This window comes from Orcinus orca, chromosome 16, assembly GCF_937001465.1.
Source record: "Orcinus orca chromosome 16, mOrcOrc1.1, whole genome shotgun sequence".
NCBI lineage: Eukaryota > Metazoa > Chordata > Mammalia > Artiodactyla > Delphinidae > Orcinus > Orcinus orca.
In genome coordinates this window covers 37,532,621-37,676,799 of record NC_064574.1, presented here as the reverse complement: position 1 = coordinate 37,676,799, position 144,179 = coordinate 37,532,621, and the positions used below count along the sequence as shown (strand labels likewise).

Sequence of the window (144,179 nt, the reverse complement as noted above, 5' to 3'; positions counted from 1 at the left end):
GCTGATTATGAATCTCTCGGTCTGATCTTTATGTTTATTCAGTAGGAAAAATGATAATTATTCTTATTATATAAATGAGGTAAGTCAAAATATCATATTTTATCAATTCTAAAATACTCATTTTCCCCCACATTTTAATATTTCTGAAACAAAGATGTGTCTTATAATCAGTGGTGTTTTCACATTGCATCGTAGTTCAATTGGCAGCAATGTTTCTTTCCTGATGTCATTTTTTATTGGTGTATTTTACAAGCATTTGTATCGTAGAGCTACGAAATAAGATAAATGATTAGCTCAGAATCTCACACCCCATCCATGGTGGGACTGGGATTGGAACTAAGGTTTCCTCAGATTTAAAGTAATGTTTTAATGGCTAGTAACATTTCCACTAGAAAATGGAGCCTTTCCCAGATTACTTTTATGCCATACCACATAAATTTAAGGAAACTATCATTCACCTCTAGATGGCTCTCATTTGATGTTAAAAGGGAAGAAGTAATGAGTTTCAGAGACACTCTCTTAGGACAAGTTTCTTGCAGCTGGGATCTTACCTAATGATGTGAGACATAGCAAAAAACAATACAAGAATGTCTCAAACATTGCATTGGACATCTTCCACTAAAAAATTTATCAGAAATTCAAATTTAACTGGGCATCCTGAATATAATCTTGCAACCCTAACCTCACCTAATCTTTGAAAGAAGGGAGATCAATGGACTGGCTTTGACTTTCCACAAGATTCTCAGCAAGGGGAGCTGCGTGGGGAGATGTGAGATGATCCAGTTCATCAGGAATAGAAGCCCTCTGGACAGTGTCTGATCCAGGATCTTGGGAGCTCCCTTGATTCAGCTCCTAAGATTCATGTTGGAAGTGTACCAAACCCTCAATTTGGCTGAATGCCAAATGGCCTAGTGTTAAAATAAATAATAGGCTGAAGCCAAATATTGTCAACTTACGATGAAGTTCTATGGCAGGTTGTTTTCTTTAAAAACTCGAAGCCTAAATGGAATTAAATAGCAAAATAAAAATAAATATAGGTTTTGAAGGGTATTTTGTTTAATGCCATGAATGATAATAACCTAATAATTATGCAAAGACTACAAATATGATTTATATATAGTCTCTATTATTCTGCTTTCCATTCTTATTTAAAATTGTACAAATATTTGTTGGCTCAAGAAGGATAATGTGTTCTTCCTAAAGTTATCTAGCAGAGGCATTCTTGCTTAATATTCCTATTAAGCTGATTTTTTTCTTTAATGATTTAACTATTGGAAAGTTTTTAATCATTACTATTTTACATAAAATTAACACCACAATGGTTAATTATAATAGCATTTTATTCTTTCAGTAATAAATACAAATTTCAACTGAGTGATAGAAATTTAGCACATAAAGCTCACAGGGAGATTTTTATTCAACAGTATATCTAGATGCTTACTTCAATTTGAAAATATTCAGACGTTAACAACAAATTCAAAAGAATAACATGTCTGTTTTATTTAATTGATTTTTTAAACGTAAAGTGTGGCCCTGCATCAGCAGCATCACCTGGGAGGAATGTGCAGGATTTCAGGTCCACACTAGACTTACAAAATCAGGATCTGAGGGTGGGGCTGCGTTTAACAAGCCCTCCACGTGATTCCAATGCACAATGAAGTTTGAAATACTCTGGCCTTGAAAACCAATCTCCTGGCCACTGCCGGTATCTCAGACTCATCTCAGACCTAGGGAATTAGAATCTGCATCTCAACAAGATGTTGAAGTGATTTGTGCGCACATTAAAGCCTGAGCCACACTCTTTTAGAGTTTTAGTTTTAAAATATACCAAAACAGGACTTCCCTGGTGGCGCAGTAGTTAAGAATCCACCTGCCAATGCAGGGGACATGGGTTTGAGCCCTGGTCCGGGAAGATCCCACATGCCGTGGAGCAACCAAGCCTGTGCACCACAACTACTGAGCCTGCACTCTAGAGCCCGTGAGCCACAACTAATGAAACCCCCGCACCTAGGCCCGTGCTCTGCAACAAGAGAAGCCCCCGCTCGCTGCAGCTAGAGAAAGCCTGCGTGCAGCAACAAAGACCCAATGCAGCCAAAAATAAATAAAAATTTAAAAATAAAATAAAATATACCAAAACTGAATGTTGTGTTTCATCACGTCTCTAACCAGCTAATGCTGATGAAAAACCAGTGACTTTGCGTGGTCCATGTGCCCAGACTGACAACTGGACTGGATTCAAGACTTTCCTTATCAATGAAATGTGGGGATTATTTCAACCAATGGTGAGCATATGTCAATCTTGTTCTATTATTTGTTCTATCCACAGTGTTCCTTTTCAATCCTTAATTAGCATATCCACCTCAAAAACCCTCTTACCTCCTGTCTAGTCCTTAGCCCTGGTTTTGTTACACAGTGATAACTAACCTATACAGTGTCCCTTAAAATAGCTTTATCAAAGTCACACAGAGGAGCCTTTTAAGTGGGCGGCAAGTAGGCTCTACCAGGACCATCACTCTAAAAAGCCCTCTCAATTGGGAAATCCACTAAATGCATTTGCAGAACTGAGTTTTTAACCCCTGCTTCAGACACATTAAAACGGGCACATCAAAAGTTTGCTGTAATAATCATATTTTATTCTCTCTTCTTCCTAATCGTGTGACTCCCTCCAAGTGTGTTGAGTTGCATCCTGTATCCACTTCCTTATCTTATCAGTAGAAAAAAGATCTGAAATGTAAGGGTCAGAGTCTTGTAGTCAGTCCAGAATTAACATTTAAGTTTGAATTCCAAGTTAAATATTGGTTCTGATCTCTCAACTTAATATAGTCTTTTGGGAGAAAATATCCATTTTTAACAACTCTTCTAGCCATAAGACTATTGTTTAAATTTAACCTAAATTCCTCTAGTAACTGAACAAGTTCATTTCTACTCTTGGAGAGGAATGCTTGTTTACAGCTCCGCAATCCCAGATATGCTTTGGAATTGAACATTTTTGGAGTGTAGAAAGGTAATGCAGTGCATATATGGCATACTGTATTACACCTCCAGGGAGGTCTAAAGCAGCATCCTGTAACAAACACATTTAAATCTCTGCAATGAAACATAAAAATTCACAGTAAGAGGTAAATAGACATTATAAACAGTTTTATGTGAGTTCTGGTTTTGTCATTAAATTTAAAAGAAACTTTTAGTTTTCAGAGCTTTCTCTATTTGGGCACTATGAATAAAAGATTGTAGATTGCAAGTTGCTATAAAAAAACTTAAAAAGAGCGAACTTAATTGGGAAAGCTGAAGGGAAACAAATGAACAACAACAGTGATGTACACTGGAAAAGCTCATCTAACGGATTTCTTCCCACAAACAAGCTTGATTTGGAATGAAAATTGTCTGGTTCCTCAGGGGCCAGGTTCAGATCCCCAGCCCGGAGACCTTGCAATAAAAAAGAGACTTATTTGGATTGGGAGATGGGTTTTAGGGAGAGATGGAATGAGGGGAATATTAAAAAGCCTTGTGAGCACCTAGAAATGGCATCTTGTATGTGGGTTAATTATTTTCAATGATGATTCATCCCCCTAGGCAGTTTACAGCTTTTATTTCTTCCTTTTAAAATTCATCTACATCAGTGTGGTTAACGGTGGGTCGTTCAGGACAGATCCATTGTTCTTGTAGCTTTTGAGAAATCTCAGGTTCTATTTCAGGTCTTTTGATTTTGCATCCCAAATCATCTGGTCCTCTTTGCTCCTTGACTGTTTTTCTTGGCCCTTGGGTCTTTGGTTATTTAACTGGCTTTTGCTCAAGGAACATAACAGGTTAGTGAAAAGAAGATAGAAATTGGGAAGCTCTAGCTCTCCTTTAAGAAACATATGCTGCTTTTTTTTCTAAACACATTTCTGAAGATTTTTCTTTTGGCATCATCTTTTAAAGAATGGATCTAAGCTAAGATGTGTCAGATCAAAGATAGATTAAAAATTCAAAAGCAAATAATTTCTTTTTCTCAAATACATTACTGAATAGAATAATCAAGCACTTCAGAAGTGTAAGTCACTTTTCGGACAGTCTCAGGGTTTTCTGTAATGTAAATTTTATCAATATATAGTGTACATACAGAAAATTGCACAAATCATAAGTGAGCAGATAGATGACTTATCACAAAGCTTACATGCTTTGTAGCCAGTGCTCAGACCAAGAAATAGAACATGACCAGCAAGCACTACAGAAGCCCATCCTATGGTCCCCACCTCAAGAGATGCCAGCATCCAAACTTCAAACAAGACCATAGATTAATTTTGTTTGATTTTAATTTCACTTTTTTAAATTTTACTTTTTTATTGAAGTATAGTTGATTTACAATGTTTGTACACTTTTATATTGTAAAATGATTACCATCAAGGTGTTACTAACACCTGCATCACATCACTTACAGTTTCATTTTTGTGGTGAACATTTAAGATCTACTCTCATTCTCTCAGAGACTTTCAAGTATATATATATAGATAGATAGATCCTCTGCCTATTCTTTTATCAGATTTTTTTGTTTTGTTTTGTTTTGCTATTGAGTTGCATGAGTTCTTTATATATTTTGGATGTCAACTCCTTATTAGAAGATGATTTACAAATACTTTCTTCCATTCTGTAAGTTGCCTTTTCATTTTGTTGATGGTTTCCTTTGGTTGTGCAGAAGCTTTTTAGTTTGATGTAGTCCCATTTTATTTCTGCTTTGTTGTTATCTTTGCTTTTGGCGTCAAATCCAAAAAAATCATTACCGAGACCACTGTCAAGGATCTTACCTCCTTTATTTTCTTCTAGGAGTTTTATGGTTTGGGGATTGAAATAAAATGAATTTCCTTACTTGTTCGGTTTTTGTCTTGGACAGAGCTCATGCTTTCATATCTTTAATGACTAAGGGTTGGTGGTTAAACTGGCAAAGATGAATCTTTCTTTATTACATCTGAGTATGGTAACATCAGAGGGAAGAAATGACTGTTCTTTTAAAGCCTGCAAGAATATCTTTTCCCCAAATTACTGCCTTCCTGCCCCTGGTTTGGTAGATCTAATAAACTACTATCTTCTCAAAGATTCTCTGAGGCCCAGGACATCATGTGGGCATCAGCATCAGTCTATATTAAGTCCATCCTTAGCATGCTCAGCAACCTCTGAGTTTCTGCTAAGATGCTGAAAATTTTTGAAAAGTGTGAGAATGTTTAAAGTGGAAATTCTCTAAACGCCTAAGTGTGTATGAAGGAGGTTGCAGAATTGATCTGACAAGCATTGGACGGCTTTGAACTAAGACATATAATACAGATGCTCTTTCAAGATTTGAATTTTATTTAGCAGTATCATTTTGTCCCTCTAGAAGCCCGCTTAACTTTTGAGCACAAAAGGTATTATGGAAAAAAGTATGTACTTATTCAATTTCATTTGTCACAAGGAAGAAAAAGCAACCACTTTCCCATACTTTACTAAAACACATGCTTTCTACAAAATAGAATTCTAGAAATAGCAGGGGACAGAAACTTTTATTTACTCTATTTTCCACTTTTGCCATTATAGAAGCAATCCTGAGATTAATAATAAAAAAAATCTGAGCATCCTTCTTTGCATTGCATCTGTGTTGTGGGTTCAGTATTAAGTGATTAGAGAATAAAGAATAAATAAACAAAAAGACCTTATTATTTTTTTTAAAAATATTTATTTATTTATTTGTTTTTGGCTGTGTTGGGTCTTCATTTCTGTGCGAGGGCTTTCTCTAGTTGCGGCAAGCGGGGGCCACTCTTCATCGCGGTGCGCGGGCCTCTCACTATCACGGCCTCTCTTGTTGCAGAGCACAGGCTCCAGACGCGCAGGCTCAGTAGTTGTGGCTCACAGGCCTAGTTGCTCCGCGGCATGTGGGATCTTCCCAGACCAGGGCTCAAACCCATGTCCCCTGAATTGGCAGGCAGATTCTCAACCACTGCGCCACCAGGGAAGCCCCAAAAAGCCCTTATTAACCCTTATTTAAAAAATGGCTTTTGGCTTGAGGTTTTTTTGGTTTTTTGGTTTGGGGTTTTTTTTAAGCTTGACGGTTTTTTTTAAATGTTTTTAGTTTATTTATCTATTTACTTATTTATTTATTTTTGGCTGCGTTGGGTCTTCGTTGCTGTGCGCAGGCTTTCTCTAGTTGTGTCAAGCGAGGGATACTCTTCATTGTGGTGTGTGGACTTCTCATTGCAGTGGCTTCTCTTGTTGCAGAGCACAGACTCTAGGCACGCAAGCTTCAGTAGTTGTGGCACATGGACTCAGTAGCTGTGGCTTGCGGGCTCTAGAGCACAGGCTCAGTAGTTGTGGCACACGGACTTAGTTGCTCTGCGGCATGTGGGATCTTCCCAGACCAGGGCTTGAACCAGTGTCCCCTGCATTGGCAGGCAGATTTGTAACCACTGTGCTACCAAGGAAGCCCTAACTTGAATTTTTAAATCATGGCGATTGAATGTACTATTTGATGGACTTTTCATAGAAAATGTAGAATGTATTTAATGAATTCAAATTAGAAATTTTGGTGCGGGGGCTCTCTTAAAATCTGGACTAAGGCATCAGCAGAAACTGAAGTATAAAAATCTATTAATTGTTCTTTGTGTAAAACTCTACGAACCTATTATTAGAACTGTTATAATCAAAGGTGTCAATACAGAAAAGTTTATGGCTGTAGAAATTTTTATTCTGCATATAGGCTATGCAGAAATGCCACCTACTTACTTCTCAGGAATTTTCACTGCCCACCACAAACCTGTTTTCACTGAGATACCAAGCTTTATATTCATGTCTGCATTTTTTGGTTTGCCTCTAGAGAATAATTAGGCAGAACCAACAACACTGAAGATAATTAAAAGGTTGCAATAGATTTCAGAGGTAGCAAGAAATAACACCGAGCAAAGTATAGAGCTTTATGCACTATAGCAAAAAAGTGGCTGGATTTTGAACCTATAAACCAACCAGATTATTTTTGTAGTATGAATATACAGTTAGGTTATCACGAAGTTGTCTTAGTGTTTTCCCCAAATAATCTTTTTACCTTGAGTCAATGCATAGGACCTCAAGACCACTGTTCCTTATTCTTTCTAAATTAATTACAGACTGAGGTAATCTAAGGTCAAAATAGCAGTACCTATTTTACAGAGATTTAATTGACATATACATTGTATAAGTTTAAGATGTACAAGGTGATGATTTCATGAATGTATATATTGTGAAATGATTACCACAATAAGGTTAGTTAACACCTCCATAAGTTAATATACTTATCTTGTGGGGGGGATAAGAATATTTAAGATTTAGTCCCTTAGCAACTTTCAAATATATAACACACTATTGTTAACTATAGTCACTATTGCTGTACATTAGATCCCCAGTATTTATTCACCTTAAAACTAGAAGTTTGTACTCTTTGTCCAACATCTCCCCATTTTCCCCACCCCCCAGCTCCTGGCAACCCCAGCCTAGAGTCTGTCTGCATGAAACATGTCTATTCACATCCTCTGAACTGGATTAAATTGCAGTATTTAACTTATTTATTTATGTTTTTTGCTATCGAGTTGTATGAGTTCCTTATTTGAAGATTAGCCCCTTATCAGATAGATAATTTGCAAATATTCCTTAGATTGCCTTTTTATGTTGTTGGTTCTTTCTTTTGCTGTAAAGCAGCTGTTAGTTTGATGTAGTCACACTTGTTTATTTCTATTTTTATTGCTTGTGCTTTTGGTGTCATATCTAAAATATCATTGCAAAACCAATGTCAAGGAGTTTCTCCCATATGTTTTCTTCTAATAGTTTTACAGTTTCAGGTTTTAAATTTAAGTATTTAATCCATTTGGAGCTGGAGTGAGCGGTGTAAGATAGGGGTCAGTTTTCATTATTTTCCAGGTGATTTTTCATAAACTTCTCTCTTAGAACTGCATTTATTGCATCCCATAAGTTTGGGTATGTTGTGTTTCCATTTTCATTTGTTTCAAGAAATTTTTTATTTCTCTTTGATTTCTTCTTTGACCTATTGTTTGTTTAGGAGTGTGTTGTATAATTTCCACATATTTGTGAATTTTTCAGTTGATCTCCTGTTATTATTTCTAGTGTTACACCATTTTGATCAGAAGAGATCCTTGGTATGATTTCACTCTTCTTAAATTTTCTAAGACTTGTTTTGTGACATGATCTGCCCTGGAGAATGTCCCATGTGTACTTGAGATGAATGTGTATTCTGCTGCTATTGGATGAAATGTTCTGTGTATGTCTGTTAGGTTCATATTGTCTAAAGTACAGTTCAAGTCCAATGTTTCCTTACTGATTTTCTGTCTGAATAATCTATCCATTGTTGAAAGTGGGCTATTGAAGACCTCTAATATTATGGGTTGTTGTCTATTTCTCCCTTCAGATCTGTTACTATTTGTGTAATATATTTAGGTCCTCTGATGTTGGGTGCATATATTGGGTTGGCCAAAAAGTTCATTCGGGTTTTTCTGTAACATCTTACGAAAAACCTAAACGAACTTTTTGGCCAACCCAGTATACTTACAATTGTTGTATCCTCTTGATGAAATGACCCTTTTATCATCATATAACAGCCTTCTTTGTTTCTTGTTACTGTTTTTGAGTCTATTTTGTTTGATATGAGTATAACTACCTCTGTTCCCTTTTGATTTCCATTTGCTTGGAAAATCTCTTTCAATCCCTCCACCTTGAACTTATGTGTGTCCTTAAAGCTGAAGAGAGTCTCTTGTAAGCAGTATATATTTGGGCATTGTTTTTTTAACCCATTCAGCCACTCTATGCCTTCTGATTGGAGAATTTAATCCTTTTACATTTAAAATAATTAACAGGTAAGGACTTATAATATGATTTTTCTTAATTGTTTTCTGGCTCTTTTGTAGTTTTCTTGTTCCTTTCTTCCTTTGGTGTCTTCCTTTGTGAACTGATGATTTTCCATAGTGGTATTTTTTGATTCCCTTCTCTTTATCTTTTGTGTATCTACTGTAGGTTTTTGCTTTGTGGTCGCAATAAGACTTATAAAAAGCATCTTATAGATTTAACAGCCTAATTTACTCTAACAACACCTTAACTTCAATTGCATAAAAAAATTCTACCCTTTTATTTACCACTCCCTCCACACACGCATTTTGTTTTGGATGTCACAATTTACCTCTTTTTATATCGTGTATTCATTGACAAATTTTGTAGCTACACTTAATACTTTTGTTCTTTAGGCTTTATACTAGAGTTAAGTCCTTAGCATACAACCATAATACAGTATTAGAGTTTTCTGGATTTGACTATATACTTATCTTTATAAGTGTGTTTTATATTTTCATATGTTTTCATGTTACCAATTAGCAACCCTTTATATCACCTTGAAAAGTTCCTTTCAGCATTTCTTGAAGGCAGGTCTAGTAGTGATGAACTTCCTCAGCTTTTGTTTGTTTGGGAAAGTCTTTACCACTTCTCTATTTCTGAAGGACAACTTTGCCAGGGAAAGTGTTCTTGGTTAGCAGTGTTTTTCTTTTAGCATTTTGAATATATCACCCTACTGTTTCCTGGCCTGTAAGTTGCCTGCTGAGAAATCTGCTGATAGACTTGCAATGGTTCTCTCGTATATGATGATTTTTTTTCTCTTGCTGTTTTTGAAATTCTCTCTTAGTCTTTGATTTTGGACAGTTTTATCATAATATGCCTTGGAAAAGATCTTTTGGGTTGAAATTTTAGAGGGGAACTTTGTGCTTCATGAACTTGGATGTCCAAATTTCTCCCCAGATTTTGAAATTTCTCAGCCATTATTTCTTAAAATAAGTACGCTGCCACTTTCTCCCTTTCTTCTCCGGGACTCTGGTTATGATAATGGTAACTCAGTGGAAATTGTGATGTCATATTTGGCATAATTTTATCAATATCCCAAAGGATAAGTATTATTGTTTTTAAAATTTATTTATTTTATTTATTTTTATTTTTGGCTGTGTGGTGTCTTTGTTGCTGCGTGCAGGCTTTCTCTAGTTGTGACAAGTTGGGGCTACTCTTCATTATGGTGTGCAGGTTTCTCATTGCAGTGGCTTCTCTTGTTGTGGAGCACAGGCTCTAGGCGCGTGGGCTTTAGTAGTTGTGGCACATGGGCTCTAGAGTGCAGGATCAGTTGTGGTGCACGTGCTTAGTTGCTCCACGGCATGTGGGATCTTCCCGGACCAGGGCTCGAACCCATGTCCCCTGCATTGGCAGGCGGATTCTTAACCACTGCACCACCAGGGAAGCCCCAGGATAAGTATTGTTATCCTCATTTTATTGAAGATGAAAGTAAGGTCCAGTGTCCCACCCAACAACTTATGATTAGAAGCTGTAAAGACTCCAATGAAAATCTTCCATTTAAATTATTAGTAGACTATATGATTTATGGCAATACACCTTGTATTGGCTTTTGTTTTTTCAGATTCCCAGAATGTTATAAAATTCCCCACATAGCAATTTCATACTCTGTATCCCTTTACAGAATCTCTGCCCATAAAAATTATTGATTCAGGCTTCCCATTGTTTGGGAAGAAGAGATACGTTTTATTAAGTTAGGAATGAGAAATGAATTATTTATTGAACAAAGCAAAATGAAACATTGATTAGAGGGAGCAAAAAGTATATTGAGCTTCCTGAGAGATGATCTGGACCTCATTGTTCAAGTTCTAAACATACTGAATACAGAAAACAGAGTCAGCAAGCATATCGTGGAAACTATTCACGGACTAGACAGAAAAATATTAACTCATAGAAAGCTCACAGAGTTGATTCTTAGAGTCGGAGCACCTGTGTGCTTTAGTTTCTAGAGGCGATATCACTATTAAAATTGTTTAATCTTTCTGGAGCTCAATTTTCTCATCTGTAGAATAGGAATAATAAAGCCTATTCTTCTCTTGGGGTTGTGAAGCTCAAATGAAATAATAACCATTACTATTGACTTCTGTGCTCTTCCTAGGACCCTCTGTGGGCAGGCTATATCTTCTTGAGTGAGAGCAAGGGGCACATGTTGCTCCAGTTACTGTGAGCCTACAATTCTTCACCCAGTTCCAACATGTAAGTTCTTCCCCCACACCACCAAGCTGGGTGTCCTATAATTCAACTCAATTCTGACACTGTTTACTTGGAGATACCGTCAGATTCCACAGGTTAAAGGCTCAGTCCCCAAGACTAACCTCCACTTCAGATACCAATCATAGTCCAGGCTGTCGCCCATGCTTCTGACCAACTGGCTATAAATTACAGCATCCCATAACCCAATTCTTGGGTTTGATTAATTTGCTAGAGTGGCTCACAGAACTCAGGAAAACAGTTTACTCACTGAATTACTGATTTATTACAAATGATTTTAAATGCAAATCAACAGCCAGATGAAGAGATTCATAGGGCAAGTGTGTGGGGAGGGGCACGAGGTGTCCATGCTCTCTGAGCATGCCTTTCTCCCCAAATCTCTACTTGTTCACCAACCTAGAAGCTCTCCGAAACTCCTTCCTTCCTTTCTTTTTTTTTTCTTTTCTTTTCCTTTTTAATGCAGGCTTCATTACATATGGATGGTAGATTAAATCCTGGGCCATAGGCGATTAAACTCAATTTCCATCCCCTTTCCCCTCCCACAAGGTCGGGAGTGGTGGGTAGAGGGTGGAGGTGGGGGGAAATGAAAGTTCTGACCCTCCAACAGGCAAGGAGCCCCCATTCTTAGGTGACCTAAGGTCTTTCTGAAATTCACCTCATTAGCATAACAAAAGACACCATATGGCTCTCCACACTTAAGAAATTCCAAGCCTTGTAGGAGCTCTGTGCCAGGAAAGGGAAAAGAAGACCAAATGTACATTTCTTATTATAAATCACAATATCACATATCCTAAGCCAGCTTTCTCAGGAGAGAAGAATAAGCCCGTCATTTTTCAGCTTAAGGTTCCTTCCATGTAGCAATGCCAGTTGGAAAATAGTCAAGACCATGTGGATATGTCGTTATTATGTATCTATTATGTCTCCATAGAGCAAAAAACTAAGGCTTAGAAAAATTAATTAACTTTGCAAATATCACACAAATTGTAAGCTATAGAACCAATATTTGTATGTAGATCTGTAAATTTCTAAGTATTTTCTTTTAAACAGTATCTACTATTAAAGTCAGATATACAACTAATCAAAATAAACACATATTTGTACCATAATTTGAGAAGGTTTTGCGTTCTAGAAAACACAGATTGGCATTAGTTACTCACCTGGCATAGTTATTTTATGTAGATAATCACAAAAATTTTGCTTTCATACTTGCTTTCTTCTTTGTGGTCTTCCTGCTGAAACAACCTCAGAATTTCCTGTATCACTGAAACTGAAGAAAAGAGAGGGTCTATTTTTAAGAAATTAATATCTAAGTATTATAACTTATATATGCTTATTGTGGATAACTTGGAAAAGACAGATTAAAAAAAAAGTATAAGGTCAAAATTACCTAGTGCCATTTAGCTGTAATTCCTGTGTATATGTTGCTTATATAAACTTCCAGAAAAATGTTGTGTTACAAAATCGGGAACCTTTGACAGGGTATGAAGAGCAGTTTTCTTTCTTTTTTTTTTTTCCCGATAAAACATTTTTACTACATCAAAGAATTAAAGTGTTTAATATTATATTTATATCATAGTGAATGATACTAAATATCTGTGGTTTTAAGACATGTGAGTAAAATGTTTTGAGGTTGACCTTTTGTAAAACATCACAGACTTGGATCATTTCAAAGACTATGTTGGAACTCATGCTAGGATCTCGTTCAACTAAAGTTTTTATGTTGCATAGTTTAAACTGTTCATTTTCTGACATTATCAAACATGATAAATTAAAGATTATGTCTCAATAGCCAACTATAGATATTCTAAATTAAAGAGTGCCTTTATCACTGTAGTGAAAACGATTTTAAGCACTTTGAAATTTTTGCAGCTATTATATAGATATTCTTGAAGTTTCAATAGTCAAGAATATACAAAAATATCTCAGTAAATATTTATTTCAGTTTATGTATTCAATTATGAGTAGCTTCTTAAGCAAGAATAAAGATTTATTCCCTATTTTCTTTACAAATGTTTCATATGACAACTTTTGTAAAAATCTTGTAGTAGGCTTAAAGAGTGTTAGTATTTCATATTTTAGTTTGTTGCCACTTAATTGAACAGACATGAATTTAAGAATAAAAAGCATATCATTATGAAAATAATCATCAGTTATGTTTTCCTAATACTGCTTTCTATACCTGAAATGATTATTAAATTGTAAATTATTTTATTAAAAAAAGAAATACTCAAAAGGGTTCAATGAATATTCTTGAGCACTTACCATGTTTTATTTTGGGTTCTCCTAAAAAACAGGTCCTGAGACAAGGATTTGAGAGTAATGTGGGAACTAATTTGAGTGTAAATTCGGAAGGTTTCAAGATTATTTAGGAGGTGAAGGGAACACAGGTTGGGGATTTTCTAAGTGAGACAGGGGAAGAAAAAGGAACCAGTGACATGTGTCTCACTGAGCCAGCTACCATTATGGATGACTGGAGCTTGATTCTGCTGGGGAAATTCTGTAAGCTAGTGTAGGATACATCAGGGTCAAAGGAACTTGACCTACCTGAATATCAAAGGAACTGGGACATTTATACACTAATTGGCAGAGGGGGCTCGGGAAGAGAGTGAAAACCCTGAGGGAAAGAAAGGCAGAGGCTGGCTGTTGAAAGTTGGGCCAGGGTGCACTGAACTACTAAGAGGAGTTGGGGGATGCAGGTGGGACAGGAGCAGCACCTGATTTTCGGTGTATAGAAGTATAGCATCAATAATTGAGGAAAGCTAAAATCAAAATGGATGAGTTTTTCTGAGCACACAAGTTGGATTGAGCACAAGTATAAAATCAGAGTTGTTTTTTCTCTTTTTTTCCCCAAAGCTCCCTTGTCTTGTTTTTCTATTTTCTTTGTTCTTGCCCTACAGGTTTTCCCAACCAGAGCCCCCACTGCCAATGGGTGAATAAATATCCTAGTCACTTCTACTAGACTACGCTGTGCAGTTCTTCAATACTCAGTCTTGTCTCGATTGTGCCTAGACCCCTTCCTTAGAATAGTTTGCACAATCTTTCCACATTCAGAGAGCCTGGGATGTAGTATTAAGATTGGCTTCCATTTTAGCCTTGGTCCTCCTGTTTTCTTTGTAATTTGTCCCTGCTGTTTTTAAAGAGATTTGCATTGATTTTGTGACCTGCTAGTGGATGCTTAGAGGAACTTAACTGAAAAGGGACTGTGAACAATTTGGTAATGTGGGAAATGTAATGTAGGGGGTAAAATGAAAAATATTTAGCACACAACATGGTGAGGACACTTAACAATCGCCATGGACTCTTGACTGAAGTTTGGTTCTCTACTCCGCCAGAGTTAACTTTCTGGTAGTTGGCTGATTCTGGGGCTTCAAGGGAGAGAGGCTGGGATGACTGGGATAACTTGAGGATTACCTAAGGGGCTCATAGCCATGGCTAACTACCAATTGGCACTGAGATATTATAATATTTTAACAAACTGTAAGTGCTGGCTGAAACTCAGCCCTGCGTATAACCTAAATAAAAACTTTATCAATATTTACTTCTTTGAATTGGGTTTTTTGCCTGCACCTGTTTGCATATGGGAAAAGGGAGTCTACAGAATCTCCCAAATGTCTGTAATTCACACTGGTTGTGGTCTAGTGACAGTAGGAGGTATGACCTCTAAAGTGACAATATGGACTGGATTAGTCTAGATGGGTATCTTAAAACCCTTTCTCTGATGCCATTTCCAAACAACAAGCAGTTGTGTACGTTTATTTATCTACTTTTGTATATAAGGTTATCAAGGAAAAGCTACAGGCTAATTTTTCTCTTTTTCAAAAAATATTATTTATTTTTGGCTGCATTGGGTGTTCGTTGCTGCTCACGGGCTTTCTCTAGCTGCCTCGAGTGGGGGCTACTCTTTGTTGCAGTGCACGGGCTTCTCGTTGTGGAGCATGGGCTCTAAGCACAAGGGCTTCAGTAGTTGTGGCGCATGGGCTTAGTTGCTCCGAAGCACGTGTGATCTTCCCAGATCAGGGATTGAACCCATATCCCCTGCATTGGTAGGCTGATTCTTAACCACTGTGCCACCAGGGAAGTCTACTTCTTCTTGAAAGTGTGATCCCCTGATGCCTGCTATACATAGCAAATTCCTGAAGGAAAACACCAGAATATGGATGAGCTGAATACCAAAATCTGGGTTGATTTTTCTTTTCTTTCTTTTTTCTTTGTTTTTGGCACCCAATCTCTTTTATGGAGTGGGGGGAGGCCCTCAGGGGGAGCTCTCACTGCACAGCTTGTTCATTAGCGCTGCTTCCTGGGTCCTGCGGCTTCATCACATCCGGCAACTCCGGTGGGCTGGAGAAGGGTTTGATGGGCAGGGTCTCAAATGCTTCACCTGCCTGTAAGGCTAGCCCCACCCGCGGCTGGGTCTGGCTGGTGAAGCCACACTCACCCAATATCTTGCCATCGTCCAGAAACCGGTGGTCCTTGTACAGCCGCTGCTCGTCTGGCAGCTGCTTGAGGATGCCCTCGACGATGCGCTTCAACAGGAACATGGTGCTGGACGCTTTGCCTTCCATGAAGATGATGGTCTTGCGGCGCCGTATTTTGAGGAACACGTCCACACCGGCTACTGCCTCTCCCCTTCGACTAGCCGGAAGCTCCGCCCCCTTCCTGGCAGCCCACACGCCGGCCCCGCCCCGCCCCGCCTCGTCTGGCTTGATTTTTCTAATCAAGGGGAAGTGAGTAATTTGGAATGCTAAGGATTTAAATGAGTCATGAGCTTTCTCTTAGAAATAAAGAATTTGGTATTTCTCTGTTTTCAACATGTGTAATAGATTCTGAAGGAGATTCTGAGAATCTATGGTGCTGTTAAGCTGAATCTACTGTACAAATGAATAGTGTATAATTATTGCAAAATGTATAATTTTCAATTGTATATTCGTGGATTTAAATCACTTCTGATGTGACTTTTTCCTGAAGCGATTTTTCTGATTTCATGTTCATGCTTTTTTATTAATATTGTTGCAAAGAAAAAATATCCTCCAAAACTTGGAAGAAAAAAAAAAAAAAGATTGTGTCACCTTTGTTTTTATTTTTAGACAATGTCCTGTTCCTAGGTCAAAGTTGGCAAGTTTTGTTTGTTTTCTGTAAAGGGCCAGATAGTAAATATTTTAGACTGTGCTCACCACGTGGTCTTTATTCAACTCTGTAGCAAAAGCAGCCATGTATAATACGTAACAAATGGCTGTGGCAGTGTTCCAACAAAACTTTATTTACAAAAAACAAGTGGTCAGCTAAGCCCTACTATAGTCTGCTGACCCCTGCCCTAGAGTCACAAGATACACAAGTTTGTTTGACTTGCCATTTACTGTTGATTAAGGCCCAGACAACTCACAACTTTGTAAAGTTGGATGTTCCTTTATTGGAAACTGGTAAGATATAAATGATTTTTCCCAATATTGGGCAAGTTATTTTTGTGCAATGAAAATTATTTTTGCCTGATAATAACACGAATGATTTTTCATACATAGAAAAGCTAGTCCCAAAAACTGGTCTTATTTCTGGTAGGACAATGACCAATTTTGCATCTAACTTTGTGATTTATCACAGCATTCTTCCTTTGCTTCATTGATTATATAATCATTAGTTCTCTGTATTTTTTTTATAAAGCCAGAAATGGTATGATCCCTTTTTATTTATTTATTTATTAATTATAAATTTATTTATTTTTGTCTGTGTTGGGTCTTCGTTGCTGTGTGTGGGCTTTCTCTAGTTGCGGCAAGCTGGGGCTACTCTGTTGTGGTGTGTGGGTTTCTCATTGTGGTGGCTTCTCTTGTTGCAGAGCATGGGCTCTAGCTGCGTAGGTTTCAGTAGTTGTGGCACGCAGGCTCAGTAGTTGTGGCACGCAGGCTCAGTAGTTGTGGCATGCAGGCTTAGTTGCTCCACGGCATGTGGGATCTTCCCAGACCAGGGATGGAACACCTGTCCCCTGCATTGGCAGGCAGATTCTTAACCACTGCGCCACCAGGGAAGTCCTCCCTGTATCCTTTTCTGAACCATCTTTGTCATCCTGCTGTCTCCCTCATTAATGAGTTTAATAAAACTTAAATTCCTGCTCATTATGGTTTTATATAAGAATTGTAATCTATGAAACACTTTGAAAATTATACTTTGGATATCATTCTGTTAAGATATTTACCTAGATTAGACCCCACGTTCTTGTCCTTCAATTTTATGACCTGGGAGAGGAAGAAAAAAATGTTCTCAACTTCCAAACCAACAGGCAATTCTAAAATAATGGAACTAAGAGCTAAAGATAAGTAAAAACTATCTGAATGTGATACAGAAGCCACAGGTGCCTTGGATGGAGCAACCATTTAATCTAAATGCTGGGATGTGTCTTCAAGTTTGGTGATAGTAGAAAGTGTAGGAGACCAGAATGTGTGACCCCAAAATATACCTCTTTAGCATAAATGTCAATATTTAAAATTGACTATTTTGAGAAACAGCAGGCACAGGAGAAGTTCTGAAAACAGGGTATAAGTTGTCTTTTTGTAAGGGAAGTTTCCATTTGTAGAGGAAATTTCCATTTGTGAAGGTGTCTTCCTCTCTGTACCAGGAAAAGAAGGATGACTCTAAATCACAAGAAACTCATCAATAGAGAAGGAACAGTCTTAAATCTGCATAGCAAACCTTATGTTTCTTTACATACTTTTCCTGGTCACCTTCCCATAACTTACCTCCCCACACCCCCACCCCACACCCTTCTTCTTCTGTTTTAAATGAAGATGGCATTTAGGCCCAAGTTCTAGCCACCTCTTTGAGTTACTCATCTGTGAGTTTCTCCCATGTGTATGTGAGATATACATGTTGATAAACTTCTGTTTGTTTTTCTCTTGTTAATCTGTCTTTCATTACAGGATTCCCAATGGAGAGCCTAAAAGGAGAAGATGTTTCTTCTCTCCTACAAAAGCATAGGCATGTGTTTTAAGTTCTATTATAATTTGATAATGTACACAGGATAAACCTCTCACATCAGTTTCTATTTTCTGGCAACATTTATCTCAAGATTGCAGGTATTTTACCCACTGGAAGTAATCAGCACACTTCTCTAATGCTGCCTTTACTTCCATACATTGAAAGTGAAACAGAATTAAAGTAGCTTTCAAGTGTATGATAAAAACATTCATTTAATAATTTTTCCCAAAAAGCAACCCTCAGGGGAATTTGAAAATTCCACCTACAGTTCCCCCTTTGGCTCACAGCAATGACTGTACCTGCTTTCAGGAGAGGCTAAACCTTTGAAGGACAGCTGAGTTCATGCCAATCAGCAGGCAGTGGCAAAATGAAATGAATTTTTTTTCGCATTAGACTAGATGGTGTAGTGCCAAGCTGAAAAATAGTCTGCTTCATTTTGGATTCATGGGGTTTTTTTCCTAGTCTTTGATTTGACTTGAAAGTCAAACTGAATGTCTGAGATAAAAATGTCATGCAGATCATAACTCAGTTCTCCTGGGTTCATTGGAGATGGACACAGTTGAAACTCTTGACTGAGGTATAGAGAGGTCAGTTCAGCTATGCTGTTCCCCAGCCATCCCCTGCTATTCCTCACTCCAAAAGAGTAGTTCACTTTATTATGTCCAGTTGAACCTCAGGTAAGAGGTTCAGCTGGGCTCCTAGAAGCTTAAAGACAGTCAATTCATGGAAGTATTAAAGGATAACTTTTTAGAAAAAATAAACCCACACACATATTTAAAATGGACACATGTCAAAGATTTTGTTTAATTAATTAATTAATGAGGGAACCAGTAAGATGTTACCACCAGTTCAAAGGAGACTCCAAGAAGAATATACATATGTAGGCTATCAGGAATGATGCAATGAATTTAGATTTGCTTAACTTGTGCCAAAATAGCTTCTTCCACAGAGAGGAGGAAAATTAATTGAACCTCCTCCAAATTCATCTGCATATATGTGGACAAGAATCATTTGTATCTCTTTCAGTTCTCTAAAACTTACAGATTTGTAGAAAACATTACTACAATGAAGGGTGTAAAGACCCCATAGAATCAGATAACTTGGAGGGGTATGCTAGACAATGCCTAGTTTTCCATTGAAAACATCAGGAATTTTTTAGCTGTATTTCAGTCCTTCATAATTTTTCGCTACAAAAGAAAACCTGACTAACATTATGTTTGTATCCCTAAGGTTATATAAAACAAAAAAGGCGATAGTGTCCTTCTCCTGCATCTGTTTGCCAAAAACAATCAAAATAGGGCAACAAATGAACTTGAGTAGCAGATACTTGAAAGCTGGAGAAAACAAATGGAAGGAAAGTAAACTTTAAAATACCCTTTGCTTAATCATTGTCTTTATAGCACATTACTTTGTGTTTCACGTTGTGGAAAATTTTAAGAGAAACGCTACATGGATGAGCTGTCCTTTAAGCTACACTGTTTTGATTTCACAACTTTTCAGCATTTTGGAATGTTAGGAAAAGCACCATGAATCTTTTAACCCTGAATCAAAAGCTTTGGAAAATAATATGAAAGTCTTATGACAATTTTTCATGGAAGAATTAGGAGACACCACACTGCATTCAATCCAGCAAGCCTTCCTAACAACTCTTCTTACATACCTCTCCCCCCATCCCAAAATTCCACTCCTAATGGCTGTTCCTCAGTCTCTTCTCTCTCACCTATGTTCCAAAGGCCTTTAGTGTGCTAGCTTATCTCCCTATCATTTCTTTTTTTGCTTTTATAAAAGGTAATTTCATCTTCTTATCTTCTTCAAGTTTTCTCTCCTTCTACTATGCCTCTCAGCACAATGTCCTGGTAAACGAACCAAGCAAATACTATATCCTTTGAAGTGAATGAAGAGGGATACCACAAAAACTTGTAATTTGATATGTTCCTTCATGCCACACTTTATTTTCAACTTAAAGATTAAATATCTTTGCTATATACCTTGAAATATAATAGCTGCTACATCATAATTTTAAGTAGGTACACCACACAAGATAATGATTTTTATAAAAATGATAACATTTATAAAAAAAGGATTCCTAAGCTTTTTCTGAATGTTAACTGGGTTCCTCCTGACACTCTCAAAATTCGGGCAGGCAAAAGGACTGTATTAGTTTTCTAGTTCTGCCATAACAAAGTACCCAAGAATGGATGGCATAAACAACAAAGATTTATTCTCTCACAATTCTGGAGGCTGGAAGTCCAAGATCAAGGTGTTGCCAGGGTTGGTTTCTTTTGAGGCCTCTCTCCTTGGCTTGCTATCTTCTCCCTGTGTCTTTACATGGTCTTCCCTCCATGTGTATCTGTATTCCAATCTCCTCTTCATTTAAGGACACCAGTCACATTGGATTAGGGCCTACAGTAATGACCTCATTTTAACTTAATTCCCTCTTTAAAGACCCCATTTTAAAACACAGTCACATTTTGAGGTACAGAAGGTTAAGATTTCAACATATGAATTTTGGAGGGCCACAATTCATCCCTCAACAAGGACTGTTCTTTCAATTTCAGTAGAAGAAGAATGTCAGGTGTTCAGGGACTAAGTGACCACTGAACAGTCTAAGGAACACAGCCAGCACATCCAATTGATAATCTGTACTATGGATTTCTTTAAGTCATTCTTAGAAGAAAGAGATGTTAGAATTACAGACCTTCTTAGAGTTTCAGAGTTGGCATTATAGAACAAGAAAGCAATGCTTTTTCTGTCTTTAATTTAAAGATATAAATGATGGACATATGCCAACCTTATAAATATCCTTCAAGGTATCTAGGTTAGCTATTTCCGTAGCTGGTCTAAATATTCATGCAAAAGTATTATAGGTATTTTTTTGTGTTTTTTAACAACTGTATTGAGATATAATTTACACAGTGTAAAGTTCAGTAGTCTAAAGTGTACAATTATCATGAATATTTATGTGTGTAATTATGTGCGAAATTATTCTGCACTCTATGTAGATTAATGTTAATCTCTATGATAACTCTACAAGGTTGACATCACTGGCATTTATAGATGAGAACATGAAGCTTAGAAATGAAAATAACTTTCTCAGATTCTCCCAGGTAATAAGTAGGAGAGTTGGTCATTCAAACCCAGGTCTGTGGGGTCTAAAACCTAGGCCCTATACACCACACCACTCAGCTAGTCCTTCCCCATTTTACCATATGTAACACATTCTCATTGTATGGAAATCAAAGAGCACAGCTAAATAAAAAGAAAATAAAAATCATTTGTAATCCTTACCCAGAGTTTACCATCTATAACCATTTTGATATGTACCCTTACAGTTGTTTTCCCATTCATATGTGTCAAGCACATATAACTTCATACACATAAACTCATTTGTATCTTTATTTTCTTCAGATAAAATTAAGTGTATCTCTGACCTTCATCTTACAAGGTTGTCAGGAGATCCTGGTAAGTATTGAGACTCCTGATCTTCCTTGAGGTCAAAGAGAAAATTGGGAGATTTGTGTACTACTGGGAGAGTAGAGGGAGGCCTCTGATCTTCAGTCTAGCATGGCAGCCTTCATTATTGTCTATGGTTCAGCAGTTCAGGAGAACAGGAACTGTACTGATTCAGGGCCCAGAGGAGCACAGACAGCCTTGCTCCAATGGGAGGCTCAGTGCTAGTTTTAGCTTCCTTCTGAGATCTTGCTACCTAAGGGTACTGAGAAGCGTGGGGTCTGGGTCCTCCAGCTCACTGTGCACCCCGCTCTACTTTAAGGATTTTCCTTTATCTGCCTCTGCCTGTCACTCTATCTCCTGCAATTCCTTCTCCCATTGTATAGTCCCTTTTTTTTTTTAACATCTTTATTGGAGTATAATTGCTTTGCAATGGTGTGTTAGTTTCTGCTGTATAACAAAGTGAAACAACTTTATGTATACATATATCCCCATATCCCCTCCCTCTTGCATCTCCCTCCCACCCTCCCTATCCCACCCCTCTAGGTGGTCACAAAACACCGAGCTGATCTCCCTGTGCTATGTGGCTGCTTCCCACTCACTATCTATTCTACATTTGGTAGTGTATATATGTCCATGCCTCTCTCACTTCGTCCCAGCTTACCCTTCCCCCTCCCCGTGTCCTCAAGTCCATTCTCTACGTCTGTGTCTTTATTCCTGTCCTGCCCCTAGGTTCTTCAGAAACTTTTTTTTTTTTTTTTAGATTCCATATATATGTGTTAGCATACGGTATTTGTTTTTCTCTTTCTGACTTACTTCACTCTGTATGACAGACTCAAGGTCCATCCACCTCAGTACAAATAACTCAATTTCATTTCTTTTTATGGCTGAGTAATATTCCATTGTATATATGTGCCACATCTTCTTTATCGATTCATCTGTCGATGGACACTTAGGTTGTTTCCATGTCCTGGCTTTTGTAAATAATGAACATTGTGGTACATGAATCTTTTTGAGTTATGGTTTTCTCAGGGTATATGCCCAGTAGTGGGATTGCTGGGTCATATGGTAGTTCTATTTTTAGTTTTTTAAGGAACCTCCATACTGTTCTCCATAGTGGCTGTATCAGTTTACATTCTCACCAACAGTGCAAGAGGGTTCCCTTTTCTCCACACCCTCTCCACCTAAATAGACATTTCTCCAAAGAAGATATACAGATTGCCAACAAACACATGAAAGGATGCTCAACATCACTAATCATTAGAGAAATGCAAATCAAAACTACAATGAGGTATCACCTCACACCAGTCAGAATGGCCATCGTCAAAAAATCTGTATAATCTCTTTTACTCAAGTTTAAAAAAACAAGAGCTAGGAAGGGAAATGTTTACAGTTCACAACTCCCTTTTGAAAAAAGAGAGAGTTAAAGGACTTGGCTATTGCAAAAAAAATTTTTAATGTATTTATTATGATTTACAAAATCATATTCTACCTGCTGTTTTTATCTAATTTGACAATCTTTATTGTTTTTAATTTGATTTTTTCTTATTATTGAGCTTAAAGAATTTTTTGTGTATTTTGGATATAAGTTCCTTATCAGGTATGTATTTTGCAATTATTTTCTTCCATTCTGTCTTTCATTTTCTTAAGTGTCTTTTATAGAACAGAAATTTTAAATTTTAATAAGATGCAACATATCAGTTTTTCCTTTCATATATTGTGCTTTTGGTATTGCGTCTAAACACTCAGTTTCTCAACCTATAGGGATTTTCCCCATTTTCTTCTAGACGTTTTATAGTTTTTCACCTTACCTTTAGGTCTATGATTCACTTTGAGTTAATTTTTGTACAGTGTTAAGTCTATATCTAGTTTCCAATATCACTTATTGAAAATACTGTTCTTTCTCCATTGAATTGCCTTTGAGCCTTTGTCAAAGATCAGTTTGACTTTGTGTGCTAGATATTTGGCTATATTTTGTTGGTCTATTTCTGGGCTCTTAATTCTATTTCATTGATCTATGTGTCTATTTTTTTTACTGATACCATGCTGTTTTGATTATGGTAGCTATATAGTAAGTCTTGAAATTGGGCAGTTTAAGTCCTCCAACTCTGTTCTTCTTTTTCAATATTGTGTTAGTTATTCTAGGTCTTTTCCTTTTTGATATACATGTTAGAATCAGTTTGTTGATATCTACAAAATAGTTGCTGGGATTTTGATTGGGATTACAGTACATCTATAGATGAAGTTGGAAAGAATTAACATTTCTGGCCAGGATTGTCCACCAATGACCCATGGGAGATGGTTGATGAATGCCCAAGCTTTCCCATTGCTCAGGTGTGACATGTTCCACAGAGCATGTTCCACAGAGCATCCCAGAGGTCCCCAGGAGGATCAAGCACCAGTTACCCACAGTGGCAATTTCTCATTAAGATAGCCTTTATTGAATATCTTCTCTTCCCTGTTCACTTTCCCATTCCCCTACCAGTTTTTCTTGTAATCACCTCCCAAATAAACTACTTTTCCTCAAAACCTCTTCTTAGGGTTTGTTTCTGGGGGATACAAACTACAACAAACCTGTGATAACACCCATATACTAAAAGGCAGGCTCAAATAAGACAACTCCATTTCCTACATGCACCCAGTTTCCAAAGCAGTACCAGACCTAATCAATTTAGATAGAAATTGCACAGTCAGATAACTTAATGCCTACCCTGAGCATTCAAATTTATTCTGTAAGAGATAGAAAACAAGTGCCCCTCTCAAGTCTGCTCTCTCTCCAGAAGGAATAAAGGATAAAAACACATTTAATTTCAACAAGCATGCATGTGTGAGAAAATCTACCTCAAAATAGCTAAAATGGTAAAATATATGTAGCTATTTTAAAGCCAGAAGGTTTGGATTCTCCTCAGGCAGCTTTTAGCTTCTAGGGTTTTATGGCTCACTAGCTTTAGGTTAGAAAATTAGAATTGCAAAGTATGTTGTGGTTTTAGTCTCTGCCATTCTTTCATAGTTTTGTAATAGAAGGGTTTGGGGGAGGCGGGATATGGGAGGGGGGGATAAAGTTAGGGAGGAAGGAATGAAATGTACCAGGAGAACTTGTCCAACTATCTGTCTTAATTTTTAACAGCCTTCAAAGCAAGTCATGCACGCTGAGCATTGCAGAAACACTAGACATTTGTTGGGGGAAAAAAGTCTTCTGGGAATGCACTCCTTGCGGGGAGAAAATGGCTTCATAAAGGAATGATGCAAACACTATACATTGCCCTGCCAGCAACTTCTCTCTTTATTTGCAATTGCAGAATGAAATATCCCCTATACCGAAGCCTCAGTCAGCTGCAAAAACAATGTGTTGTAATATGATATTTATGTTTGCTGAAATGGAGCCACAGCCTTGCCATTCCAGATTCTGCAGCCTTGCAAAAGCACCCAGAGAGGCTTCGCTGACCTTGGGGGAGTGCAGAAGGCTAATGAAACATCCTTACTTTTGCAATTTAATTTTTCTTCAAGAACCCAAGCCAGAGCTAGACGAGTTTCCATCTAGCTTTTGGAGGGAAAAACAAAAATGAATTAATTAAGATTATCAGACAGCCTTTACAAAATGTAATATCAGCCCTTTATTATGATATAATATCAGCCAACACTTGCTTCACTTTCCTTGCGAGGAATCGGATTGGAGCTGCTGATCATGGAAGAAGTACTCTGTTGTCTCAACCCACACATTCAAGCAATTTAAATCTAGTCTCCCAGAGACCTGACATCATAAAGGGAAATTATGTTCAGGTCTTCTAATCTATGAAAACATTACCTCAACACTGTTCAACTCAGTCACTATCATGATTTTGCTCTTTCCCTGAATCACCAAACTTCACAGAAGAGAAATTATTGCTCCACTATTTCACCACCTAATATTTCCTTAATTCTAAGATCGGCTGCCATAGAACACTTGAACGATGCTGTTCTTTGGAAGGCCATCAAGGACTTCACCTTCTCCAATCCAATAAGCATTTTTCCGTCCTGATGGACTGCACCATTGGATACTGCTTACCTACCTCTCCTTTCATAGTGAAGCCTTGTGTCTTCTTGCCTTTGTTGATATGGTGCTTCTCTCTTCTCGCGCATCCTCCCAGCCCTCCCTTTGGTCATTCTCCAAAGGCTCTTGCTTCCAAACTCCTACTCTTTATATTCGATAAGCATCCATTCTCATATTTTTAGTCATCACCTCCCTGATGGCTGGAGCTTAAGCAGCAATCTTGAATGATGAAATGCCCTTGAGGATGGAATTCCCTAGTAGAGGATGCTGAAGAGCACATTAGAAGAAGCTTGGCCCCCTGATGACTTTGTTGGATGCACCATATTTGTTTTGCCTTGCATACCTCCTGATTTCTTCTACATGCTAGAATAAACTCTATGTGTTTAAGTCATTGTTAATTCGGATTTTCTGTTATATGCCACAGAATCTAATTCAGGTAGTAAAAATGGGTATAATAATGCCTTCTCGTAAAGTCAGTGTAAGGTTGACACGATATAATATAGGTCATATGCCTGGTTCTTGTGCTTAGTGAGGCAGAGCCCTACGCAGTCAAAACATTGTAGATATTATTATTATAAGCTCTATGCCTACACTCGCAACTTCATAATGACCATACCACAGAACGTCAAGTACATTCAAAACAAATCCCTTCCAAATCCAACTCCTCCTCCTGATTACTTTATTCTTTGGTTTATGACATTACTAATCCTTAGTTGTAAATCAAAGTTTTGATTCTCTTCATTCTTTTCCTCCTAATGTAGAATTAATTGCTAATCTTATTTATCTAGTCCTTCAAATTTTCTCCAGTTAATTTCCTCATTTTTCTATTTCCCCTGCAAACACACTAAAAAGTTGAAGCTTTTTTTATCACCTACCCAAACTATTGCAATCATCAACTCAGTTGTTTCCCCACTTCTTGCATTATTATCTTCCTCCTCCAAGTTATCCTGTGGAAACCCTGAGATGAATCTTCCAAAAACACTGCTCTAATCTTGTTACTCCTCCAATGAAAAACCTGAGTGGCTTGTCATTGCTCACTGTGTTAGACAACACACTCCTCAGACTGGTGTTTGAGACCTCAACCTATCTTCTGGTCCTCTTCTCCATCTCCTTCCATGCTCATCAATCTAGACTCTTTGATTTTCCTTCTGCTTTCTTAATTCTGTCCTTTGGTTCACACTTCACTCATTCAGAATGTCCTCTTCCTATTACACTCTCTACATTTCAATATCTTAGCTAACTTTCAAAGCTTTATGGAAATGCAGTCAATCCTGGAAGTCCTCCTTCCAAACTAAATGTGCTTTTCCCTTTACTCAAAGCACTTTGTATCTCTCTTTGGTGCTTGTGCTCTATTGCTTTATAGCAGTGATTCTCAAAATTTAGAGCATCATAATCACCTGGAAGAACTGTGAAAATAGATTTCTGGGCCTGACTCCCAGAGATCCTGATTCAGAGGGTCTGGGGTGGAGTCTGAGAATCTGCATTTCTAACAAAGTCTCAGGTGATACTACTGCTGCTGGTCTAGGGATCACACATTGAGAACTGCTTTCTCCTTATCTGTATCTCATTCTCTCTCTACATTGTAAACTTCTTGAAATCAGACAATATGGTTTATTCTAATCTAATATTTCCTGAGACTCCCAGCACATGGTAGATAGTAACTTTATTTAAATGGAATTGAATAGAACAAGAAGCCAAGTTTCTGCTTTCGAAGTTGGCATTGTTTGGAGTTACATTCAATTGTTGGTGTCCATCATCTAGAAAGAACACATCTAAGTGCTTTTGCTGAGAGCATAGCCAAATTCTTCCTGGTCTTTACTTTTTTCTTGGTCTGGGCAAGACCAAGCATGTGCTTGGAGGATTGTTAGGTATTAAAGGCAATGACATGACATGGGTTCAGGGGAAGCAGTAGTTGAAGAGCTCCCTGAAAGGAGTAGGATGACAGAAGTTCAATATTTGGGAAATTAAGTGTGAAGGTTGCCATGGTAAAGTAACAACACATTTCAAATCTATAATTGTACTTGGAGAGAGGCATGTTAGAGACCCCCTCCATATACTTTTGTTCCCTCTTATGCTTTTAGTGTTTCAGGAGTCAGTTACTGTGAATTCAAGTTGCGCTTCTAATTGCCCTTATTATTATTCTCAGAATGTTCTTTAGAACCAACATGATTTTTAGGAAAGGAAATTACTTGCAGTTTTTCTTGGTTTGGAAATGTAGGTAACTGGGTATTTTGGCAAATTCATGTCCTGTTTTCCTCCTGTGTGTAGATAACAGACTGATAGTCTCCTTCTGCTGGTCTATCCAGTTATCCAGTTAAGGGCATTTTTTGCTGGCGGGTGAGAGAAAATTTTGCATATGGAAAGTGTTTTTGAAATGACAAGAAAATAAAGGACAAGTCAGCCAAAGAAACAAAAATTCCACAGCCATCCCCCAAAGGCCTTCGTCCTTAACTTTTAATATTTCATGTCATACTTCTCATGAAATAAGTCCTACAGAAAAAATGAAGGATGGATGGAGACCATTACAAGAAAGGATATATATCAAATAAGAATATTTTTTATTTTAAAGAGGCAATTCAGTTATACCCAGATGGAACATTAAAAAAGTCACAGCTATGCATCATCATTTTTCAGCAACTGAACAGATGGTACCTTTTCATTTGCACTGCGTGCCAACATAGTCAGTGCGTTCGGCTGTCTGCCCCACCCCCATCATGATTCCAAGTTTGCATGTAAGAGGACTTGTTGGTTAACTCAGAGACCGCTTGGGAGACTGCATTGCCTGGGGCTTTGACATTACTATTTTATAATATTTCCTTCTTCAAGGAAGCAGATGGGATAGTCAGACCATGACTTTTTTCTACTGTTCTTGAGCAAGGCACCCCAAGGCTTTCTGCCCTTTCCCAGAGACAGGCCACAGATCTACAGTGATGGAGAGAAGCAGTCAACATCGGCAGACCTTCTGTTAAAAGCTCTTGTTTACTTAAATGTCCTATTTCCTTGCTATTTTTGTTTCTAGAAATTAGGGAGATACTTATCCTTTCTTGTCCCAATAAGGTTAAAAATTACAACTGATGTCATTAAGGGCCCACAATTTATGTCCTAAGTAAAAAAAAAAAAAATCCCCCCCCAAAAAACAGTGACAATACACCACCACCACCACCATCATCCCACCTGACTGTTGGAATGGTTTGCCTGGGGATAGTGGTAGAAATTCTGCTTCCTCTAGAGAAATTACTACAGTCTTTTGGGGGATGGGGGGCCCAAGAAAATCCCACATAGCGAAGGCACCAGGTCAATAATAACTGAGAAGGAACAAGGAGAATGAAATTATTTGCCAGGCTATCTCATGCTGTCCCTCAATTTCTGCTTCACTGTGATAAAATAAAACTGGCCAGAAAGCAGAGAATCCCGAATTTTAGCATACCCTTGGGTCCTAAGGCATTTCACAGTCTAGCATTTACTTATTCACTTTAATTCTTTGCTTCCTATGTGATAAGCACTTATCATTTTCAACATTTCAGGACTATGTTAACCACTGTTGTCTCCTGTTCCCAGCTGTTAATGTAGAGCTGCCAGTCCTTTGAAAAGCTCTGTCTTCCTATTCTTCAGCCCTTCCTGTGTCCCTGCCCTTGGCCCTGTGGCTTTACATACAGCTCCTTCCCTCCAGAGGCTGAGCTTGCTTCCCTGCCCTTTGATTCTGATTTATCCATGTGACCTGCCTTAGCCAATGGGATATTAGCAGTTGTGACTCAAGCAGAGGCTTGAGAAAGAGCTTCTTCCTTTCCATTGTGGTCTGTGTCTCTGCTGTCTCCATGAATGCGTGCCCAGTCTATCTTGCTGGAGAATGAGAGATGTATGGAGTAAAGTTAAGTTGTCCCATTTGTCCCAGATAAAGACAGTCTAGATCAACCAAGGGCCAGTGGACTCTAGTACCAATCCTTTATCTTTCAATCCATTGTCCAAGTCTGGTTTTACCTCCAGTTTAATTCTCGAGTTTGCCCACTTTTCTCCACCTCCACAGTCACTGCCTTAGTTTAAAGCATCTGCACCATATTTTACCTGAATTTTGTAATGGCCTCTTAGATAGGGCCCTGCTTTCCCTCACCCTTCCCCATGAGGCTGTTCCCACTCAGCAGCCAAGGGATCTTTTAAAAACACAAATCAGAGGGTGTTAGTCCCCTGGGTAAACCCTTTGATGGATTCTCCTTGCTCTTAGAACAAAATCCAATATGTTAACACAACTCTCAAGGTGTGCATACTGTGCTTCCTCATCTAAACTTATAAAACCCTCTTCCATCCTCTTACTAGACTCCTATTCTACTGATCTCCTCTTTTTTACCCTCAAATGAGCCAAGCCCCTTCCCGTTTTAGAGTCTTTGCCCATAATGCTCCCTCTGGAATGCCCTTTCCCCAACAATTCGAATCACCATGCCCTCCATCAGTTTCTGCTTAAACATACCTTCTCCTGCAGATCCTCACTGTCCTTTATCAAACAAGCCCCTCCTAAGTCACAATCAGACCATTGAGATGGTTTCTTTCATAACATTAATCACAATCTATAATTATTCTATTTATGTATTTGGTTCTTTGTTGGCTGTCTTCTTCTTAGAATGTATGTTCCTTGTAGACAAGAATTTGATTTTCTTATTTTCACTGATATTTCCAGCATCTCACCTATAATCAGTGCTCTGTGTATGTGTGTATGAGAGGTTAAAACTGGAGGACTCTCTCACACACACACACATACAATATACATGTAATAATTATTTGTGTGTATATGTTAATGAGTATTTTATCTTCAACTTCACACAAATATGTAATGCATATGTGGAACACACATATGCAATGTATACATTTGGGTATAATGTACGTATCTATGTAATGAGTCCTTTGTTTTTAACCTGACACACACACACACACACACACACACACACACACAATTTACTCTTCAGAATCTTGAATTATATAAAAATATAAGTTGGACATCTTTTTATAGCAGCAGATATAAGCCCACCTCATTCCTCAGGTTGCATAGTATTCCTTTGTACCACGGATGTACCACAGTTTATTTAGCCAGTGTGAGCTAGTACTAAAATTGTTCCCATTTCAGTGATGAAGAAACAGAGGATGAGGGAAATCATTGGCTGAAGCAGCCCGTGTTAGACGTGGGGTCTGAATCCCAGTAGTGGAATGGGAAGTGCGGACCTTGGCCTAGCACTCCCAGGGCATGAACACAGTTGGAGGCAAGTTTATTGGGGGTGGGGTCAGTTCCTGTTGCTGTTGCATTTCTTTGTGGCTTTCTGTTGACAGTCCTCTCTCCAATCAATCCATCCCAAGTTGAATGAGAGATATATGCCAGTGGTTTCCAAATGTTAGTTCCCATAAAATCACAAGGAGGTCATGTTAAAACACAGATTGCTGGGCCCCACCCCAGAGATTCTCACTCAGCAGATCGGGGCTGCGGGCTGAAATTCTGTATTTCTAACAAGTTTTCAGGTGATGCTTATGCTACCAGTCCATGGACCACACTTTGGGTATGTGAAGTGCTCTGTAAACTCTAAAGCCCACACAAACTCAGGTGAATGTGAACTTTGAGTCTTTATTAAGCCCCTACTGAGTGCCAACTATGGTGACAGGCATTATGGGGAAGAAAACCCTACCATGTGGGGCCTCACCACAAAGACTTAAGAATTTAGTTGGTGAAAACAAAACGTGTTGCAAAAACATAAAATTTCAGTGCAAGGAAGAGTGAGATAAGTGTCAAAGGAATAGTCTTAAATTAGAAACCAGTTCTGGGAAAAAGAAAAGACACTCTGTGCAGACCATCAAATTTTTGGCATCTACTTATTGAATATCAATTTCAAAACTTTCTTCCTTCATTTTAGTGAGTGCAGAATTAGCATTCTCCTGGAAGTCATTGACAGCTGTTTTGAACTTCTGCTTGCTGACCTGTCTCTTAGCTAAGACTGTCCTAAGATCCACATCGCCACAAAGGGAAGCTGTCTTAGGTAGAGCCTGAGATGAGGATTCTTGTGCAAGTGATTTATTTAGGGAGGGCATTTAGGAGGAAACTGTGACAGGGTGAGGGGAGTAGGACAAAGCCAGGCAGGAGTGGAATAAGGGTGTGGTCTCATCTGTAGCCTCAGCTTGACACCCTGAGGAGCTCTGGAGCATGAAGGGCACCAAGAGCTGTCCCACTTTGAGTCAGGGGGCCACCCTTAATACCCCAATGTCAGTCAGGCATTGGCAGTGGATTGCCCTGGGGTGGTGTGGTATCATCTTCTGGATGGGGCACCTCCCATCAACACTTTCAGTAGGACCCTGCAGGCCCAGGGGCCCCTCCACTGAGGTTCACTGGCCTCCTGACTTTCCCCAGTTTCCACAGTCTTTGTAAATACATGCTTTTCTTGTCTTATTTCACAAGCATGTATTGCCCACATATTCCAGGCACTGGGTATTTGTGAGATCCTTTCAGGGCCTTAACTCCTCTGTTTCAAAGCTCACAGTGATGTTAACTGATAATGGAACCTGACCTGGTGGCTACAGGGAGAACCCTGGGCCTCTCTCTCTCCAGGGCCGAACATCTGTAATTTAGCCAGTGTGGGATTTAATGGCCTGCCTTTAGTCTAGCCCTCTCCTACCCTACTCCACACAGTTGTCTGGAGAATCCCCAGTAAAGAAAGTCTGACCACTCTCATGTAAAATTTTTAAGGGTACCCTGTCGCCCTCAGAGTCAAGTCTAACTTCCCTGTTCTGGTCTGTAAGACCCTTCATGCTCAGATGTCTGCCTTCCTCATCTCTCACTCATTCTTAAGCTCAAGGAATGCAGAAATATCCACTCACCAGGGTCTTTGCATGTCCAGGTATTAGGTTGTTGTAGTACAGGGAATAATGGTTACTCAAAGATGTTAAGTACTAATCCTTGGAAATTGTTAGTCTTAGTTTATAAGGAAAAGTGTCTTTGCAGATATGATTGTTAAGGATATTGACATGGAAAGATTATCTAGATTATTCAGGTGGGCCTTAAATGAAATTACAAGTGTCTTCGTAAGACAGAGGCAGAGGGAAATTTGACACCGGGAAGACAGAGACAAAGATTGATAAGGCCCTAAGCCAAGGAATGCCAGCAGCCACCAAAAGCTGGAACATACTGTCCCCTAGAGCCTCCATAGGGAGTATGGCTCTGTCAACACCTTGACTTCAGACTTGTAACCTCCAGTACAGTGAGAGAATAAAATTCGGTTGTTTTAAGCCACCCAGTTGTGGTAATTTTTTTAGAGAAGCCTGAGAAAACTATTACAACTGTAATATTACCTATTTATGGAATGACCTGCCCCCCCAACACCCACTCTCTCCCATAACACATAATCCATCAGAATGATTCCTATCTCGGCAGCTCACATGCCACCTCTCCAGGTAGGCTCTTAGACCTCTCCTCCAGGCCCCATTCTGAGTAGACACGTCTCCTCTATCTCCCACAGTTCCTTGAACAATCCCCTCTTATTGTTCTTGTCTTATTCTTTTGTATGACCATCCCTAGGTCAATCTCCCTGTTAAGTTAAGAATCCCCAGGGGCCTCATTAATTTTTGTATTCCCTGGGTTTGGTACAGTGCTGAGTGCAAAGTGGCATCTTGGTGAAGGTATGTTTCTTGGCATGAAGAGGGGGTAGATGCTGCTGTTCAGTGGCCGAAGGGGAGATTCGGGGATCCGCAAGGCCTCATATCATTGGCCAGGGCCTGCTGTACATGGGTGGGTGACAGCTCCCCTGGTGGAGTCAGCCACACGCAGGCTTCTCACCTGCGCACCTGCCCGTCAAGACCTCCAGCTCAGCCTGCTCGGATGCTCTCTGAGGCTTCTGGCCTGGGGTGCTCCCCTCAGCTTTGTGTCTGCAGAGCCTGTGTTTATTTTCTGCTTTGCTCTTTTTATATAATCCTCCTCTGTCCACTTACCTCTCCTGCCTCCCAAACAACTGTGACTCACAAGCACAAACGCTGCTCCCTTTTCCCATTATTTTTAGAAGTCTCACGATTTCCCTCATTATCACCTTTGGGCTAGAACAGGAGTTGGCCTGCAGTGTTTTCTGTCTCAGGGCCAAGCTGGGGAGAACAAAGCAAGTGACATTCAATAAACTGGGGGTCATGTTAGTGTTCTAGCAATCTAGTTGTTCTGAGGAGGTAGCAGCTAAATGTGGAACTTGAAAATTAGGAACTGGGCTTCAGTCAAAGGGATAATGTTAGAGTTTTTTCAATTCTTCTACAAATTAGCTGTCCAACTCAGACTTCCTGGACAGCATTTGCAGTCAGACTTAACAGTTTCTCCTAAAACTTGATCGTTTTCTATTAGCCTTCAAGGAAGGTAGATAGTTATTTTGTCCTTTTTTTTTTTCAAACATTAGGTAAAAGGCTTCCAAGGAGAGGGTTTCGTTGTTGTATTTTCTCCCCTTTATGCTGTTTAGAAGCCATTGTAATGTTACAATTATGGAACCTGGTCTTTGGGGGAAGGTTCAATAATTTATTCACAAGGTGGATGAATTTGTTATCTGTTGCTGCATAACAAACTATCCCCAAATTTAGCAGCTTAAAACAACAAGCATTTATTACCTCACAAAGTTTCTGAAAATCAGGGTATATTCTGGCTCAAGGTCTCTCATGAAGTTGCAGTCAAAATGTTGGTTGGGACTGCAACAGAGCAGGACCCTATGGACCTTCCTGGGACAGACCCTACCCTCATATCTTCTGCTGTAGCTCCTCTCTGAAGTACCCAGGTAATAGTATCTCATGCATATTTCTTGAGTTTTTCAGATGCTAAAAACCACCACCAAATGGAAGAAATTAACTACTTGATGATCATGAGCACATAACCCCCAGACCTTCTGGCGCCTAAGGATTAACAATGTTAACTGCTCTGTTACCACACCATCAACCAATCAGAGAACTGTGCATGAGCAGATCACATACCCTGTGATGCCCCTCCCTCACCTGGCCTTTAAAAATGCTTTCCTGAAATCCTTTGGAGAGTTTGGGGTTTTGAGGGGCATGAGCCACCCATTTCTCCTTGCGTGGCCCTGCAATAAACCTTTCTCTGCTCCAAACTCCAACGTTTTGTTGTTTGGCCTCACAGTGCATCAGGCACATGAACTAGCAGTAGGTAACAGGACTACTGCAGTCTTCAGAAGGAGCTGGAGTACCTGCTTCAAGAAGGCTTTTTCATGTGCCCATTGGCTGGAGGCCTCAGTTCCTTGTCATGTAGACCTCTCTATGTATAAGGTTGCTTGAATGCCCTTATGACATGGCAGCTGGCTTCTGCTTCCAGAGCAAGTGATCCAAGAGAAAGAAAGGAAGAAGCCACAGGTCTCTGATAATCTAGTCTCGGAAGTTACACACTGTCACTTCTGCCTTATCCTATTCCTTAGAAGTGAGTCACTAAGTGTCCACTTAAGGGGAAGAGAATTAGGCTTCACCTATTGGAGGGAGCATCAAAGAATTTACATATATATTTTAAACCACCAGAGTGGCTTTCCTTCAAATAGCTCCAGAGAAGGCAAACAAATCCTTGTTACCCTGTGGATAAAATACCACCTGGTATTTGAATGTTCTGCTGAGAGGTTGCAAGAAACATGGAAGTCTTACCTAATAATCATTGGAATAGTGAAAAAATAATACTTATGAGAACGGGTGAGAGGGTATTCTGTTCTTTTAGGTATGGATAACTGGAAGAACTTGGGAAGAGTAGGGGATGCCATTGGCTTCAATTTAGTACTTTCTGTTTAATATATTCAATATTAACTAGTTATCTCATTGTGGTCTTCCATTTGGCAATTCAATACCAAGGGCCATGATGAATGAAACAAAATCCCTGCCTTCAAGGATGAGATACAGATGGAGCAATGCTATCCCAGCTAAGCTGTCCAGCCAAGCTCAGCCCAGATATAACCCTATCAGACCCACAGATGCATGAGTGAGCCCAGCAGAAACCAGCAGAAACACCCAGCTCAGAACTGCTGAACATGGAAGAAATGTGAGACATTAATATTTATTGTTGTATGCCACTGAGTTTGTGTGATTGTTTCTGACACAACAATAGTGACGGATACAAGTTTATAGTGTCATGAAAGAGACAAACATAAAGGCAAATTTTGCAATGCAATGTGATGCATGTTATACTTGAAGATTTAATAGGATGCTCTGAGAAGAGTGAGAAGGTAGTGTTTAAATTTACCTCAGAGTGGTCAAGGCAGTGGAAGACTTCAGCTGATGCCTGAATGAAGTTCTAAGGATGAGCAGGTATTTGCTAGAGTGGGTTGGGAGACTGAGGTGGGGGTTGAGGAAGCACATCCTTTTCTGGTAACTGCAAGCCTCTTAGTAAGCTAAGGAGCAATAATAATAAATTGTTCCTAATTATTGGCAGCCACTGGATCATGAATAGCTTCATATGTCCTGCTAAAGAGTTTGTTCTTTATCTTAATGGTAACCAAACCACTGAAGGACTGGAGGTGCATAACATGAATGGATTGATGGCTTTTTAAGCTCGCTCTGGGAGTGGTGTGGACCCAGGCAATTCTTGGGGAGGCTAGTCTTGAATCTGTGTTCTTCCACATGTGGCCATAGGAAAGAAGGGGCAGAGGAGGAAGATATTAGGAGGTGGTGCAGACAAGGCTTGGCAACTGATTTAATGAGGGCGTGGTATCTGGCTTCAGTCCTGAGGCAGAAAAGTTTGGAAGCGGGGGCGGTATGCAATTCAGTATGGGTCATGATGAATTTGAAGTGGCTGTGGGTGAGCTGGAAGGAGGTGTTTAGTAGGCAGGCAGAAATGTGATTTGGGACATCAGAAAAGAAGCCTGGAGTTCTAGTTTTAGGCATCATCTGCATGGAGGCTGTAGCTGAAGCTAATATAGGCAAGGTTGGGTTTATGCAGAGTGAGAAGCAAACCAAACTCAGTACTTCAGGGAAACACTAACACCTAAAAGATAGGCAGAGGAAGAGAAATCAAAGGAGACTGAGAGAGAGAAGATTCAGAGGCAAGAGGTTTCTTATAAAACAAGGAAGGAGTTTTGAAGTTGGAGGTCAACAGTATCAAATATCCCAGAGAGGTTGGGGCATAGAGGATTGGAAAGTTTTCTCTTTGTCTTGTGCTCAGAAATTATGATGAACTTCATGGTGACCTTACCAAGGGTTGAATCAAAGGTCATGAAGGGTGAGAAAGTAGTAAGAAAATGGAGAAAACAATGGCTGTTAACTATTCCTTGGTGGAAGATCCATCCATGGTCTCTAGACCTCAGCTCTGATTTCAGTCATGGAGGGGTAGATAGTCCTGTGCAGTCTTTGACTCATTTCAAGCACACAGTGTCTTGAAAACTTTAAGTTTTCCCTTCTGTCCAGGGCTTCTCCAATGCCATGAGCACCAGTGAGAGCTTGCTCAGCCCTGTACATGAAAGCTTGGAAGTATGGGGGAGTTAACACCTCTGTGGGGGAATCAACAATCCTCCACCCATGTGGATGTGAGCTAATGAATGAATGATTCTGTCTTGCATTATTCACAGTAGCCAAGATATGGAAACAACCCTAAGTGTCCATCAGCAGATGAATGGATAAAGTAAATGTATTGATAGTATTTACACACAATGGAATATTATTCAGCCATAAAAAGGAGGAAATCCTGCCATTTGTGACAACATGAATAAACCTTGAAGATATTCTGTTAAGTGAAATAAGTCCAACAGAGGAAGACAAATACTATGTGACCTCATTTATGTGTGAAATCTGAAGAAAAGCTGAACTCATAGAAACAGGGAATAGAATGGTGGTTGCCAGGAGCTGTGGGTAGGGGTAATGGGGAGAAATTGGTCAAAGGGTACAAACTTCACAGTTATAAAATGAATATATTCTGGGGATCTAATATCCAGCATGGTGACTATAGTTAATAATACTGTATTATATATTTGAAAGTTGCTAAGAAAGTAAATCTAAAATGTTCTTAAACAAAAAAAAATATAATTATGTGAGGTAATGGATGTGTTAATTAACCTTATTGTGGTAATCATTTTGCAATATAAACACATATCAAATATCACCTTGTACACTTTAAACTTACAAAAAATTTTGCATGTTAATTATATCTCAATAAAGCTGGAAAAAAAGAAAAGAAAAAAGAATGCTCTTGCCTTTCCTCTTTAGACTGGACAATTCTGAGAGGCATTCTGTAAAGTTTTCAGAGGTTCCCATGGAACTGAGCTCCATTGCCCAGAGCAGTGATTTTGACAACACACGCTTGTATTGGCTTTTCTTCCTTACCAGATCCCTCACTCCTGCACACTGGGATTACCTCCCAAATAAACTGTCTGAATCTGAATCCCTAACTCAGGTTCTGTTTTGGGAGAATCTAAATTAAAAAAGAAATCTTTTAGACTAAAGATTTAAGGTGAATATATAGATATCAATAGATACTCACTCACTACATCCCCTTTCCTTAAAGCTCCTGTTGCTTAGGTGGCCATGTTTTGTGTCACATGACCTAACTCTCCAGCAATAGCTAACTGGAGCACGAGTGAGCATGTGACTGAGCTCAGCCTATCCAAACCAAATGTCAAAGAGTCAGCAACCTATGATGTTGCTTGTTATGAAAATAAGGGAGGAGCTAATTGGATTCCCTGTTTTGGGAATCAGACTAAGAAAGATCTAGGGAATGAAGAAGTGACGAGAGCAGAAGCTGAAAGGTTGAGATGGATGAGTTGGACATGGTTGGTCCCCTGCAGCAGCATTATGAGAGAGCAAAAGCAGTGAGCTAACGAAAGAATATAAAGACAGAAAGAAGGGGAGCTTCCACAGGGCTCATAACTATGCTCCTTCTGACAACTTCAAAACTGACAACTTCAGTTTTTCTCTTGAAATACAAGGTAAAATCACTCTAGGAGAGAGGAAACGAAAAGGATGGTTCAGAAGGGGTTCCTTTATATTTGAAAGCCCCTTACAGCTGAAGGGAGAGCCAGGTGAAGCTGGGGACTCTATTTTGTTGTTTTTATAACTCTTTTGAAACTTCTTGTTGAGGTATATAACATACATCCAAAAAGGTGCACACATGTCATATTCTACAGCTCAGTGAATTTTTGCAAACGGAATACACCCATGTAACCAGCATTGATGTCAAGAAACAGGGCATTATTAATGCCCCAGAAACTTCTCTGTGTCCTGGTTAAGTTACTAACCCTTCACTCTAAGGGTAATAACTATCCTAACTTCTAACCCTATGGATTGATTTATTCTGTTTTTGAACTTTATATCTGTGGAATCAAACAAAGTGTTCTTTATATTTGGCTTCTGTCATTCTGCATTGAATTAATAAGGTCTATGCACCTTGCTTTAGCATGTAGTTGTAGTTTGCACATTCCCATTGCTGGAAGAATTCCATGTGTAAACAACCATAATAGATTTCTCCATTCTATTATTGATGGGCATTTGAGCAAATCCCACTTTGAGGCTATAATGAATACTTTCTGCTATGAACATTCTACTACATGTCTTTGATGAACGAAAGTACATATCTGATGGTTAGATACCTAGGAATGGAATTGCTGAATCATAGTGTATGCATATATTTAGCTTTTGTAGATACAGTGATCCCTTTGTTTCCCCGGGGGATGGGTTCCAAGAACCCCTTCGGATACCAGAATCTGCGGATGGTCAAGTCCCTTACTGATAGATTTGTGGTCGGTTGAATCTGCAGATGCAGAATCCCAGATATGGAGGGCCAAATGTACTGCCAAATAGTTTTCTAAAGTGGTTGTACCAATTTACACTGTCACCTGCTGGGCATTAGAGTTCCAGAGGGACCGTGTGTTTTTATTGGCACCAATCCAGGTATTTGTGTGATTTTATCCTGTGTTCCAAAGGACTTCATGCAAGTGGGATCAGGCACTGGGCTGCATTTATCCAGAGTTTGGGGTTTATAGTCCAGGGTTGATGGGCAGAAAGTTACAGATGTTGGTACAAGAGTGGAGGAAGTTGTTGACCAGGTTTCTTGGTGACATTAGGAAGTTGGACTTAGAAAAAATGTAGGAGAAGCAGCTAGAAGTTTAGATGAGTTTGAAGGGCATGTACAGATATGTAAGAACATGAGAGAATGGAAGTGTAAAATTTTTGGTCAGAGATGAATTTTTTTCTCTGAACTTTGGAGCAATATTGGATGAAACTGAGGATGAGAGAAGCTTTGCAGTGCAGAAGCTTATAATCAAGGTCACCTTGATCACTGTGAGAATAAAGGTAGGAGGAGGGCTTCCCTGGTGGCGCTAGTGGTTGAGAGTCCGCCTGCCAATGCAGGGGACGCGGGTTCGTGCCCCGATTCGGGAAGATCCTACATGCCGCGGAGCGGCTGGGCCCATGAGACATGGCCGCTTGAGCCTGTGCGTCCGGAGCCTGTGCTCCGCAACGGGAGACGCCACAACAGTGAGAGGGCTCCTGCATACCGCAAAAAAAAAAAAAAAAGAATAAAGGAAGAGAGAAGGACCAAGGATTGCAGGTGAGGTTATTTCCGGAAGATGAAAGAGAAACAGTAACAAGGAACTGAGTCCCATAACCAGCCCCTATCCTCCAATCCTTCGGGTAGTTGTTATTTTTTGTTGTTTTTTTTTTTTTCCAGTACACGGGCCTCTCACGTCTGCGGCCTCTCCCGTTGCGGAGCACAGGCTCCGGACGCGCAGGCTCAGCGGCCATGGCTCACGGGCCCAGCCACTCCGCGGCATGCGGGATCCTCCCGCACCGGGGCACGAACCCGTGTCCCCTGCATCGGCAGGCGGACTCCCAACCACTGCACCACCAGGGAAGCCCCGGGTAGTATTTTTATCTAAAAATTCTCTTTTATATTTCTTTCTTATTTCCTTTTAACTAGTTATGTCATTCTCTGCTCCCCCACCCCCATTCCCTCAATCTCTTCTGTGTTGTCATTTTGCCAGAATTGCTCAATACTATCTTCTTTGGTGTTCCTCTTCCTTATCTCCCTCCTAATGCTAAACTTTCTGGCCTTTTGCCTTTGGGTTTCCAGGACTCAAAAAACAAAAACAAAAAAACAAGGCTTCCCTGTTACTTTTCTGTTAACATCCAAAGCCTTTGATCCATCACTAATATATAGAACTTTATTTTTTTCCCCATCTATTCTTCAGTTTGTCCCTTCTGTTGGTCCTCCAAATTATTCTAAAACAGAAGCTTTTAAAGGTTTCATCTTATGTTGTTTTTACATTTTCTTTTTTAGCAGTGGAATCTCTTTCAAACAAAATCTCATTTGAGACCCTATATATAAAGCAGGGAAATATGGAGCTGCTATTATGCTGTGAATGGCACCCTCTAGAGTTGAGCAGTATGCAAACTGCACAACTGTATGCAATGCACATCAGATGCTTCTTAAACATACCTTCCAACTCTCTTGTCCCTGTCTCTTATCCCAGCCACAGCAGTAGTGACCAGTTTCATGCAGATTTCAACTAGTCTCACACAACCATGAACTGACAGTACCCACCTCAGCCCCACCTCTCACTTCTGCCTGGAGGTCTTTGATCTTCTACAGCAGGACAACCTTGAAAAGAGCCCCTTGACATTCAGGTGCCTCACTCAGAAGTATCAGGGAGTTGATGCCCTGCCCTGTGGCTATCCTTAACTAAAGGCAGATGGAAGCTGATGGGTAAATCTCCCCAGCTTGCCCCAGGAAGATGGTCCTGATGTGCATTTCACAGGGCTTCTCAGCTGCCCCATGGGAATCAACACCCAGGTGCCTGTAGCTTGGTTAATTCCATATGGCTCCCCCTCCTTTGCTATTTTACTCTCTTATCCCTCTTTCCTGCTCCCTGAAATCACACTCCCAGATAAACTACTTAGACTTATGCATCTATCTCAGCTTTGTTTTCTGAGGAACTAACCTGGAATGCCTCCTAGTTCAGTCCCTGGAGGTTGGGGACAGCATTTCCAAGGCAGTCCCTTGTTTCTTCTTGGCTTCAAATCACTGCTCTGGAATAAGATTATGTTGATATAGTTGGTCAGGATATCTCAAATGAAGAATTAATTGTTCATTGTTCTCAGAGCTCAGTGGGCTCTTCATATTTAAGGTACAGAAATGAAATTTTGGAAGCCAGGAATTCCAGTAGGCCATTGTCATGGTCAAATCAATAGGTATGGAAGGTAAAGTGGATTTTCAGTGGAGACATATAAAAGCTCTAGCCCCTTAGAGAATCTCTTTGTCCTAGCTGGGGGCTTTACCTTTAATAACAAATGAGGGTATGGGTTTAGCTCTCTAGGGCTTTCTATCCCCCCCAGCCTCTGAAAGTTTAAAAACACACACCGTTAGCATTTTCTCATCTCTCCTAAACTGGCGGTTGTGTCGGTTCCTTTAAAGAAGTTAAGATGGTGCCTGGGAAGACAGTAGTCTCCTCCCACACCCCCATTCCCCAGACAACCAGGATACACCTTGTGTGTACTTAAGCTGTCTCTGACACACATAATTTCTTTTTCATCCCTGAGTAATCTGTCTTTTTTATCCTTTTAGCAAAGAGAATGGTGTATTTTTGTGCAGAAAAGATTGGGAGGAAAGGAAAATTAAAGAAAGCACCTGCCCTCCTCCTGAGAAATTTCCATGTAAATTCCCACAAAATAGCAACAAATAAAAGATGGCAGGGAAAAAACCACAGAAGTTTCTAGAATAAGGATATTTGTCAGGTGCTGGTTGAGGATCCAGTTCTAGTTTGAACATTTTAAAATGTTTTCTTTCCAGTTCTGGTGTTTAGGGGTTAATGATGGTGCTGAAACCCTATTGCTTTGAATAGGAGGGATTAGTTTCGTTATTTTGGGATTAAGGTCAGTCTTATCGACTGGCTGCCACATCCTGTCAGCAGTGCCCAGTCCTACAATCACTCAGCTCGGGTTCTCAAATCCTCGCTTGGGCTGCTGCCTGCTGAGCCCTACAGTTTTTCTTTTGAATATGACTAAAGGGGAAGAATATTCGGGTGTGCTTACTCTAAGGCACACAGAGGATCTACCCTGATCTTTTGCTTCCTTGAGATGACAAGGACACAGAGGACAGAAGGAGAATTCCATAGGCCTCTCAGTTGGTGTGGTGGATTGATTGCCAAGATAGCCATATAGTTCACCTCTCTCTGCATCCCTGCCCTTTGCAATATGACTTTAAGCCGTTCCCAATAAGAAGTGTATTTCCCTATCTCTTGAATCTGAACTGATCTTGTCACTTGCTTTGGCCAATAGAATGTAGTAGAAGCAATGAGCCTAGACCTCAAGAGGTTTTGCCTACTTCCACTCTTTTTCTTGGACTTTTTCTGATTTTGCCCTGAGAGCAAATCTTAGTTGACTTGTTGGAGAATGAGAGGCCACAGAGCGAAAAAGGGAGGTTCCTCAGCAGACAGTTGGCCAACTTGCCCAGCTGACTGTAGTTATGTGAGGAGCCCAACCTAGACCAGAACTGCCAGCCAAGCCCAGCCTCAAATGCCAAAATGCAGAATTGTGAGCCAAATGAATACTTATTAAGTCACCATGTTTGGGGGCAGCTTGTTTTGTAGCAATAGCTAACTGTTACAGAGGTTCACAGCCTCCACCATATTCTTTGGATCCTTTGCCTGGTTTCCCTTATTATCATTGATAGTATTGGCAACAGTGATAACAATAGGTAATATTAAGACAGAACTGTAGAGTGTACGACTCATTTGGGTCTCACAATAACATCTAGGGGATGCCTTTTATTTTGTCTCTTTTTTAAAATTTTTAAATTTTTTGGCTGTGCCATGTGGATTGTGGGATCTTAGCTCCCCAGCCAGGGATCGAACTTGTGCCCCCTGCATTGGCAGCACGGAGTCTTAACCACTGGACTGCCAGGGAAGTCCCTGGGATGCCTTTTATTTTGGATGTGAACAATGGCAAAAACAGTGCTAACACTCTTGACTTTTATTACCTTTGGGTAAAGGTCAAAGAGACTGATAGAACTTTAATGGTAAAAAATTTAGCAGACCAACTGCTGCAATTCAGAATGGAGATAACTGAAGAGTTTGTTAGTAGGTTTAACAAAGTATGAAGCATTTTTGATGTGAAAATTAATTCATTTAAACTTAAGGTGAAGTCCAGGGAGTACACTGTGTGTGCACATATGCAATGAGTGAATTCTCTAACCAAAAGTGGCAAGGGAGGCCTGTTTTCAGTCCTGGTGGTGCTATGTTCTCTTTCACTTTATTTGTCATCTTGTGGCACATAAGATTTACAAGGCATTTTAATGAACATGATCCCACTTGATAGTCTCAACCATCCTATAAAATAAGTAGGGCAAGCATCATTATATCTGTTTTGCTTAGACATATATAGACTAAGGCCCAGGCTAGTCTTAAGACTCCTGATTGAATTCTCTTTCCATAGCACATCCAAGCTACCCTTCAGTTTATAACTTTGTGAGAGGGAGCACATTGTCTTTTACTATAAGTTTTCATCCCTCCAACCCTTGTTTTGGGAAGGTGGGTGCTACATGAGGGGCAGAAGCCAGATTTCACAAATGCAGAGCCATGGGTTCAGACAATAATTGGTACTGCTTTGCATGCAGCTCCTTGCTCACCACTGAGGAACGCCAGTTTCTAGACACATGCAGTAGGAATTAAGGGGCATTTTACTGAAGAAGGATGGATCCAAAGAACAGTGGCAAGTAAAGAATGCTGGCAAGTGGGTGGCAGGCAGTGCATTTCTCTATGGCAGTGTTTTGGAGGAGATGATCAGAAGCTGGCATGAATCTCATAAAAACGTGTTGTCTTAGGTAGGGCTTCCCCAGAAGGGGACCCTGGGGCAAGGATTTGGGGGCATGTAGTTTATTTGAAAAGAGATTTCAGGAAATACAAGTAGGAAGGTGGCAAAGAGGCAGAGAAGAGAAGACAGCCAATAAAGAAAGTGACAGTTACCAGGCAAGATGTCATGTGAGGAAGTTGAGATTGGTTCTACTGATGAACTCTGGGAGACAATATATTGAGAACACATGCCTCAGAGCCATCCCAACCTGGGGGCACAGAAGCTGGGGAAACCACTAATCCAGCCCTATCCATCCTTGGTCGAGGACTGCTTCCAGGGGCATTAAAACTTCAGCACTTCTGGAGAGGGTGTGGAGAAAAAAGAACCCTCCTGCACTGTTGGTGAGAATGTAAACTGGTACAGCCACTATGGAGGTTCCTTAAAAAACTAAAAGTAGAGCTACCATATGATCCAGCAATTCTACTCCTGGGCATATATCCGGAGAAAACCATAATTCAAAAAGATAGGGCTTCCCTGGTGGCGCAGTGATTGAGAGTCCCCCTGCCAATGCAGGGGACACGGGTTCGTGCCCTGGTCCGGGATGATCCCACATGCCGTGGAGCGGCTGGGCCCGTGAGCCATGGCCGCTGAGCCTGCACGTCCGGAGCCTGTACTCTGCAACAGGAGAGGCCACAACAGTGAGAGGCCCGTGTACCACAAAAAATAAAAAATAAAAGAAAATTTAAAAAGATATATGCACCCCCATGTTCATTGCAGCACTATTTACAATAGCCAGGACATGGAAGCAACCTAAATGTCCATCGACAGAGGAATGGATAAAGAAGATGTGGTACACGTAAACAATGGAATATTACTCAGCCATAAAAAAGAACTAAATAATACCATTTGCTGCAACATAAATGGACCTAGAGATTGTCACACTGAGTGAAGCAAGTCAGACAGAGAAAGACAAATATCATATGATATTGCTTATATGTGGAATCTAAAAAAATGGTATAAATGAACTTATTTACAAAACAGAAATAGAGTCACAGATGTAGAAAACAAACTTATGGTTACCAAGAGGGAAAGCGAGGGAGGGATAAATTGAGAGATTGGGACTGACATATACACACTACCATATATAAAATAGGTAACAAATAAGAGACTACTGTATAGCACAGGGAACTCTACGCAATACTTTGTAATGACCTATATAGGAAAATAATCTAAAAAAGTGTGGATATATGTATAATGATTCACTATGCTGTACAGCAGAAACTAACACAATATTGGAAATCAACTTTACTCCAATAAAAATTAATTAAAAAGAAAAAAAAAGCTTCACACTTCTGGCGTTCCCTGCCCCAAGGCAGAGAATTGCTGGTTCTTCACTGTAAATCACCTTTTGGGAGTAGAGGTAAGTGCTCAGAGGATGTGGGCAGGGCACTAGCAACATCTGCTAGAAGGACTGTGGGTCAATTTCTCCAGTTTGCTTGTGGAAAGAGAATTGTGAACTCAAGGCAGCAACTCCCATAAACAGGATGGTCTTGAAGCTGTGCTATGGAGAGAGGCTGGAGGAGCTAAGGACTATGTGGTGGGTGGGAACATTAGCTGGTGGCGCCCTGCCTGGGAGTGAGGCTCTAGAACAGCCTGGGAGGTTTTGGCAACTCGTTCTGGAAATAACTGAGAGTACTAGAGTTAAATGACTTGTTCATGGTTTAGTTTTTCTTAATTTCCTTGTTTCCCCTACATTCTAGGAGATGTATTTGAGTTTCCAAAAGCTAGTTGGAGAGCCTGAGGTATATGACTAATGTACTTGAAGGTAAATTAATAAGTTGATGATTGGATGATGGCCACTTAGAGCAAGAATTCCCAAATCTTGGATCATGAAGTCAACACTTTTTTACTCTTCTAATAACATTTGACTTAATACTCATCCCTTGCACACTGTTTGTTTCATCCTTTGAGCCTTCTTGCTCATAGGGCCAAGGATTTCACAAGTTCCTTCTGGACAATGTAGGAAATACTTAAAACCAGTATTGATTGAGCTGTAGAGGAGGTACGCCAGTACTACGAAATGAAAAGATACAGGTAGTTTGTACGTTCCTTTTATCACTCCCAGCCTCTGCTTCCCAAGTGGGTTCGCTCTGGACATATCATTTTAGTTACTCCCAACATTGAACTTCACCTTTTCTTCCTGGATCACTCTATTTTAAAATAACACCTTCTCTCCTACCTCCTACACTCTTTACCCTCCTCACTGCTTTATATTTTTCTGGGGCAGTTACCATCTGATACACTTCATATTTTAGTTGTTGGTTTATCTGGATAGATAAAACCCCCAGCTTGAGTGTAAGTTCAATGAATCGAGGGAATTGTCCCTGCCCCTCCCACTCCCAATACTCAGAACAGGACCTGGCATAGAGGCTCAATAATCATTTCATGAGGGGCTTCCCTGGTGGCGCAGTGGTTGAGAGTCTGCCTGCTAATGCAGGGGACACGGGTTCAAGCCCTGGTCTGGGAGGATCCCACATGCCGCGGAGCAACTAGGCCCGTGAGCCACGACTGCTGAGCCTGCGCGTCTGGAGCCTGTGCTCCGCAACAAGGGAGGCCGTGATAGTGAGAGGCCCGCGCACCGCAATGAAGAGTGGCCCCCGCTTGCCACAACTAGAGAAAGCCCTCGCACAGAAACAAAGACCCAACACAGCAAAAATAAAAATAAGTAAATTAATAAACTCCTACCCCCAACATCTTCTAAAAAAAAAAAAAATCATTTCATGAATGAATGAATGAAAGGTGGGTTTACCAAGACCTTCTACTAAGAAGCCCAGCACATTTGTCTTTACTGTTCTTTGTGAAGCCAAATGTCTCTCGGAGTTTCCTGACCAGCTGAATTGAGAGAAGCACAATCCTGGATTTATCTTCCAGGCCTCTCTACAGCTTTGGAGACACACACATCTGGCTTGAATCATGCCTCTGTCACTTATTAGCTTAAACAAGAGAAATCTGGTTCAAATAATCTATTCATTTCTTCTTCTGCAAAATGGGGCTAATAATGTCAAGTTTTCAGAGTTTTTAAGAGTGTTTAATGAGTCAACATTAATGAGGCACTTCACACAGCACCTGGAATGTACTAGCTGACCACAAGTATGATTTTTCTTCCCTTTCTCTCAATTTCCAGTGCCGTTATCAATGTGCTGACAAATCAGTGACACAAAGATTGGGACAAGGTGGTCAAAGCAAATGCTGGGGGAGGATGTGGAAAAAGAAAACCGGAACTAGAAATGGAGAGGCAGACAAGAGGAAAGGACTCTGTCACTAGGACACAGGACCACCTTCACCTTCTGGTGTTCTGTTGAAGGCTCACGGATGAGAGGGATAGAAGACTTAGGCTTCGCAGTATTCCACCTTGCTCCAGTAATTATATTTCTACTGTACTTCCTGAGTTGGTGCGTTACACAGATCTGATTCATCCCTGGGGAATATGTCTTCCTTTAGCCAAATGAAGCTGACTGCATTAAAGCTGAGGGTAGACAAGCTCAATTATCAAAGGAAATATGTTTCAGAATGAATTATGTGATGGACCTTAAAGCAGGATACCCATGTCTTACTTTTCACGTATCCAGTGTGGGATTTTAATTACTCAAACAATGTGGAACCACACTCACTCACCTCACTGAGAACAGATGGAGTTTGGAAAAGAATTTTCTAACTCGGCCCATACATCGACCCCTTAGCAGTTTCGACATACACGGTATATTTATTCGTCTTCTCCATCTTTGAGCATCCTCTCTATTACCTTAATTTTAAGGAATAAATGTGTTGCTAGAGTTGGTCCTTAGAATAACTTCTCTGAGCACCTGGGTATCTCTAGAACCTGTTCTGAGGTTTGGGAACAGGGTAAAGAACTGCAAACATTCCCTGAGAATGATGAGCTTGTCATCACTGTTTTTACTTCTTAGCTGCTCTCACCAAACCTCCAGAGTTACTGGTGAAATGATATGGCAGCCAACCAGAGCAATCAGGATACATTTGCCTGCATTGCTGTTATGGGGTAGGAGACAGAGACAGAGGAGTTGGCAGAGGTGAGAGAGATAATGGTGGTGTTGGTGAAGGTGGTGGAGGAGATGGAGGTGGGGGCAACTGTGGTGGTGGCAGTGGTGATGAATGAGATGGTTGTGGCTGGGAAGGTAGCAGTGATAAAGGTGGAGGTGCTAGTTTAGACGGTTAGAGAGGTGGCAGAGGTAGTGGAAAGGTCAAGGTGGTGGTAGTCGAAGCAGTGGTCACGGTGGTGGTAGGAGGGTATAGGTTATGGTGGAGGTGATGGTGGGAGAAGTGTTGGTGGCAGAGGAAATGATGGTGGTGAAGGTGGTAATATCAAGAGCAATGAAAACTTATGTTTGCCCAAAAACTTGAGCACGAACGTTCATAGCAGCATAACTCATCATAGCCCCAAAGTGAAAGCCATGCAAATGGCCATCAGTGGATGAATGGATAAACAAAATGTGTTTTCCATACAATGGATATTATTTGGCCATAAAAAGGAATGAAGCTCTGTTAGATGCTACAATATGGATGAACGTTGAAACCATGATGCTAAATAAAAGAAGCCAGTCACAAGGCTTCCATTATATTGTATAATTCCATTTACAGGAAATGTTCAGAATAGGCAAATCTATAGACAGAACTTAAATGAGTGGTTGTCTATGGCTGAGGGAAGTAGAATGGGAGTGATTACTAATAGGTATGGGCTTTCTTTTTGGGATGATAAAAATAGTCTAAAATTAGATTGCACAACTCTGTGAATATACTAAAAACTATTGGATTATACATTTTAAATGGGTGAATTTTATGACACATCAATAAAGCTGTTAAATAAAGTGGGGGCAGCAGTGGTGGTGGTTGTGGAGGTCTAAATTTGGTGGGGATACTGGAGAGAGGAAGGAAGATGAGAGTTGATTGACACCTGATATACCTCAGTCAATGTACAGCCAAGTCTGAGTACCACAGATATTTTTCCCATGGAATTTTTTTCTATGCCTTCTGGCTGAACTACATTTTCCCACAGACAACACTGAACCTACACACAAGCATTTCTGAAACAGATTATAAAAATCAAGCCAAGTTTTGGCTGTCATTGGATCGTGTCTAGAAGGGACACCTTTGCTTTTTCCATGCAGTGTCCTCAGCACACAGAACTGGCTTCTTAGGAGCAATGGGATAGTAGCCAGATTTCTTCTTCTCATGTGAGTGCAAACTCAGACAGGGGTCCATGAAGAAATTAAAACAGACATCTGGAGTCTATAATTTTTAATAATTTTAAACTAGCTACAAAATGTCAATCACATCACAAACTGACAGAGAAGACAAGGGGGAATTTAATATTACATGCTGTAATGATATTTATCTCACAGTTTATATTTCATTCATTTATATTATTTTTTAAAGGTTTCTTTATCAGCTACTAAACATCTCAGCAATTTGGTGTGCATAGCTCTAGATTAAGCAACAGAGAATTGTACTGATAACAAACCACAGGGGAAATGGTGATTAATAAGAATCAGCCTTATAAAATTTACATCTCCACACTGTTTCACAGCAAGGTTGCTTTCTCCAAAACAGAGCCTTCAAAAGCAGCAAACAAACCCTATATTACATCCATTTGACATAGTTTCAGCCAAACATATATTTTGCTGGAAATGGTTCAATGGTGAGTGTGTTTAACCCATCTTTTTAAAAACAATTTTTTTTAAAAAAAGGATGATTATGATTAATAAGTCTAAATATTGACAAAAAGAAAGTGACACTATTGCAGTTTTGCTGGTATAACTTAATCTTGACAGTGTCTCAATACTGAGCATGCTTTGTTGTTGTTTTGCTGTTGTTGCTGTTGTTTTATGTATGTGTTTTCTCATCAGTATGCTACTGTCATGGAAATATTTTGTTTAAGTAGGAATCTAAAAATCTATTTAGTTCTCATGCATAAATGCATAAATCACATCACTTTGAGTGCAATGCCTGTTATGTAATTCCACATTGTCTAATCATGAAATCATAAAGACAGATGACAGCCGTGAGGAACCAAAGACAGCAAATTTTGAGAGTTTCAGAGCCTGACACCCAAAGAAAGGACAGTGGCAGTAGCTCTGTGGAATGTCACAGTTTTACAAGAACAATACTGTGTATTGAAAGAATCAACAGCACATTGAGCATTCCTAAATTGTTGTCATTCAGCAAACGCCACTGAGGAGAGAAAAGGAAAAAATGAAACCCAAGACATCTTACGTAGGGAGTTAGAGCCACCAAATGACCACTATATACAGCCTTTGGAAAGAAAGAGACCCAGAAAGAACAAAAGACACGTAGTATTGTTGGGCTGATGGATGACACAAGACAACATTCACAATGGGGGCGGATTGATGTGTGCATGTGTGCAGACCTACTAGGTAATACCATGAAAAAAGCATGAAGGTGCCATCTTGCCCGACAGCATTTGGAAGAGGACACAGGTGGGCACATTTAACCACTCCCCAGCATCTTTGTTGCACGTTGGTTGGCCTCATCAATTCTGGTTTTGTTGGAATCAGCCTGGAGAAAGGGGAAAGAAAACAGAATTCAGTTTACCCATTCACATTCCATTCATCCTTCTGGGTCTAGTTCAAATTCCTCCTGTTGGGTGAAGGCATCTTGAGACTTCCCTGATCAGAATGAACCATGCCTCCTTTTGTGTTCCCAGAACCATTGCTTATGGCTGGACTTAGACATGATCACAGAAGCTTGATCTTAGTTCTCATGACTCTTTTCCCTACTATGGAGAGCAGAGTTATATCATTTATCTTTCTCTTCTGGAATGACACCCAGCGATTTCTATGGCAGGCATTCACATCCGTTGGATTGAGTTGAATTCCTGCCATTTGTACAGTTATTAGCAGTGTCACTTTGGGAAAATTACTTAACATTTCAGGGCCTCAGCTTTCTCATTTATAAGCTGGGGATAATAAAGAACACTGCTAATGAGCACAGTTCCACTCATTCAACTTTGACAACATCAACTATGAGGTATATCCTGTTATTAGCTCCTTTTACCAAGTGAGGAAACTAAGCAGAGGGGATTTAGGCAATTTGTCTAATGTCACAGAACTAATAAATGAGGAAACCAGAGTCAGAAGGCCAGCACCCTGGAGTCAGCGTCCACACTGGTAGTCACTATTTTAGTCATTTTACTACTTAAGTTTGCTATGAGGATGAAATGAGTTTATACACATAGTATGTTTAGAATAATGTTTTGCAAAAATTAAGGGCTCAACATATCTTATCTTGTAATTATTGTTATTGGGTGAAAACGTGGTTTGCTTTTAAGGATGTTTAATAATTGTTTAGCCCCATTTCTGAAGACTTACTCTTATGAGTTATAACTGGCTTGTTTTAGCAGGGGATCATTTACTATCATTTTGTGCCTTGACTGACCCCTTCACTGCTTGAGCTACCTTTTGCTCTGCATGCATCATGAAACCCAGGTCTGCTACCTGGATATACCTTTAAACTCCAGAAAATAAACTATTCCTGACACCACTGAGAAATGTATGAGTCAGCAAGTAGAAGGGAAGACAAAAATTCTTTTTAGGCTGTTGTTTTCCTCTATTATGATTGGTAATGTTGTCTGTCCCTCTCCAGCCTGGGAAGAGGGGAAGGAAGCTGAGAGGCAGTGTAGGGAAACTGGACTGTTTTTATATCAACCAGTATTTACTCAACAGTTACTGATTTTGCAACCATGACTGTGCTTGGTGCTTTCCAATCTCCACCAAGTTGTGTCTTCTTTATTCAGTTTAATTGTGAATTCTCAGCACACTAGAGTTATCAATATTCAAATAGAAATTTGCCAAGTTAAAATAAAAAATAATTCTAGATTATCCATAACTCTAAATTATCTGGCAATGGCTCCCTACCATCTGTTTGGATAATTAAGTGTTGACTTCAAAACAGATAAGATAGAACACTAATTTTCCTTGATTGCCTTGATCTATAGATTCATATTTTTGACCTTAGGTTCCTAATTTGGGAAATGGGTATTCTCTCCAATTTTACTTGGCTCTTAAGTATTCCCTCTTCAGCTACAGAAATAATGACTCTTTGGTACAAAGGAAAATTAGAGGCTCAGACCAGTGTGAAATGCTCCTGAAGACTGGATTATTCTATTTTTCCAGACTTAACTTTGAGAACTGTTCAAATGAGAAAAATCATCCATTTAAAAATGGATAGCATTTCTGGAGGCAAACATTCTAGGATTTCTTACATTAAGAATGCACTGATGAGTCTTCACATGATGGTACAAGAGGATATTTTGAAGTAGAGCATGAGGTTACTCTTTGGATATCCTCAAAGGATCTGGGAGGAGCTGGAACAGACCTATCTTTAACAGCCATCTGTGATGTCCACCTGAATTATTTCTGAAGCATATCAAAATTCCAGCCCATACAGTACAAAAGTGCCATATCTTTATTATATTATATAACAGTAGTGCTTTTAGAAAAAACTCCTGAGATAATCTTATTTTAGATGTCTTCCTGGTATTTGGAGAATGTGTCTGTGTTTATTCTATTTATATGCTTTTTAGGACTTTATTTATGCAATATATCCCATTCCAACTTTCATATTTCTATGTAAAGAATCCTAAACTTGCTAATATACTCAAGATATGGTACATGATTTGCCCTTGTGAGAAACCCAGGATGACTAAGAAAAAAGCCAGTAAGAGAGGTAGAAGGAGCTATTTAGTTCACCCTTCTGAACACTCTGGAAATCTCAACTTCAGACCATGACAGGTAGATTTTAGGCCACAGCTCAGACTTCCAGAAGTGGATACTCACTATCCCACATGGCAGCCTGTTCTGACCCCAGATTTGCACTGTTCTCTTATCATCTTTCAGGTGAGGAACCAGGTCATGAAGCTGGTGAGCAGGAAAACCTTGCTGGTACTCAAGATCTTAGTTTTCAAATTCCATGTTTCCTTGTTGATGAGAGAATGTGAGCAATGCTAAAGCTTCAACTTCACTGTATTTCAATGTGTGTGTAGCATCTTCCACTGACAACTTTAAGTCCAAGTTTGAACATCACTAAGTTGTTTCCTTAGCAACAGTTCCCATAAAGATCTGATATAAACTTGCCCTGTTTTAATAGTTTTCTAAGAGAATCGTAGCTTTTTAACCTTAGAAGATTGTCTATATATAAATATCCTAAATCAGAAAACAAGGTTTTCAAATAGACAAAGTAATTTCTTGACAGTCCATAAGGATGTATTGAAAATTGGGTTGTTTTGGACTCCCAAAACTTCACTGCTATCTGAAGTGATGAGAAAGGATCATGACTGATGAAGTTGGGTGAAGATTGCTGTTGGAGTCACGAGAGAATATGGGAGAAACATCAGAAGATTCTCTTTTGTTCTACAGTGTGATTTAATCTTAAATATGCAGGAGACCTCTGCATACCATTTCCTGTTATCAGAAGTAAGAACTTGCACAAGAAGATAGAAGTCTACTAATAATTTTGTAGCTCATGTAACATGTATCATTTGGAGCAATGCTGAGTTGAAATGGGCTTTATCTCAATCATATCCACATTGTTATTTTGAGGGGAAAAAAAGGCTAGTTACTCAATGGCAACTAGACCCCTACCTTACTTCTTAAGCAATTCAGCATTCAAGGATGATATAAACTGTAATGACTATTTCCTATCCACTTGTCTGACTTTTGATTAAACCTTATAGCTGCACATGTCTTTGCTCTTATAGCAAACTTGGCCCAGAATGAAAGGTATTCTCCTAAAGAAGAGAACTAGAAATACAAAGTGGCAGAATTAAGATGTCACTTGCCTTTCCAGGAAAACAGCTTGCTTAAAGCCCAGCTCTATCAATAAAGATTTGACCCCTCTCTTTTAGTAGAACTTCTCCTTCTAGGACTCTAAGTGAGTTAGAGATACATTATCTCCCTACATCTGAGTCAATTGGGTCCTTTGATAGAAAATGACTACTCTTCATTTTTTAAAAATCATTTTCCTGTTGGAAGGTAGTTCAGCAATTATTTCTTAGTTCATTTTTCTGGGCCGTAATGGTTAGGTCCATTTCTGTTGGCTCTAGTGCTTTATGAAACCCCCAATATTGTTCTGAAAATCTATTGATTTGCTTTAAAAGCTTTAAAAGCTTTAGCGTATCAAAGGCTCTTAACAATAATAAGTATGTCATGACTTGTAAAGTAGGCAGAGCTCAAGTATTTTGTCAACTAACATTGACATCTGTGTAGCTCAATATTGATTAGCCAAAGTGTTATGCAATCAAATATTTTTCATATAAAGTGCACAGAACACAATAGGGCAAAGCGTTCCCTTTATGTCTACTCATTGCTTTCTCAAGTCAGTGGAGAATGCTTAGGTACTAAGAAACTGAGTATTTAGCCTTATGATTCAAGAGATCTCAAAAACCATCCTTCTTCCCCCTACCAAAGTGGAATGAGTTGTTGAAAAGAAACTCAGGGTTTCAGCCTCAAAACTTCAATATCTTCCAAGGAATAAACTCACACAATATAAGATTAGCCACGTAGAATCGATTATAGATGCACAATTACCATTAAACCCATAATGTGTCTATTTCTCCCTGTTGGCATTTGGACACCTTTAAGAGATTACAAGCAATATTTAGGAGTCTACTGATTGGGGAGGGAGTGGAATACAAAGACATAGAGACTGAATCAGATTTGCATAGTGTAGAATACCAGGTTTGGGTGCCCCAAATCTTTATATAAGAGCTTTCCAGTGTTTCTTTCTGTTTCCTCCTAATCTCAAGCCCAAACCTACCCTTTTCCATTCTACTGTCTCCACTCTTCCTTATGCCTCTTGTTGACACTAGGGGGCTCAGTCTTAGCATGACACCTGGTGTCCTTATGTGAACGCAGCTTCATCAGATTATGTTCCCTACTTTGAGATCTGGACATGTGCACTGTTGAACTGGAAATGGAATCTGGGACTTTTTGAACTGTCATTAAAGCTCTGGCACTTATAAAATCAAAGCTCATATTCATCATCTGGCTAACCTAAAATAACTATTCTTTTGCTCATTTCCTGATTCTGTTCCTACATCATCTCCACCTGACAAGCTCCTAACCATCCTTTAGGACTCAATTCAAATTCAACCATTTTTTTGGAGATTTTCCCATCCCCTGACCCTTGAAATCTTTCCTCATCTAACATGATTTAGCATTTGATGTGTGGCTTTCTTGGCAAATTATATTTTCATCTGAAGCTCACTGCCTTCTGTAGGCTGTGAGTTTCTTGGCAGTTGGGATGATGTCTTTCTCATCTTAATATGTCCTTTGATTCCTAGCACAATGCCTGAAGCAAAGGTTCCTCTGAGGAATATCTGCTAGATTAAATTCTACCCTGTTACTTACTTATCTGTTGCTGGATTTTTGTCTTAGAAAATTAAGGGAAAATGTCTATCTACCAACGTCTGAATCCAAAGTCATGGTTTGAGGGTCTTGTTATGCCCTTCGCACTTCCTCGGTGGTTATTTCAGAGGAAGTGATAAGCAATGGAAACTTGCTGAATGCCACATGCTCACCTTCTCCATGATCCTGTCGATCTGGCGGTTCTGTGTATCGATCTCATTGCCCATATCCAGGGCCATGTGACGGAGGTTTCCAATGATGCCGCTCACCTGCTCCAGGTTTTCATCCATTTCATTTTCTCGGGCATCATTTGTTACCCTGGGCATCAAAGAACAGTTTTTAGAAGATAGGAAAAAAACTCAAATACCAAGGACTCAAAGTTTAGGGAAAATCTGTAGACCTCTAGGTATCAATCCTATTCTTTTAAAATTTCTATTCTATACAAGAACACATGTTCGCTGTTGTACATTGGAAAATGATGTTTTAAAGTGCATTATTGAACACTTACATTTCTATTTTTAAAGAAAGCATATTAAATAGATTAATTTGTCTTCTTCTCTTGCTTCCACCAACACATCATTTCCTCCCTTCATATGTTTATCCCAATTTTCATTTTTTTAAGGGTAAAATCAGCTGGGAGGAATAGTTGGGAGGGTTCCAGGTCAGAGAATGGAACTAGTTAGAAACTGTATTTTTCTTTCTGAAGTGTCAGTCAAAATCTCCAAGACTCAAATTTAGAATGAAACAAAAGCTACTGTACTAAGTCAGAGAATTTCTCCACTCATCTTCTTCCCCATTTGGGACCAACATCAATGGGAAGAGTAATGAGAATTACCGTCTTCCCCTTAATCCTGTTTGCTCCCAAGAATTCCAAAGGGAGTTACTTGTTCAAGATGATTTTTACTTGCTCAGATTTCAATGCTATGGGGGTTTTGGTGGCATTGTGAATGGTTGATTTCAAGGAAGAAAACTGTGATAAAAGATTATTGTTTCAGTTTGAATGGGGAGGAAGGAGTTGGCTCTCAAAGTGCCTTATCCAAAGTGCCTTCCCATGTTTTTCATAGCTCAGCTTGAAAGTTAAGAGGGCAATAACTCTTTATTGTAAACAGTAGGTACTTATTCCAGAATGTCTGGCTAACTAATATCTTTCTACAACAGATGGTGATGAGCTAAAATATGTTCAGAGGGGTTAAAATCCATCCCCCATGGTAAATCCCAATGCAGACTGCCCCCCTAAGGTTTTTAAAGCAGTCCAGGCCAGATAAAATTAAAGGGGAACTTCCTAGATTTCTTCTGTAGAAAAGAAGCTTATTTAAATGATCTTCAGCAGCTAAGGCATACTTCTGGTTCCAGGGTTCCCAGCCCTATTTGCACATTAGAATCACCTGAGGAGCTTTAAGAACTACTGATACCTGGATCTCATTTCTAGAAATTCTGATTCAATTGGTGTGGATTAAGTCCAGGCACTGATACTTTTTAAAAATTGCTCAGGTTATTCTAATGTGCAGCCAGGATTGAGGACCCCTGGTCTGGTTTCCCTTGGAGCAAATAGAAACATGAATAGAATTGTCATCTGTTATTTCTAGGTAGATATCTAGATCTTTATACACAAATGGCAGTGACATTTGAATCTGGTTTGTTGGCAGTCTCAGCTACAAAGGCCTGGGTATAGATGGCTGTACAAACAGCAACCCTAGTCATTGCTAAGTCCTAGTGTAGTAACCTGTAAAAAGTTATAGTTTTTTTTCCTTTTCTTTTTAACAACAGAGATATTTGTTCTTATTACTATTTTCTGATCTCTTGAGACTTTAGTTCCGAGTTGGCAGGTCTGTGTGACTTGAGATTTTTTAATAGATGTTTAAGTTAGCTTTTGCTTCCAGATCTCAAAAGAAACGATTAATAAGAATTCAGGTCTGCTCATTATTCTCTACTTGTACCCCCAGATCTGTTCTCTGGCCTTCTTTGCTCTCTGCCCAGAGAGGCTGACCTCTCTACAACCTTATCACCCAGGTTCTCTTACTCTGCCCTCCAGTAGGCTTTGTCCAATGGCCAGTGAGAGACTGGAGGACAAGAGACTGAGGAGTTGGGGCATTTATTTCCCTTTCTAGTTTCCTGTTGGGTTTGACAGTGGCTGCATCTCAACCCACAGCCCCTGCCCATAGCCATAACTACAGTTGGGTTCTGGTGACAGCTCTCTCCTATCCTTTCAGGATTCTTCCTGCTATTCCTAGTTCATAAGTGCTTCGCCATTCCTTATTATTGACCCTGCCCACATCTCTGTAAATAATCTTTCATAAGTTCTGTTCCAATTAAACTCACAGAATGAGACACCTGTTTACTGCCACACTGATGCTGGATGTGGTCATGTGACTTGCTTTGTCCAATGTAATGTGGACAAAGGCTTGATAAGTGCTTGCTCATCAGAGCCTGCCCCTTGGGTTGCTGCCACCACCATGCAAGAAACCTCAGCTCTCCTGCTGGAGAGGCCACATAGAAAACAATGGATGCTCCCTACTCACAGCCCCAGCCAACCACCAGACAAGCAAGGAGGGCCATCTTGGATCATCCCTCACCCGGGTGCATGTAATGAGTGAGTCCAGGAGAGGCTTTTGGAAGACCTACTCAGCCAACATAGAGGTTCAGAAGTAGAAAAATAATTTTTTTTTTCTTGGCCTCTACACGCAGCCTGTGGGATCTTAGTTCCCCGACCAGGGATTGAAAGCAAGGAGTCCTAACCACTGGACCACCAGGGAACCCCTTAGTTGTTGTTTTAGAACCACTCAGTTTGGGGTGGTTTGTCACTCAAAAGTAGATAACTTACATAGCGCCGGCTGCACAAGGCTCACCTGCGGATAAAGCCACCACTGATGGCCATCTGCTCCCGTTCGTCCACCACACGAGCAGGCTGGCTGGCCACAACTCCATCCTGATTATTGCCCCAGGCTTTTTTGTAAGCATCACTTGATTTAAGCCTATGCAAAAAAGAGGGTGAGTGACAAGCAAAGGGGGCAGAGCATCAAGCTCACAATAACGGTTACCTCTTCAAGCTAAGAACTGAACCAAGCGAATGAGTTTTAATTCGAGGCATTAGAGAATACCGATATATCATAATCTGGACCCATAGAGTTGGCCACCACCATGCCTCAGCTACTCAGGATTTTATTTCCAATCAAGTCAATTGCAATTGTCAAGATGGCAACCTTTGCCCGCGGGTTGTTCTTGTTTTGGTTTGTTTTTGTGGTTTAGTTGGATTTAAGACAAGGATTAAGGTAGTTAGAGGACATTCAGTTCTATTTCAATGACACGGTTATATTTTGAGACACAAAACACACAGAAAAAACATACTGGCAGACAGACACAAAACAAGACTGCCAAGTAGAGTGTGTACATCACACCACAGGAACACACTGTCATCAAGAAAAACATACTGGACCAAGTTTTTACACACCATCATGCAAAGATTCCCTGCTTAATTGTTTTCCCCCAACGCATGTGTGGAAACAAGCATTCCCACTCTGCATGGAGAACATAAAGGATTGGTGGTTGGCCAAGCGTGATGGTCTGTGAGTTGCCTCTAGAATGATTTGAATTAGATAATATATCGGTACTTCCAAACAGTTACCATACATCCAGAATCGATGTACAAACCTTTGTCCACAGAGACAAAAAGTAAAAGAAGCGTAGTGAAATGAATGCAGGAAAATAGAAGAGAGAACAAGCCATCTAGCACCAAAAAGGGAAATCCCTCTACATCTTCTTCATGCACCAGCTACAGGCATGAGTAGAAAGTGAAGCATTCTCATTTAAGCCAAACTACTCCAGAAGTTGACCATTCTCAAAAAAGGCACCAGCAGGACAGTAATAGCCTTCATGAGGATTTGAAACGCAGTTCAATAGCTTCTTTGTTGGGCTGAGGGGCAGGATGGGAGTGGTTACAGACTCCTACTTCAAACTGTCCTGGGATGTGGTGGGGGAGAGTGGTCTGGAACTGGTGTGGTCTCCGTAGGCCATATTTCACTGAGCTGCCTTGGAGAAAAACTTAAAATCCAGGCATACCTGTTGTGCCCAATAGAAACATGTGCAGCGTGTTTTGGTAGGTGTGTTGTAATTGAGCAATCAAAGATGTTTTTAGGTTCTTTGCATAGTAGAAACCACATGCTTTTTAGTCCAAGAACAGAACTTCCTTTGGTCCCATTTTTACATTTTCTATTATAAGACACCGGAATTTAACCTTTTTTTTTTTCTTTTAGTGTAGGACCATAGCCATTTATTAAAACTGGCTCTAATACTAATATTTGAAGATTAGGGACCAAGAAACCTTGGAGACAAATTGGAAAATTGTACAAATGGAATTTCAGCAACTTCCACAATCTAGTGTATAATACCACAGCCTTAGAGCAGTCAGAATTCACTGCTCTAAAGAGCCAGGGGCCCACTTAGTGGGATAGGATCCAAAATCTAATTTAATGGAGTTTAGAGTCTGGTTTTGTTGTTGTTGTTGTTTTTCAAATCCCCATCTCCTCCATCCTCACATTAACAGAAGTTATATGGACCTTGTGATGCTTTCTGCTATGTAAAATGTCTGGTATACCATCTTTGGCAGAGTCAAGGGGATGGGAAAGTTTGCGTTTCTGAACGAAGGCGAATCACTGCACCCACAATGCTGCACATAGACTCACATAACTGCCGGACATCTATCATAGTCCTTCGAAACATGCCGAGACAGGGCGAAGCCCTCAGAGAGTCCAGGGCACCACCAGCCACTGCGTTGTGACACATGGTTTTTAAAGCATTATTTACACACAATACGGAACACTTCAGTCAAGCTTTGAAGCTCAGTTAGGGTCTCTTGTGCAATAAGGAATTACTGCCGACTGGTATGTGGAATTCATAGGGGTCATCATTTCATCTGAACATTAGAATCCATCCCAGGGAGGGAAGGGGGCCTGCCTCCACCTTTTCTCCACATACAGTTGATGGATGGGGAAAATGTACCTGTGAAATTCATCACAAAGCAGGTAGACATCTCACCTGGGGGCAAGTGGCCACTGAAAAGGATATACAGTTAAATCTTGACTAACTGGAATGCGTAGCAATGTCATTTTGGTGAATTATTGGACTTTCTTCATTAGCAGTGGGCCATGGCGGTACATTTTATTTCAAGGGTGATGGCTGAATATCTGTTAGATTCTTGAGCTACTTTCCTGCCTCAGAGTCTTAGGGCAGTGAGCATGATCAAATCATTCCTTGGTTATGGTTTCTCTTGATGTGTCTGATGGCCTTTCCTCTGCAGCTCAGCTCTTACTGTTTGGTCCTATTGGATGTAGAAGTTATATAGAATGGAGACTGAGTGAAAGAATGCCAACTGCCTAGACTGACCTTAAAGAGAAACACTTTAAAATCCTTGATGGGATTTGTTCTCTCCTTGTTCATTTGTCTTTTTGTTAAAAGTGGAAAGGAGCAAAAGTATAAATATACTCAAGGGTTCCAGTTAGCTAGATTCCAGTTAATCAGACTTTACTGTAGATCATTCTTTAAAAAAAGAAAAAATAAAAGTTTAAATTTATTTGTAAATTGAGCCCCTCCCCCTCCTAAACAGGAAGTGGGATATTTTAAATCAGCCTCAAAGTTTAAAGGATGTGAATGGTCATATAATCAGCTAGAAATGACATCAATTTCTATTCTAAAAGCTAGGATCAGGAGAGCTTTTAGGAAAAAGGCTTCTGTTCAAAGGGAAGTGGGAGGGGTGAAGGGGATCGGGTAACGGGTTTAATTTTCCAAATGCATGTTGGACAATCCGCTCATGCATTTTTTTTTCACTGCTAGTCAAAGGAGACTACCTTCCAGAACCCTTATTTTCAGGTTCCTTCTGTTGCAAACCTTTATAACCACATGTCACATTTCTGCTACATTCCAAAAAAGCATTGCAGAACCTTAATAGTTGAATGTTTTGTGATGTTGTGCATGCAAAATCTACACATTTCAACATTTCAGCCAGTGTACAGGGAGGTCTTCCAAGAGGAAGAATTGGAGAGGGATGGGTCCAATTTGGCTAAGGCTTGAGCACTTCTTGTTGAAGGACTCATTGCCTCTGAGTTGGGTGCAGCTGTGGCATCTACGGGTTAACCACTGACACGATTTGGCAACTGGTGGGCAGTTGAAAGGGTGAGTTGCTGTCATACTCTCTAACTTATGAAATGCTTGTTTGGGCCAAATTAACTCTTATTTTTGCTTCTGAAAAATCAGACCTTGATACGTGTTTCTCATCTTCCCAACTTACCCACAGTCTTTTCTAAATCTGCAATTTTGGCTTTTGGGATTTAGAGAACATAAAATCCCTCTTTTATGGGATTTTATGTTCTCTAAAGCACCTCTTTCTTGAGATTAGTCTCTGTCTCGAGGTACACGTTCTGGAAAATGTTGAAACGTTCATCAATAAAAGTTGCTGACAGTGAAGCTTTCACTGTAGTATGCCTGATTTTTAATGCATCAACAGTAACTCCCACTAATATCATCTATGCTATGAGATGAATGCATTGGAGACGGTATTGATCTGTTCTGCATGCCACATACTCATCCTGCCTTTGCACCCAGCAGGAATGAGCTTGTCAAGGCTTGGAGATGGGCCTTGGGAAACCAAAGCTTCAGGCAGGCAGGCAGCACCTACTTGTTACAGGGACACACACAAAGCCCGCAGAATTTTCCTAGATCCGTCAAATTCTTTTCTGCTTCTTTCATGTCCTTATTGATTTGGTCCATCCCTTCCTCAATGCGTTCCAGTTGTTCTGATTAAACACAAGTATTTTATCCCCACAGAATGAAGCAGATGAAAAAGGACAAAGAAAAAAAAGACAAAACTTCAGACATTCACTTTGACATTAAAAAAGAAAAAAAAAAAAAAAAAAAGAAAGAAAGAAAACTGGACGCCACAGATTAGAGCTGGTACCCAGTACCTACTTGTTACAAGGACATATGAAAAGGCCACAGCATTTCCCTAAATCTTTTAAATTTTTCTCAGCCTCCTTCATGTCTTGGTTGATATGGTTCATGCCTTCTTCGACACGATCGAGTTGTTCTGGTTAGGACAAAGGGATGACAGTGTGGAATGAATTTTTGGGGGGTTTCCAACAGAACATGAGAAATGTCTATGTGAAACGGAATTTGAAAAAGAAGGAGAGCTATTACAATGCATTGTCCGAGAGGATGCATTGCTGGAGTCGGCTGTTGCTCCCCTATGCAGCCAGGGGTGGAAGGAAATGAACAAAAATGATGCTCAAATAGTTTATAGTGCAGATACGATGGGATGGGGTAGGTAGGCCTGTTAGATTCTGAGGATCCAGGAAAACAACACAGCATATTCACTTACTCAGACACCAGTGAAACCCAAGAGAAAGAAAACAGCATGTTAGTTTATGTTTTAGGCATTCAGATGTAATGCTACTAGAGAAAGTGTCTGCTTCAACTTTAACAGGTCTCAGTCTTCTGGTTTTTAAGCATCCTCAACCAGCTAAGGGTAGAAAATAATCCACCTTCTTCTTTGGGAAAAATAACAACTACAGTGATAACTATCACTGGATACCATACAGTTTTTCCCCCTAGCAGTGTTTCTCTAGTCAAAGGCAGGCCATGGACAGCTCTTGGTTTTGAATACTCAATTAACACAAGTTCTAAGAAAAGCAACATCAGCACAGCAATGTTATAGGTAGTGGAACATTTAAATTCCTTTTATCCTATGACTTCCTTGTAATGAAAGCTTTGGAAGGCATTTCACTTCTCTGCCCCTGATTTCCCATTCTCCACAATGGGAAATGCTAGACCCCAACCCCAGGCAGAGCATGGGAAAAATGAATGCCTGGGTCTCTGGAGGAAGGTGATGGATTGGAACATAAAACAGTACCAAGTCATCACTGCCAGGAAAGCTGACCTTAGTATACCTAAGACATAGATCAATACCCATAAAAATGAATCATACTTCTACGTCACCAGGGTAACATACACCAACTTGATTAATTTTTCAAAAGTTGTGTCATCAAATTGAGTAAACTATAAGTTCCATGAAGGGATTTTTAAAACAGCTTTTAAGACCATTAAGACAGCAATGGGATGTCTTGGCTGTCTATTTACAAAACCTAATTACATTTCTATTCCTCCTTTCATCTATATTTTCATGCATGCATGCCTACGCCTCTGGGAAGGAAGGCATGATTATAATAAAACTGGTAAATACATTTCCAGTCTAAGGGCATACATAATCACTTAAAAACAATTTCACATTAAATTGTCATTCCAGTCGAAATTGTCATTCCAGAAAACTAAGCTAGGTTCACTAGTGGCCCAAACTGGAGAGACTATCCATTTGGAAAATAAGAGCCTATTATGTTCTCTTTTGTGGGGCTGAGGAATAGAATTCAGCTTATTAAGAATCTGCTATCTCTGCTCTGCTTTTCAAATGACAAGGGAAAACAAAATGTTTATCCAGCATAGGCTAGCCGGAGGAAATAAGGGTGCAGTGCTGGCAAACTTTTGCTGAATAAATATAGGTACAGTAATAGCTTAAGAAAAATCTCTAAAGGGGCTAAAAAACAAATGGATGACAATTCTTTACAATCCAGAGAATTCTGTACTTTTCTGAAGACTTCATTCCAGTTTCCTTTAAGGAATGCAATAAATTAGTCTGTAGATCAAATTAACTATTAAATGAGGGGATTGGTTGGGGGGAAAGGAGCCCAATATCCTCAAAACAAGAACTATGTTAAGTACAGACAGAATAGGGACGCCAAATTCCAATCGAGGAATTGCTAATGGCTTCCTGGAGAGCTGGGTTGAGATGAGATTGAAGCATCTGGGTTCAGAGGGAAAACTTGCTGGACTCAACTAATGACAGCTGACATATGCACAGGTTATGGCATGGGGACACACATTCAGGTGTTTGCCTTTCCTAAGGAATTTCTCTTGAGTTAATATTTTCAGCTAAGATAACTTTCTGACATTTCAAGATCCCCACCCACTGTGTCTCCAGGGATTAGAAAATAACATAAATAAAAGTGAACTGGCCCACAAGTGTTGAATTTCTGAACCAGAGAATTCAAATTAAAAAATAAAAACAAACAGGCAGGTCCAAATCCCTATTTCTGAGAGCGGGGTTCGGCCATGTTTTGCCAGTTTGTTCAGCAAAGATCATAGCAAATAGGAATTCTGGAGTTCTTTCAGAAAAGTTGATTCAGAAAACTATTTTATTGCTCCAATATTGGTTGAATGTTTCGTTATACACAATTATCAGTCAAATCCTTAATTAAAAAAATATTGTGGGACTTCCCTGGGGTTCCAGTGGTTAAGACTCCACTGCTTCCACTGCAGGGGACACAGGTTCGATCCCTGGTCAGGGAACTAAGATCCAGCATGCCTCATGGCATGGCCATAAATAAAAAAATAAACAAAAATTTAAAAAATAAAAATATTTAAAAAGAAATTTTAAAATATTGTGGAACCATTTTGTCACAGATATTCTGACAATAATATTTCTTTTTTTTGGTTCCCTCTTTGAATGTGAATGCTATAAAGGCAGGGATTTTTGCTTGTTTTGTTCAGTGCTATGGCACATAGCAGGAGCTCACAATAATGGCAATTTTAAGAGTGTTACTGAGTTACGTTTGTGGATATGTTTGGTGTATTGGGACTTCACAGCACTTAAATGATTTCTGTGAAGATTTTCCTCAGGAAATGCTTGAAAGCAATCAATACCCTCATTCCATTCTGGCGTAGACAGCAGCATCTGAGAGGCTGATGCAATGCAGTGTCTAGGGTTAACTGCTCCTTTCCTCCCTAAACTTACTTTCTGGCTGTTTTCTGTTTACTCTTGGAGACTGGGAGGGGAATAAGATTTGGGATTGGGGAGGTATTCCAGTACATCACACTATATGTTGGGGCAAGAGATTGTTCTTTCTTTTGCTATGATATTTGGATGACTGGTTATTTGCAATGGATCCACCAATGGCAGGATGCTCAGGGATCTAAGTTTAGACATCTTTTCTATTAATATTATGTAAGTAAAGCAGCATGGGACCATTAGAATCCTCAATCTAGTAAAAAAATAAACAGTAGAAGAATAGCAAGAGGTCAATGCTATTGATTGATCCAATGTGTAAGCCTTCATGAGTGTAACCAATTACAAGATGCTGCCTACATGATTTTCATTTTCCTTAGAATTGATGACCATATGGAAATTCATTTAAATAAATTTAAATAGCCACGTGACTAGGGGCTACCATATTGGGCAATGCAGCTTTAGTCATTCATAAGAGATATTGGTGAGTGGACTTTAGCAAGAGGGATGTTTTCACAAATTTTACCCTGTAGTGCCATGAACCCTTTAAGAAAGTTGGCAGGCTCTGTGGATGAGGGTTTACTTTTCCTTTACTCTGCCAGGCAGTGGTCAAAGATTTCACTGTTTAGTTTGTAGCCGTTCCCATGGGATTGTCCCAAGAGCAGCATTTTCAGCATCAAAACAAACATATAACCCAGCAAAGACCAACAAAGGGAACAAGAGATATGGAAGTGAAAGGTTAAATCATCCCACATTAGGGCTAGGGGTTTTTCATGGGGATTTCTCTTGGAGACAAGAAAAGTCCAAGGACGTAGGACATTTCAGGGCCATCTGTCATGCTCAGTGCTCCTTGGTGTCTCCTGACACCTGGGTGTAAAACAAGAATCCCATAAGGAATTTCCTAGCACAACCATTTAGCAGGACAACCTGGATTGGCTCTTTAGGCGGATGGCTGTTTCTTGAGACTTCTGTGCAGTTGCAGTCAACACTTTTGGTGTTCAGGCAAAGACAAAATTAGTAGAGCATAACTGGAGAGAAATTTTAAAGCAGTTACTGATCTAAACAACTAAACACAGCATATGCAGTGTCAAAATGCATTTACAATGGCAGTAAAGATAGTTGTTGACTCATCAGTCATTTCAAAAGTTCTAATCTCTTCTTACAGTATAAATGGAACATGTAGCATTTAAGACCAGGCAGAAGCTACCCACTTTTGAGGGTTTACAGTTGCATGCTTCTCATCAGTATCAATTATTCACCACGCATCTGGTAAAACCCAGGTTATCCTAGGAAATATGTTCAACCAAGAAGTTAGCATTTATTGCTATGTGGCCACAATTGAAATGTCTTAGCTGAGAACATTAACTATCTTGTGGGGGCAATCTGCAATTTTACTTCGTTTCTCAGAGAATAATGTAAAGATGTTCCTGAGAATCATTTGTGTTTAAGAATAATATATTTTTGTATTATATTGGAGATTTTGGCAAATTTTGCCTGTAGATTTTCTTCATCAAAGTACAATGAAATTTGAACTCAATATCTTATTCACTTTCTTTTTGACTTCAGATTTGTATATATTATTTTTTCATGTCAATGCTTTATAATTAGGGGAGAAAATGGTATTATCCTGAACCTTTCTCAAACTTTTTCTCTTACTGCAATGCTCCTTTTCTACTCCCTTCACACGCAAATTATTAACTAAAAGAGTTAATAAGATAGAACTCCTTATTACCTGAGTATATATGTATCAATTTAGCTCTGGAAATGTGGTACCACTCTTCTGTATGGGCACCTGCTGCCTAATTAAATAAATTTTTTTAAAAAGCAATGATTTGCTGTGTCCTGAGTTTCAAAGTCTGGGACATTGTTATACACATCAAGCCAGCAAGTCTTATGATTTATAGCAAATTCATCTGGAGAGTTCTGAAGACTGCCACAGCTATTGTAATTCCTTCAAAATACAATTCCACTAGGCTCCATTATTTTTGTATTAATTTTGACAATTTATATTTTAAAAATGGGGGGAGAAGTGTTGGGATTGATGTTCAATTGTTTTTTTAAAAAAATTTTCTTCCGATTTAAAAAAATTAGTTGGTGTATATTTATTGGAAAAGTTCAATACAAATAAATAATATAGAAACAAAAGTCTTTATATAGCAGCCATGAGGGTGTACCCCTCAGATCTCCCTTCAAGAGGGACCCTGTAGTTAGCTGACACCTCCAGCTGTTGCACCTATGGGATCTACCACATTTACATGGAAGCCATGCCCTCCCTGGGATGCTTCTAGCCAACAGCTGAGCACAATTTACTAGAGCGGATGCATCCCTGCCCGTCACATGGCTGCTCCATTGGGTTGTCTTTGCTCCTGGGCTGCCTATCAGTCTGGCTGAGACTTTCTCAGAGCAGCACTACAGAATGAGACTCTTCCTACCCAATCCTCCTTCTGCCCCCTCTCCTCTCACGAGTGTCAAGCCCGCATCACAGTCCAAAGGCTCTCCCTGCCTACTCCTGCTTCCTCTCCCCTTCACCCATCACAGACATTTCCTTAAGAAGTCTCACACACTTCTAATTGATTCTTAGCAGTTGCTTCCCAGAGGACCCCAAATAATACACCTTCCTTCAGTCCCTCCCTGCCCCTGCTGTAACTCTTCAGAAGTCAGTAAAAATTGATCTCATATATTGTAAAGGTTGCAGAACATTTTATGCAGAATTTCTTTCCTGGCCATATCATAATTGATTTGGTCAGTCTCCCCACTGACAGACATTTAGTTTCCAGTTTTACACCATTACAGGTAAGGCGTGTATATTTTTCTTCATGGAGTTGTCAGTGAATATCTGCCGCATATAATTCTATGAGTGGAATATCTTGGTCAAAGATGGGTGAACATCAAAATTTGGAGATATTATCAAATTACTCTTAAACTTTGTACTGATCAACAGTGCCCATCTGTAGATTGAGAGTTTCTGTTTTCCCAACATATTCACAGCATTGATTGTTATCAATTAAAAGAAGTTGTGCCAATCTGCTAAAGAGTGGCATCTCATTACTGTTGTTGGGTGAAGCATGGTTTCATTTGTCTACTTGGAAACTGATGATTTACGTATTACATCCATTGTTTCTTGTACGTTGTTGTCCTTTTCTTTGATAAAATGCAAGGTCTCTCTGTATTTTAGGGAAATGCCTTATGTCTGTTATCCATAAGGCAGTTTCCCGCCCCCTCTCCCCCTCCCCAGTTTGAGGTTTATTCTTGGAGTTTGTTTATGGTGTTCCATGTTGTAAAAATTTTATATTTTTATCTTTGACAAAAAATTTCTTGTGATTGCTAAGAGTTTTCTAATGCCTTTGTAAAATATACATAAAGAGAAAAAATTCTGCTAAATCTGATTATTATGATAAGAATTCAGAATGGAATCAGGTAACTAACTTGTGGCTAGAATTAAATAAATCATTGCTGTATGATTCTATGTATAAATCAAAGAAAAAAAGTTTGGTATTACCCTTCTAGGTTCCACTGTAGACTAAATATGCTATACTAAAATGTTGGCACTCTGATGTTCACTGCTTCTAGTATTTCCGTAATAATTAAAAGAAAAAGTTCAAATATTTTAAGTGGTTCAATTTTCCACTTTACAATGATTTCCCTCAGTTTATGTCCTGTTAAAAACAGCTTCCAGTTATTCAAGGAATTCTCATAATGACTTGGAAATCAATATTGCCAGATGCTGAATTAGGATGGTCAAAAGAAATGGACAATATGGTATACTATACTCTCATTCTATTTAGGAATTATCACATCAAATTTATGGGAAAGATTGGGGATGAGGAGGAGAATTCTCAAACTCTCCAAAATCCTATCATTAAAAATTCAAACAAATGACTTCTGCCTTCAAAATTCTATTACCCCAACACATATAACAGGGCATGTAGTACCATTTATTCAACCATGAAGATCTCAACATTTCCATACATTTACCAACCTTTTCAACAGAAAAAGGAGAAAAAAAGCAAGATAAAAACTGTAGAACTCTTACACACATATATGTGCATAACACACATCAATGACCACCTGTAGATGCACAAATCATTTTTTAATGGACTTTATTCAGATGAGGAATTGTTCTTACTGAAGAAATCTGAACTTACCTCCTTGTTCATCCAACATAACCAAAGTCCTGATACCAGCATCTTTACTCTACATTCCAATAATGGTAGCAAAGTGGAAAAAGAGTTAGAGAGAGAAAAGAGAGAAAGAGAAATCAGTAAGGGGACAATTAGCCCTAGATATGGAAAATGAAGAAGGACCAAAGGAAAAAGAGGGAGGAAATATGGCGGAGAGTATTAGGGGCTGGGGAGGAACTCAGAGAGGTGGGTCACCTGTGGACTTGCTTCATCAGTGATTCTCAGATAGAAGAGGGGGACGTAGCTCAGTCTCCATGGGGTGGGGCTCGGGATGGGGCTTGGCATGGACTTGAAATACACATACTTAATATTATAGTGTGATTTTATATCTGGAAAATAAAAATGCCTATAGTTTTTGTAACACCAACCACAGAAAGCAAATCTTTCAAAATCTTCAGGACTAAATCTTCTCTGGCACGATAGATCAGAAAGTTTCCCTAGGTGAACTGGGGAGGGGTGCTCTACTGAAAAGATGTGTAAGAATCTTGGGAGTGGTGGTGAGATTTTTAGGTTTATCAAAAAAGATGACAGCTTCACAAAGGTTGAGAAACATAGCTCAAAAGGAAATTCAATCTTCCATTTCTTTCTCTATGGAGAGAAGTTCTGCAAGATTTAGAAAAGGGAATGACAGATGAGAAATAAGGGCTTTTTCTAATGAAATCTGAAATTCTGCACAATAATATGGTGTGAGAAAATAATTCATCCACAAGTTTTACTACAGTTTTTTTGTTCACCCCTTATGCTCTAAATAAGCCAAACAGCCCTGAACTATTTAGTGGAGGGGAGTGGGAGTTGGTGGGTGGGAAAAAAGGAGCAGAGATATTTGCATTGTTCATAATCATCATTTCCAGGAACTAGTTATGTAAAGACCTTCCGTTTTATAGGGTGATTATTAATAGATATTAAATGGCAGTGCTTACAGTTTGGATTAATTGTTTTTTCAAGAAAAGCTCATGATGGTACCTAGAATAAATTCTAAAATATGTCTCTCATTGCCCCATTTATTTTCGACTGACTTACATTAACCTAAGAGAGAGATGTTAGTGGAGGTCAACAAAAGTGTTTTGTTTTGTTTTTTTAACAGTATTTCAACAATTTAATTCCAATATTGCTTTCAAAAAATAAAATAAAACACTGAAAATTATTTCTGTGAGCTTTTATAAGCTCACCATTTCAGAGAACATGTGCAGTTAACTCTCCCAGACAGAAAAGCCTATTTTGCTTGTTTTAAAAAAATTGAATGAAAGATTCTTTAAGTTGTATAGTGCTTTATAATTTTCAAAACTTTCACATACATGATTTCATGTAATCATATAAGAACCCCTTTTTTACCCCTACACCTCTATGGCCCCTTCCCCCTTCCCTCTCCCCACTGGTAACAACTAGTTTGTCTCTATATCTGTAAGTCTGCTTCTTTTCTGTTTTAGTCACTAGTTTGTTGTGTTTTTTAGATTCCACAGATAAGATATCATATAGTATTTGTCTTTGTCTGTCTGACTTATTTCATTTGACATAATACCCTCCAAGTCCATCCATGTTGCTGCAAATGGCGAAATTTCATTCTTTTTTATGGGCTGAATAGTATTCCATTGTATATATATACCACAGCTTCTTTATCCATTCATCTCTTGATGGACACTTAGGTCATTTCCATACCTTGGCAATTGTAAATAATGCTGCTATGAACACTGGGGTGCATGTATCTTTTCAAATTAGCGGTTGAACACATTTTGATAAGTTTTAGTTGCAAAGTCAGGATGTAGTTTGGAGAGTGATGGCTCAGGATGACTTCAGGAGTCATTGACAGCACAGATTCTGGAGCTAGACTCTGCCTTGGAATCCTGGTGATTTTCTTTTCTGGCTGCAGGACCTCAGGCAAATGTCTTAATTGCTCTGTGCCTCAGTTCTCTCATTTGTAATACAGCAATCATAATAGTTCATACTTCATTGAGTTCTTATGCGAATTCAGTAAATTAATAGGCGGCACGTGTTAGAACGGTGCCTGGCCTATAGTTAGCCTTACACCAGGGTTAATAAAATAAATACCTTCACAAAATGCATCTAGCGCAGGATATCTGGGCAAACTAAAAATATCATCATTACAGACTACCACCAGAAGTTTCTAGACTACTGCTCAAACTTTAATGTGTATATGAATTCCCTGCATAGAAAACATCTTGTTAAAATATAGATCCTGATTCAGTAGGACTGGGGTAGAGACTGAGATTTTTCATTTTGAACAAGATCGGCGATGCTGGCTGGTGCAGGGTCATACATGGAGCAGCAAGATTCTAGACCCCACAAGACATTTCAAAATCTTGCTCTTCAATGTGTTATAAATGGACATTTGTCTACACTAGACTGTATTTTAACAATTTCTATGCCCCTTTTATGCAAATTTTAGCCATTGTTTATGAGAGGAAATTGTAAAATGCAGATGGCTCATTCAGGCATATGGATGTGACAATGCAAGTTCCAGTGAGGATGGAGTCATCTCAGAGAGCATCTTCTTCTCTAAGGACCCAACTCAAGGCTATGCACGAGATTTCTGTTCTGTTCTATTTGGGATGGAGGGTGAGAAACAGGTGAGTGACTTCAGTTTGGTCAGTTCAGCTCTCATCTGTTGACCCTTTCTGCTCTACCCATTTATGTTATATAATAAATAAAATAAAGTATAATTTCCTCTGCAAGTATAATTTCCTCTTTGTTCAATTTGGTGCTAAATGTTTCAGTGCTGGAATGATTCACAGAACCACCAAGAGTTTGCCCCAATTTGAGAGAACAGAAGCAGTGAGCACAGGTCAGAGAGTCAGGAATGCTGGATTATGTTCTTAGCTCAGCCAGTTAATAGTCTTGAGATTGGGGAAGAGTCACTTGACCTTTCAGGATGCTTTCCCATATTTAAGATAAGGATAGAGATGCTAAATAAGATTGGGTAGTTGCTAGGTTGGTTCATTCACTCACTCGTTCATTAGTTTGTTCATTCATTCATTCATTCACTAAATGGTTATTGTGCTTCCACTCTGCCCCAGGCACTAAGGTAAGGGCCAGACAAATGCCTGGCTTCTAAACTGTGCTTCACAGAATGATAAACAGTTTGGTCAAGCGAACAGAGCTGGCATCTGGGAGTCAGTAATTCTGAATTCTAGACTTATCTTTACAGTTCTATTGCTCTAGAGTCATCTGTTCTGTGTCTCAGCTTTTCCAGCTGTCAGATGGGGACAGAAACAGCTCCCTCACTTCCCAAGATTTATAAAGACAAAATAAGCTACAGAACCTAAAAGCTTCTACAGGTTCAACTCCACTGGAGGCCATGATTCAAAAACTGAGATAAAGGATTTCATTTGTGTGGAATCTGTCAGTTTAGGATGAGCTGCTATGTTTGTTTTCTTAGATCCTTTTGCTTTTTGTGGAATTCTCAAAAAATTTTTAAATATTGTGGGAATTGCTGGTGTAAGGGAAATGTTGTAAGAATTCACACTCTGGAATCAGGTAGATCTGAGTTTGAATTTCATCTCTGTCTTTTGTGGCTGTGTGTCTCAAGCAAGTTTCTTAACCACTGTGGACTTCAATTTCCTCCTTGGTAAAATGGAGAGCAAAGCAGTAGAAAAAGTGACTGCAGGGATTAAATTAGATAATAAACTCTGAGCACAGTCGCTGGCATATAGTAGGTTCTCAATAAATAGTAGAACTTATATTTGGCTCCACTTTTTGCTGACAACTTTTATCAAAACAACTGGGTGGTCCTTTGGAGGAACTAGGAGGGCAAGAGAGAAGGACAGGGATGGGACGATATCTTGGGGGAGGCAGAATATTACTTTCTCTGGTTCCTTAATGAGTATTATGTTTTAATAGCTAGGAGGGAGAGGAGGTTGTTCTATTTTTGTCTTAGCTCAATTCCTGGTTCCTGTTCAAGATCCCTGGGAAACTTGTCTAACTGTGAACAGGGGGAGTTGGAGATGTCAGTGATTTTTAAAAATATATTTATTTATTTACTTATTTTGCTGCACTGGGTCTTAGTTGCGGTGCATGGGATCTGCGTCGCAGCACGCGGGCTTGGGCTCTTCGTTGTGGCACATGGGCTTCTCTCTAGTTGCAGCACTCAGGCTCTCTAGTTGTGGTGTGTGGGCTCCAGAGTGCGTAGGCACGGTAGCTTCGGCATGTGGGCTTAGTTGCCCCATGGCATGAGGCATCTTAGTTCCCCAACCAGCGATTGAACCCACATCCCCTTCATTGGAAGGCAGATTCTTAACCACTGGACCACCAGGGAAGTCCCTGATTTTTTTTTTTTCATTTCTTTCATTTTACTTTTTATTTCTCTATTCTTATTTTTTTCTTGCTGATGATCTAAGACCATGTTTATAGAACATTTTAAAGTCCTTTGTCATCCTGCAATGCTTTTCCCAAAGTCCAATACACCTGAGCTAAAACTAGGCCAGTCCAGACACTCTCTTAACCGCGAGAGTTCCAAAAGATCCCTACAACTGCCTACCTGAAAACAACTGCTCAGCCTGAATTTTCCACCTTTAGTACGAAGTCTGGCATAACAAAGACATAGCTTTAGAATGCTTATTTTCTTCTTGTGGCCAACGTGTTTCAAAAGATAAGTTGGAATGAAAAGAAAAGATGCTGAAACACCCATAAATGTTGGGGAGCCCTCAGTAACCACCACTGCGTGAAAGCTCTGTGTGGGGCTTTGGATCAGCCTGCCCTAGGGCAGTGTGGCTTTTCCGGGCTTTGTTCTATAGCCCAAGGCATTAACATGTAGAGCTCATTTCCTGCAGTTAGTATTAGCAGAGTTAACTTTTTTGTCTGGAATCAAACAGTATTCATGACTCTCCCTCTAGAATTCATTGTCCCCTCCTCTGTGCTCCTGAGGCAGGTGTGGCCTTGAATTTGGAGAGTTATTTTCATATCTGTTTTTCTACATGATATCAATTTTGATCTTCCACCTCCAGCATCAGGCATTCCATAAATATTTGCTGAAATGCATCCATCAAAAGAGCCAGTTCCCAGCCCCAGGCTGGGAACCAAGTGCTATGTGATTTCTAATCTTTTTATGTGTGTATGGTATTCAGCTTTTCTGAACTTTCTCTACTGATCTCTGTGTAACTTTACATTGTCCTTGATACACTGATGATGGCTTCTATTGAAAACCAAGCTTCCATGCCTTCCACTCTGTTACACCGTAAAGTCCATGAGGGATGGCACAAAGTCCTATACATTCCACTGAAAGTGGGATTGTTTGCCTCAGGGAAACTTCACAAGTTGAGTAACCTTTCCTGTCTTTGAGACTGAATTTCAATAAGCATTCAGCTCAATTCAAATTATATGGCACTGATAGACTTTGGGATCATGGGCAAGATCCTAGTATTTCAATGCTCAGATTTTCCAAATGATTTCTGCCCTTGATGAATATTTAATGCTGATTCTCTTTAAAGAGAATTTCCTTCCTGACTGAAAGCAGAATAACATCTGACTGGCCAATGCCCTAGATATAAGGGATGTTTGACCATCAATATAAGATAACCCAGGAGGATGTAAGAGCAATCAATCTAGTCTAATAATGCCTTGCTCATAATTTCCTAAGGATGGAAAGTCTAATAGCCTCCTCTCATTTGTTAGAGGTAGGAGACAGCATCCATCTGTTTCACCCCCTGTTCTAAGATGCAACTTCATGCTTGATTGAGAAACACTTTAGGAAAAACAAAAATGTAATATTTGAGAATCCTACTTCAATTAATAGAGCTTTTGAGATTTTTTTTTTCCAGAATAAATTAGAGCAGACACTCCTTTTCCAAGACTGGCCAACGTTGCCTGCAATTTAAGAAGACACAGAAAAAGAAGTCTCTGCAGCCCAAAGACTCTGATGGGGGAGGGGCCAGTTGGGAAAAGTGTGTTGGATGCATTCCTCCATCACTTTCTGTGCTCTGGGCAGTTTCAACATTGCACAGGTGGGCAAACTGGTGATAGATTTTGCAGTTTAGAAACTCCCTTCACATGTGCACACACACAAATGAAAATGAAATATGAGCTTGGAGGCCATGGTTGAAGGTCATAAACATGAATCAAGATAATGATGTCAGCTGACTTCTGGGCTCCCTGCCTTCCTGTCACGGTGAGAGCTCATGTGTGGATGTTACTCAGATCTGTTCCTTTTACTTGTTCTCATGACAAGATGAGGGGCAACATGTGGATTCTGAAAGCCTCACCGACACTAGTAGATTTAGAATATCTGCCTCCTTTTTGGTCCTCAAGTACTGCGTGAGTCCCAGGACAGCACAAAGAAAGCATTTCTCTTCATTAAGAGAGTGAAGGTTGCTTTCCTGTGCTGCTGAGGGCCCCTTGCTGGCCCACCTCCTGTGGGGGCCAATTTGTGCTATGCTGCAGGCTCAAACTCTCATTTTTCATGATAATAGATCTCCTTCAGTGGACCCCCTTCCCTTCCCAGGGGTCCTCTGAGCTCTTGGTTGCCACCTTCTCCTCCCCCTCCTGTGGCAATTCACAGTTAGCTATATACCATTCTTAGCTGAGAAGCTGAAGCTGCAGAAGTAAGGGAAAATGTTGGCTTCCATAGTGTAAGAGGCGGCTGCCCTTCCTTTTAGCCTTATAAAATTGACACTTTTCTCCTTTCATGTCATTGCAAAAGCAATTTACAGTAGCATGAGGCAAGTAGGCTCATTTGATCATTCTGCTAGAAAACCCCCAAGATCTCTAAAGATGATAACCACACATGAATTTATATATTGATAAGCATTTTCAAAGCATAGATAAAACAGCATCTCACTGAATAAAAATGATTAGACTTGTTTTATTCAGTTAAGATAAATATAGCTCATCCCATTCTTTTTCCACTTCATCTCTCCCAACGGACAAGTTCAATTAATCCATTTATTCTTCCTGGTTGACTGCCGCTCTCCCAAATTGGAATAAATGAGGTTTATTGCAAATGCCCTTTTGATTCCATTATTGCTGTCTGCCCTATTTCACCCATTTAAAAATAGTCACGGATTCATTAACCATGCCTTGAAAATGGATGTTAAATCCAGAGTCAGGAATATAAAAGAGCTTCTATATTTACATGACTAGACTTGATATTTCCCTTTATTAAAGGATTTTCCTATTATTTCATGAATTTTAGTGCCTGACTATAAATGTAACAATTTCTGAAAATTATGCCTCTCTGGGTACATATTTTTTAAAGTGATATATGTAGCTAGATTTAAAACAGAAGGCCAAGATTAGATGTAATTTAGAGGCATCAAAATCAGTACAAATGAGGATTTTATGTAGATAATTCTTTCGTATATTAAAAAATCGTTCTGATTTGTTTTTGTGATTTCTTGAGAACATTTACATACTTGGAAATACCACCCTCTTCTGCTTCCGAGACTAGGAAGATAGGCTGGGCTGGAGGGAGAGTGAATACTTTGATGGCTACCTGGCAACTTAAATATAGCATCTCTCTCATTATATGGCTTTCTGGTAGCTACATTCACACTGGAATAAATGGGACAGTGGTCTAGGGAAAGGCAAAGGGTCTAGGCAAAGGATATGTCAGCCAAAGGGATTAGTTCATCTTAAAATATAGTCACTGCTTACCTCTTCAACCAGTTGTAGCATACGACGGGTGCTTTCCAGCGACTAAGATAAAAAACACAAATATTATGAGTGCAGGATCCAGAGTTCTTGGAATATCAGAAAAACTTTCTTCACTTGGGAAACATAAAGGGTTGTTATCACATGTTCTTTGAAGTTTGTAACTGAACCACAATTTCAATCTCTTTCCTATCAGGCTTTCTACATAATAAGATTCCCTAAAGCAATTACATTAAAGCTGATTGTCATAAAATCAAAACCAGACGAAGTTGATTTTGATATCAGAGACAAAGTAAGCTCGAAAAGGTAATTTTGCATGTGCAGGAGGCATGAAAAATTATCTCGAATACTCAGAGGACTAATTTGGCCTCCCTGGACCAGGAATATTGAATTTTAAAGGCAAATATCATTTGTCATGAATTGAGATGAATCTAACATCGATTTTCTTATAAAGCTCCTAGAAACACAATTGGAAGTTCTTATCAGTACAAATTAAGTTGTTGCCCTAGGGTGGAAAAAAAATCAAGCGTGTTTGAAACAACTAGTCTATAGGAGAAAGCTATAATAATTATCTTCATCCTTAGATAAGAAAAAATGAATTCAGCACTGGCCCCTTGGACACAGTGTGGTCACTTTTTTCTAAGTTCCTTTTAAATTACTAGAATCCAGCAACCAGTGTGATTTCTCAAAAGCTGTGCTTTTCAATGGCAAACTTATTTTGGACAAGAGTTTGCAGGAACATGAAGCATGTTCACTTTCCTGGAAGCACTGTCAGCAGGCTGCTTTTTGAAATAGAATGGCTGTAAGCAGAGGTATGCTGGTAATGTTAACAATGGGCTCTCCAGAAAAAAGATGTGTGTGTGTGTGTGTGTGTGTGTGTGTGTGTATTATTTTAATGATATAAAGGATGACTACCATAAAATTTATAAATAATAATAAAATACACAACACCTTATTGCAAATTCTGTATAGCCAATCGATTTTCACAGAAAACTTTTGTTGATTTTTGCTGAACTCTTGTGTCCACAGCTAAGCACGCATAAAACAAGAGCAGCTCTGGCATGAACGCTGGTTGATACTTTCATTTACGTGAGTGAATAAAAGGCAAGTGAAAGAATGAAGACATGTTTGGGAACTTTATTCATTTGTCAATGATGCAAGTGGCTTCTCTGCTGAAGAGAATCATAGTTTTCAAATACTGGAAGATTTTCTCAATTCTTTTTTGTGTTGCTTATAGTGTAATGGCTGCGGAGGTTCATACTTTTAAGTTTAATCTGCATTATTAATACTTTTCCACTTTCTTAAGTCTAGAGGGTCAACAAAACAATAGGTCAAGCCCTGATTTGTAGTGTTTGCAGATTCCGTCGTGTAAATACTTTTTCCCTCTCTGATTTCTAACTACACCATGGTATCACTGAAGGTGAACTTGGGAAGGTTCACGGTAACATGCCACTAGACGGTATCCTCACACTACAGATACAACACATGCCAAGAACTTTGAAAGCATAGATAGTAGTAAAATCATTAGGACATGACGAGATCTGAGTATTTATTACCTTTGATTTTAATATGATCTATTCAATTGTCAGTTTATATAATTCAATTTTAATACCACCTTGCAAAGTTCTGGACAATGTAACAACCAGCTCTCAGAATTGAGCCAACTCTGGCACAACGCTGGCTGTAAGACACCCAAAGACGGTACTTTTCTTAGAGGATCTTGACTTCTCTAGATTTCTAGGCATTGGAAGCTTGGGCTCAGTCACTGATCTGCATGCAAGTTTTATAACCAACCCATTCCTGTGTGCAGAGCCCTTAGATATATAGGAAATCAAAGTCATACTCCTCCTGTTTTTGTTTTTTTTTTCTGAGACATGAGAAGAAGCCCTTTTCCCACCTCAACCTGAATAAGACAAACTACGCAGCTCTCCATCTTTTGCTCCCTTCCCAGGTCTCCATCCCTCACCTCATCAGCCAGCTGGTCAGCCCTTCGCTGCATCTCCTCCAGCTCATTGCGCATGTCCGCGTCTTCAGCCATGGTAGGGGTGGGGGTTGGCGGGGTGCCTGGGCTGGGGCGTCAGTGATGGGTTTGGCCACGGAACCTGGAAAGTAGCAGATTTGAAAATGTGAGAGCTTATATGTGTACAGGCAGGTGTGCTCAGCTAGGGGAAGGTCTCAACTGTCCATACTCTGTCTCCATGACTCATCTTCTGAGCTGTAAGCTGTACCCAGACAGGAGTCCGCAGAATGATGCTCTTTCTCCAAAAGCCACCATGAATACCTATTCGCCTACGTTACAATGGAGATGGATACCTGTCTGCCTATGAAATAATTTTTAAGACACACACCACTCAAGTTTGAAATGTCAGTAGGGAAGGATGTGGTTCCGTGTTAGAATACCTTTAACCTCCCACTTATTTATTTCTATTTTACTTTTTAACAGCTTTATTGAGGTATATTTGGCACACAATAAATCCCATATCTTTGAAGTATACAATGAGAAGTTTTGACAGATGCATCCTCCCAGGAAACCATGACCACAATTAAGAAAATAAACATATCCATCACCCCCAGAAGTTTCCTCATGCCTTTTATAATCCTACCCACCCTCCCATCCCATCTCACTGTAGCCCCGTGCCAAGACAACTGCTTATCTGCTTTCTGTCACTATGAATTAGTTTGCATTTCCTAGAATTTTATATGAATGGAAAGATACAGTGTGGATTATTTTTTTCTGGCTTCTTTCACCTAGCGTAATCATTTTGAGATTCACTCATGTTGTAGCATGTACTAATAGTGCATTCCTTCTTGCTGGTGAGTAGTATTCCATTGTATTTAGGGGCATTTAAAAGCAAAAGACAGAAAATCTTTCATCTCTTTCAGTTGTTATCAGAGGTTGCCAAGAGGGCTTATGTGGGTGTGCACAGGAATTTTTCTAAAGAAGGATGGGCCCTTGGTCCTGAAACGTGACCTGTGCATTTTTCTGGCTGCTCTCTTGAAATCCCGTTTAGTGCAACTTACAGTTAACCAGACTAGGCTCCCTCCAGAGCCTTTCTTTCCCTACCCACCTCCTCCATTCTGGCCACCAGAATATGTACTCATGATATGATGTAGAGTTTTAAATGCTTTGCGTTTTACTTAAACACAAGTCTCCATTTTAGAAATTAGGGATCTAGGAAACAGAATTTGGAAGAAATTTATACCAAGTCATTCCTAAACTTTGAGATGAGCAGAAACAAAATTCCTATATTCCTCTGAGTGACTGGGATCTGCCCTCCAGGATAAAATGGTGGACCAGAAATGCTGAGTAGATTGTGGGTCGTAGCTTTGATATCAGAAAGACGTAGTTGTACTGCTGGTTCTGGCACTCAGTTGCTGGGTGACTCTGGACAAGTTTATCGCTGTCTCTGAGCCCCAGCTTTCTCAACAGCGTAAATAATACCAGACTCATTGGCTTGTTGACGGGCATATATTATAGAAAGTTCTGATCAACCTTATTTGAAATGATGTGGGAGCTTAATATTCAGAAAGCTTGCTCATTCAGGATAAGCCTGTACCCTTTGCTAAGAGTGAAACAAATCCAGTGTTCGTTAATTAGCTTTCATTTACTGATGGCTGGGCAAGAGGCATGTTGCTGCAGTGCTGGTCACCCACGGAAGCCTGAAAACAGGGAAACCAACCGAGTGCCTGAATCTCCAGTCTCCAAGCAGCACCTCTCAAAGGATTTCCAGGTGGAGACAAACAAGAGCGCTTTCTCACCCTGTTCTCCATCTTCATATTTTGCTGCTGGGTTCCTTGGCAGAACTTCTTCCTTCAGTCTAAGCCAGCAAGTGACCTTTCCTTTTAATAGGCCAGTTTGTTAGAAGATAGAGGTCTTTGTGCTTTCAGACCTGTAGTGCTGTTGCTGTTTCCCACTCCTCTACGTCTGTTTGCAGATGGATGTGCCCCCAGAAATTCTTAAAGCATTTCCTGTCCACAGGGCACTGTATATTTGCTATAGACAGATACAGGGTGTGGTGTGTTTTCCTGTCTGTAGTTGTTTGTAGAATTTCCTTTGCCTGGAGTTTCCTGTGATAGGGTTTGTGTTTCCTGGACCATATTTTAAAACAAGAAATGATGCACGGGGCTTCCCTGGTGGCGCAGTGGTTGAGAGTCTGCCTGCCGATGCAGGGGACACGGGTTCGTGCCCCGGTCCAGGAAGATCCCACATGCTGCGGAGCGGCTGGGCCCGTGAGCCATGGCTGCTGAGTCTGCGTGTCCGGAGCCTGTGCTCCGCAACGGAGACGCCACAGCAGTGAGAGGCCCGCGTACCGCAAAAAAAAAAAAAAAAAAAAAAAAAAAAAAAGATGCACGGAGTACAATATAAAAGTGAATTTGCCTTTGATGGACAGAGTTTTAGGACTACAAGTCAGATTTAATCCATGTGATTAATCTGGGATGACCGTACAGCCCTCATAAAGATGCCTAATTTTCATGACCAGCTGACCAAGGTTCCTAGACTCAGCATCAGCACCGGGCCATTTGCATCAGAGACGGAGACGTCTGAGGATCTGTCGCTGTCGAGGTATGCGGTACAAAGTGGGTTGTCTACAGTTATCCCTTGATGGCAGGTGTAATTTGTAAAGCTCTCATTCTCATTCTGCATCCAAGTCTATTTGAGACCCACATTGGACACACAGCAGACGGGCTCTGGAGAAAACCCTTTCTCCCACATCAAGGGGCTTACTTATTTACATGAATTAGCCTAAGACTGCTTTCTCATGTAGAACCTGGACTCAAATATGGGGTTAGGGCTCAGGAACAGAAGGTGAGTGTGCGTATTTAGGTGTGTGCCTTTGATATACGAGGTTGACAGAGACATGGATGGCTATTATGCTGGGGACATCGGCTGTTAGTCCAAGTGCCATAGGGCAGGAATGTCATGGAAAAAGTGTAAGCAGAGTACGCCCTGAGCTAACATCTATTTCTCTTCCTGTTTCACACTTTAATTAAAAGAACAAACCTATATACATCAATACCCATCGGCTGAATTATCATAGAAAGCTGAAACCTACATCTTCGTGTCTCCCCACACCGCTAATCATTTGAACAAGGCTTCTGTAGGACAGATCCCTCTCTTCTTGTAGACCCTGCCTGCTTTCTGGTGGAGATATGCTTTCAAATTCAACAGAAGTTTATTAAAGACTCACTATGTTCAAAAAGCCCAAAGAAGAACACAGGGACTTTATAAACCAAGTCTGACAACTCTCCTTAATTATTAATAAAATCACACTAACACTTAATGAGGGCTACTCTTCGTAGGGCGCTGTTTTCAATGTTTTCACATAATAACTAATGTAAACCTTAAATGACATGTGGTATGCATCCTGTTAGTATCCCTACTTGGTAGATCAGGAAACAGGCTTAGAGGTAACTCTCTGCTGACACACAGATAAGTTTCAGATCATGAGTTTGGGTCATTTTCAAAAACATATTTTCAAAGCATATTTATTCTCAAAGCAAGTTGTGTGGATATTTTGTCTTTTAATTAAAAACTGGAAGTGATTTTATTTTTAGTTTCATTTATATACCGGAAAATAATGTAGTGGTCTGACAAGTACATCTCTTTTTTAATTGAAGTATAGTTGATTTACAATGTTTCAAGTGTACAGCAAAGTGATTCAGAACATATATATACATATATTCTTTTTCAGATTCTTTTCCATTATAGGTTATTACAAGATATTGAATATAATTCCCTGTGCTATACAGTGGGTCCTTGTTGTTTATCTACTTTATATTTAGTAACATGTATCTGTTAATCACAAATTCCTAATTTATCCCTCCACCCCCCTTCCACCTTTGGTAACCATTAATTTTGTTCTATGTCTGTGAGTCTATTTCTGTTTTGTAAATAAATTTATTTGTATCATTTTTTAAGATCCCACATATAAGTGATATCATAGGATATTTGTCTTTCTCTGCCTGACATTTCACTTAGTATAATAATCTCTAGGTCCATTCATGTTGCTGCAAATGGCATTATTTCATTCTTTTTTATGGCTGAGTAATATTCCACTGTGTGTGTGTGTGTGTGTGTGTGTGTGTGTGTGTGTGTATACACACCACATCTTTATCCATTCATCTGATGATGGACATTTAGGCTGCTTTCATGTCCTGGCTATTATAAATAGTGCTGCTATGAATATTGGGGTGCAGGTATCTTTTTGAATTAGAGTTTCTATCTTTTCTGGATATATGCCCAGGAGTGGGATTGCTGGATCATATGGTAACTCTGTTTTTATTTTTTAAGGAACCTGACAAGTACATCTCAAGTATATCCCAACTTTTGATATTATTTATCATCCCTACTTATGTTGTTAATTTCCAATTCTTTTTTTCCCTTGCATTTATTCTTACTTTATTTCTCTTTTCTTCCTAAGATGTGTTATCATATTGTTCCTTTTCTATCTTCTTGAATTGATAAAAGATTCATTTTACATTTTTTTCTTATTTTTGGTACAGTATACTACTTACTGCTATAAATTGTCCTCTGTGTGTTACTATGGCCCTATCCTACATGTTTAGGCATATAGAATGGTCTTTGTTATTTATTTCTAAGTAGTTTTAGATTTCAGTTTTAATTTCTTCTATAACTCAGGAGTTATTTGAAAATATGATTTTAAAATTTAAATAAGAAGGTTTTTTTTTTGGTAATTTCTAATTTTATTTTCATTATGGTCAGTGAAGGGGACCCACATGATTTCTGCTTTTTGAAATCTGGTGAGATTTCCTTTGCACCCTAACATATGACCAATTTCTGAGAATGTTTAATTTGTGTTTGAAAAGAAATTCTATTCCATATTTGACTCTGTCTAGCTACCTACCTACATCAAATTGAGCTGAAAAGGAAGGTGTGTTATTCAAACTCTCCGAAATCCTTACTCAACCTGATCTATTGACTTCTGTGTATTCAAATTCTCCATAGGAACTATAGTTTTATCAATTGCATCTTATATTTCAGCCCATTTTTTGTTTTTCTATTTTACAGCTAGGTTGTCATACTAATAGACCCCTAATGGCTACACATTCATGGTGGATTGTAACTTTTATCAATATTAAAGAATAATATTGTACCTGTATACCCCATTTCATTATCTTATTTACATTACACAATTCTGGTCAAACTCAAGGGATTGGAGTATATGTCTTAGCCTATCCCTTTCATCTTCACAAAACAAACCCAACAGCAACAACAACAACAACAAACCAGTATCACACATCTAAACTGTGGGAGGTCTCATTTGGCTCATGACTCAGAATCTAACAGAGAGGGAAGCCACCTGTTTTCTCTGGGCTTTCGTCCTCACCTGTAGAAGGAGCCATCTCTTGGATGTGTTTGGAGGAAGGTCTCTTTCCCCAACTGTGATGGTACGAGAATGTGATCAAGGATGGGCCTAGTGCTATTACTTTCACTGGTGAAATTTCTCCTTGAGGTTAATGCAACTGTAAGACTCAAAGTGCTCATTCTTTTTTTTTTGAAAAATTTTTATTAGAGTATAACTGATTTAAAATGTTGTGTTAGTTTCTGCTGTACAGCAAAGTGAATCAGTTATACATATACACATATCCACTCTTAAGATTCTTTTCCCTTATAGGTCATTACAGAGTACTGAGAAGAGTTCCCTGTGCTATACAGTCGGTTCTTATTAGTTATCTATTTTATATATGGTAGTATGTATACGTCAATCCCAATCTCTCAATTTATCCCTCCCCACCCCCTTTTCCCCCTGGTAAGCATAACTTTTTCTACATCTGTGACTCTATTTCTGTTTTGTAAATAAGTTCATTTGTACCACTTTTTTAAGACCCAGGCTTCTTAAAGATTGCTCAGAATTACCCACTGATCAAAATCGATTAGGCAGATGGTTCCCAACCCTGGCTGCACAGTGGAATCAATCACAAAGTGTTCATTCTAAGGGAAGGGTGAGCACAGTTACTGCTGCTGAGATAAGTCCCTAAGTTTCCTCAAGCACATCAGAAGCATTATTTATTGTGAATTATCCGAATTAGGCCTAGGTTTGAAGCAGCCTTTCTCGATTAAGATAAATCAGCTGCACTTATCCAACATTCTGTGTCACATAACTCTTGTCAAAATATTAGGTGTGGACTTCCCTGGTGACACAGTGGTTAAGAATCCACCTACCAATACAGGGGACACAGGTTAGATCCCTGGTCCAGGAAGATCCCACATACCGTGGAGCAAATAAGCCCGTGCACCACAACTACTGAGGCTGCGTGCCTAGAGCCCATGCTCCGCAAAACATATTTTCAAAGCATATTTATTCTCAAAGCAAGTTGTGTGGATATTTTGTCTTTTAATTAAAAACTGGACTCAAAGAGAAGCCACCACAATGAAAAGCCCATGCACCGCAACGACGAGTAGCCCCCGCTCGCAACAACTAGAGAAAGCCTACGTGCAGGAAAGAAGACCCAATACGGCCACATATATGTGTATATATATATATATATATATATACACATATGTGTGTGTGTGTGTGTGTGTGTGTATATATATATATATATATATATATATATTAGGCATAGTAATAGTCATTTATTGACAACTTGCTATGTGATAGGAATCAAACCAGGAACTTTATATAAAACTTGAGGGTTTATATAGGATCCCCCAAACCTTTGCTATTCCAAGTGTGGTCCTCAGACCAGCAGAATTAGCTTCACTTGGGAGCTTGTTAGAGATGCAGAATCTTAGGCTCCACCCCAGACCTCCTGAATCAGATCATCTACTGCACAAGATCACTGAGCATCAGAAGTTTGAGAAGTGCTGCCCTAAACCACATTATCTCCATGTTAAATGAAAAGAATGAAGTAGAAGTTGATAACCAACCAAGATCACAGAGCTGCAGTGGAAGAGGCTGAGAGCCCCACCTTGGGAGCCTGACTCTGCCTGTCCCTCCACCCAGCACTGCATGCTGTTACTTCACTCTGCCCCTTCTATACGACCTGCAGACTTCCAGCAGCATTTTCTTCCCAAGAAGCTGAGAGCTCCATGGGGTCATGGGTTCTAAATGTCTCACAACAGAGTCTTGTACTCGGAGGGTGGACAAACTGGCTGATTTCCATGAGATTAAGTATTTCATTCAGAAAGCAAAGGGGAGATGCTTATCAGAAAAAGCACACTGGAGACTTTCCATCTTCCCCAAATAATAGAGTCTGTGAAGGCTAAGACTTATTATTTAAGATCATTAGAGCTCAAAAGGGAGAAAACATTGAGGATTTTGAATGCTGGAGACTCTATGGATGGTCCTGATAAATTCTTCTTCTTCTTCTTCTGAAAATGATGATAATTAAAGTTCATGTCTTAATGCTAAAACTAAGGACCTGAGCAAAGAATAATTTTAGCAGGTAACAGGTAGCAAGGTTCTGTTGGCACTTCTATGGTTAAAAATTGCCATTTCTTAACTCTGCTGTGTTCATGGTTGTATAAGTTCTTCAAAGTGTGGACTGGACTTGGCTCCCTGTGACTCTACTTTGAACATTCTTGTGCATGAAATTCAACGTCCTCTTTTCACTACTGGTTTTAATAAATTTCTTAGTTGAATGAAAAGAGCATCTTTCAAATATGAAGAATAAGTGACTCATAAATGAACTGATTTACTATCTTACATACATTTTATGTCCATTATGTGGTTCACAGATAAGTCTCAAGTGACTTAGGGCTTCTCGGTAGTGTGATCTGAGGTCTCCTTGCATCTAAAACATTTTAGTTGCTTATTAAAATACATATTCCCAGTCACACCACCAATGAAAAGAGATCTATGAAGATGGGGCTGGAATTTGCATTTTTGACAAAACCACAAGTCCTTCTTATGTGCCCAGAAAGGGAGAATCCATGTGCAGCATCACGTAAGGCCAAAGGGCTTTGCAAGTATCCAGTGGGCTGACAGACCTATGATAAAGCCATCTAGAAATACAAGTACATGGTTGTCCAGCATTTAGGAGGCCATCTTGATCTGAGATGGCAGCCTTCTTTTCTCCCCACCATGTTCTCCTCAATATTTGATGGCATAGTATGTGCTGGGTTAAACACCATGAATGCATTCCCTATAAAAGAATTTTGCTTAAGAACCATCTCAAGTGACAAATATTTCAACCAGCTCACAGAATTGTCATTGTCTCCGTTAGTGTTTCTGAGGGATGGCACTGACCACCATTAGAGCCCAATTCTTTTCAAACTTGGCTTATTTATTTTCTAAACCACTGCACCCCACCCCATTCCTAAATGGGACTCTATGTTTGTACATCTGGATATATAAACAGATACAGTCCTGATCTGGTTTCTTTTGATAAGGTAAGTCCAGCTTCTCCAATGAGCCCCTTCCGTGGGCTATTCTGGGATTAATGACAGCATGGCTGACAGGCAGCTTTGCCTTGGTTTTTGCTTTTTACTGACCTGGGTAGGGGTGGCCTGGCATTTCAATGCAGCCAGCTTTGGCATCTCTTAATTGCAACAGGGCAGCCAGCCACAACCAACATTGATTATGCCTAAATTTCCCCTTTTCAGAAATGCCAGTGTTTCCTTTGTCTGTTTTGCAAATGTGGCCAAATGGTTATTTAGCACTGAGGTTTGTATTATGCAGCAGTTCCTGATTGTTTACTTGGGAGCCAAGCACAGAGGACTCACTGACCAGAAGAGAGGGAAAGGCAGAACTGAACCTCATCTCATTTACCCTGATCATAGTCAAAGCCAGCCAGAATAACTTGTTCATCCATTTAACCAATATTTACTGAGCACTATGGGTTAGTGCAGCCACATCTGGCTTGCAGCTGGAGGGGAATGGCTGCCTCTAAATGGTGGCCATAGGAGCTTGAGCTGGAAGGCTTTGCTTTCAGTTCTCCTCCTCCATCTTGCCTTAAGAGAGAACTGATGAAAATGTTTGTATCCCAAGGTACCTGGCTTGGTTCCTGAGGGAAGAATGATATCCATGTAAGACTAACACTTGGCCACATGAAAAACAAAATGCCCTAAATAAAATGATTCCACTCAGGAGTGCAAGAACATATAGAATCCAAGACCAGGCAGAAATACCCTCCTTCTCATCGAAACAAATTCTTTTTGTGCCCACATGACCAATCAACAGAAGGAAGCTGCTGTATGTTCCGGCTGCTGATAACTTGCTTTCAGTTGTAGATGCTGTTGGCGCTCTGCTTGGCATCCCCAGGATTTCCCTCACTTGGTTCCATGGGGTCATCCCCCAATTTCTGCATATTTTACTCTGACTCATGCATGTGACCCTCTTTGTAAAACTGCCTTAATGCTGCTTCACCTGATCCACTGAGAGCTGCAAGTCCCTGGGTCTCTCCAGGGCAGACCCATAGCTGGTGACCTGCTGGCTCAGGAGTACAGAAGCCCAGCTTTTTTTTTTTTTTTTGGCCTTAAGGTGAGACACACCATGAGATGCAGTGGACACTCCGAAAGTTCTCTCGAGGTCATGCCAAAGCTAGGACCTCGCCTGCCATTGCTCTACTGCCTGGCTTCCTCTCCGCCTTGCTGTCCTCTTCCTCCCTCTCCCTTTCTGGTTTCTCCTGGTAGCGCCTTCTTAATAAAACACTTGCACACAAATACTTGTCTAAGCGTCGGCTTCTCAAGAACCCAACCTAAGACAACTTCCATTGGCTTGTGAGCTATACTTTATCAGGTACAGATGATTGCAAATCAGGTACTGAAAGAATTAACAAATCACTGCATTAGGAAAGGTTGGGGGAGAACAAAAATTCCCTGTGTTCCCAGTCCTGCCAAACAATATGGGAAGTCCTGGCTGGACTTCATTGGATTTGAACACTCCACATCCAAAATATCACAGAGTGGTTAGACTTGAGGGTTATTGGAGCATCATCCTCACAGAGGGAAGGGAAACTCAAGGGTGGAGTAGTTTGTTGGTGGCTGCATCATCACCTGGAACCCACTTCTTTTAACTCAAGAGCTAGGGTTCATCTTAAGGTATCACTGAAACAGGAAATATCAGAAAACTCGGGAGGGAGGAACCCGTCTTGTCTGTGCACATTGACTGTTTTCAGAACGTATAAACAATAGCATGACTAAGGCCAATATGCCCTGTGCTCTTTTCCCACTGTTGATTTGAGGCAACCACTCTTTTTATCTGCCATGATATCATCCCTCCACTAACAAGACCCAAACTCTAGTTTCTTCTGGCTTGGGTCTTTTTGGTGGGTACTGGTCTTGGCATAGAATGTTTTCTTTCCTCAATTGAAAGGAGGCATGTGAGCTGTATGCGGTTTATCAAAGAATCAGTAGTGTTTGCGTTGCTAAACTAATTGAGTTTCAGCATTTTCTGTTATTTTCCTTCCTCCTGGAGACATGACGAATAGCTTAACAGGCAAATGACACTGGTTACCATGATCTCTGTTTTCCTAGGAAAGGTACTCATGGTGAAGACACCCAAGGCCAGGTCCTCCATATCACAGACCTATTATCCTTGTGAATAGTTTATCCAAAACCCTAGGCTTCCTGTGCCTTCAGAATTTAAGCAAAAATGCACACCAGGTTATTAACTTGATCTTTTTCAAAAATTGATTTCAATGGACTCACCTTTCAAACTTAGCCTTGTTCTAAGTAATAATGTCTCTAAAATCAGAAGTTTTGTATTTTCTTTAATAGACATTAAAATAGACACATGACTATTAAAATCTTAAGGAACAAACGTTTTTCATTATCCTCTTCAGCTCACTTGGAGAGCCATCAAGGGTGTGTGTGTGTTATCTTTGGGAATTCACTCACCCACTCACATTCTTGTCTGTATTTCCACATGTCTGACCCATGTAGAGGGGTCAGAGATAGGCAAGAGAAGCTTGGCAAAAAGGGGTTCTGAGAGCATGGATGTAGAATATTTGGGGTGTGTGTGAGTATGAGTGTGTGTCTGTGTGTGTAAGTACCTTTATCCTGGAATCCGGGAGCCCACAGAACAAGCGATATCTATCAAAATTCATACTCATTAATTTGTGGTTAACTTGAAGTTGGGAGGAGTACAGGGTGGTCAAGAGCTTTGACATATTACAAAGGAAGGTATGAGAATGTTTAGCTGGGAGAAAAGAAAGCAGAACAAGACTTAATGGTTACCACAAGGAAGAGACATGATGACTGTCTTTGTGAACCCAGAGGCCCACCTTCCTGAAACAGCTACTACAAGTGTTTCCGTGTCCTTTATCTGTGATCTACTGGGAGGTTTGCTAATTAACATAATGGATGTTAGGGATGCTTTTTAACTGGTGAATTGAGTGTTCAAATTAGGGTAATTGGCTAGAAATGTAGGCACTAACATCCCACTTAATATGAATTGTATGTGTGTGTGTGTGTGTGTGTATACTCACTCAGTCCAGACCTACTCATTGGCTTAAGGCTGAAGTTTGGTCCTTGATTCTGTTATGGTTAGGGAATTGTCTTGCCCACTGATTCTCATCTGGAGAGTTTACTAAAACTCAGCTTGCTAATGCAGTATGTGATTCCAGAACAGGGTCTGATAATTTACATTTCTAAGAAATTCTCAGGTGATAACTGTTGCTGATGGTTCACGGAACACTCTTTGGGAATCACTGTTGTGGTCTGACTATAAGGTCACCTGAATCCTCCTACTAGAATATTTTTGCAGCTTCCCTAATTAAGCCTTTTCTGCAAGGTTCTTACTGGAGTGTCAAAAAGAACAGAAAGCTGGGACATTGTACTGGTAGAACAGGTTGTCCAACTAGGATTGTGTCTTCTTTCTAATAAATATTTGCATGAAGGGAAGACTTCATCCTGAATCTTGTTTTCCTTATAACATAATATCTAGTTTCAAAGTCATGGGAGAAGAGACCCACAAGCATCACCTACTCTAACTAGTAGAAGCTGCGGCTATCTATGAAATAATTACTGAGAGTTACCAAACTGTGAGAAGACAATTTGCAACAGACTCCAAGGAACAAAACCATCAGCACTGGGGGCAAGTTACAGGAAAGTAGAGTTTGGCTCAGTAAAGAACCTTGGAGCCATCTGTCCAAAGTCTGAGTTGGACACCTTGGATGAAGTGAGTTCCTGTTCTTGGAAATATTCAGGAGAAAGCTGGTGGCCTATGGTCAACAGGTTCAGTTAAGAGAGGGGACACTGGATCAAGCAATATGTAAATTCCTTTCCAAACCTGAGGTCTCCGGCTCTATAAAGGATGTCAAAGTGGATTTATGATGTTGATGCTTCAAGGCCAGGCCCGTTGCAAGAGTGGGGTCTTTGCAGCCATGGCAATTGGGATTCACTGAGTGGCAGCACCATCGGCCTCTCCGTATTAAAGGATCCTTTGTGGGTAGAAACCAGAAACATATTTCCCAAGTGAACAAGCTCCCAGGAAGGGGCTGATTCATTTGCAAAGTCTGCTTTATGGAAGTGAGAACCAAAAATGCCAACCTAATGATTATTTCTTAAATTCATTGACAATCTCATATCCAATGACACAGGCATTCGCCCTGGGCTTTATAAGTTTCACCTCTGATGAAGATAATGTGTTTTTTGTTTTTCGGGTTTTTTTGGCCTTAGATAACAGTTCTGTTCTGTCTCTCCTTGAAGCAGCCAGCACCTTCAAAAACAATCCCGCTCCAAAACACACCCATCATGGACCAAGCTACTGGGCGGTTAAGCTAAGAAACTCGCAGAAAATTACTTGCTCTAGAAATGAATTCACTGCAGGGTTTCTTTAAATAGCAAAGCTCCTAGCTTACATTCTAGCATTTTCCAGATCATTAAGTGTTTGACAGAGAGAGGGTGAACAAAAGATTAAAAAGTCTGGCCAAAGCACCAGGAATCTCAGCTAAAGGCAGAAGGGCTCTAAATGATGTGATTTGTAAAATGAGAATTTACTCAAATCTCCAGTTGCTTATGATAAGTAACCAGTGTATAAATTTGATTTCTTCAATTACTCAATTTGGCATTCAGTAACATTAATATGGAGTAGATTTAAAAGGCACTTTGGACTAAATCTTGTGGGTGGAGGGCCCGGGAATTTTTTTTTTTTGCATGTACTGAGACCATAGGAGGGAAGGAAGCTTCCTGTGACCAAGTGCTAAGATGTTATGCCGGATAAATCCCCACTCAATGTGAGTTTCCAATGTTCGCTTCTATCATTGTATCTGTGTTTAATCATGGACAGTTTCAATATACAATTCCAAAAAGTTAAAAACATGACTCTCATGAAATTATAGAGTGAACGTGTGTCAAAAATTTATTTAACTCATTAATGAGGGAACCAATTAGATGAAAAAGCTGGTTCACAGATAATTCGTATATAACGATGCTGGCTTGAGATTGCTAATTGGATACAGAGCTGGTTTATATCTTACAGGGCAGTAAAACTGTAACTTTTCTACTAGACAGAAATCATTTAAATCTCTAGCACACAATCTCCAAGTTAATGAACCGGTAACTTCACAGGGTCTGGAGCCTGATCAGAAGTTAATAGTAAGTCAAACAAAGAGAATCAAGTAATCCTTGGGTGGGTCCCTTAGACTTGTATCCACCCTTTTGCCTTATTTCTAAGTTTTGGATAATTTTTCTTAATGATAGAAATAATCGAAAGAGGTGAGTTTTGCCTTGGGCACTACGCCAGGAAATTTGTAGCAGCCACCAGATGCTTCTTTTGCTTTGGAAGGCTGAGTGCTTTCTCCTAGTGTGCTTCATAAAGAGGATTTAAAAAAAAAAAAAAGGTTCTCAAATCTGGGGTGGGCGGGGGAGCACATGAAAATCTCAAAATCTCCTGGGGAGCTTTAAAAAAATCCAGGTGCCCAGGCAACACCCCGGAGCAATTCACTGAGAATCTCTGAGAATGGATCCAGGCAGCAGGATACATTAAAGCTGTTGGGGTGATTCTAATTGCAGCAAGATTGAGAACCAGTGAACTACTTAGAGTCAGTATATACTGTGTATGCCTAAAATAAATTTATCTTTAATTTAGGATCATACCGATATATATTATCCTGTTTTTTCTTTTATTTAATTGTATTTTGAAAATTTTAATTAATCATTAAATGTTTCTCAAATACCATTTTAAAAGACTATACTGTGCTTCAGCATATAAATGTGTTATGATTTATTGGGCTTATTTCTGAACATTTAATGCTATTTTCTTTTTCTTTTCTCTTTTCTTTTTTTTTTTTTTTTGCCATTATAAGTTAGACTGCTATGGACATATTTATACAAAAACTTTATCTACTTCCTGGATTATTTTCTTATAATGGATTTCTGGGAGTGGATTTACAGGTCAAAAAAAAAAATTGTTTTAAAGACTTTCAAGACATATTACCCAAATTGCTTCCTGTAAAGTCTCATCAGTGTATACTTTTAAACGGATGAGTTCTTCAATTTTTCATTTACATAATATTTACATATTCTAATAACAGTCAAAAATTCATTTTCTTTTAGTCTTTCTCAATGGTTATTTTTAATTTAACTTTTTATTCTGGCTTAAATTTATGTTAGAGTGTATACAGAAACAGTTAAAACTCTAATTTCATATTTTTTCCAAACATCCTTTTTACAACATCCTTTGTGGAATAATTCATTCTTTTTCCATTAATTTATGTAAAATAAAATATGTAGGTGGGTTAACTGTGCTTTGTAATCGTTGATAGACTCATAGATACACATGCCAGTTTAAACTACTAACAAGCTATTTTGAGTGTATTCTTGCCTCAATTTTAACCATTACTATTTCTTAGAGATGTCTAGTTCTGATTTTAACTCTCACTCACTTAGAGAACTCTTAGTGTTGAAAAGCAACTCAGATCTCATCCTCCCTAAGATGGCTTTAATCTGTCTGCAAGCAGCTTGTAGCTTTGCCAATAAGAAGCCTGCCTAAATCCATCTGTTCTACTTTAAATATTCTCCCTCTGTAATATTGGTTATACCCTTGCATTATCTATGAAGAAAGACTTTTCTACACTATATCCCAGACTGACTTATTACCAATTCTGAATTTAGTGGGATCCATTTTCATATATTTTTGTTTGCATATATTTAATATTATTTCTGTAATAATTATAGCCTCATTCTTCTGTGCTTAATAGCCCTATTTACAGTCATTAAATGAAGGCTGAAGTTATCAAAGCCACGTCACACAAAAGAAAAGGAGGCCAGAATTTTAAATTATGCTCAAGAAAACAGAAACATATTCGATGACTGCAGGACACATATCTCTCCCTTCTATCCCTCAAGATTCCTCTATTAAATCGCAGGAAAGGTAGACTCGCCTACTCAGTTTTTTAATGAGCTGTGCTTCACTAGCTTTATTACTCTTTGTTAGCTTTGCTGAGTCTGAGAAACCTTCACTGTGCATCTCTTATTTCCAGGCGTTAAACAGACCCCTAGTGACTGTGGGTTGCAAAGAGGAACAGCTGACCTTGGTGGATTTCCATAACCCTGAGAAGGCAGAGGAAGTTGTATGTGTGTTAATTGTATGCTACCGTTCCAGAAACTGAGAATAGCTTACCCTGACTCATTCACCCTCTCCCACCCAGCCTCTGTCTTGATCAAGGAGTTATTTGCTCCTCTGAAACACACACACAAGATGTTGGACAAGAATTAAAGGTGTTGTCTGTGGCCAGGGGAGCAAGTATCACTTAGAAGTGCTTCCCAGCACCAAAGAGTCCATGTGAGACCACCGAACTTTTGGAAACCTGGCAGGTTGGTAGACCCTTAGCTGGCAGATGGCTGGACCGAGGAGTCCCACTGAGTCTCAGCAATCTTCTTACTTCAAATGAAGAAGCAGTTGGAAGCCCAGACCCCCTGCTGTGGCTGAGCTGAAGGAGGAAGTTGAGCAAACTTTCCTGAGGTCAGTGAGGTGCAGAGCAGGCTGTACCTGTTTGGGGAGAAGTTCCTGAGGCTCTGAGACTACCCAGTGCATGAGAAAAAGTTTCCAGTGACACAGGCCTGACTAGAAGGCATCTTGCCTTGGGGACACGATGTTCTCCCTTGGAGGATTCTGAATGCTGCTTTCTTCACCCACTGCGAGCCCCGAGCCTACCTATCCTACTTCTCCTCCTGCCCCCAGAGTGCTTACAAAACAAGTAGCTCAGGGTGGGGCCAGTTGCTCAAAGCAAGCCCTGGCTTTGTGGGAACTTCAAGGTTGGAGCCTCCTCTTTTGGGGCTCCACAAGTTCTAGGCAGAGAGACACTTTTAGAGTTAAGAGTAAGGAGAAAAGGAGGTGGTCCTAGACTGCCTCCTCCCAGGAGCCAGCCCTAAGCCAAGAATCTGTGTGCCAGAACCTGGTTTACTGGGGGAAGTGCCTCAGCAGAGACCAGGGAGGGAATAGAGGAAGTAGACTGAGGAAGGGGAAGAAGGTAATCAAGACAAGATCATCCCACAGGGAGCCCTGGAGTGTAAGACGTACCTTAGAGTATGTGCTACCTCAAGGCCACGGAGCTGGGATTTTGGACTTCCACACCAGTCAATTATGGGTGAAAGCCACTGAGTAGGCCAGTGGCACAGAGGTCCCCCAGGTATTTCTGAAACTCTATTCAGGGGAGGCAGTCCTTAAGGGGTTACACACAGGCAACCCTTTGCATGGATGGAGTCGTAGGCTGTCTGTAGCAGCAAAACCTGCAGACTCTGGGCAAAAGGCTGGTGCAAGGGATCCAATGAGATCTTATGGTGGCCCCACAGTGCCTGCTATAGGAGCCTCTGGGAACACATCTTCTTGCAGCTCTGGGTGGAGCGGTACCCCAGAACCAGAGGGAAGTCATCTTGCCAAAAGCAGGTGGTAAGACATCTGTGGGCTCTGTGGGAACATGAGGCACTTCCTGCTTAGGGAACCCTGCCAGTCAGCAGGGGGAAAGCCTGGCCAGGTCACCCTGAAACCTGCCTGGACGGGACCTTTGCACCGACAACACCTTTTCTCCAGTCCCAGGGGATGCGTGACAGGTAGGTCACAGAGCTTTTTGTGTCATTAGACTGTATGTGCAGCTGTCAGACAACTTCTGTTAGTAACACAAATACACCTTTGGAGTTATTATTGAATGACACCCCAAAGGGGAATTCTTCTGCATATACAAATTATGTATTCAGTCCTTATCATTCTGAGAAGTTCAACAACACTCATCAGCTCTGCTAAATGTCCAGGACCCTTGGCTTCTCAGCCATTCATTCAAAGGCCCTAATAATAAGGGAATGATCACTGAGCACTTAGTATCTGCCAAGCCCTATTTAGATCCAGGGTAGTAGTCCCAGCAACTCTGTGAGGTGGGTGCCTTTATTATCTCCATTTTACAGATAAGGAACCAAGGCACAGAGTGGTTGAGTGAATGGCCCAGTGTTCCCTAGCTGGTAAATGGCAGAGTTGAGATTTGAAGTCAGAGAGTCTGAGTCCAGAGTCTTTGCCCTTGACCACTGGGCTACAGCATGGTGGACCGACAACTCTGAGAGCTTATGAGTAGATTCTGGATGAGAAGAAGCCAGAATTCCACCACGATTTGGCTCAAGGCCCGGTAAGTCAATTCCACTTTAAAAGTTAGATCCTGCTCTGGCTCTCATCTGCTCTTCTTATAGTTTATAGCTGAGGAAAGAGAGATAAGGTAAAGGGAAGTGCTGTGGTCAAGATCACACAGTTCTTAGTATCCTTAGCACCTCATTCTTGGTCTGTAGCCTTTCCATTCACCTTATTGTCTTATTCAGATTCCTCAGCTATTTTCTTCCTCAGAAACAATAATTAAGAACAGTGAACATTCACTAGGTCCTCAATATAATATGTACCAGGTGTTTTGCTAAGCGTTCCACATGCATTATTTTCTTTAATCCTAGTTATATGCCTATGACATAGGAGGCTATTTTTATCTTCATTTTTTTCAGACGGAGAGCCTGAGACTTAGGGAGGTTTAAATATTTTGGCCAAGGTCACACAACTAGCAGGCGACCAAAACCTAAATTCCTTTTATTCGAGAATCAGTTGCTATAATTATTTTCAAGAAAAATTATCCAAAACTTGGAAATAAAGCAAAAGGATGATCACATCCTTTTATGTCACACTGAGGAATTGTCTAATTGGCTCATGCAATGAGTATCTAATTTTCTAGGGGAATGTGCCTTCGTTTGGCTTTCTATTTTTTCTCTTTCTCTTTTAACAGCTGTATTGAGGCATAATTGATATACAATAAATACATATATTTAAAGTGTACAGTCTGATCCACTTTAATGTCATATGTACATTGCCTGTGAAACCAGCACCATGATCAAGGTAATAAATATACCCATCACCCCCAAAAGTTTTTACTATTTTCTCTTAATTAGAGACCAGACTACCAAATGAAATAGTACTTTATAGAAAATTGAGCAAGTGACTTTTGTCCAGTAGAGATGCAAATGATTCCTCTTTGATAGAAAAGTTAACCCCAAGTGTTATAGTTTTATTGCCCTATAAGACATTAATCAGTTTCATACTTAACTGAACGAATTTATTCTAACATTCCTTTCCTGACTGTTTATATAAATCTTTGTTCCTCAAATGCTCTGTGAATGAGCTTTCCCAGACTACTGGTTCTCTCACTAATGACATAAAGGAACTTTTGACATATTCTCACTATACATTGATAGGAGAGTCATGGTTTAACTCTTTGGACATTGCACTTTGCCACTACTGAGTTAGCATATGTGTGTCTCAGAATGTGTCAATGTATTCCTATATCCTCAGGCTCTTCCAGAGAGCAAATCAAGGCACATATTTTCTTATCCACCTAAGGATGGTAGAACTCTAGATGGTTCTAGATGGTCATGTCAGCCAAGGCAGAAAGCAAGCTTATGATCCTCACTCATTCCTATTTGGTGTGTGCTGGCGGAGTGCCTGGCAAACACAAGTGTACAGAGAATTTGTGCCTTGAATCTCTCCAGGTTCCTCTTCTTTCCATTTCCGGAGGTTTGAGATTTCTTTTTCTGTAGCTGCACAAATATCTAAAATTTCCATAAATTCACTTTCTAGGAGGCAGGTATTACAGGCGAAAGGGCTTTTCTGGGTCCACAGTTCACTAGAACCTCAAGGGGATGTGATGAGAAATGAACGATTTCATGAATAACAAAAAGGAAACACAAAAGCCACCCAGGAAAGGTTGGCCTGTTTTAATCACAAGTGCAAACATGGCTCCCTTCAAATAGATTTATGTGTTCCTTTCCAGAGGTAGCAGCAGGTTTGTTTAACATTTTCTGAGGAATCAGATCTCATGCTTATTAATCATTGCTCCCTCAGGAGCAAACCTGATGAACATGCTTACCTACCTACTTACTTTTACTGTAATCCTCCAAACCCCTGTGATCTCATTTGCCATAATATCACCTCTCAACCCTGCTCTGCCTCCTTTATCTGGCCAGCTTCTACCCAGCCTTCTTAATTTAGCACAAGTGGCATCTCCTGGAGGAGGCTGGTGGCTTGGCCAAGGCCCCCTCTGGACTCCTGTGTGCTCTTAGGTGTCCTGTCCTAGTATTTCTCACTTCATGCTACATTGGTCTCTTTATGTTACCTACATCTCCCACTATCCTGTTACGGGTCTTCAAAAGCTACCCTTTTAGTCCTAGTGGCTAGCACACAAAACACATCAAGTGACTTTTTGAGGACAAGGATCAGAGCTCACACGTTTTTTTGATGTGGACCTTTTTTTTTTTTTTAGTTTTTATTGAATTTGTTACAATATTGCTTCTGTTTTTTATGTTTTTGGGTTTTTGGCCCCAAGGCACGTGAGATTCTAGCTCCCTGACCCGGGATCGAACCCGCACCCCCTGCATTGGAAGGCGAAGTCTTAACCACTCACTGGACCACCAGGGAAGTCCCGGAGCTCACACTTCTTTGTAACAGTTTTTGTTTGACTTGATGCTGGGCTCTCAAACATGAGTAGACACTCACATACATGTTGCTTGTTTCCTGCAGTTTTTTTGGTACCAATCTTCCTTTGAGCATTGAAGGCAATATGTCCTCAATTAATTTGGGCATTTATTGGACAGTCCAATGAACAATTTAAGAAATCACAAACATACACACACACTATCTGACATCAGAATCATAGAAGGTAGAGGGAAGTATTAGGGGAACATGTTAAGACTTCCCTTTCCAAATGACACAGAGACAGCTCTTGGCAATTGGGTGTCACTTTTGTGGGGCCTGACTAATGAGCCCAGAAAATGTAGCCCCAGTGCTGTTTACCAGGGACTCTGGTTCTAATGGAACCAGATGGAAGGCCATCAAAATCCCCCAAACATGAAATCATGAAGCTATACCTTACATAGCTTACACCCTTCTTCTCACTTAGACTCAGCTAGCTCTTTCAGAAATTCCCTGGACACCAGAACCAGCTCTATTTCAAAACAGTTTTTGTGAACTTTGGTTAAAAAATAAGTTAAAAATAATTGGATTCCTGAAGAAAATGAGTTCCCTAATTAAGAAAATATCATTTTAAAATGTAACTATAGAATCAGAAATCTTGAAAAGTTCTTGAACGTTGAGGTCAGTTGGTTTTTTTTTTTGTTGTTTTTTTTTTTGAAGGATGTTGGCTAAAGGAGTGCAAGTTGGAATGGGGTCCAGGACCAGCAGCATCAGCAGCCCTAGGGAACTCACTGGGAATACAGATTCATGAGCTCCACCCTAAGCCAGCTGAATTGGAGCCCCTAAGGGTGCAGCTCAGGAATTTATGTTTTGCCAAGCTCTCCAGGTGATCCTGATGGTCACTAGAGGTGCTGACTTAAAACTCTCCAGAGGGTCAGCTGTCCTCCTTGGGAAGCAAATCAATCCATTCTGCAGGGTTCTCAGTAGACCGGGGCTTCTAAAAAGGTAGCTGCATCAAAATCACTAGGAGAGTTTGTTAAAACACCGATTCCTGGACTTCAACCCTGGGGATTCTAGTTCAGTAGGTTTGGGGTGGGGCTTCTGAAGTTCCATTTCTATCAAGCTGCACAGTGGTTCTGCTGGTCCATGGACCACACTTTGAGAAGCAAAGACAGACATCCAGAGAGTAATGAGCTGATCATACATGGCTACAAAAGCTGTACTCCATGTAGTCAGGACATCATGAAGCCTTGGCAATCACGAGGAGGTTTTTGTTTTTTCCCTGTAAGAAACTCAGCGGAATATTACTGGGCTCTTTGCTGTTTAAAAATAGCATAGAAGACTTGGGAGCAGGCTCCTTTCTGTATCTTCAAAAGGCAACATCTTTGTGCAATGTTTTCCTTTCATATCTTTTTTGATGAGGACAGTCACATCAGTACTTAGAGGCTGCTGGGACAGGGCTCATAACACTACCCAACCCAGGGCTTCCCAGCTGAGCCCCTCACCAAGGAAAGGAATAAATGAATGAAGAAGTAATGACTACAACCTCCACATCTAACTGTAATGCCTGTTATCAGAGAGCCTGCATCTGAGTTCAGAACTGTCTCATTGAGCACCATAACCTCACCAGAAGAAAAGCATGGGCTATAAAATGAGGTGAAAATTACCCCTGCTTATTATTTTCAATGAGCGTAAACTGGAAAAGGGGTATAACATAGAACTGGCCAACTGTGTGTCCATTCACTGAACCTCTCTGAACTTCCATCCTTTCATCTGTGAAGCAGCATTAACAGTACATACCTCAATGTTGCTGTGAACAGAGCTTGTGGACCAATGTGGTTCATGGACCAGTGGCATCAACATCACCTGGAGTCTGCTAGAAATGAAAATTCTTAAGCCCCACCCCAGGCCAACTGAATCATAATATCTGGAGCGGGGTCTCAGCAATCTGTGTTTTAACAAGTCCTCCAGGGGATTCTGATACACACTGCACACTAAAGTTCGAGTAACACTGGATATGAAGACCAACAGTAGATTCTCATGGTCAAGACTAGCTAAGGAGTGAGGTTGCACTGCTGCAAATGCTGGCTCTACTGCTTGCTGTGTGATCTCAGGCAAGATGTTTAACCTCTCTGTGCCTCATTTTCCTCATTTTAAAGTGGATTATTGTTGTAAGGATTAAATGAAGTAACACAGGTAAAGCAGTTAGCAAAAGGGCTGACACATAGGGCTCAACAAATGGTATTACTGCATATTTAAGTATAGATAGAAGCAAGGCCAATGTTATACCATATATATAGTATAATAATTATTTATAATTATTGCTTCTGGACCATGAGGTCATTGTTGACTTACTTTTTTATACTTTCCTTCACACTTTTTCTACAATTTATATGAATTCTTTTTTAAACATCTTTATTGGAGTATAATTGCTTTACCGTGGTGTGTTCGTTTCTGCTTTATAACAAAGTGAATCAGCTATACATATACATATATCCTCATATCTCCTCCCTCTTGCGTCTCCCCCCCACCCTCCCTATCCCACTCCTCTAGGTGGTCACAAAGCACTGAGCTGATCTCCCTGTGCTGTGTGGCTGCTTCCCACTAGCTATCTATTTTACATTTGGTAGTGTATATACGTCAGTGCCACTCTCTCGCACCATCCCAGCTTACCCTCTCCCCCACCCCTGTCCTCAAGTCTATTCTCTACATCTGCATCTTTATTCCTGTCCTGTCCCTAGGTTCTTCATAACCATTTTTTTTTTAGATTCCATATATATGTGTTAGCATATGGTATTTGTTTTTCTCTTTTTGACTTCACTTTGTAAGACAGACTCTAGGTCCATCCACCTCACTACAAATAACTCAATTTCATTTCTTTTTATGGCTGAGTAATATTCCATTGTATATATGTGCCACATCTTCTTTATCCATTCATCTGTCGATGGACACTTAGATTGCTTCCGTGTCCTGGCTATTGTAAATAGAGCTGCAATGAACATTGTGGCACATGACTCTTTTTGAATTATGGTTTTCTAAGGGTATATGCCCAGTAGTGAGATTGCTGGGTTGTACGGTAGAACCTCCATACTGTTTTCCATAGAGGCTCTATCAATTTACATTCCTACCAACAGTGCAAGTGGGTTCCCTTTTCTCCACACCCTCTCCAGCATTTATTGTTTCTAGATTTTTTGAGGATGGCCATTCTGACTGGTGTGAGGTGATACCTCATTGTAGTTTTGATTTGCATGTCTCTAATGATTAGTGATGTTGAGCATCCTTTCATGTGTTTGTTGGCAATCTGTATATCTTCTTTGGAGAAATGTCTATTTAGGTCTTTTGCCCATTTTTGGATTGGGTTGTTTGTTTTTTTGATATTGAGGTGCATGAGCTGCTTGTAAATTTTGGAGATTAATCCTCTGTCAGTTGCTTCATTTGCAAATATTTTCTCCCATTCTGAGGATTATCTTTTCATCTTGTTCCTTTGCTGTGCAAAAGCCTTTAAGTTTCATTAGGTCCCATTTGTTTATTTTTGTTTTTATTTCCACTTCTCTAGGAGGTGGGTCAAAAAGGATCTTGCTGTGATTTATGCCATAGAGTGTTCTGTCTATGTTTTCCTCTAAGAGTTTTATAGTGTCTGGCCTTACTGAATTGTTTTTATAACCAGAAGAAACACTATAACAATGATGTACATAAAGAAGGGAAAGTGTTAATAGCTGAGTTGGATGAGTTATTGGGTTGGCTATGGAATATCATATGGGTCCTCTTGGGTCTCCCTCCATTCATGCCTTATTCTTAGAGCCAAGCATATCTTTTATTGGCTTCTGTACATACATGTGTGAGTTTGATCATTCCTATGCAATCAATCAGGAAGAAAAACCTCTTAGGCCTCATTACCCATGGGCCTGGGCTCCAGATGATTGATTGGACTGAGGTGATTTCTATACCTGATGGATCATAAGACAGACCATCTGGAACAGAGATAAGTCATCTCAGCTAAGGTCACTCTAACTAGCCCCCAGCTGACCTAGCAACTGACCACAGATTGAGCCTAACCAAGATGAGAAACACTGCCCAGCTGAACTCAGTCCAAATTACTGACTTAGAATCATAAGCTAAATAAATGAGTACTATTGAAGCCACTAAGTTGGGGGGGGTTACTTGTTACCCAGGATAAGCTAACTGATACACTGGGTATACGTCAAGAGTTTGCTATTATGCCATCATCCTCTTCTTCCCTCAATATCCAGCAGTCAAATTTCTTTTTACTCTTTTATGTTAAGAGTTTTACAGACAGTGGGACTATCAGGATAAGTAAGCAGCAGGCAGCAAGTAGAGCGGAAATAAAGCAGGATCGAAAGACACATCCGTAATGGAAGGTGCTGTCTTCACGTCCTTTAATAAAAGAAAATAGGCCAAGAGGAAAAAAAGAAGCCTGACTTAATATAAATTTTTCACATGGCATCTCAGGAATAACCAGCCAGTCTATTCTTAGTCTTTTCCTCTATTGAAGCTGAAATTTATTTCCACTTTAATGTCTATCTTGGTCTGAAAGGCAATACTGAAGTTATGGGCCAGGACAGGAAGAATGGAGTTGGGAAAATAGTGTTGGCATCTCATTTCTTTCAGGAGCCTGAAAACAAATCAATGTAGGGCTGGACCCAGATGTTACCACCAATCTATCTCTTTACTGCTCTGCTGATGGCCATTAATTAATGAGACCTCAGGTGCAGCATTCTGGGCAGAACTAGGGTGTCCTCTGCAGCTTCACCCATCCTTTAGGGAGTAAGAAATCTCCTTGCTTACCTGTTGAGAAATTGCCTATTCTGTTCTAACTTTTGGGTCATATTGATTTTAATTAGATGAATTTGGCCATCTTAAGTGCCTGGAAACACCACAGTTGACACATAGTTAACTCACCGCATGCCAGGTAGTGTCTGACCTCTTTGTGTGTGATAATCTCCACAACAACCCCATTATCATTTCTCTACCTTATACATGAAGAAACTGAGGAATAGGAAGGTTAAATAGCTTCCCTCAAATCTGAGGCTGGAGCACCCACCATTAATGCTTATGTTAGATCTCAGCCAGATGACAGGACAGTGCCTAGGATATAGATGTTCAATAAATACTGTGTCTGACTGACCATGTGAGCCCTAACAGAGATGTTGTACTGGGTGCTGGCAAGCGCTCCTAGAGAGTGACTATTAGTGACGGGTACTGATTAATTCTCCCCTTTTATCCCTACTTTTCCCTTTATAGGGCCACTCTTAGCATATCTATTCTTTATGGATTTTGAGGGGCCTATGAAATTCTTTATGGCTTAAAAGGTGGTGATTTGGTAGGAAGTTCAGGAGACTTGTCTGGAAAGTGAGATTTCCCAGCAAGGACACTGTTTTCACTCGGGTTCTGTGTGTGCTGTGGATGACAGCTGGGGTAGTGGTGGAGATTCTGGGCATGGTGGATAGCAAAAGCACCAGCCCCCTACACACATCTGCCATTGTCAAGGTGGCTTGCCTCTTTCCTTTCTTCTCTATGTTTTAGCCAAACGTCAACATTTCTTGGGCTCAGCTGATCGTTCAGTCTTCACTGATAAGGAGAACCCTCCAAGTACAATTTGCTCCCCTCTCAATAAATTGGTCAGCCCCTTTCATCTCTTTCTTTCCACCTTCTGTCCCCACCCCACAAACACATACAAATGTGCATGGAACACACCCCCCACCACCATACTTTCTTTTGCTCTCAACCAGGAAAATTCAATGTGAGACTCTATCTTTGAAATACAACCACTCAGAATCAGCTCAGAGTCAACATGGCCCCAGTGAAACCCCTGGAGTTCTGAGTTTTCCCAGCAGGCTTCAGACAGAAGTGGAGTCAACATAGTCAAGCATAAGATGAATTCCAATGAGCTCCACTAAATAATGCCAAACTCGAGGACACTAGTTACCTGGGCTGAAGGACATACAGTTTTGAAGTCTCAGGTGTCAGTAAAGGTGTGTTTAAAATTTCAGTCATGATGTGAATTAACATACTTTATTCCCTGCCAATTTTGGAAGCAGAAAGATGATTTTATATGGGGACAAGACAGGACAAGGGAAAGGACATAGCTTATAATTTACATGTGCTCTTGAGGTTTCAAATATGGCTGCAGTGGTAAAAAAGCAAGCCACAGCACTTCATCATGAGTCTGTTTAATTATAAATTCATTTAAAAACACATATCAAGCACCTGCTGTGCGGGAATTGTCAGTGTGAGTGTGTGAAAGATGAATAAGATAGCATTCCTGCCGCCAAGAAGTTTGTAGCTGAGTTCAGGTGCAGGAATATGGATCTAGAGACATACCCAGGCCGTGGACCTGGCAATACTTTGAAACCCACACTGACCAGAAAATAGTACTTATTTTTGACTCCCAAATGTAAATTAATGTTCATTCTCCCGAAACATAATTTAATAGCTAATCTAAGTCTTCTTCCTTCGCATTACCAAACTCCTGACATAAAAATGAAGGAGGACAGATTGATTCTCTTAAGCGTGGAAGACAAAGCACAAGGATCTGTTTTGAATGGTCCAGATTCTTTTATACTGACCACCAGTATGAGTTATGGAAAGCGTCGTCTTCCCCACTCCTATCTCCCTAAAATCAAAGACCTACTGAATTTTCCGAAGGGCACATTCAAGAATTGAGAAAGCAAGTAAGAAGGTAAGAAAGCAAGAGAGAAGGAGACTTCCTGTGAAAAGGATACTTAATGTCGGATGGCTTTTGGGGGAGCCAAATCTTTCCATACATCCCTGATCTCCTTCCCCTAACCTAACCCCCAACACCCTTCTCTTGCCTGGTATAAATTTACCCAAGATTTCACAGATGCTTTCCCTGATGGGGCTCCCTCCCCTGACCAGGCCCCGCCCCATTTTAAACAGTCTCCCAACACTCTATAATTTTGTTTGTACCATTTAGCGTAGTGTAGCGGTTGCAAGTATGGACTCCAAAATGGGATTTCTTCAGTTGACATCCTGCCTCTGCCACTTTCTGGCTGTGTGCCTTTAGGCAAGCTGCTTAACCTCACTGTGCCTCAGTTTCCTTATCTGTAAAATGGGGCTAAGAGTAGTTCCTACCTCATAGGCTTTTTATGAAGACTAAACGAGTTAATATTTATGAAAATGATGAGAACAGTGCCTGGCATATAGTAAGTGCTAAATAAGTGTTCATTTAATAAATAAACATAGTGGAATGAGTTGTTTAATATGTTCCTTTCAAATATAAGTTCCAACTTATTGTTTTATGTCACTGAGGTGAATTATTGTGGCACTAGATGTCTGATGCACAAGACTGGAGTAAGGAAGGCATTACTATCCACTATTATTACTACTGTTGGTACCTAACGTTTATGGACTGTTTGCTCCGTGTCTGGCACTGTAGTCAAAACTTTATAGGCATTGTCTAATGTAATCTTTACAAGTCTTAGAAATAGATACTCTATTGATACTCATTCCTCAGATGAGGAAAAGGATGCTCAGAAGGGACTAAACAATCTGCCCAAGGTAACAGCCAGGAAGTGCTGATTCAATCCCAGGAGATTTGAGGAGCATTCCAAGTTCTGGATCATTTGAGGAGTTCGCACGATAGTGACTGGGAACTAAGGCAAAGAGATGGGGACAGTATGATGGCCATGGAAATGTGTCTTTCAGATTTTTGCCTGTAGGTGGGGTTTGAGTACCACCTCCACCCCCGCCCCCACACACACCCCTTGAGGGTGGGCTAGACTCAGTGACACATTTCCAAAGATAAGAGTATGGAAAGGGAAAAATAGTAACTCTACAGGGGAAAGACTTGGCAAGCACTACCTTGGGCAAGTAGTATAATATCACCAGTGATGTAATATGGATTTGCTGTCCCCCCTGACATAAGGTGATGAATAGGACACTTCACTTCTGCCATATTCTTTCCCAAAACCTATAACTCGAGTCTAACGGTAAGAACAACAGCAGACAAACCCAGATTGTGGGACATTCTACAGGGTGCAGGGCACTACTCCTCGAGACGGTCAAGGTCATAAAAAACAAAGAAAGATGGAGAAATGTCATAGATCATAGGAGACAGGGAGAAATAACAACTAAATGCAATGTGGTATCTGGACTAGATCCTGGACCAGGAAGAGAACATTAATGGAAAAGCTGGTAGGATCCAAATAATATCTGAAGTTTGATTAATAGTAATGTCAGTTTCTTAGTTGTGACAAATGTACCATGTGTTCAAATGTACAAATGTGAAAATGTAAGGTGTTAACAATGGGGGATATTGGGTGGGAGGTGTACTATCTTTGCAACTTTTCTGCAAACCTAAAATTATTCCTAAATAAAAAGTTTATTTATTTTTTATTCCTAAATTAAGAATGCCTCCAGAAATTGTGATTTGATTGGTCTAAGATATGGCCTGAGCTTTGGAATTTTTATAAGATCCATGGGGATTCTGATGTGCAGACAAGTTTAGGAAACCATTGATCCACATTCTTAAGAGCTCCTGAGTTGAGTGGTAAAGCCAGTTTCTTTTAAGTAAAGTCACAAGGGGCAGCTGCTTTAAGGTGGCTCTACCCCTGAGCCACTGAACCACGGTACAGTGGTTCTTTCTGGAACAGCACTCCTTGCAAATTTACTCTCACATTTATCCTCAGAAACAGGACCTTATCTCTTTGGTGGGACACTCTAATGTACTGGTTAGATTAATCCTAATCTCCTATTATGCTGGCTAAGTGGGTATTCAGACCTACCTTTGGAGAACCAAACTAAATGGAGTCACTATTGTCAGGGACAAAATGTACATGGTCAATACAGGCATATAAAGGAAATGTAAACTAGACTTACAGGAATTTACAGCTCTTCTCAGAAATCAGAAGAGGACACTAGCCAATCCTCAAACTCCAGGTCTGTTCATGCCAGCTCTGGATTTCCTTGTTCCCCTCACTCAGCTCCCCTGATCCAAATGAGAAAGAAGACCACTGGGCAACCAGTCAGCTGAAAAAGACAAATAACTTCCCTATGATCCCATAAAAATCCCTTAGTCTGTGAGCAACTCAGAACTCATTGCTCCCAGAGTCTTGAGTTTCCCAGTTTGCATGCAGGTCAAAGCCTTGCAATAAACTCATCCTTCTGCTTTGTTTTATTCAGCGGGCAGAGTTTGGTTTTTGACACCTTCTAGCATGCAAGGAATTTATTCCTGAGGAGCTGGGTGAATGAAACAGCCGTGAATCAGTTAAGTGCCTAGTGGGAGGTGACTATTTAAAGGTTTTTTGAAGAGGACCTGTGGGCAATGAGAGGCTTCTCCTGTAACAGACCTCCCAGGTTAGCTCATTTAATTTCTTTACATTTGGGTTCAGTGTTTTCTGGCAGCAGGGCGCTTCACAGACTAGTCATCTCCCTCCCTCACTAGAAGCGTAGTGGCTACCATAATGGATGCTGGAGGTGCCCTGCCCACATCCCAGTTACTCTTTGCTGGCAGGTGTACCAGTTTCCCAGATGCTGAGCTTGCTGTGGCTCACAGGTTACACCTGTCATTTCTCCTGAGCCCTGCTCTTGACTGACAGGGCCCACCTCCCCTGAGATGCCTGGCCGTTTCCAGGCTGCCCAGGGACTGACTGATACAGAGCTACCTCCTTGCCTCAAGGCAGGATGAACTGTGATGCAACCCACACTCCAGAGCTGAGGATCAGACTGCTAGTCCACAGCTGAGATGGCATCCTTGCCAGGCTCTTACCCCTGCCCCATCCTGTTCCTCTCGTGTTATTACAGGCTGACCTGAAAATCCTTTCTCACTGAATCACTTGCACTCGTATTCCACTACAACCAGGGAATCAGACTTACATCAGCCCGCATCCTGTTCCAGGCGGTGACTGAGGGGACAGTAGATAGGGTCCTCCAGTGGCCTCCCACTCCAAGGATGCTCACCAGCTGGCCATCCCTGTCTAGCTGGGAGCCCCTAGTAAGTCATGTCCTCTCACTGGGTCTCAATTTCTCCATCCACAGCTACCTCCTATTGGGCTCCCTGTTTCCGCTCTTGTTTCACCCCAATCCAGAGTGATGTTGGAAAAAGATAAGGCACATCACGTCAGTCCCCTTCATAGAACTCTCCAGAGGCTTCCAGTACTCCCCCACCAAAAGCCAGACCCCTCACCAGGCTGTGCAGTCCTCGCTGATCTGGCGCTTCCTAACTCCCGGCCTCGTTTCACACCCCATCTTCTCCAACAGCTCTGGCCACTTGCTATTGAAAACACACCATCCTTCCTGAAATACTAGCCCCCACCAAGATGGTGCCTTCTTCTCCGGAGCTTGACTGCCATCCCCTCAGAGAGGCCCGCCCTCACCCCGTCTCACATTTCCACTTCACACTATTTTAATCTCCTGTTTAGCCCCTGTTCCATCTGATGTGGTTCTTGTCTGTCTGCCTGTTTGTTGGATGTCTGTCTCCTCCCACTAAAACGTTATCTCCACGTGAGATCTTGCCTGACTTGTTCACTCTGTTTCCCCAGTGCCTAGAGCAGCACTAGGCATGTAATAGATGCTCAGTAAATACATGGGGGTGACAGAAGGAGGGAGGGAGGGAGAGTCGACGGTGCTTTGAACTCCAACGCCACAGCACGAGGATCTGAACCCACTGATGACCTCGGAGGCCCAGGAGGCTTTGCCAGGCTGCCTATAAATCATAGAACAAAGAGACCACCCTTGCCCCACAATGGCACCCCTCTGCCAGCATGCCCCCTCGAGGTCTGTCCCAATCCCTGTCTTTCTGGCCAAGTCCTCGCTGCTCTTTCTGGTTCAGGGAAGCCCAGCTTTGGCAGGACTCAGCATGCTGAGGGCCCTACAGTCCACACTGGCCTCTCTTGAGCAGGGTGGGCTGCCCTAGATTTCTTGCTCAGCTCCATGGAAGCTCAGAGAGGCCGCAGGGCATCCCCATTACCCCCAGCAGCTGCTTCACAGAGGCGTATCCGTAGCTCATGTCAAGGACCCCCAGTGCCCACAGTGATTGCTGGCTCCACAGAGCGAATGAAGTCATTTGCATCAGTCTCCAGGGTTGCTAATGGCAAACTCTGCAAGTCGACTCCTCTAGAGGCCCCTGCCTGCTCTTCCAGGGCTCTGAGGGCCTTGCCTCTTCTGGAACAATGACTGTGGATTGAGGCAATCAAGGTCAGAAAAGTGCACGCGGGCCCCAACTCAGGCTGGCAGGCAGGTCTGCAAACAACCAAATTATCCAGTTCAGAGCGAGCGCTGGCTGCTGAGAAAGGGTCATTTGGGAGGCCGCTGACTGCGATGTGGATCCAGGTGTCCTCTAGGGTAGGAGCCTGTAGATGGCTGCAGGCAGCAGAACTGACCTTTACCCCAGGGTGGGGGTCAGAACTCTAAGACAGCTCTCAACGTTCCCACATAGCTCTGTGTGTAATCTCCTCTCACTGAGTGTGGGCATTTGTGAATAGGACAGGATGTCACTCTGTGATTAGCTTATGTTCAATGGAAAAGGGTAAAGTGATTCTGCAGGTGTAATTAAGGTCCCCAATCAGTTGATTTTAAGATCATCAAAAGGGAGATTTTCTGGGGTGGGCCTGACCTAATTAGGCAGAAGCTCTTAAACCAGGGAGCTGGCCCTCCCTGAAGAAATTCTCCTGCTGGCCTCGAAGAAGTAACCTGCAATGCTGTGAGAGGGTCTGCAAGGGGGCTGTGTGGCAAAAGGACCCGAGAATGGCTCCTGGCGACCAGCGAGCCAGGAATCAGCCCTACAATGCAAGAACTGAATCTGTCAACAACCCGAATGAGCTTGGAAGAGGACCTCAGGCTCCAGATGAGGACGCAGCCCAGCTGACCCCTGGACGGCAGCTGTGAGACCCTGAGCAGAGAGCCCGGCCACAGGGTGCCCAGACCCTTGACCCATGGAATGTGTGAGATGTTTTAAGCCACTAAGTTTGAGGTAATATTGTTTCACAGCAATAAATAAGGAATACACCTGGGTTCCAGAGAGGCCCCTGTGGGTTCCCGGTGCTGCCTCCCCCAAGTCAGAGGGCTTCTACCTGCTCCTGTCTCCCTCCACTCCTCTGCTTAGGGAAGGCTCACGGGTATCGCAGTGTAGTGTGGAGGCTCCACTTAGCAAGCGTTATAACAAAGTCACAACAGTGTCCTTACTTGTGAGTGAGGGGGTTGAGTTGAAGGCTTCGCAACATTTCTTACAGCTCAACATTCCATGATTCTACAATGTAATACCACCCCTGGTGGCACAGGGGTGGCATGGCACATTGAGTGGTTCAAAAGGTCCCAGAGCTGGGATCTAAGATGGGATTCAAAACTAGGTGTGAATGACCCAAGGCACTCTAACCTTCATTCTCCATTAAAGCACTTTGGATTGTACCATTTAAATGGCCTCTTTGGACCCATGGCGTGAAATTTACACTCACTGATCTATACCAGGGCATTTTCCATCAAAGACCTCTTGTTTTGGTTCTTTCAAGTCCAACTTTAATTTGTTTTTGTCCCATGAGGGGTGGAGAGTTTCTGCCACTCACCAGTACTGACTCCAGAGCAGCAGAGTTCATACTGGCACTGACGCTCTATCGATAATGTTTTTCAAAGTGGTAGCAGGGTTCCCATGAAGTCCGATATAATGGCTCTAAAATGGAGCTGTGCAGCAGCGTTTTGCACCCCACATGCTCCCCTTTATATTTTTTTGCCATCTGGAGGCTGAAGTTCTGTGTTGACTGCTGTGGTATACTCCCTGGGACTGCAGGAGCTGCTGACTCCTTCCCACTCCCCTGCTGGCAGGCTGGAATTAATTATTCCCTCTCTTGTTCCTCACCCCACGCCATTTTATTTTTAAAATATTAACAACGGTAAAGTGGGACTTACATTTTTGTCTGATGCTTAAAAACAAACCATTTGATCCTGTTTGCTTGGGGCTCATGGGTGAAATCAGCCTTAAAATCACAAGATGCCACAAAGAGATGATTCTCCGATTCCTTTAGTAGGAAACCGGAAGTAGCAGGACCTGCCAAAACCCCTGACAGATACTGGTTGGAGGAGCACAGATCATGGGTGGGTGTGAGCTGAAGGTGTTTAAGGATCCGGAGATTCAAAGATGTAGTGAGCTCGGAAAAAGCGGTCACAGGGCTCAGGGTAAGGGGGGCCTGGAGGATGTGAGGGACAGTCCACTATCCTTAGAGAGGGTTTGCAACACTGAAGGAACAGGAGTTAACTCACTAGAGGCAACTTGAGAACTGGGCTGGGGTTACAGTGAATGGAGCTTAGACTTGAAAATGGACCTGGATTAGAATCTTAGCTCTGTCATTTTCAAGCTGAGGGACTAAGGTAATTTTACTTACCTTAAATTACTCACTGAATCTCAGTTTTCTCAGCTGTAAAACGAAACAAATAATACCTTGTAGGTTGTTATGGGAATCAAATGAGATGATGTATGCAAAAACCTTAGCTTAATGCCTAGCAGATGGGTGCTGAATAAATGGTACCCAGTTGGAGCCCAGTGAATACATGTTGAATAAATGAAGGGCTGAAATATCAATGTGCCAAAGCTGGAGACAGCTGTTTTGATGCTTGGGGTGTCTGGAGATGACAAGTTGCAAAATCGTAGCAGCCATTCTTGATGCTCCACCTATATCACCTTGGTACTCACCTCTCCTATATATTCTGAGAGCCTCTATGACAAGCATCTATGACTCGGCGCCTTGGGGATTTCTCCAGTCTCAGGAGTAGGCTTAGCCTCTTACTGGGCTGGGTGCAAGTTTACACTCCTGGGAAGAGCCCTTAGCTACTGAAGGATGGGAGTTGGTACATAAATACCCTAAATTCCTTGCCCTTCAGGTGGGGTAATTCAGGCATATTGTGTACTCCCTCTGAGAGAGGTCCTAGCAGGACTGAACCCCAGCAGGTGATACCCTGCACTCTGATGTCCCCTGTATTTGCTTCTTTCCCACCCCATCTAGCTCCCCTGCTCACTGCTTCCTAGGATTATCTCCCAAATAAAGTATGTGCACTACATCCTTCTCTCAGGGTCTGCTTCTGGGAGGACCCAACTTAAGAGAGCATTCCGATTAAAGAATTTTGAAGGCTTTACATTTTTAGTTTCTTTTGTTTTTTTTTGCTTTGGGGTTTCAGTAACCTGAAGCCGGTAGAGGATTGAACAAGTGGACAGCTCTTCTGCCCAGGGTGTGATCCTAGGAGTCTGCCATCTGATATCTGAAGTGATTTGAGAAAATGAACAGCCAGGTCTCAGAATGCTCTTTGAGAGTGCCTGACTAGATAGCTGGGTGAGCCGGGCGTTGTCTGCTAATCTATGGAAGAGCTAAGATGAAGGCTCTCGTGGGTCTGCTGTGAGGCCCCGATGCAGGTGCCTGGTTTGTTTCCGTGACGCAGCAGCACAGCTGAAAAGGCTTCAGGGTTTTTTCCACTGTCTCATCCCTCGGGTTCCTATTTCCAAAGCACTCTTTGGATAAAGGGTTGGCTGAGGATTGTTTCTAACATTACGGGGAGATCTTGAAATTATAGGAGAAATCAGGGTTTTCTTAAACAGGAGGGACTTCTGGAAGGACAGAGAAAAAACTTCAAATACAACTGCTTTTGCCGAGACAAGCTCAAGTGAAATTTCAGATAAAGAAACATCATCACAAAACAGTAGGAAACTGATACTTTTTTCCAGTTTGAGCCCAGAAAGTCTTACTCATCCTCAAAGTTCAGAGCAGAAAATTTTCCCTTTGACTTTCTCCTGAATTTACCAGACATCTGGGTCTATGATTGCTTAGGTGCCTTGGAGAGATGCAGCAAGGTGTTCCAGGTGCCCTCTTGACCCAAGGATATCCAAAACTTAAGCCCAAGGGCTCCAAATCTGGCTGAGGAAGGAATTGGAAGGCTGACAGTGGCAGGGTAATAATAACGCATGCCCAGGTTTCCTGCTTTGTGGAATGTAGTGGAAGTTATGCAGCCCCAGGATGGACAGGTAGAGCCTAGAGCCAGCCTATGGCAGATGGACGGGCTTTCTGTGACTTACGCTCTCAAGACTGGGGGGCTGTGGTAGATATTTTTACAAAAATGGCTGTAATAATTCCCCTCTCAGTATCCATAATCTGGGGGGGCCCCTCCCACACTGATTCTGTACTTGGCCATGTGACTTACTTTGGCCAATGGGACAATAGCAAATGTGGCCTCACCAGACTTGAGAAGTGCCTACACCTGGTGGCTTGCCCTCTTGTGCTGTTTTTGAATGGTATGTGGTCTAGTCACCCCTATTGCCCCAGCCAAGAGCCAGCACCAACCGTCACTCATGAAAGTGAGGATGTCGTGGACCAACAAGACTCCAGCCAATCGACCAGCTGAATAAAGAACCACCTAGGTCACCCACAGACCCATAAGCGGTAAGAAATAGTTGTTTCAAGCCGCTAAGTTTTAGGGTAAATTGTTACCTAACAAAGACCAACTGTTTCAGGGTCTCCCAGCTGTCACTGGCACCTGAATGACATGAAGACACACCACTCCCTCCACTCCATCGACTTCACCCCACCACGCCACCACCGAGGGGGCGGGAAGAGAGCTCAAACCCTGATGAGCCACCAGTAGAAATCTCAGGATGTTTTCATATCACTTTATAGCTGTTGCAAATATCTCAGAATATCATATTCTCAGCACCACTTTGAAATTGTGGTAGTTATTGGACCAAATATTATTTAATGCTTAATTTTTAAAAGATTATATATTGCTATCCACAATTTAAATATTTTTATAACTATACTTTAATATAATTGGTTTCCTATTAAATCCTTTGTATTTTATTTTATACATTAAAAAATACCACTCTGCAAAGGGATCCTCAGACTGCCAGGAGGGTCAGTGGGAAGAACAAAAAAGCTAACTCTATTCAGATTAAAATAAGAAAAATACCCCGAAACTTGGTTGGTTTATTTAAGGCAACCAATCTTGTCTCCAAATACTGACATAACTTAAGAAGACTAGGAAAAGTTGTGACAAGATAACCCAGGAAACTTCTAGCTGTATCTGATTCTGGCAGGGTCACAGAACCACCAAGAATGCCACAACTTTGGTAAGCAGTGGAAACAAACTCAAATGCCTACAGGTGTTGGGAAGATAATACAGATGTATGGACTGAAGCAGGTATATGAAGACAAGTAGTGTTAGGCTCTGTGGCAAATTGGAGAAGAAATACTCTGCCTTAAGGCATTCAGATTTAAGATGTTTGCAAACTCAGCATTGGCCAAATGAAACAAGTTTGTGGATAGTATTAAGCCTAGGGGTCATTAGCTTGTCATCCGTGGATTAGGAGCAAAACTGAACATCTGTTCAATCTTCATCCTCTGAGCTGGCTCTGCCATCAACTTAAGTAAGTAGGTGATGTTTTCCAGGGCAATCAAATTTCTTAGGCCTCAGTTTGTATATCCACAAAATGGTTACTTTTTAAAAAATCATCTTCCTTTCCAGAGCTGTCATGAAGTTAAAAAATTAGATCACATTGGAGAAACAACTTGTAAAAAAAACCCCAAAAAATATCTTTAAACAGATGCAAGTGTTTGGTAAGTGACCTGATAAAAATTGTCTGTGTACATAGGACACATAATATGGCTTATTATGTCAACCTTGAACCTGGTTCTTCCCCCAACGGAATTGTGTGGCTCCAGCACATAAGACATACTGTTCCGTGATGCTCCACACCATTGGTGTGGAGCTTGGCATTCATTCAATTCATTGGTGTAAGCTTGGCACCTGGCCCAAGCTGGACCAATCAGAGCCTTTCCCTGAGATTTTTTAACATGGGGTACAGAAAATGGCAGTCCCTTTTCTATAGTGGATGTGCAAGGAGTACAAATTAGGTGTCCATGTTTCTGACATATAGAGGGAGGAAATGACTTTTTAACAAGAGAAAATGAAGTCAGTGTATAGAAAGAAGCACAGGGAGGAGGCAGCACGAGAGCCTTGGTGGTGCTTGACTCAACTCGACTCAACCCTGAGTTGTTCCTGAATTCCAGCAACCTCTTTGCCCTTCCCATGGTTTGACTGTTTAACATTTACTCAGGCTCTTTGAGCAATCAAACATCTCCATTTTTGCCTAAATCACTTATATTTGGGTTTTTCTGTCATGTGCAAAACCCAAATAGACATAAGCAATATAGCCAATCATTTCAGGATGCTCTACCTGGCAGCTCAGAATCATGGGAATGTTCCTAAAATGCTTTTATAAATGTTGGGTTACCATTTGAGGCTGGAGACCTCTGAGGGGAACAGCAGACTGAGAGATTTCCTGAGCAGGCTGTGGGCCTGTGCTGGAAAGAAAATTTGGAAAAGATGAGGCAGAAGTGGCAAGAAAGCACAATGCAATAAAAGAGCACTGAACTGTGAGTCAGGAGCCCAGGCTGTAATGCTCACACTGTGACTTTGGTAAGCAATTTATCTCTGGGCCTAGTCATTTGTCATTTTCTAAAAAGTGCTAATTTGTATGTTCTGCCCTAGCAACCCAAATCTATAATTCTATGTAAGATGAGTGCTAAAAAGAAGGGTGATGTGAGCCATCAGGATCTTTTCCCCAAGGGCAGTTGGTGCTCTGATCCAGAGCAGAAAACAAAAAATTGCAGGATGAGTGGGAAAGGGTCAGGCCCCTTCTTGCACCTGTGGCAGTTTATTGAGGCGCCCAAAGCAAAAGCAATGGGAACTGCTTTATCCTTTGCACAGTGGGTACCATTTCCTCTCTGGTGTCCTTCAGAGGTTGCAGGCTCGGACTGCAGAAAGAAGGGACTATCCTGTCATTTGGTGAGATTTTATACTTTGTTAACTTTTGGGAGCAAGATTCTGGGAGCCAGAGATTGAGTCATTGTTGCAGGGGACAAAAGATAACAAAGAGCCCTATGTTCCCCACACACAACCCCCGTCTTCATTCTGTGGACACTAGTCTTCCTCATCCTTCAAACTCATTCTGATGGACAATAGCATCCTTATAACTAGGTCAGAAGAGTGAGTGGAGACTTCTATCCAGTGCCCCAGGACAGCACTTCTCTCTCTAAATACCTAGTCACAGCCTTTGTAAAGCAGAGAAGAGGGGAAACACCTCATCCTCATCAGACCAGTTCAAGATCAATGTGAACACTTGAAGGAGCTACTAAAGATCTCTAGGATATTGGTTCTCAAACTTGAGCATGCATCAGAATCACCTGGAGGTGATGGAAACAGAAAACTCTTCCCCCATCCCTAGAGTTTCAGACAGTAGGATGGTGTGGGGCCTGAGAATTGCATTTCTAACAAACTCTTGGGTGATGCTGATGCTGCTGGTCCAAAGATCACAGTTTGAGAACCAATGTCCTAGAGTAAGGAGCCACTGATTCTGAAGGGTCAGTAATATTGCACTTGGGATCTTAAATTCAAACTCAAGTTCCCTCTTTTATTAGCTGTGTGGAAGGAGGATCCATTCTCTGCCTCTCAGACTCATTAATTCCTCCCTTGTCCCTTAAAATAGGAACCTTCACTCTTTGGGAAGATTAGTATTAGGAAGATGGTTTCCACCATCCCTTCCACCCCTTTCTTTATTTGCCCTTCTAACCCCCAGCTTAAGTGCTCTGTGAGATGGGAAATGGGCAGTAAGCACGCATACCTCAGTCCTCCACTTGGCTTTTTCTTTTTCTTGCTCATAGCAAGGTTGCATTTTCTGCTCCTCCAAGCTGCAAATCTTCTGCGCCTTGGGAGGGGTGAGTGGGGGAGTAGGGGCAGGACCTAAGGTATTCTAGCTGTGCCTGACTACACTTATCTCCATAGCTCTTCCTCCTTTGGTGGCTCTCCATGTCTAGACTTGGAGAAGGACTAGAAGTAGAACTAGTCTGATTCTGGCTGCTGGTTCTAACCATTTTCTCCCAATCAAGCTTTGACAAAAATCCTGATATTTTCATCACTAACGTATATATCAGTTGGTTCATGGAGGTGGAGAGAGGCAGCAATTAGCACCTTAGTAGGACCTTGACCAAACAGTATCCTCTCTGAGTCAAGTGTGGAAAATTATGTTCACCATTTAGGAGGTTGTGTAGAAATTAAATATAATACTACTAGCTACAATGGACAGTAATATAACAAGTAGAACATAGCAGGTGCTCAAAAGACAGTGTGGATTTCAAAAATCTTTCCCAGCAAGCTCTCTTGTCCTGTAAGCCTAGATTTGCAGGAATTCTCCCAAAATTTGAGGTCATTGCTGCATAGAGAATTGTTTTGGGAGCATTTTCCAACTTTGGACAGGAATCATTCTGTGAATGCAACCTAGGATCATACATTTTGCAGTTCACATAACTTGCTCTGTTATATATATTTTATATTTATTGGTTTATATGAATATAGCTAAAGGTTTTGACAATGAGGTGATGCATGTAGGAATCTTGTACCTAAAGCTGGCTGCAAGCAAGAGTCTGTGTTTGCACCTGTCTGCCTATATATTGTGTGCACACACAAAAACACACATGCAGTATTTACTAAGGAACCCAACACTCCCCGACAAAAAACATTACACTCAATACAAAATGAAGCCAACAGATGCAGCTTCAATAACGGTTGACTAAATAGCTCACAGCAGAATTATTTTTCTTAAGCTAAAGAAGGGTAAGTATTTTTGCATATCATTTCTTTTTAACTCCTCAAGGACCCTAACACCCAATGCATTAAGCAAGAGGGGGACCAGTGTTTCATTAAAGCATAACCTGAGCTTCTTCATCTCCAAAGTTATCCTGAAAGTCACAAAGCCAAAGCAGAGATGCAATTCAAAGGTATTTTAAAAACCCTCCCACAAATAGAAAAAATCAAAGACTGTTGACACATTTTCCCATTTTATCATGCATGCTGCTCAAGCTAAAAAATAGTATGATGGCAGGACCTGTTACTTCTTTAAGCAAAATCCACATTATAAAGAGGAAAAGAAGCATATGGCCTGCAATAAGAACACTGGAAATCTGGCACGGCAAACAGCAGACAATGGAACATGATAACAACAGTTCATTCTTCTCTCCCAAGTGGAGGTAACAATACTTCACAAGCATTAGCTCAGAGTCACATAGCAACTACAGGACGTATGCATGGCAGCTATTGCTTTCTTTGTACAGATATGAAAACTGAAGCTCAGTTCAAGTTAGGTAAGTTGGTCAGGGTGATACAACTGAAGTGGCAGAGACGGGCCAAGTATGCAGCCCTCTGACTCTAAATTCTTCATTAGCATTTTAGCCCCTGATGCATAGGTGATAAATCCAGTGCCCCATGAGTTTGTCTGGATATTTAGTTTCTCCAGGTAGTTCATACGACCACATCTCACCTGACTTTTTAGTCCGCAGGACTGAGTTGTTTGGATTTTGCTGACTCATGTTCTACATATCAGGAGCATACTTTCTATTAGAAGATCTCAACGGACTGTGTGCGACTCGTGGGAAAATTCATGAGGTGGTGGGGAGAAACATGGGCTTTGCAGTCAGAGACAAGAATTCCAAATGCTTTTAAGGTTGCCATGGAAATTAAATGAGATAATGTATGCCAAGGGTCTAGCTCAGCATACTTGGGCATTCAATAAGTTAGTTACTTTTTTCTTATGGTCAACAAGTGGTGCCTCCATTCTCAGCTGGAGAATGGAGGGCACAGAGTAACTGACCAGTGGTTTTAAAGTTGTTTCATAAGAAGGACTGGGGGGAAAAGTGCAACATTCAATGCTCCATTGGTAATGGCTTTTTCTCAGTGATAAATGGGACTGATTTGCCACATCATGCCTCAGTTTATTTTTCTCTCCTAGGCAAGAGGACACTGGATGTTTGAAAGGATAGGTTAGAAATTGATGTGTTTGGAGGACATTTTCTAGGAAGCCAAATGAACATGGAGAGCCTGTATACACCATGCCACCAATTCTAACAGAGAAGCAGCAAATATGTGGCCTCAAAGACAAGAGATGGCTGAAGCCACCAATCTACTTCCCTGGTGACTCTATGTCTCAGTGAACATGTGAAGAGGGGCATCAAAAATATTCTTTCCATATTAATGAAAAGTAAAGAATTTTGACTGTACTATTTTATATACGTTAAACAGCTTTGTTTTATGTGTGAAATTGACCTAAATAGGTCATAGGCAATGGTTCTTCATTTCTTTATATAAACCTGCTTTTAGCAATGCTTTTCATGAGACTCTTCAGATCCTTCATTAGCATTTTAGTCCCTGATGCACAGGTGATAAAACAGCAGGTCAGAAAAACAACTTATTTGCCAAAGTTTGGCAGCTAGTTGGAATGAACAAAAGTGCTTCCTTGGGACATAATTTTATTCCAACATTTAGGGTGAATCTGTATTCCCAAGTTGTTCTGATCATAACATCTGACCAATTAAAGAAGGAATTACTTACAGTGGTAGAATTCTTTTCTCTGCAAAGGGGTAGCTGGTATCCCCACTCACCCATTCTTTTCCTGTATAGCTGGTGTGTGACAGGAACTGTTATAGGTACTGAGGATTCAAAGATGGTTAAGATATTGCCCTTGCTCTCAAAGACTTTTATATTCTGTTAAGGAAGAGAAATGCATAAGTACATAATTACAAAGCAATGTGATAAATGGGAGCTTTGCTCCTTGGTAAGAAGAGGTAAATTTTGAAAAGCAAGAGCTGGGAAACTAATACATTCTTCTATCTGATCCTGAATCTGTAAACTTGTTTAATGATAGGGAGTTTTCAGAGGAGGAACGTGGATTGGCTCGGGAGGTACTGTCATCCAAAAGATGCTGCCGCTTCTCTGTCATTCTGTTCTTGCATTGCTTCACGAATTTTATAGTTGGGACTAGGTTTTCTAGCCTAGGAGATACCATGTTTCTTGAAGCTTGACCCGTTCTCCGCATGAGTGGTGGGGAATGGTCTATATAGGGAGGGACTGGGATACTGGAATATAACATGTTCTGAAAGGAAATTTTAGCAATACTGCCACATAAATAGAGGCAAATTTATACAAGGGCATATCTTAGATATTTACTAAGTTCCTTGATGGCTGAGGCTGGTTCTTAATTTACATTCTGTTTATGACAGCAACCTTTCCATGGACACTGATCACTCAGTAGAAACCTTTAGTCAATTGCATATTTGGACAGACAGCCAAGTTCTTTTCTAAGTTGGGTTAATGTCTTAGAGTCTAAAAGGGATTCTATGTGAAACATGTCTTCTAAAATAATACCTCAAAAAGGGATGCCCATCAAAATACACGGAGGGCAGAATCATTCATGTTTTATTCACTGCTCTATCTTCAGTAACCAGTACTAGGTTTTCCTGGCACATGACAGATGCTCAATAAATATTTGTTGAATTAATTAATTAGTGAAGAGTGCCATAAGGACAGCTGATTTATGTTTGAGGAATACAGGAATAGTCATCTTGAAACTGGAAAAAGTAGATATATTCAACAATTTCTCAGGCATAAATTAGGAAAACTATCTTGATTTCTAGTGTTATCATGAAGTTATAATGGACTTTCCTATTAAAATAAAAAAAATTCACTCTACAGGACTACTGCATATTGAAATCATTTGCCAGTGTTCTTTCTAGCAGGCTTACTGGCATTTATTTCCTTCTACTTTCTGTTTATCAACAGAAAAGCTGCAGTGTGATTTACCTGTAACTAGCTGTCAGACCAACCTTAGACTAACTTCAGGGAAATTTAAGAAATATACTGTTTTGCAATTTGTCAGTCACTATTCTATGAAATTGTACAAAACATGAATAAAGGTGATCAGCAGTTTGGTCTGAGATTTTCCATGGAAGGAAATTCTGTTCAACTTGTAGGACTCTGGGCTGAATTGAGAGATTTCTCTAGAATAGGAATGAGGCAGGAGTACAGGGTGACTCTAGCCTCAGGGGGCACCTAAGAGGCTTCCACTTTCTTACATGTTGTCATCAGTAAAGGACAGAAACCACTCATTCAAGCCTGCAGGCATGAAAAGTCATCTCCTAAGTTCAAAATCTGTAACTAGGGTCATTTGGATATAGGAAGTGATGGGGAAGCAGGGACCAGATGGTCATTTTGTCAGACCTACCATTCTAGCAGGAAAATAACATTGCTCTTCAAGTATAAAATGGACCATCTTCAAGTATAAAATGAGGTGAGTCAGCAGAAAGTGCAAACAGTCTCAATTTAAGACCTGAGAATTAGCCATCTTTGGGTAATAGGAACCAAATCAAATCAACAACAAAAACCCCCAAATAGAATAAAAGATAAGTAAGTTCTTTTAGTTTTCCCTTCACAGGGATCATAATTCAGCTTCTTTTACAAGCTAAGAGGATCAAATTTATTTTTCCATGACCACAGAAAGCAGTTCATAAACCTAGCACAGCTGTCATTCAGTACCAATCTGGTGTGAGCATTGTTAATTCACTTTGAGTTTCACCAGAATGGTTGTTAGGCATTTAAAAGGAAGCACTAACCCTTAAACAGGATTTACCCCATCTCTTTTTGGGAATACAGATTTGTTCTTCTCATCAGTTGATCACTACTGAAGCTAACCTCTGTGAGTCAGCAGTAAGAAAATCAGTTAGCAACTCCCCTTGTCAATGCTTTACTGTGATGGAAAGATGCTGAAATCTGCAGCAAGAATGAGTTTATAGCAACAAGGAGAACATGGCTTTTCTGGAACTTGTGAATTTAATTAATAAATATTGTACCGCCAACTGCTAACCTCCGAACTTTATATCTCATAGGCTTTAAAGCTTCCTCCTCTCCTAGTCCCTTGTCCTTGAAGCTTTTTTGTAATGTTATTTTACCATCACCTCTCCATCCTCCAAATTTTATTAGTTTTTGAGCTGGCTACTTAAATCATGTAACTCAGATCATATGGAAATGTTACTTTTTAAGTACTTAAGAGCTCACAGACTCTTTAAAAGCTTCTGTTTCCCCTTTTCTAAGAGGCAGAGGAAAAAAGAGGAATGAGGAAATAGCAGCTAATAAATTGCTTTAAGTCAGACATAAAGACATGATCAAAAGGGGGCCTAGAAAGAAATTTTTTGTAACAGTTAATTAGGTTGAAAAAAGAATTATAAAAAGTTTAGGCAGGTTGTAGAAATAGTCTGTTCCAGACAGCAATAAATCTGAGTGAGAAGGAGGGGAGATCCCCATAGCAGTGATGACTCAGATCAGGGCTTTGAGGAAAAAGTCAGGATTTCTTAAGTCTGACCAGAAAGACTTCAGAAAGATGATGTCAAAGAAATTACTGAGGGAAAAATAGAGAGAGATTGAAGGGGGTGCTGTGGATATAATTAATCTTACAATGAGGGAGGGAGTCAGGTCAGTTACTGAAGCAGTATTAAGGCAGTGCCATCTGAGACCACCAGGTCACTGGCGTCAGACTTACTACCTAGAGTTTTCACCACTGATATCATTGACTTCTGAATGGCATATTGGAAAACATTAGTTCAATTCTGCTGTCATTCTGCAGATGAAGAAACTGAGTTCAATAGAGATTGAATGACTTATTTAAAGAAAATGACAAGCAATTGCTTCAGGGCTAGATCCAGGTCTCCTGGCTCCTGATCAGCATCCTTGCCATCATGCTCAGCTGTCCAACTGAAAGGGAAAAGATATTGCAAAAAAAAAAAAAAAAATCATATACATTCTCTGTGCCTTATTTAGCCAGTATGAAAAATGTGGATGATGCAAGAGGTAGCAGAGTATATAGTTAAGAGCTTAGACCCTGGAGTCAGACTGATTACATTTAAATCCTGGCTCTGTTCTGTGATGTAAGGCAAGTTATTTAGGTTTTCTTTGCCTCAGTTTCCTCATCTGTAAAATGGAAATAATAATAGCACCCTGATTATAGGATTGTTATGAAGATTCAGTGAGCTAGTACTGGTAAAAACTTTTAGAATTAGTGGTTCTCTCTTCTCTCCCACAGACCTATTCTGATTAATCACTGCTTTGGTTATCTCTGTTCTAAATCAGATTTATGGCTTACTAAATATCATATATGAAATGTATCTAATATCATATATGACTCTGGTTTGTATCATTCACTTGGAAATCAGAAACTGCTTGGACTTTTATATTGGGTGAAGTGCTTTGAGATCCTTGTGAAGAAAATTATGTAGAAACAAGTAGCTATTATTACAGCAATGACAGTAATTCTGAAGAGTTCAGAGTGCAGACAGGGTTCTCTGGAAATTTCTCTGAAGCCTCTTTCCTCTTGTAAGAATAATTTTTTAAAACCTCTTCCTCCACTCATCATGTCCTGCTTCCTCAATGCTCTGTCATATCTCCTCCTTCCTACTTAATAACTTGGAAGGCCTTCTGCACTCAGTTTAATAACCACCAGTCTGACCTCCTAAAGCATCAAACGTCACTACCTCCAATTTTGCCCCAGGGAGTCAGCTTAGAAATCAACAAGTTACCCTAAGGATGTCTCTCCTGCCAGTGTTTTGGTGAAGAACAGATGAGAATAGTCCCTTGACACTTCACAGTGAGAACTGAAATAGCAACAAGATCTATGTCTGCAACTGCCATTTAGTCCTCCACATGAAGCCATTGACTCTTTCAGTTCAGCAGTTCTGTCAGAATTTGGAATTGTGAAGCTCTGCTGTGAGAGTAGTAACCACAAGATTAAAAATGAAATGGGTATAGTTCAGACCTCAAGCAAGCGCTGGAGTGAGGGTAATCAGCAAAAGTCAGCTAGGCTGCTAGGATGGTAGGGAAAGAAATATGATATACTGCCCACCACACCTCAGTTTTTCAAAATTTTACCATAGTATCTTTTCCTTCCTTCCTTCCTTCCTTCCTTCCTTCCTTCCTTCCTTCCTTCCTTCCTTCCTTCCTTCCTTCCTTTCTTCCTTCCTTTCTTTCTTTCCTTCTTTCTTTCTCTCTCTTTCTTTCTTCTTCCTTCCTTCCTTCCTTTCTTTCCTCCCTCCTTCCTTCCTTCCTTTTTTTTTTCCCCCAGTTTTAGCCACTTGGAGCTGGTTCTATGTGTCATGCTGCCTGAAACATGAACAGAAAACCTGGCATCTTTTTTCATCTATCCAGTCAGTGTATTTGACAGTGCAGAATACTCAGAGGGCCCAAGAGAGTGTTTGCGTGTTTATTATTCAAGTGTACCTGCTGGACACCTCTCATCCCCAGACGCCTGACCCGATTTTCAATCTTCTTGGTAGGCACTCATCTTGAATAATTTGTTCTAGTCAATAACGAAAAATTGAAACCTACAAGTAACTTCTGGGTAGGACTTAGAAGCCCATGTATATACTGAAGGGTGGTCTTAATAGATGACTAAATGAGGACTGGTTACTATTTTTTTAATTAATCATCCTTTATGATAACAGTTTGCTCTCCTCTATTTCTGGAAGAATGTAAATTTAATTCCACTCAGTCAATAGCAATTCCAAGATGTTAAAAAAGACATGGTTACTTTGTTATATCAGCTTCTGCTCAGAAATCAACTTTAGAGGATAAAGCACTAAGTCCTCAGTGTGGCATTCAAGGCCTTTCATAGGCGGCTCCAACTCACAGTTCCAGCATATTCCCCTTTATAAGCGTCCCACTTCACCCAAATGGATGGGCATTTTCAGGGTTTGCTGACCATACCTTGGGCTTGCCTAACTTGTAGTTCTGCCTATGCTATAACTTTTACTTAGCAGAGTCCCCTCACCTCTCTCCAACCTCCCAAACCAGCTCAGGTCCTGCTTCCTGTCTCGGATCATTCTAGTCCACTGAAATATTGTCCTTCTCAGAATTTGCATTCCTTATTTTTGGTCGCATTGACTTGGCAAGTAATTATACACTCCCTCATGATTTTTCTTCTACTGTTTTATTGCACTTTCCTTCTGGTATTAATTTTTATTGTTTGTTGTTTTCATTAAGAGTACTAGATGTTAGGGCTTCCCTGGTGGTGCAGTGGTTGAGAGTCTGCCTGCCGACGCAGGGGACACAGGTTCGTGCCCCAGTCCAGGAAGATCCCACATGCCGTGGAGCGGCTGGGCCCGTGAGCCATGGCCGCTAAGCCTGCGTGTCCGGAGCCTGTGTGCTCCACAACGGGAGAGGCCACAACAGTGAGAGGCCAGCGTACCGCAAAAAAAAAAAAAAAAAAGAAAAAAAAGTACTAGGTGTTAAACTTATTGAGGTCAAAGACTATATAAGCATGAGGTTTTACATCCTCAGTGGGGTTCATTTATGTATCTGGTGCTCACTGATTGAGGAATGTCTTCCAATCAGGTTGGTCCCTGCTGACAAGGGATGACACTGCAGAAATATATTTAGCACTGAGGCTGAAAACACCAATTGCCTTACCTTTATAGAATTGTAAAGTAGTTCCATGATGTGAGAAAAATAGTTTATTCATAGTGCATCATATAAAAAGCAGAGCTATCTATTTTTATCCTTCATGTCTCCTTTGTCAACCTCTTTCTCAAATTATCTCTCATTTCTCCTAATCGTCAAAACCTACATGCTCTGTTGAAGGCTGGCTGCTATGAGAAGAGGTGCTACTGGCAGATAGATCAGTCTTCTGGTTGATAACCATCACTCTGGGGTCAACACCTAGAGTTTAGAAATGTCTTTATATAAGCGAATTCAGAGGCAGTTTGTATTGTGTTTGTGCATGTGTGGTCGTGCATGTTTAATGAAGTAAAAATAAAATTGTGAATTCTTGGGAGATTTACCATGGAGAGGTTAATAAGATTACAAATTGTTTCATATTCTGAATGCCAAGGTGGTAAAGCAGAAAATGCCAATGAGCAAACAAGCAGGTACCACTGGAGGGTCTGTGTGAATGTTTCCTGGCACATCTCTGTGTCCATCTGCTCCTGCCTCTGCTCACCATATTGCCCTGGATTGTTAAAATTTAAAACTTAAAATAGGAAATCTCTTGATATTTTTCCTGAAGCTTATCAATAATGTAAATGTTAAATTCATGTTTCAATTACATTTTTTTAAACTTTTCAGTAAGCTATTAGTTCTATAATTGTGCACATCACCACTTCCTCCCAGATTTGTACCCTTTGCCAGCTTCACTGCAGTCCTCTACCTCTGCCCCCACTACCCCAGTCTTCCACTAACAAACAAACCCAGCAGTAATTACTAATGTCCAAGCACATAATTCCGGCAGTGTTAGGCTTTTTCATTTGTCGCAACTACGCAGAGAGCTGTCTGGACATGCAGCGTGAAGTCAAAGTATTTTTCAAGACTCCTACCCATCTTGTCTCCCCTCCTCCTATCACTGAAACACAGTTATTTATTTCATCTGCAGATTGCAGAGTTGTAAAATTCTTCCATGCAGTTACATACTCTTGAATAATAATTTTACATCCATATCCAGCAACAGATCTGTATATACTTATATGGAACCACATGGTTATCCTTAAAAAACACTAGGAAATAAATAGCTGGGAATGAAAGTACCTTCTCTATGTGGACACGGCATTGGAGCACCTCTAATATATAAATGGTTGGAGTTAATGACTAACTAAACCCAATCCAAGATCTTATTTTAAGGCTTTTCAGGGGATCATGATAGCATTTCTTTAACGTGCTGTATAAACATTCTTACATATGACGCTATTACTCTTATTTAACAACTACTCAAATAGCACAGTTTTGTTCCTGGTCATTTTATGTTGATTTTATCTATATCAAACAGCTGGGAATACCCCTGTGATAATTTTTGTTCACTCACAGGCTCCAAACGTCAGAGTAGAAAATGGTTAAAGTACTTATTACTGCCTCAGCAAAATCCCGCAATGTTGTAATGGAAATTGCAGTAGATCTTTAGGTCAGAGTCCAGTTTCAGCCTAACACCATGGTCCTTTCATCTGCATCACCCTGAAGGACACAGTTAGATTCCCCTGAGGAAAGCCAGTCTTAATGTTGTCAAAATCAGAAACTATCCTGAGATAACAAATGTCCATAGGAAATACTTCCCCTCACTCTGAAACTATGGCCAAAGAGGTTAAATCTATACCCTGTAAGACCTGTGATATTTCTTAGAGATGTATTTTTATGGGCATGTGCTTGTGTCAATGCCTAATTACAAGGATGGGAGAGAGGAAGAAGGATTCATTATTAAAGTTGATTCTGCTTAGTTCAACTACCCCTACATTTTTTATCAAATAGAAACATGTAGAAAGATATATCGCTCCTATAAACAGATTGTGTTGGCATCTTCATATATACCTCATTCATGATCACCCTGGATCTGTAGACAGATCTGTTCTGTGTTTAAAAAAAAAAAAGAGAGAGAAAAGAAAGAAATAAACAAAACCCTTGATTTGTGACTGGAGGATAAATGCAAATTTTTAAAAATGTGTTTGTTTTTTACCTAAAAAGGGGGGGGGGGCGGGGAGGGGAGAGGGTAACACAGAAAATTTCCACAAGTAGACTTTTTTTTTTTTTTAGGCTATGCAGGAGCTAAGGATGGGAGCTGGTAATTGCTTCCAAAGGAGTCCTGTAGGCAGGATTTTTTTTTTTTCCTTTCTTTTTTTCTTTTAACCTACTACACCTGCTCTATTAGGGGGTCTCCGTGAGACCTAAGTCTCAGAGAAGCAATTTGGCCTGCAGCCCTGGAACATCTAGCCCCGGCCAGGCATCTCTGCAGCAGGTAGGTGCGCCGGGGCGGCCGGACCGCTATCCGCGGTGCTGAAAGGTCGCGGGCGCCAGCGCAGTCCCTTGGTATTGCTGTCCAGGGTGCTGAGCGCTGGCCGCCGCAGTACGGAGGCGAGCCCGAGCCCCCGCCCCCGCCAGCCTTCCGCAGAGCCCTCCCACCCAGCACTACCCGCCCGCCTCCCGCCAGCCTGCAGTTGACGTGGAGCAGGCGGCATAAATCAAGTCCGTGGGGCATGGAGGCTGCTGTGGCGGCTGCAGCTCAGCTTGCCCGGGGCGGGAACTCCCCCTTCTTTCGCCTCCCCAGCGCCCACACCCTGCCTTCTCCCTAATTCTTCCCTAGATAATAGCGCCCTAACGACAAGTCCTAATAATCGGGTCAGAACCACAGGGTTTGTTTTTCTTGATCTACAGAAAAAAAACAAAACCAAACCAAAACCCCACAGCCTAAACATCTCTTAAAACTGCATCGCAAAATGGAAGAGACAGAAGGTCCCACTACTGTTTAAAGAGAGTAAGTTATTATTCCGTACGTATTCTTGCACTTCCTCCCCATCGCTCCACCTGCACTGTTCCCATTCATCCCTTCCCCAAGCAGCTCACCTCGAAAATACTTTATAAAGCCCCAGGCGGGAGTCTAGCCAGACGCGCACACACGGAATACCGCACCCTAGGTGCACAAATTCTTGTATTTGCCCAAGCTCACTTGGTCTGCCCAGCTGTGGTCCCCTCTGGGTATGTAGCCATCTAGAGCCAGAACCACGACCTGGGGAGGGGGGCTCCTTACCTTGGCTTCTCCAGAGGGTGGTGTTCGCCCGGTCCCTGCAGGTTCCAAGTGTGGAGGAGCCGCCGAGCTGGGAGGGAAGGAAAGACAGCGCCTGACCTCCTCGAGGTTTCGTCTTCAATGCAACGTGAGCTCTGCCCTCATCAAAGATGGCCGTCCCTTTTGACGTCAGCAGCTTTTAATAGCCCTCTCCTGGAGAGGCGGGGAGGAAGTGTGTTGAGGGGAGGGCGGAGGGAGGATGGGGGCGGGCGGTGGGAGGGGAGGAGCCGCGAGGGGCCGAGCACTTGACTCAGCTCCCGGTTCGCTGTACTGCAAACCTTTGTATTTTAGTCTTTTATAAACACCAGAACGGGACGATTCTTATGACTCCTATTTAATACCCGGTCACGGGCAAACTCATTTATCTCGCGACTGGTCATCTGACATTCTGTTTTTTTGTGTGTACGTGTGTATGTACATGTATATATGTGTGTGTGTGTGTATGTATATGTGCGATATATATGCAATATATTTGCGATTATATATACAAAAATTTTCCCCTGCTGAGTTCGTCTTTGGTTGAGTCATAGAAGGGGAAGGGAAGGCAGAGGAGGAGTAGACGGCAAGGGGGTGGGGGGAGATTTCAGCTGCGATTTTGCTTTTTCTAAAAAAGATAGTCCAAAGGGACATCCCTGTCAACTCTCACCAGCTCCATATATGGCCAAGCTACGTGGGTTGCTATTTTTATGAGTGATTTCTTCATTTTATCAAAGTAGCATCGAGGCTTAGAGTTCGCCTCAATGTGGTCAGTTGGGGAGAGAGATTAGTACACGTTATTTTAAAGTACGTCAGAGCAATTATCGCTGAGCGATTTCAAAGGAATTGGGGGAAAGGGGAGGGAGGGGTAGTTAACCCAACCAGCGTGGGTTTGCTGGAGTTCAAAGCTTTGGGTTGAGAGTTGTTTGCGGAGGCCAAAATAGGTGACGCTGTTTGGGTTTAATTTGCAATCGGAGCCTGGGGTTTTATGTTGGGTTTCTTAGGAATAGTTCACAGAGGCGCGTACACGCCTCCTAGGACTGACCAGACTTCTGGGGGTTGGGGTGGGGGTGGGGGTGGGGGTGGGATAATGTGGGGGGCTGCGGCTTCAAGGATTGCTGGGACGCTACAAAATTCTGGTGCTTCATTCAGTGCACACACCCTGGGTACCAATCAAGGCTACCTTGGGGGCCCTCTGATACTCAAAACAGGACGTGGGCGAGAAACTACTAGTCCTGGTCATAGGAGAGATTAAAAAGAATAATCATAAAGCAATAATCCTGTCCTCCTTTGTTGTGTGCGTTAGGCGCCAAGGAAGGGGGGTCATATGCAAATGGTGGCAGCCTCTCGGATGATTCACAGGTGTTGGGGAGGCTGTCGCGGGGCACTCCGCGGGGAGGGCGAGCTGGGAGCGCGTGGGACGTGGGGGATCTCGGTGAGGAGCTGTTTGTACTTTTCTGGGAAGGATGCGATTAGAAGTCGTGCCTCTCAATGTTAAAACTTGATGGCCTCTTTTAGGCAATGGAAAATCCTTGCCTGGGGCTGGGGAAACGAACATCACCTCCCCGACCCCAACACACACCCCTGCTCTGTGGGCTGAGAGCGAGCTTAGGTTTTTAACTGCACGCGATGAAAGAGAGAGAGAGAGAGAGAGAGAGAGAGAGAGAGAGAAGGGAATGGAGAATAAATCCCAGGAAAGAAAGGAGGAAAACAGAGTTTTAATGGGGGCATTTATAGCGAGCAGAACTGTAAGAATTTAATAAACAATGCCTTTAATTGAAATAAGTAGAAGTCACTGCTTCTTTAAAGATTCCTTGACCCGAAGGGTATTTTGAAATATTAATGTTTTCAATAATAATGAATGGTGTTTGGATTTTTATTAAAGCTGGATTCTTAAAACACGGCATGTTGCTGAAATTTGTTTACTTCATTAAACATTTAAGATTCATATACAATAAAGAAGAAGAAAATCTGCCTGGTCCTCCGATACTTGACAATAAACGCCTAGTTATGGTTCTCACTTTCACTACAGAGCAAGCTGGAATGGGCTGGGAGAAGTGACAGAGAATGCGGTGATGTCACTACAAAATCCTTCATAGTCAGGATTTTTTTCCCCCAAATGTGACACTTTTTCAGCATGTAGAAGTCTTGAGGGGGGAAGCCTGAAGTGGAGAGAAACGAAGTATGTGTTTGGTCCTCAGTCTGAAAGTCATTCAGGCAGAAAGTTTTGTGCAGGAATAGAGGAGGTGGGGGATTTTCCAGATTAAAAAAATAATAAAACTAAAAGAGTAACTACACCAGTGATGTAGGCTCAACTGTAGGCAACAGCTCTGTGGCAGTCACAGGGGAGGACTGGCTTGGTATGCTGAATTTTCAGCTGCTGATGCCCCACACTGACATCTTAAAAAATTACACAGTAGAGGAGAGAGTCAGACTAATTCAAAGCATCACAGAAAATACCACAGGCTCTACGGGATTATGCTGTGGTGGTGGTAGCATTTCTCATTCTCCTGTGCTTATGTTAAAAAGATGCTGTTTGAGAGATTCTTCATCTTGATCTGGGAAAGGTAGCAGAGTCTAATTTAGAAAACATAAACATTGGATAAATATAAGTCTACTCAGGAAAACCAGACATCCTTAAATGTATTTTAATAGGATAATGAGATTTTTTTTTCTTTTTTTTTTTTTTGGCTGGGTTGGGTCTTCGTTTCTGCGTGCAGGCTTTCTCTAGTTGCAGAGAACAGGGCCCCCTCTTGGTTGCGGTGTGCGGGCCTCTCCCACTGCAGAGCATGGGCTCTAGGTGTACAGGCTTCAGTAGTTGCAGCATGCTGGCTCAGTAGTTGCAGCATGCGAGCCCTAGAGCATGTGGGCTTCAGTTGTTGTGGCACACGGGCTCTAGAGCACAGGCTCAGTAGTTGTGGCGCACGGGCCCAGTTGCTCTATAACATGTGGGATCTTCCCGGACCAGGGATCGAACCTGTGTCCCCTGCACCGGCAGGCGGACTTCCAACCACTGCACCGCCAGGGAAGTCCCTGATAATGAGATTTTTTCCCCCCTAGTGTTTTCTCATTGCTTGATTAAAAAAAAAAAATCCATAGTCATCTTTGCCAGTAGGGAACCAGCAGATTTATGTTATTCAGGGTCTATAAAGGCCTAAGCCATACAGAGAAGAAAGGTAATGGAAAATTCACTCTGAAATGATTCAGCTCTTGTGAGTTATTTCTACAAAGATCCAACGTGTAGAGTAACGAATTCTTAGGAACTCATTTGATGAGTAATGAGAAAATTACCTGCTCTGCTGGAAGGATATTTACACTATGCTAATGTAGTCTCTGAAAGCTTTTTCTGGTACACCATTCCCCAAAGTACTCTGGTTTGCAACAACTCCAGATCTAAGATATTTAGCTTGTATCTCCCAGGTAAGGAGCGAGATGCATGGTTGACTCAATAATTACAACATCATGAAGAATAATTATAAAAGTTTTTATAAAATGTTGTAAGATCTTTCCAAAGTCAGTTTGCAAGTAGTTTAGAACTAGCCCAGCTCAGAACCCCCTTCTCCAAGGTCCTCCTTTGGGCCATGCCAGGCACCCTGTGACAATATTTTGAAACATTGTGAGGGCACAAGAATACATAATTTGACAGATCAACTGTTTTAATTCCTTGGGTTTTTTTTCCACATGGTTTGCTTGCCACTTTCTCTTTATATGTTCTTCTAGCCCTTACCTCATCCCCCAACCCATTTATAGATAGTGACCTAAGAGTACCTGGGAAAAACTTAAATTCTGTAGATCTAAACTCCTTTTTCCCTGAAGCCTCTGAGGCAGAGACATATCCTGTAAGAGGTAAAAGCAGAACTAGGGGTATTGGTTTCTGTTTCCGGCTTGCCATGTTGAGAAAAAATAAGACTGCACACCAGGATTTTAAATAACACCTCGTTCCTTACTAAGAACAGCATTGCAGGATGGAAGGAGAAGTGCTCAGCAGCCAGATGCTGGGTGCTTTCAAACTCCTGTTCCTTAATGCATCAAAATTACAGGGTTTCTTTTGTATGTGAATGCATCCCAGGACCCTCTCCAATACCGAGATATGCAGGTGGTCAAGTAGGGAGGAAGAACCCTGTGACAGTCAGGGACAGAGGGAAGGAAAAAATAGTAGTTGAAATAAGCAAACTTCTAAAAGGCTATTTGAAAGGGATCACAGTATTCCTTTAGTAAGTCTTTCAAGAATCTTATTAGCTCTCTAAGCTCTCTGTACCTCAGTCATTTCACAGGTAAAATGGGGACAGTAATTATAACCAACCCGCAAAGAAATTGTGAAGTCTTGGTTAAATAAATCTCTCAATTTGATGAGACTTTTAACTTTTCCTCTAAGTAATGAAATGTAACTCTGCTTTAATATGAAGGGTTGAGTTTTTTCATTAGCTACTAATGAAATATGTATCAATGAATGGCCCTGGGCCTTGATTTCTTCATCTGTATTAGTTCATTCATTTACTCAACATTTACCTGCCGTATGCTTGGCACTGGAATATATTGGGATTTAAGTAAAACAGAGGAGGGAAATAAGGATTAAAGAGGTTAAATAACCTGACCAAGGGCACAGCTAATAAATGGTACAGCTGGAATTTGAACCCCAGGGCCCAAGTTCATAAACACTGTGCTTTAGTACAGACTCTGCCAGGCTCATTGGACTTAGCCCATCTGTATCTCTCCAGAGAAACAGAACCAATAGAATATGTATATATATCTAGACACACACATTGTCTCTCCCCCATACTACCCTCCCCCTCTCCCTATACATATACATGCAAAGGGATTTCTTCTAAGGAATTGGCTCATGTGATTATGGAGGCTGACAAGTCTCAAGACCTGCAGGGTGAATCAAGCTGGAGACCCAAGACACCAAACCAATGGTGGTATAGTTCTAGACCAGAGGCCAGCAGGCTCAACACCCATTGTTTCAGTTTGATCTGAAGGCAGGAACAAGCCAGTGTCCCAGTTTAAAGGAAGCCAGGCAAGAGGAATTCTCTCTTACTCAGGGGAGAATCAGCCTTTTTGTTCTACTCAGGGCTTTAGCTGATTGGATGAGGCCCACCACATTAGGGAGGGCAATCTGCTTCATCAGTCTATTGATTCAAGTGTTAATCTCATCCAAAGGCACTCTCATAGAAATGTTTGACCAAATATCTGGGCACCCTGAGGCTCAGTCAAGTTGACAGATAAAATTAACCATCACACTCTCCCTTTACAGCTAACCTCAACATATTATGGCTTATGTATGACTATTTTCATTAGCAGCTTTGGGGTTCCACTTGCTAATGGGATAAGTCTATGGATCACTGACCACAAAGTGTGGTTGGGGTGAATTTCAAGAGAGGATCTAGGCTGGCAAGATGATTATCTGGAGTAAACAGGAGATACATATTCCAAATAAAAGAGTGCCAAGTACAATCAAGAAAGGAATTTAGAGATCAATACTTAATAAGGAGCATAAATAAGAATTGGGTCAGAAGATGCACTCAAAATATACCTGAGAGAGTCAGCCAGAAGTCAGAACAAAACATCAATGTCAACTACTGCTTTTGAGGGGATGATATGAGGTCTTAAATCAGAATTGATCCCAAGAGCCAGGAACTCTGGCAGTGAAAATCAGGTTGAGATGGGTTGATGTGAATAATTCAGGATATGGCTGGGATGGAGCAAGGCTATCTGGCACAATTCTATTAGTGTTGACCGTGAAGAGCAGTGCAGTTCTGCCAGCCAACAGGTACCAGGCTGGGCAAGGCACTCTAATATCTCAGCAGAGAGCATCAATGATCTCTTCGTCATAACCAATGGACTTCCCATCTTTTTAACCTCTGACTTCACATGACAATCTGTACCACTCATTCCATTTCTTAAAGTGCTCTGTCAGATGCTCTCACCTGTTTCTCCCTTTTTTGTTGGCTTCTTGTTTTCCATAGCAGATGGGTTGAAGCAGTAAAATTGCTGTGCCCAGCAGGTTAAGCTGGACATTTCCCTGAGCCCCACACAAACCCTCTGGGAGCTCCATATGTCCATGGATTATGTCCTGACTCTCCACCATGAAAACTTTTGTACTCTAAGTCAAAGAGAGGAATATCGAACAGCTCACGTTTGTACAAATTGTAAAGCACTGTCACACACGTGATCTCATTATATTCTCACCATTCTCTGAGGTATGTGTACAAGTAATTATTATTTTAATCCCAGTAAATACATGAGAATTCTGATTGATTTTCCGGACTCCTGAACTGACCACAGTACATCAAGAGAACCCAATGTCCTATCCCTTCCTTCACATGTTGTCTTAAAAATATCTGATCCATGCCCTTAGTTTAGCCATTATTTATATATGACTCTTCATTTTATATTCCCAATCCCACCTTCTCTCATGAGCTTCAGAAGCATCTTCTTAGCTTCTTACCGAATACTCTTACCTGAGGAATCAAGGTGTCTTAAACTCAACATATTTATGCATCAGTTGATTTCTTCCACTCTCCTCCTCTTATATTCTTTGTTTTTTTAATCTTTTCTTTGAAGGGGATCTTCAGAGGTATTTATCTGGTCCAGCCTTACATCTGATGCATATTCCTATTAGTGGTTTACAATTATTGAGTACTTATAAGATATTAGGCATCGTGATGAGTGCTCTACATGTATGAACTCATTAAGTCCTCACAGCAACCCCATGGGAATACAATTATCAGCCCATTTCAGATGTAGAAACTGAAGCTTAGATGAATAAATGACATGGCTAGGAATTGGCCTAGCTGAGATTCACCTTGAGGCCTGTCTGGCAATACAACCATGCTCGTCACCCTTTTATTATTACTCTGGTTCACAAAGACCCTGTGCTACAGTGACTCCTAAACTTTGATAGTCAGTGTTTTGAGGAGGAGCTTGAAATTCTATCAAGCTCCCAGCTGGTGTCACTGCTGCTGATCCATGGATAACACTTTGAATATTAAGACTGATTAGTTTGGCCAAGTGGTAGTCCAACTTGTACTTGAACACCTGCAGTTATATGGGACTAGCTACCACCTCAGAAAGGCAAGTCTTTTCATGCACAGATGGCTCTACTCACTATGAAAATTTCCATTTTGCATTATATTCCTCAGAGCAGCCAAAATCTGGCTCTCTTGAGACAGCACAGCACAGACTCAAGAACCAAACTGCCTGTGTTTATATCCTGGTTCTACTCTTAACTGTGTGACTTTGGACAAGTTATTCAACTCTGTTTTCTCAGTTTCCTCATTTTTAACTTGAAGTATAATCGACCTACACAACTATGCTAGTTCCAGGCATACAACATTGTGATTCAATATTTCTATACATTATAAAATGATCATCATGACAAGTCTAGTTATCATCTGCCACCATACACAGTTATTACAATATTATTGACTATATTCCCCGTGCTGTACATTTCATCCCTGTGACTAATTTATTTTGAAATTGGAACTTTGTACCTTTTAATCTCCTTTACCCCCTCCCCTCTGACAACCTCCTGCTTGCTGTCTATCTGTGAGTCTGTTTCTATTTTGTTATGTTTGTTCATTTGTTTTGTTTTCAGATCCCACATATGAGTGAGATCATACAGTAATTGTCTTTCTCTGTCTGACTTATTTCACTTAGCATAATGCCCTCTAGATCCTGCTATGTTGGCACAAGTGACAAGATTTTATTTTTTTAATGGCTGAGTGATATTCCATTATATATGTATAAAATATGTAACATATATATGTATGCACATGTATACACACACACACACCACATCTTTATTTATTAATCCATCAATGGACACACTTTGGTTGCTTCCATATCTAGGTTATAGTAAATAATGCTGCTCTGAACATAGGGGTGCATATAACTTTTTGAACTCCAGGAGTGGAATTGCTGGATCATATGGTAGTTCTATTTTTAATTTTTTGAGGAACCTCTGTACTGTTTTCCATAGTGGTTGCACCAGTTTACACTCCCAACCACAGTGCAATAGGGTTCCCTTTTCTCCACATCCTTGCCAGCACTTGTTATTTCTTGACTTTCTGATAATAGCCACTCTAACAGGTGTGAGATGATATCTCATTGTGGTTTTGATGTGTTTTCCCTGATGATTAGTGATGTTGAGCATTTTTTCATGTGTCTGTTGACCATCGGCATGTCTTCTATGAAAAAACTGTTTATTCTGCCCAGTATGTAGTTGCATTTTTTTTTCTTTTTATTTTCGGTACACGAGCCTCTCACTGTTGTGGCCTCTCCCGTTGTGGAGCGCAGGCTCCGGACGCGCAGGCTCAGCGGCCATGGCTCACAGGCCTAGCCGCTCCTCGGCATGTGGGACCTTCCCGGATGGGGGCACGAACCCGTGTCCCCTGCATTGGCAGGCAGACTCTCAACCATTACGCCACCAGGGAAGCCCTTGACTTCCTCTTATGGTCAATGATAAACAAGCTCTCTTAGGTCACCACTTTTTCCTCTCCCTATCCTTTCAATATCATGAGTTTTCTTCACATAATCACTCGGACATTAACATGAGTATGTAAGTATTGTTCACTGACAAGTTAGCACCACACAATTAATATGCTGCTTCTTTTGAATAATTTCCCACTTTCCCTGGGGAAGATTTTAAGAATTTCTGTAGAGGAGAAAAGGATGGTTGCTTACAAAGAAACATGAATCACATCAACATCAGACTTCTCATCAGTGAATCCAGACAGTAGGGTCAATAGAATAAGTCATCACATGTTGCAAGAAAAATTAATTTTAGTCTATAAGTCTATACCAAGCCAAATGTTAATAAAGAATGAAGGGCAAAATAAAGACATTTTCAAATATACACAGAATCAGGAAGTTCACTTGTGCTTTGTCTGCAAATCAAAACAGTTTCTGAGCATTGTACACTAGCAAAACAAAAACTCACAAAGGAATCCACTAAATGCAAGAAGACTAAAAATTTAGGAAATATTAAAACTAATATAGAATTTCTTTCCTAGTATCGAAGCTAGGAAGCAAGTATAGAAATAAATCAGTGCAAATTAGATAATCTAACAAATAATGTGATTTAAAAGGTGGATGATCCTAGTATTGGTCTGACAATGGCATAGATCTCTTCTAATGGCAATAAAAAGCACCTATTTAAAAATGCCAGGAAAAACAAAGCTATGCTATAAATTTTTGTTTCAAATATTACACAATTTTGAGAAATTTTTGGTGGAGCTTAAGGAAAGGTTTTCCATTTGTTCTTTCTCTTTGATTATTTTCTTGTTATTATAGTGAAGATGTAGTGCCATAGGAATGTTTAAAAACATACTATTCTACCTGGTTCTGCAGCGAATAATATTTATATAATCATAATGCTGTAAATGCTATTTATTAATTTTCAAAGTTTATAATCAAGTTGTAGATCAAGCACAGAGTTTTAATTAAGTTTATCTAACAGAATCTACATGTTATAGAAAAGTGATGATAGAACTTTCAGAATGTGATCGTTAAAGGAGGGGCTTGGGAAGGGACAAGGTGGAGAGGTTTTATTTACTGTACAAGCTCCAATTTATCCATTTTTATATGGTAAAGGGTTAAGAGAATAGGTGTAAAGTTGATAGAAGAAAAAATAAAGTTTAATCATATTATATGATTAAACATACATTTATATACAAAATTAACCAACAGAAAACCAAAAATTGTTAGAAGTAATAAAGTTGAGGTGTTGGAATAGAGAGAAAGGGCCAATTAGATCATGTTCTAATCTTTAATAGGAGAGAGTTAATAAATATTATTTAAAGTTGATAAATCAAGAAATAGGATTATATCATTTAAAATCAAGGTTATAAACACTAAGAAGAACTTACAACTGAAATATTTAAAGATGGTTACTTCGGAGAAGGATAAACACTAAAATGCATGATTTTATTTTATTTTAAAACTTTTATTGAAGCATAATTGACTACCCTAACACACAGACAGTATTATATTAGTTTCAGGTGTATGACATAGTGATTCAATATTTCTATACCTTACTAAATGATCACCACAATAAGTCTAGTTACCATCTGTCACCATACAAAGCTATTACAATATTATTGACTATATTCTCTATGTTGTACATTACATCCCCATGATATTTATTTTATAACTAGAAGTTTGTACCTCTTAACCCTCCTTCCACTATTTTGTCCGTCTCTCCACTCTTCTCTCTTGTGGCAATCACCAGTTTGTTCTCTATTTTTGAGTCCGCTTTTGTTTTATGTTTGTTTGCTTTCTTTGTTTTTTAGATTCCACATATAATATTTGTCTTTTTCTGTCTGACTTATTTCACTTAGCATAATACCCTCTAAGTCCATACATGTTGCCACAGATGACAAGATTTCATTCTTTTTTATGTCTGAGTTTATCCATCCATCTATCAGTGGACAGTTAGGTTGCTTCCATACCTTGTCTATTATAAAGTTGCAATGAACATTGGAGTGTATATATATATTTTGAATTAGTGTTTTTGTTTTCTTTGGATAAATACACAGAACTGGAATTGCTGGATCTGTCCCCTCAGGCAAGGACAACAAAAACACATGTAAACAAATGAGACTACATCAAACTAAAAAGCATTTGCACAGCAAAGGAAACCATCAACAAAATGAAAAGGCAACCTACTAGATGGGAGAAAATTTTTGTCAAAGGTATGTCTGATAAGGGGTTAATATCCAAAATATACGAAGAACTCATACAACTTAACATAAAGAAAACAAACAATCTGATTAAAAACTAGGCAAAGGACCTAAATAGACAATTTTCCAAAGACATACAGATGGCCAACAGACACATGAAAAGATACTCAACATCACTAATCATCAGAGCAATGCAAAGCAAAGCCACAGTGAGATATCATCTCACACCTGTCAGTGTGGCTATTATCAGAAAGTCAAGAAATGAAAAATGTTGGTGAGGATGTGGAGAAAAGGGAACCCTATTGCACTGTTCATGGGAATGTAAATTGGTGCAGCTATTATGGAAGAGTATGGAGGTTCCTCAAAAAATTAAAAATAGAACTACCATGTGATTCAGCAATTCCACTCCTGGAGACTTTTTAAAATTTTATTTATTTATATTTTTTAAAAATAATATTTATTTATTTGGCTGCATCTCGCCTTCGTTGTGGCGTGTGAAATCTTTACTAGCAATATGCAGGTTCTTAGTTGCAGCATGGGGGATCTAGTTCCCTGTCCAGGAATCAAACCCGGGCCCCTTGCATTGGGAGCATGGAGTATTAACTGCTGGACCATCAGGGAAGTCCCGACTTTTTAATTAAAAAAATTTTTTAATGTGACTGTATTACTCATCTTAAAAAGAATGGAGATATCAATTTTTTTTAAAATGCTTTTAAGCAGGCACTCCTGATTTGGGTGGGCTGCAATGTTCTACCTGAAATATCTCTCTCATAATGCCCTGGCAATTCTAAAAACTTGCTTGTTCAGTCTGTCAAAATGACATCCACTTTTAGAGTGGAAAAGAAAAAATGAACTCCCTGAAGTGTATTTTTAATCTCTTTGTTCTTCTGGGTAATGCTAAATAGAGAGTCTGGATTAACTGTGAGATGTGGGAGCTGATGTCTGGGCAGGAGTCCTGTTGGAGGTCAACATTTTAATAATAAAATAGTGATCATAGAGAGTCACTTTTGGAATCATGGAGTAGGGACCTCCAAAATCTGCTCTTCGATAAAGCAATGAGAGCATTGGCAAAATTTTTCAAAAGCTTTTTTTTTTTTTTAACCTCTGGAAATTAACCAAAGGTTTATAACAATCTGATTTAAACAATTTATGCAAGAAAAATGATTGAATCTAGGTAAGAACAGCAAACTTTGTAGCGTTTAACTTTTCCTACTCCCATCCCCCTTTCCACAGCTCTGTAGTACCCTTGAAAACCATGAGCCTAGAAGCCAATCGAGGGAGGCATAATTGGTTTGGAGCTCCCTAGAAGCCCCACCCAGAGAGAACTGTCACTACTTGACCTGTTTGAAAGTTCCCTGGAAACTACTACTCTCGGGGCTTGTCTATATTTGACATGTATCAGAACGCAATCAATGTGAACAGACTTTTCCTCAGGTCATTCGTCAAAAACAGTCAGCAGCAAATGTTTAACATAGCAGCTGCCTGAGGCAGTGATAACTGTTGGGGCAAACAAGGCACTGACCAAAAAACTTAAAAAGAAATGCTGAGAAATGAGATGTCCATAGGGCCTTTGAAAAGTTCCAATATATTCCTGGGAATCTAGAAGATCATTCATATGCATGGGGCTGTGAGCATGCCTGCAAAAGATCTGAGAAAGCCCTATTCTCTGAATGTTCTTGAGACTCTGCAAAAACAGGAAGCAAAGGCTAAAGCAGCCTTGTAAACTGCCTGCCAGAATGTTGAAGCACTACCCTAACACACAGACAGAGCTTCTCTGCAAGTACTGTGAGACTCAGTGGTGCAAGGCATTTAAGGAAATCTGTCCATTCATTAGCTGATCACTAAGTTAACTGAGCAGAGACTTTAGGACACACACAACAAAGAATATAGACTTTATAGAAGTAGTTTGGAAAAGCCACTAAACAAACAAATAGTGGCAGCAACAAATGATGGGGATGTGTGGGGCAGAATCTGATTTCCAGAGTTGCTACATTATACTGTTTTAAATATTCAGCTTTTAACTAAATATTGAAACATGTAAGGAAATATGACCCATAAACAGTAGAAAAATCATCAGCAGAAACTATTCCTGAGGACACTCACGCATTAGACTAACTGGATAAAATTTTAAATCAGTGATTAGAAATATGCTGAAGAACTAAACAAATTCTAAAGAACTAAAGTAAAGTATTAGGTGACTCACCAAATAGAGAATATCAATAAGAGATAATTATTATTTTTAAAAGAACCAAATAGAAATATTGGGATTTAAATGTATAATAACCAAAATGAAAAATTCACTAGAGGATCACAATAGTAGATTTGATCTGGTAGAAAAAATAACCAGCAAATTAAAGGATAGATTAAATTTAGATTAAGAAGATTATTGATTATTATTATTAAGATGATTATTTATTTACTTACTTATTTATGGCTGCATTGGGTCTTCATTGCTGCACGTGGGCTTTCTCTAGTTGCGGCCAGTGGGGACTACTCTTTGTTGTGGTGTACGGGCTTCTCATTGTGGTGGCTTCTCTTGTTGTGGAGCATGAGCTCTAGGTGCATGGGTTTCAGTAGCTGTGGCACATGGGCTCAGTAGTTGTGGCTCACGGGCTCCAGAGTGCAGGCTCAGTAGCTGTGGCGCATGGACTTAGTTGCTCTGCAGCAAGTGGGATCTTCCCGGACCAGGGCTCAAACCCGTGTCCCCTGCATTGGCAGGTGGATTCTTAACCACTGTGTCACCAGGGAAGTCCCTACTATTATTATTATTAAGATTATTCAGTCTGAGAAACAGAAAAAGAATGAAGAAAAATTAAAAGAAACTCAGAGACCTGTGGGGCACTATCAAGCATACCAAATATCCATATAGGGAGTCTAAGAAAGGGAGAAAAGGAAAAGAAAGAATATTTGAAGAAATAATGGCCCAAACTTCCCAGTTTGAGAAATAACATTAAACATCCAAGAAAATCAATGAACTCCAAGTAGGAAAACTCTGCAGAGATCCACACCTACATGCACCATGAACTATCAAAAGCAACAGACAAAGAGAGAATCTTGAAAGCAATAAGAGAGAAGTGACAGGGGATCCTCAATAAGATTAACAGCTGATTTCTCATCAGAAACCAGGGAGGCAATGGGATGACATATTCAGAGTGATGGAAAAAAAAAAGACTTTTATCCCGTAATTCTATATTCAGCAAAACTATCCTTCAGAAAAGAAGGAGAGATTAAAACATTCTTAGATTAAAACAAAAACAGCAGCTGAGAGAATTTTCTGCCAGTAGAGTGGCCTTACAAGAAATACTACAGGGAGTGCTTTGGCTGAAATGGAGAGACATTAGACAGTGACTTAAATCCACATGAAGAAAAAAGCAAAGATTATCAGTAAAGGCAGATACATGGGTAAATATAAAAGCCAGTATTTTGGGACTTCCCTGGCTGTCCAGTGGTTAAGATTCTGAGCTCTCAGTGTAGGGGGCCCGGCTTCCATCCTGATCAGGGAACCAGATCCTGCATGCCACAACTAAAAGATCCTGCATGCCGCAACTAAGACCCAGTACAGCCGAATAAATAAATATATATTATTTATAAAAAGCCAGTATTTTTTGGTTTGTTTGTAACTCTTTTCTTCTCCTACTATGAGAAGACACCTGCATAAATCAATAATTATGAGACTGTGTTGATGGGTTAATAATGTATAAAGATGAAATTTGTATGACCATAATAGCATAAATGTGGAGAGAGGGAATTGGAGGTATATCAGAAAAGTTTTTGTGTGCCATTTAAATTGTTTCAATATTAATTAATATTAACTGATATCATTAATTAATATTAATCTCAACTAGATTTTTAAAGTTAATATGATAATTGTAAATCTCAGGGAAACTATAAGAAAATACCTAGAAAAGTATAGTTAAAGAAGAAAATGAAAAGGAAATTAAAATTGTA

At 40.4% G+C, this 144,179-nt stretch overlaps 3 protein-coding genes across 5 annotated transcripts; all 3 read right to left on the bottom strand.

Moving 5' to 3' along the window:
• Nucleotides 1-15,267: 15,267 nt before the first annotated feature.
• On the bottom strand, nucleotides 15,268-25,614 carry LOC125961417 (elongin-B-like). Its single transcript, XM_049699203.1, has 2 exons — nucleotides 25,545-25,614; nucleotides 15,268-15,823 (listed from the first exon to the last, which is right to left on the bottom strand). Exons 1-2 carry the CDS (start codon nucleotides 25,612-25,614, stop codon nucleotides 15,348-15,350), a joined length of 546 nt encoding a protein of 181 aa, XP_049555160.1. The 3' UTR covers nucleotides 15,268-15,347.
• Nucleotides 25,615-49,576: 23,962 nt separating this feature from the next.
• Nucleotides 49,577-129,697, bottom strand: SNAP25 (synaptosome associated protein 25). Of its 3 annotated transcripts, none has more exons than XM_004276468.3 (8): nucleotides 129,538-129,697; nucleotides 79,286-79,421; nucleotides 77,323-77,364; nucleotides 69,685-69,733; nucleotides 62,674-62,791; nucleotides 58,563-58,688; nucleotides 55,890-56,034; nucleotides 49,577-50,869 (listed from the first exon to the last, which is right to left on the bottom strand). In XM_004276468.3, the coding sequence occupies exons 2-8, from the start codon at nucleotides 79,355-79,357 to the stop codon at nucleotides 50,801-50,803; spliced, it is 621 nt and encodes a 206-aa protein (XP_004276516.1). In that variant the 5' UTR covers nucleotides 79,358-79,421; nucleotides 129,538-129,697; the 3' UTR covers nucleotides 49,577-50,800. The 3 variants fall into 3 exon arrangements, with proteins under 3 accessions (XP_004276516.1, XP_004276515.1, XP_049555184.1); XM_004276467.3 differs by lacking the exon at nucleotides 62,674-62,791 and adding an exon at nucleotides 62,384-62,501 and having other exon boundaries at nucleotides 129,538-129,696; XM_049699227.1 differs by lacking the exons at nucleotides 62,674-62,791; nucleotides 129,538-129,697 and adding exons at nucleotides 62,384-62,501; nucleotides 108,015-108,123.
• LOC125961421 (uncharacterized) lies at nucleotides 128,420-129,531 on the bottom strand. The gene has a single exon (XM_049699228.1). The coding sequence runs from the start codon at nucleotides 128,986-128,988 to the stop codon at nucleotides 128,644-128,646; it is 345 nt and encodes a 114-aa protein (XP_049555185.1). The 5' UTR covers nucleotides 128,989-129,531; the 3' UTR covers nucleotides 128,420-128,643.
• Nucleotides 129,698-144,179: the final 14,482 nt, after the last annotated feature.

Coding starts and splice junctions, on each gene's coding strand:
- LOC125961417 (XM_049699203.1), bottom strand. CDS start 25,614: ATGCGCGAGAAGAGAGAAGCACCATATCAACAAAGGCAAGAAGACACA. Junction 15,824..25,544: donor GCTTCACTATGAAAGGAGAG/GTAGGTAAGCAG, acceptor TTAAATCCTTAG/CATTCCAAATTACTCACTTC.
- SNAP25 (XM_004276468.3), bottom strand. CDS start 79,357: ATGGCTGAAGACGCGGACATGCGCAATGAGCTGGAGGAGATGCAGCGA. Junction 77,365..79,285: donor CTGACCAGCTGGCTGATGAG/GTGAGGGATGGA, acceptor TTTTTATCTTAG/TCGCTGGAAAGCACCCGTCG. Junction 50,870..55,889: donor TCGACAGGATCATGGAGAAG/GTGAGCATGTGG, acceptor CCCTTTCTCCAG/GCTGATTCCAACAAAACCAG.
- LOC125961421 (XM_049699228.1), bottom strand. CDS start 128,988: ATGCCCCACGGACTTGATTTATGCCGCCTGCTCCACGTCAACTGCAGG.